Source organism: Ovis canadensis, chromosome 11, assembly GCF_042477335.2.
Source record: "Ovis canadensis isolate MfBH-ARS-UI-01 breed Bighorn chromosome 11, ARS-UI_OviCan_v2, whole genome shotgun sequence".
Taxonomy (NCBI): Eukaryota; Metazoa; Chordata; class Mammalia; order Artiodactyla; family Bovidae; genus Ovis; species Ovis canadensis.
In genome coordinates this window covers 11,267,379-11,411,557 of record NC_091255.1, presented here as the reverse complement: position 1 = coordinate 11,411,557, position 144,179 = coordinate 11,267,379, and the positions used below count along the sequence as shown (strand labels likewise).

General features: G+C 37.9%; 1 pseudogene; it reads left to right on the top strand.

The window, feature by feature from the left end:
- Nucleotides 1-31,450: 31,450 nt before the first annotated feature.
- LOC138414794 (endogenous retrovirus group PABLB member 1 Env polyprotein-like) lies at nt 31,451-90,945 on the top strand (annotated as a pseudogene).
- Nucleotides 90,946-144,179: the final 53,234 nt, after the last annotated feature.

Below are 144,179 nucleotides of genomic sequence, written 5' to 3'. Positions count from 1 at the left end.
GAAATTGGTTACGGTTATAGTGTACTCACATTTCTACATGAAAAGAATCAAACTGATGTAAATTGATACTCTCTACTTAGGCATGAGCCCCATCATTCTTCCACCTAATCTATTTTGCATGCTTATATTAATTTAACTGCCAGGCACTTGGGACTTTGGTTTTTCAATTCCAAGCTTACTAATATTTGCTTCCCAATTCTTTTCTTTATTTTCTCTGGTAAACCAAAAATAGTTCCTGTGCATTTCCTTGATTCTTCAAATCATAAGGTTTGTCTATTAGAGAAAGAGGGGCTTTCCAGGTGGTGCCAGTGGTAAAGAATTCTCCTGCCATGGACAGAGGAGCCTGGTGAGCTATGGTTTTAGGGTCAAAAGGAGACATGACTGAAGTGACTTAACATCAGAGAAAGAATCTCCCTCTGGGAAAACTCACAGTTTACAAGTGCATCGACAAAAGTGGTATAGCATTATGTCAGTTGCTTAGATTTGAGTCCCAAGTCCAAAACATGCATTCCTATGACACTAGCAATTTCTGTAACTACACTAAGCCTCAGTTACTTTATCTGAGAAGTGAAGAAATTTAGTATATAGTTTAATATTATGTCACATATTTGTATATATTATATGTGTATATATAAACATTGGTTAGTGGTCAATTTAGTCACTAAGTTTTGTCCTACTCTTGAGACCCCAAGGACTGTACCTGTAAAACTCCTCTGTTTTTAATGGATTTCCCAGGCAAGAGTACTGGAGTGGGTTGACATTTCCTTCTCCAATGTGTATATATATATACATTGCATACATTGCATATATATATATATATATATATGCGTACATATAACATATATATATATATATATGTTACATACATATACATATATTAGCACTAAATTGCTTCAGTCATGTATGACTCTTTGTGACACTATGGAATGTACTACCCTGCCAAGCTCCTCTGTTCATGGGATTTTCCAGGCAGCATACTGGAGTGGATTGCTATGCCCTCCTCCAGGGGATCTTCCCAACCTAGGGACTGAATCTGCATGTCTTTTGCAGTGAAGGCAGATTCTTTACCACTGAGCCAGCAGGGAAGCCATGGGATAGTATAGTTAAATACAATATAATTTGTTGCAGAGCAATAATAGAATAATAAAACAATAGTATCTAACATATATTGAATGCTTTCCTACATGCCTGACACTTCTCTAAGTGCTCTGTATCTGCATCTTATCTGTTCATAACACATCGTGAGTTTGGTTTTATTGCTATCTATATTTATAGATGAAGATTTAAAGTAAGTACTCTGACTCCAGAGGCTGTATTAATGCTTTCAAAAACTTTAACAAGATACATCAGCTAGGATTTTCTAATGGATGCATGTTGTTTGATATTTTTTTTTTTCCAATCAGTTTATTACAGAGTATCTCGATATGACCAAGAAGAAGAAATCCCTTTGTGGCAGTTGCCTTGGTTTACATTACTAAAAGAAGCAAAGCACATCATGTTAAACCCTCATGTTAAGAAGTCCAGTTAATTAATTACTAAATTGCTTAGTCAAATAAACGTTATTGAGTGTTAACTGCTGTGATATTTATTTCCAAGGTAATCTAAGATTGCAGCAAATCTGAAGGCAATTAACTTTTTTGAAAAAGAAACAATAAGGATGGGCCTGAGGTCAGTAAAGCAACGATTTGGAAAATATTCTCCTTTCAGTTCAGTTCAGTTCAGTTCAGTTCAGTCAGTCAGTCGTGTCCAACTCTTTGCGATCCCATGAACCACAGCACACCAGGCCTCCCTGTCCATCACCAACTCCCAGAGTTTATTCAAACTCATGTCCATCGAGTCAGTGATGCCATCCAGCCATCTCATCCTCTGTCGTCCCCTTCTCCTCCTGCCCCCAATCCCTCCCAGCATTAGGGTCTTTTCCAATGAATCAACTCTTCGCACGAGGTGGCCAAAGTATTGGAGTTTCAACTTTAGCATTAGCTCTTCCAATTAGAATTGACAAAATTCAGGACTTCAAACTTGATCACTGCAAAGGGCAGGCAGTCAGCTCCCTTGCCGTTTTGCTGTACTCTCTTTAATAGATACAATTGGTATTTGTCTTAAGAACGGTGGTAGTGATGGGAGAAGTGCATTGCAAATTCAGTGGAGATGATTTCTTAGAAATAAACTCACAAAAATTCTTGCTAACTCAAATGGAGCCAAACTGACACTAATTAATTTGTTTTCTATGTGAAAAATTCTACTCCAAAAGCCCTTCAACTAAAAACTCTGATTTGAAGCTGTTTAGATGGAAGTCTTGAGTATATCATTATGAATGCAATGTGGAAAACCCTGTATTATGACATTTTATTAAGCTAACTACCATGAGGATAATGCTAGAGACAGAGCAGTTATCCAGGAAAAGAGAATCAAAGACACTCTTTTCCACTCAGCTAAATCCTGTGTTCTTGTTATTTTTAAATACATTTGACATTATTTTTGAACTTTACCTATAAGAAGTAGACAAGCAAGTGAACAAGGCAAGATCATACATACACACACAAACATGCAAAATCATAAGAATAGTTATGAAAACTTGACCACATATTAAGTGCTAGGTATGGTGATTATATGGAATTCCCAGTAGCTCAGCTGATAAAGAATCTGCCTGCAATGCAGGAGAGCCCAGTTCGATTGCTGGGTTGGCAAGATTCCCTAGAGAAAGAATAGGCTACACACTCCATTATTCTTGGGCTTTCCTGGTGGCTCATAAAGTAAAGAACCCACCTGCAATGTGGGAAACCTGGGTTTGATCCCTGGGTTGGGGAGATCCCCTGGAGAAGGAAATGGCTACCCACTCCAGTATTCTTGCCTGGAGAATCGCAATGGACAGAGAAGCCTGGAGGGCTGCAGTCCGTGGGATCACAAAGATTGGGGCACAACTGAGCAACTTTCACTTTCTTTCACTTATGGTGATTATATGTTCTTTACACGTTTTGTATACATTATTTCTATAAACCAGCCTATGGTCATTATATTATGATCACCTTCACTTTATAGATGCAGAAACTGAGCCCCGAAATGGTTACATAAGCCTCTTTACACTGTGCAATCAAGATTTAAATGCTTACATTCTGATTCTGGACCAGGACCTCTCGACCACTATCCACATTATTATGAGTACTTTTGATATATTATTTATTTAAGCATCGTAAAGATCATATATAGAAGGTTTTTTGAAAAGTCCAGAGTAGCTAGGTAACTTGCCTACTAGAAGCAGAGTTCTAAAGTCATGATTGCCTATTTAAAACGCATTATGTTTTCTCAATACCTCAATACCACATTCACAGTAATACTTTTCAGTCACCAAGTTGTGTCCATCTCTTCATGACCCCAGGGACTACAGTATACCAGGCCTCCCTGTCCCCCACCATCTCTCAGAGTTTGCCCAAGTTCATGTCCATTGCAACTATAGACACCTTCAAAACTTATCCATGACACTATTAAACATATACTGGAGGCAATATGTTCATTAAGCCTCAAATTAATGAACTATCGAGAACTGGAAGCATGGATTCCATGTGAGACGTTTCAAGGCAAAGGCTGACCTGAAAGTCTTCCTTCAAGACAATGGCAGGGCTTATGTATTCTGAAAGGAGAAATTTTGGTATCCCTTGTAGTAAACCCAGAATGCATAAAAGATGTACTTTAGAAGAGAATATGGAATGTTCCAGAGTCAATGATAATTGAAGTCTGAATCTTTACACTCTTCCTTGAGAAACAATTTGCTCAATTTGGCAAGATGTTGGGCATTTTAAACGGCCATTAAATGCTTAACATATAAATCTGCTAGCTTTAAGGCACCGTTCTGGAGTCAAACTCAAGTAGAGCCAAATTCCTGGTTAGAGCTGTTACTAAATATAATGCTTATAGCCCAACATGCTGAAAAATTTTAAACAAGGTGATTGTTTCTTGAGCATTTTACATTTTTTGTTATGTTCTCAGTTTGTGACTCAATAACACCTTAGAATACTTTTACTTAAAAAAGATACTTAGGTAATTATTTCCTGTGATGTAGCTATGGACTATATTATTTCTAAAAAGCAGTTGTCTATACCTGTTCTAATTGAATTCCATCGCCATTAAATAAAATCATTTCTTTAGATTGTCAAGAACCATTTTAAAATGCAATTTACTTATTGTCTTTATATTACAATCCAAACAATTTTGTTGAAACTGCGAAACTATAGATGGTATAATGAATTGAATCACACTGCTTTTTTGTTTGTTGTCAAAATTTAAATCATGGTTTGTAATTTAATTTTGTGATTCTAAAATGCATGATGATTTAATGACATTCATTTACCTTTAAATAAAATCACACTGATGAGTATATATTAGAAATTAGTTACTTTCCAACTTTATGCAGCTTTTATAGAACCCAATTTGTAGCAATTGAGCCAGAAATACTTACTAACAAGAAGAGTTTAAGAGAGAGAGCAAATTCTAGAGAAAATAATATGGAGGGACACAGAGTTCAGCTGAGCTAAGTTTAATTAAGCAGCTTAAACTTCACTTTCACTTTTCACTTTCACTTTCATGCATTAGAGAAGGAAATGGCAACACACTCCAGTGTTCTTGCCTGGAGAATCCCAGGGACGGGGGAGCCTGGTCAGCTGCCATCTATGGGGTTGCACAGAGTCAGACACAACTGAAGCAATTTAGCAGCAGCAGCAGCAGCATGGGCAATTTTGAGTGAATTTTGGTTTCTGCCATAAAGATTGTATCTACATTCATTTCATTCTATTTGGTTTTAATTAATTGTTTCTTAATAATTTTTTGTGGGGAGGGAGGTGGGAGGGGGGTTCATGTTTGGGAATGCATGTAAGAATTAAAGATTTTAAAATTTAAAAAATAAAAAACTAAAAATTAAAAAAAAAAAAAAAAAAGAAAAGATATGGTGAGATACTTGGCTCCATTTCAGTCTGGCTTCAAACTCAGTATATGCCACAGAACTGCACTTGGGATGAGGCCTCTGGTTAAGATGCAGGCCTCCCTGCACTTCTCTGACATTTGGGATGAGGCCTCTGGTTAAGTGCAGCCCTCCCTGCACTGCTCTGACATCTCACTGGGTGCACAGAACCCACATCTCTGCCCCTTGGGGCACAGGTGCATCCTGACCATAGACCTTGCTCTGTGATGAGCAGACAGCAGCTTTGTCTCCTGGGGACTCATCAGGGCTTAGGTTTCTGGACAAAAGGGTAGTGTCTGCACTGACAGGAGCTGGGATTTCTCAGGACCCACCAGTGAAGAGATGCCACAAGAGGAAAACACGAACAAGTGGGGAGAAGCTTCCTGTGTGCAGCTGACTGCTGAGGGTGTGGGGTCCATCTTCAGGGGACTCAGGAGAATAAGAGTTTATGGAATATTGTGCATTTTTAGTTAATTTTATGTGCAGTGTAGATGGTGACCAGTTTCGTTCTTTGGAACATGGTATCTAGTTTTCCTGGAACCTTTTGTTAATGGGTTTGGGTAGACTAAACATTTTAATAATAATTTGTTCTGATGCATGAGCATGGGATATTTTTCTATTGCATCTTCAGTTTCTTTCTTTAGCAGTGCAAATTTATCCTAGATAGTTTGTTTTTTTGATGGAATTATAAATGGTATTGTTGTCTTAATTTTTCTTTCTGATGATTCATTAGTATATAGAAACAAAATTGATTTGTGTATATTGAATCCATTTTTGCAACTTTACTGAATTAAAATTTTAATATATTTTTTGAAAAAAAATTAAGCAGCTTAAAAAAGGTGATTAATATGTGGAGGCAAAAGAAATAAAATGTCCTACTGAGGTACATAGTTATGTATGGATGTGAGGGTGGACTATAAAGAAAGCTGAGCACCAAAGAATTGATGCTTTTGAGCTCTGGTGTTGGAGAAGACTCTTGAGAGTCCCTTGAACAGCAAGGAGAGCCAACCAGTCCATTCTAAAGGAAATCAGTCTTGAATATTCATTGGAAGGACTGATGTTTAAGCTGAAATTCCAATAATTTGGCTACCTGATGCAAAGAACTGACTCATTGGAAAAGACCCTGATTCTGGGAAAGATTGAAGGCAGGAGGAGAAGGGGACAGCAGAGGATGAGATGGTTGGATGCATCACCGACTCGATGGACATGAGTTTGAGCAAGCTCCAGAAGGTGGCGATGGACAGGGAAGCCTGGCATGCTGCAGCCCATGGGGTTGCAAAGAGTCAAACACAACTGAGCAACTGAACTGAACTGAGGTACATGCCATCTGAATTGAGAAATATACTCTAACTAGATACTTCCTCTAAGCCATGAACCAAGTTAGGAACAAGAATTTTGAAAATGCTGTGCCTGATGTTTGGGAGAAGCTTTTGGTTTGCTGTCTTTGAATTGCATTTGTCTCCATTAGAAGACATCTGCAAAATTATTTTCCTTTATTAGCTTTGTCACTTGATGGAATAGGAAAACTTGTCACTTTATTCTGCCATCCCTGACTTCCAACTGGAGTTCTTTCTAGCTTTCTAATTTATTTGGCACTAAGCAAACTTCCTCTGGCAAAAAGTGAGTGACTCAATGTTTGGAATCCGACACATCAGCAAAATCCAGATTGAACCTTGAAATGACTTTGATTCACATAATGTGAGACACCTGTACCTGAGATAAAATGCTTATTACAAAAGGTGATACTCTCTAAAATAGAGAAAACCAGATAAGGAGCTCTCAATTAGCTTGAGAAAGAGAACATTCATTGTAGATATTGTTGACATGCTCCAAAAGATGACCTATATATAAATATATATTTAAAAGAAATATTAATAGAAGCCTTGGAAAAGTACAAATTACATTTTTAAAACTCCTACTAACGTTACTTATTATTTAAATAAGAAGAATTATTAAATTCTTATAGACTATATAGACTGGAATATATCTATCTATCTAGAGAGGTAGATCTATAGACATATACAGATTTCAATGTTTATGTCCTACAATATAACTAAATTGATTTTCGCCTGATGATATTTAAAACAGAAGGTGAGAAATAGGGGAAATTACTACTCTTTTAACTAATTGATTATTTAATCAATGCATCTACTTATCTGTTTATCTTCCACTCATTCTTTTAGTTAAATATACTTTATTGAAAGCACACAATATCTGTGTTGAGGATAATGAAACAGAATAAAATCAATGCTCTTTCATGAGACATATAACTTAGTAGAAGGGAATAATATGTAAACAGTAATTTGCAATACAGACATGTCTGTAGAACTTCATTCTTTATATAAGCAGAACAATGAAATTGGCTTGTTGCAAGAGAGCCTATCTAAGGCCTCTCCGGCATCAGCATTCAACTTCTGCATATAATCTCTCTCACATACACCCTCACAGAGACACTAGCTTCAGCATCATGTTTAAATTCTTAATCAGTATGGAAAAATAGTCGATAATTGTTATTTCTTAATGCTGTGGATTACGATATGCTGCTGCTAAGTCATTTCAGTCATGACCGACTCTGTGTGACCCTGTAGACGGCATCCCACGAGGCTCCCCCATCCCTGGGATTCTCAGCATCAGGGTCTTTTCCAATGAGTCAGCTCTTTGTATCAGGTGGCCAAAGTACTGGAGTTTCAGCTTCAACATCTGTCCTTCCAATGAACACCCAGGACTGGTTTCCTTTAGGATGGATTAGTTGGGTCTCCTTGTAGTCCAAGGGCCACTCAAGAGTCTTCTCCAACACCACAGTTCGAAAGCATCAATTATCCTGTGCTGAGCTTTCTTTATAGTCCAAGTCTCATATCCATACATGATCACTGGAAAAACCATAGCCTTGACTAGATGGACCTTTGTTGGCAAAGTAATGTCTCTGCTTTTCAATATGCTATCTAGGTTGGTCATAACTTTCCTTGCAAGGAGTAAGCTTCTTTTAATTTCATGGCTGCAGTCACCATTCGCAGTGATTTTGGAGCCCCCCAAAATAAAGTCTGACACTGTTTCCACTGTTTCCCCATCTGTTTGCCATGAAGTGATGGGACCAGATGCCATGATCTTAGTTTTTGAAATGTTGAGCTTTAAGCTAGCTTTTTCGCTCTCCTCTTTCACTTTCATCAAGAGGCTCATTAATACTTCTTCACTTTCTGCCATAAGGGTGGTCTCATCTGCATGTCTGAGGTTATTGTTATTTCTCCTGTCAATCTTGATTCCAGCTTGGGGTTCCTCCAGCCCAGCGTTTCGCATTATGTACTCTGCATATACGTTAAATAAGCAGTGAGTGACAATATACAGCCTTGACGTACTCCTTTTCCTATTTGGAACCAGTCTGTTGTTCCATGTCCAGTTCTGAATGTTGCTTCCTGACTTGCACACAGGTTTCTCAAGAGGCAGGTCACGTGGTGTGGAATGCCCATCTCTTTCAGAATTTTCCACAGTTTATTGTGATCCACACAGTCAAAGTCTTTGGCATAGTCAATAAAACACAGATACATCTTTTTCTGGAACTTTCCTGCTTTTTCTATGATCTAGCGAATGTTGGCAATTTGATCTCTGGTTCCTCTGCCTTTTCTAAAACCAGCTTGAACATCTGGAAGTTTACAGGTCACGTTTTGCTGAAGCCTGTTTTGGAGAATTTTAAGCATTACTTTACTAGCGTGTGAGATGAGTGCAATTGAGCTGTAGTTTGAGCATTCTTTGGCATTGTCTTTCTTGGGATTGGAATCAAAACTGACCTTTCCCAGTCCTGTGGCTACTGCTGAGTTTTTCAAATTTGCTGACATATTGAGTGTAGCACTCTTACAGCATCGTTTTTCAAGATTTGAAATGGCTCAACTAGAATTCCATCACCTCCTTCTAGTTTTGTTCGTAGTGATGCTTTCTAAGGCCCACTTACTCCACATTCCAGGATGTCTGGCTCTAGGTGAGTGATCACACCATCGTAATTATCTGAGTCATGAAGATCTTTTTTTGTATAGTACTTCTGTGTATTCTTGCCACCTCTTCCTAATATCTTCTGCTTCTGTTAGGTCCATATCATTTCTGTCTTTTATCGAGCCCATCTTTCCATGAAATGTTCCCTTGGTATCTCTAATTTTCTTAAAAAGAACTCTAGTATTTTCCATTGTATTGTTTTCCTCTATTTCTTTACATTGATCTCTGAGAAAGGCTTTCTTATTGCTCCTTGCCATTCTTTGGAACACTGCATTAAAATCAGTATATCTTTCCCTTTCTCCTTTGCTTTTCACTTCCGTTCTTTTCCCAGCTATTTGTAAGGCCTCCTCAGAGAGCCATTTTCATTTTTGCATTTAATTTTCTTGGGGATGGTCTTGATTCCTAGCTCCTATACAATGTTACAAACCTCCACCCATAGTTCATCAGGTACTAAATCCATTTCTCAATTCCACTGTATAATCATAAGGGATTTTATTTAGTTCTTATCTGAATAGTCTAGTGGTTTTCTTCACTTTCTTCAATTTCAGTCTGAATCTGGCAATAAGGAGCTCATGATCTGAGCCACAGTCAGGTCCTGCACTGGTTTATGCTGACTGTATAGAGCTTCTCCATCTTTGGCTGCAAAGAATATAATCCATATGATTTTGGTGTCGACCTTCTGGTCATGTCCATGTGTAGAGTCTTCTCTTGTGTTGTTGGAAGAGGGTGTTTGCTATGACCAATGTGTTTTCTTAGCAGAACTCTATTAGCCTTTGCCCTGCTTCATTCTGTACTCCAAGGCGAAATTTGCCTGTTACTCCAGGTGTTTCTTGACTTCCTACACTTGCATTCCAGTCCCTTATAATGAAAAACTCATCTTTTGGGGTTGTTAGTTCTAGAAGGTCTTGTAGGTCTTCATAGAACTGTTCAACTTCAGCTTCTTCAGCGTTACTGGTTGGGGCATAGACTTGGATTACTGTGATATTGAATGGTTTGCCTTGGAAATGAAAAGAGATCATTCTGTTGCTTTTGAGAAGCTCTATACAGCCAGCAAAAACAAGACTGGGAGCAGACTGGCTCAGATCATGAACTCCTTATTGCCAAGTTCAGACTTAAACTAAAGAAAGAGGGAAAATCACTAGACCATTCAGGTATGACGTAAGCCAAATCCCTTACAACTATACAGTGGATGTGACAAATAGATTCAAGGGATTAGATGTGATAGCCTGAAGAACTATGAACAGGGGTTTATGACATTATAGAAGAGGCAGTGATTAAGACCATCCCCAAGATAAATAAATGCAAAATGCAAAATACGTATCTGAGGAGGCCTTAGCTAAAGGGAAAGGAGAAACGAAAGATATAGCAAGGTGATATAGAGTTCCAAAAAATATCAAGGAGAGATAACAAAGTCTTCTTCAGGGATCAAAGCAAAGAAATAGAGAAAAATAATCAAAAGGGCAATACTAGATATCTCTTCAAGAAAGTTAGAGATACCAAAGGAATACTACTTCATGCAAAGATGGGCACAGTAAAGAACAGAAATTATATGGACCTAACAGAAGCAGAAGATATTAAGAAGAGGTGTCAAGAATACACAGAAGAACTGTACAAAAAAGATCTTCATGACCTAGATTAACCACAGTTGTGTGATCATTTACCTAGAGCCAGATATCCTGGAATGCAAAGTCAAGTGGGCTTTAGGAAGGACCACTTGTAGCAAAGCTAGTAGAAGTTATGGGATTTCAGTTGAGCTAATTCAAATCCTAAAAGATCATGCTGTGTGAATGCTATATTCAATATGCCAGAAAATTTGGAACTCAGCAATGGCCACAGGACTGGTAAAGGTCAGTTTTCATTTGAATCCCAAAGAAAGGCAAGGCAAAAGAATTTGAAAACTATCTCACAGTTGCACTCATCTCACATGCTAACAAAGTACTGCACCAAATTCTCCAAGCCAGGCTTTAATAGTATATGAATTGTGAACTTCCAGACGTTCAAGCTGGATTTAGAAAAGACAGAGGAACCAGAGATCAAATTGCCAACATCCATTAGATCATCAATAAAGCCAGTGAATTCCAGAAAAAAAAAAATCTACTTCTGCTTTATTGACTATGCCAAAGCCTTTGACTATGTGGGTCACAACAAACTATGGAAAATTCTGAAAGAGATAGGCATACCAGACCACCTGAATTGCCTCTTGAGAAATCTGTGTTCAGCTCAGGAAGTAACCGTTAGAACTAGAAATGGAACAACAGACTGGTTTGAAATAGGGAAAGGAGTACGTCAAGGCTGTATATTGTCAACCTGCTTTTTCTAACTTATGTGCAGAGTATATCATGGGATACACTGGACTGGATGAAGCACAAGCTGGAATCAAGATTGCTGGGAGAAATATCAATAACCTCAGTTATGGAGATGACACCAACATTATGGCAGAAAGTGAGTGACTAAAGAGTTTCTTGATGACAGTGAAAAAGGAGATTGGAAAAGATGGCTTAAAACTCAGCATTCAGAAAACGAAGATCATGGCATCTGATCCCATCACTTCATGACAAATAGATGGGGAAAAAATGGACACAATGACAGACTTTTTGTTTTGTTTTGTTTTGTTTTGTTTATTGGACTAAGAAAACACTGCAGATGGTGACTGCAGCTATGAAATTAAAAGATGGTTACTCCTTGTAAGGAGAGTTATGAGCAATCTCAGTTCAGTTCAGTCACTCTATCATGTCCAACTCTTTGCAACCCCATGAATCACAGCACGCCAGGCCTCCCTGTCCATCACCATCTCCCAGAGTTCACTCATACTCACGTTCATTGAGTCCATGATGTCATCCAGCCATCTCATCCTCTGTCGTCCTCTTCTCCTCCTGCCCTCAATCCTTCCCAGCATCAGAGTCTTTTCCAATGAGTCACCTCTTCACATGAGGTGGCCAAAGTACTGAAGTTTCAGCTTTAGCATCATTCCTTCCAAAGAAATCCCAGGTCTGATCTCCTTCAGAATGGACTGGTTGGATCTCCTTTCAGTCCAAGGGACTCCAAAAAGTCTTCTCCAACACCACAGTTCAAAAGCACCAATTCTTCGGCGCTCAGCCTTTTTCATAGTCCAAATCTCACATCCATATATGACAACTGGAAAAACCATATCCTTGACTAGATGGACCTTAGTCGGCAAAGTAATGTCTCTGCTTTTGAATATACTATCTAGGTTGGTCATAACTTTTCCTCCAAGGAGTAAGCGTCTTTTAATTTCATGGCCACAGTCACCATCTGCAGTGATTTTGGAGCCCGAAAAAATAAAGTCTGACACTGTTTCCACTGTTTCCTCATCTATTTCCCATGAAGTGATGTGACCGGATGCTATGATCTTTGTTCTCTGAATGTTGAGCTTTAACCAAGTTTTTCACTCTCCTCTTTCACTTTCATCAAGAGGCTTTTTAGCTCCTCTTCACTTTCTGCCATAAGGGTGGTGTCATCTGCATATCTGAGGTTATTGATATTTCTCCCGGCAATTTTGATTCCAGCTTGTGTTTCTTCCAGTCCAGCGTTTCTCATGATGTACTCTGCATAGAAGTTAAATAAGCAGGCTGACAATATACAGCCTTGACGCCCTCCTTTTCCTATTTGGAACCAGTCTATTTTTCCATGTCCAGTTCTAACTGTTTCTTCTTGACCTGCATACAGATTTCTCAAGAGTCAGGTCAGGTGGTCTGGTATTCTGATCTCTTTCAGAATTTTCCATAGTTTATTGTGATCTACACAGTCAAAGGCGTTGGCGTAGTCAATAAAGCAGAAATAGATATTTTTCTGGAACTCTCTTGCTTTTGCCATGATCCAGCAAATTTTTGGCAATTGATCTCTGGTTCCTCTGCTTTTTCTAAAACCAGTTTGAAAATCAGGGAATTCACGGTTCACGTATTGCTGAAGCCTGGCTTGGATAATTTTGAACATTACTTTACTAGCATGTGAGATGAGTACAATTGTACAGTAGTTTGAGCATTCTTCGGCATTGCCTTTCTTTGGGATTGGAATGAAAACGGACCTTTTCCAGTCCTGTGGCCACTGCTGAGTTTTCCAAATTTGCTGGCATATTGAGTACATCACTTTCACAGCATCATCTTTCAGGATTTGAAATAGCTCAGCTGGAATTCCATCACCTCCACTAGCTTTGTTCATAATGATGCTTTCTAAGGCCCACTTGACTTCACATTCCAAGATGTCTGTCTCTAGATTAGTGATCACATCATCATGATTATCTGGGTCGTGAAGATCTTTTTTTGTACAATTCTTCCATGTATTCTTGCCACCTCTTCTTAATTTCTTCTACTTCTCTTAGTTCCAGACAATTTCTGCCCTTTATCGAGGCCATTTTCACATGAAATGTTCCCTTGGTATCTGCAATTTTCTTGAAGAGATCTCTAGTCTTTCCCATTCTGTTGTTTTCCTCTATTTCTTTGCATTGATTGCTGAAGAAGGCTTCTTATCTCTTCTTGCTATTCTTTGGAACTCTGCATTCACAAGCTTATATCTTTCATTTTCTCCTTTGCTTTTCACCTCTCTTCTCCTCACAGCTATTTGTAAGGCCTCCCCAGACAGCCATTTTGCTTTTTTGCATGTTTTTTCCTTGGGGGTGGTCTTTTTTTTTTATTTTTTTTTTTATTTTTTTATTTTTTAAATTTTAAAATCTTTAATTCTTACATGCATTCCCAAACATGAACCCCCCTCCCACCTCCCTCCCCATAACATCTTTCTGGGTCATCCCCATGCACCAGCCCCAAGCATGCTGCATCCTGCGTCAGACATAGACTGGCGATTCAATTCACATGATAGTATACATGTTAGAATGTCATTCTCCCAAATCATCCCACCCTCTCCCTCTCCCTCTGAGTCCAAAAGTCCGTTATACACATCTGTGTCTCTTTCCCTGTCTTGCATACAGGGTCGTCATTACCATCTTCCTAAATTCCATATATATGTGTTAGTATACTGTATTGGTGTTTTTCTTTCTGGCTTACTTCACTCTGTATAATCGGCTCCAGTTTCATCCATCTCATCAGAACTGATTCAAATGAATTCTTTTTAACCGCTGAGTAATACTCCATTGTGTATATGTACCACAGCTTTCTTATCCATTCATCTGCTGATGGACATCTAGGTTGTTTCCATGTCCTGGCTATTATAAACAGTGCTGCGATGAACATTGGGGTACATGTGTCTCTTTCAATTCTGGTTTCCTCGGTGTGTATGCCCAGAAGTGGGATTGCTGGGTCATAAGGTAGTTCTATTTGCAATTTTTTAAGGAATCTCCACACTGTTCTCCATAGTGGCTGTACTAGTTTGCATTCCCACCAACAGTGTAGGAGGGTTCCCTTTTCTCCACACCCTCTCCAGCATTTATTGCTTGCAGATTTTTGGATCGCAGCCATTCTGACTGGTGTGAAGTGGTACCTCATTGTGGTTTTGATTTGCATTTCTCTAATAATGAGTGATGTTGAGCATCTTTTCATGTGTTTGTTAGCCATCCGTGTGTCTTCTTTGGAGAAATGTCTATTTAGTTCTTTGGCCCATTTTTTGATAGGGTCGTTTATTTTTCTGGAGTTGAGCTGCAGAAGTTGCTTGTATATTTTTGAGATTAGTTGTTTGTCAGTTGCTTCATTAGCTATTATTTTCTCCCATTCAGAAGGCTGTCTTTTCACCTTGCTTATATTTTCCTTTGTTGTGCAGAAGCTTTTAATTTTAATTAGATCCCATTTGTTTATTTTTGCTTTTATTTCCAGCATTCTGGGAGGTGGATCATAGAGGATCCTGCTGTGATTTATGTCGGAGAGTGTTTTGCCTATGTTCTCCTCTAGGAGTTTTATAGTTTCTGATCTTACATTTAGATCTTTAATCCATTTTGAGTTTATTTTTGTGTGCGGTGTTAGAAAGTGATCTAGTTTCATTCTTTTACAAGTGGTTGACCAGTTTTCCCAGCACCACTTGTTAAAGAGATTGTCTTTACTCCATTGTATATTCTTGCCTCCTTTGTCAAAGATAAGGTGTCCATATGTGTGTGGATTTATCTCTGGGCTTTCTATTTTGTTCCATTGATCTATATGTCTGTCTTTGTGCCAGTACCATACTGTCTTGATGACTGTGGCTTTGTAGTAGAGCCTGAAGTCAGGCAAGTTGATTCCTCCAGTTCCATTCTTCTTTCTCAAGATTGCTTTGGCTATTCGAGGTTTTTTGTATTTCCATACAAATCTTGAAATTATTTGTTCTAGTTCTGTGAAAAATGTGGCTGGTAGCTTGATAGGGATTGCATTGAATTTGTAAATTGCTTTGGGTAGTATACTCATTTTCACTATATTGATTCTTCCAATCCATGAACATGGTATATTTCTCCATCTATTAGTGTCCTCTTTGATTTCTTTCATCTGTGTTTTATAGTTTTCTATATATAGGTCTTTAGTTTCTTTAGGTAGATATATTCCTAAGTATTTTATTCTTTTTGTTGCAATGGTGAATGGAATTGTTTCCTTAATTTCTTTTTCTACTTTCTCATTATTCGTGTATAGGAATGCAAGGGATTTCTGTGTGTTGATTTTATATCCTGCAACTTTACTATATTCATTGATGAGCTCTAGTAATTTTCTGGTGGAGTCTTTAGGGTTTTCCATGTAGAGGATCATGTCATCTGCAAACAGTGAGAGTTTTACTTCTTCTTTTCCAATTGGATTCCTTTTATTTCTTTTTCTGCTCTGATTGCTGTGGCCAAAACTTCCAGAACTATGTTGAATAGTAGCGGTGAAAGTGGACACCCTTGTCTTGTTCCTGACTTTAGGGGAAATGCTTTCAATTTTTCACCATTGAGGATAATGTTTGCTGTGGGTTTGTCATAGATAGCTTTTATTATGTTGAGGTATGTTCCTTCTATTCCTGCTTTCTGGAGAGTTTTTATCATAAATGGATGTTGAATTTTGTCAAAGGCCTTCTCTGCATCTATTGAGATAATCATATGGTTTTTATTTTTCAATTTGTTAATGTGGTGAATTATATTGATTGATTTGCGGATATTGAAGAATCCTTGCATCCCTGGGATAAAGCCCACTTGGTCATGGTGTATGATCTTTTTAATGTGTTGTTGGATTCTGATTGCTAGAATTTTGTTGAGGATTTTTGCATCTATGTTCATCAGAGATATTGGCCTGTAGTTTTCTTTTTTTGTGAGATCTTTGTCAGGTTTTGGTATTAGGGTGATGGTGGCCTCATAGAATGAGTTTGGAAGTTTACCTTCCTCTGCAATTTTATGGAAGAGTTTGAGGAGGATAGGTGTTAGCTCTTCTCGAAATTTTTGGTAGAATTCAGCTGTGAAGCCATCTGGACCTGGGCTTTTGTTTGCTGGAAGATTTCTGATTACAGTATCAATTTCCGTGCTTGTGATGGGTCTGTTAAGATTTTCTATTTCTTCCTGGTTCAGTTTTGGAAAATTGTACTTTTCTAAGAATTTGTCCATTTCTTCCATGTTGTCCATTTTATTGGCATACAACTGCTGATAGTAGTCTCTTATGATCCTTTGTATTTCTGTGTTGTCTGTTGTGATCTCTCCATTTTCATTTCTAATTTTATTGATTTGATTTTTCTCTCTTTGCTTCTTGATGAGTCTGGCTAATGGTTTGTCAATTTTATTTATCCTTTCAAAGAGCCAGCTTTTGGCTTTGTTGATTTTTGCTATGGTCTCTTTTGTTTCTTTTGCATTTATTTCTGCCCTAATTTTTAAGATTTCTTTCCTTCTACTAACTCTGGGGTTCTCCAACTCTTCCTTTTCTAGTTGCTTTAGTTGTAGAGTTAGGTTGTTTATTTGACTTTTTTCTTGCTTCTTGAGGTATGCCTGTATTGCTATGAACTTTCCTCTTAGCACTGCTTTTATAGTGTCCCACAGGTTTTGGGTTGTTGTGTTTTCATTTTCATTAGTTTCTATGCATATTTTGATTTCTTTTTTGATTTCTTCTGTGATTTGTTGGTTATTCAGAAGTGTGTTGTTCAACCTCCATATGTTGGAATTTTTAATAGTTTTTCTCCTGTAATTGAGATCTAATCTTAATGCATTATGGTCAGAAAAGATGCTTGGAATGATTTCGATTTTTTTGAATTTATCAAGTTTAGATTTATGGCCCAGGATGTGGTCTATCCTGGAGAAGGTTCCATGAGCACTTGAAAAAAAGGTGAAATTCGTTGTTTTGGGGTGAAATGTCCTATAGATATCAATTAGGTCTAACTGATCTAATGTATCATTTAAAGTTTGCGTTTCTTTGTTAATTTTCTGTTTAGTTGATCTGTCCATAGGTGTGAGTGGGGTATTAAAGTCTCCCACTATTATTGTGTTATTGTTGATTTCCCCTTTCATACTTGTTAGCATTTGTCTTACATATTGTGGTGCTCCTATATTGGGTGCATATATATTTATAATTGTTATATCTTCTTCTTGGATTGTTCCTTTGATCATTATGTAGTGGCCTTCTTTGTCTCTTTTCACAGCCTTTGTTTTAAAGTCTATTTTATCGGATATGAGTATTGCCACTCCTGCTTTCTTTTGGTCTCTATTCGCGTGGTATATCTTTTTCCAGCCCTTCACTTTCAGTCTGTATGTGTCCCTTGTTTTGAGGTGGGTCTCTTGTAAGCAGCATATAGAGGGGTCTTGTTTTTGTATCCATTCGGCCAGTCTTTGTCTTTTGGTTGGGGCGTTCAACCCATTTACGTTTAAGGTAATTATTGATAAGTATGATCCCGTTGCCATTTACTTTATTGTTTTGGGTTCGGGTTTATACACCCTTTTCGTGTTTCCTGTCTAGAGGATATCCTTTAGAATTTGTTGGAGAGCTTGTTTGGTGGTGCTGAATTCTCTCAGCTTTTGCTTGTCTGTAAAGCTTTTGATTTCTCCTTCGTATTTGAATGAGATCCTTGCTGGGTACAGTAATCTGGGCTGTAGGTTATTGTCTTTCATCACTTTAAGTATGTCTTGCCATTCCCTCCTGGCCTGAAGAGTTTCTATTGACAGATCAGCTGTTATCCTTATGGGAATCCCCTTGTGTGTTATTTGTTGTTTTTCCCTTGCTGCTTTTAATATTTGTTCTTTGTGTTTGATCTTTGTTAATTTGATTAATATGTGTCTTGGGGTGTTTCGCCTTGGGTTTATCCTATTTGGGACTCTCTGTGTTTCTTGGACTTGGGTGATTATTTCCTTCCCCATTTTAGGGAAGTTTTCAACTATTATCTCCTCAAGGATTTTCTCATGATCTTTCTTTCTGTCTTCTTCTTCTGGGACTCCTATAATTCGAATGTTGGAGCGTTTCATATTGTCCTGGAGGTCTCTGAGATTGTCCTCGTTTCTTTTAATTCGTTTTTCTTGTTTCCTCTCTGATTCATTTATTTCTACCATTCTATCTTCTATTTCACTAATCCTATCTTCTGCCTCCGTTATTCTACTATTTGTTGCCTCCAGAGTGTTTCTGATCTCATTTATTGTGTTATTCATTATATTTTGACTCTTTTTTATTTCTTCTAGGTCCTTGTTAAACCTTTCTTGCATCTTCTCAATCCTTGTCTCTAGGCTATTTATCTGTGTTTCCATTTTGATTTCAAGATTTTGGATCATTTTCACTATCAATATTCGGAATTCCTTCTCCGGTAGATTCCCTACTTCTTCCTCTTTTGTTTGGTTTGCTGGGCAACTCTCCTGTTCCTTTACCTGCTGAGTATTCCTCTGTCTCTTCATCTTGGTTATATTGCTGCGTTTGGGGTGGCCTTTTTATATTCTGATAATTTGTGGAGTTCTCTTTATTATGGAGCTTCCTCACTTTGGGTGGGGTTCTATCAGTGGCTTGTCAAGGTTTCCTGGTTAGGGAGGCTTGTGTTGGAGTTTTGGTGGGTGGAGCTGGGTTTCTTCTCTCTGGAGTGCAGTGGAGTGACCAGTAATGGGTTATGAGACATCAAAGGTTTTGGGATAATTTTGAGCTGCCTGTATATTGAGGCTCAGGGGAGTGTTCCTGTGTTGCTGGAGAATTTGCGTGGTATGTCTTGTTTTGGAACTTGTTGGCCCTTGGGTGGAGCTTGGTTTCAGTGTAGGTATGAAGGCATTTGATGAGCTCCTATTGCTTAATGTTCCCTGAATTCAAGAGTTCTCTAATGTTTTCAGGCTTTGGGTTTAAGCTTCCTGCTTCTGGTTTTCAGTTTTATTTTTACAGTAGCCTCTAGACTTCTCCATCTATACAGCACCGATGATAAAACATCTAGGTTAAAGATGAAAAGTTTCTCCACCTTGAGGGACACTCAGAGAGGTTCACTGAGTTACAAGGAGAAGAGAAGATGGAGGGGGTAGTTAGAGGTAACTGGAATGAGATGTGGTGAGATCAAGAGAGGAGAGAGCAAGCTAGCCAGTAGTCTCTTCCTTATGTGCGCTCTATAGTCTGGACTGCTCAGAGGTATTTACAGAGTTATACGGGGAAGAGGAGAGGGAGGAAGTAGACAGAGGTGACCAGGAGGATAAGAGAGAGGAATGAGTAGGAGAGAGACAAATCCTGCCAGTAACCAGTTCCTTAGGTGTTCTCTACCGTCTGGAACACACAGAGATTCACAGAGTTGGATAGAGAAGAGATGGGGGAGAAAAGAGACAGAGGCCACCTGGTGGAGAAAAAGGAGAGGCCAGAGGAGGAGAGAGTGGACAAGCCAGTAATCTCGCTCTCAGGTAAACTTGGGTAGTGAAGTTTGGGTTTTTAAATGTACAAAATTGACAACAAAGATTAAAAATCTGGAGTAGAGGTTGGATTTTCAAAGATACAATATTAAAGAAAAGCAGAAGGAAAAAGGAAGAAAGAAAAAAAACGAATTATTAAAAAACAAACAAACAAAAAAAAAAACCAAAACACCAACAACCATCCAAAGAGTATATATGGTGTTTGCCTTAAAAAAAAAAAAAAAAAAAAGTCTTTTTTTAAAAAAAAAATAGTAATACTAGGTTATAGAAATAAAAATTAGAGGAGAAATAGAAGACTTAACAATTAAAAAAAAGCTTGCAAAAAAAGAAAAAAAAAAGCAAAAGGCAAAAAAAAAAAAAGAATGATTTTAAAAATATTAAAAAATTAAAAATATATCTGGCTCTTCTCTGATGTTATGGGCCGTGTGGGCTCACTTCCAAGGTGGTTTCCTCTGTTTAACTTCTTCTGTTTGCTGGTTTTTAGGCTCACTAGTTCAGTCGCGCTGTGGGGAGGGGGGATGCTGCAAACAAATAGCACTGTCGTGTGTACACAGTATCTCTGCCCCGCTTGACCTGTCCTTTCTCGCGGCGCACAAACCGCTCCGGCTCTACGATGCTCAGCCGGGAACCGTCTGGGGCCGGCCCTAGGCTGCGTGCACTACCCCGGTCCAAGCCGCTCAGGTTCGGCCCTCAGGCAGCCCTCAGAGGCACAAATGCGGCTGGGACTGCGCTTTGTGCCCTTCCCAGGTCCGAGTAGCTCAGGAGTTTGGCGAGCGCAATCGCCGGGGCTTGTCACCTTTTCCGCCGCTGCTGCTCAGCTTTCTGGGTGGACCGCTGGCGCACCCCGTGAAGCAGACTGTGACTGTCCAGCACCCCCAGAAGTCTTAGCAAAGGAGCCTGCTTGCAGTTAGGTAAGTAAAGTCTCTCCGGGTCTGCAATTGCCCCTTTCCAGTCCTTACGGCTCTGGCTGCCTGTCCCCGGCGGGGAATGGTCTGCAGCCGGCTTTTTCCGCTCCGTCCTTTGTTCTGTGCTCAGTCCTGGCGGCGTCTTATGTTTGAGCTTTTCGCGTGGTAGCTATCCCACAGTCTGGTTTGCTAGCCCAGGTTAGATCGTTCTGGTTGCGCGTGGGGCATTCCTGCCCGATTCTTACAAAGCTCTGCAGCCCGCGCCTCCCGCGCGTCCCTGCCCTGCCCCCACTTCCCAATGGCGGATGCAGGCGTCTGTGCTGCTTTTCCGCTGGGGGAGTTACTGGTGGGCTTGTAATCTCTTGGTTTTAATTATTTATCTATTTTTCCTTCCTGTTATGTTGCCCTCTGTGTTTCCAAGGCTCGCCACAGACTCGGCAGGGAGAGTGTTTCCTGGTGTTTGGAAAACTCTCTTCTTAAAATTCCCTTCCCGGGACGGGCTTCCCTTCCCGGGACGGAGCTCCCTCCCCACCTCCTTTGTCTCCTTTTTCGTCTTTTATATTTTTTCCTACCTGTTTTGAAGAGAATGGTCTGCTTTTCTGGTTGCCTGATGTCCTCTGCCAGCCTACAGAAGTTGTTTTGTGGAGTTTGCTCGGCGTTGAAATGTTCTTTTGAGGAATTTGTGAGGGAGAACGTGATCTTCCCGTCCTATTCCTCCGCCATCTTTCCCTCCCTCTCCCTTGGGGGTGGTCTTGATCCCTGTCTCTTGTACAATGTCATGAACCTCATTCCATGGTTCATCTGGCACTCTATCAGATCTAGGCCCTTAAATCTATTTCTCACTTCCACTGTATAATCATAAGGGATTTGATTTAGGTCATACCTGAATGGTCTAGTGGTTTTCCCTACTTTCTTCAATTTAATCTGAATTTGGTAATAATGAGTTCATGATCTGAGCCACAGTCACCTCCTGTTCTTGTTTTTGTTGACTCTATAGAGCTTCTCCATTTTTGGCTGCAAAGAATATAATCAATCTGATTTCGTTGTTGACCATCTGGTGACGTCCATATGTAGAGTCTTCCCTTGTGTTGTTGGAAGAGGGTGTTTGCTATGATCAGTGCATTTTCTTGGCAAAACTCTATTAGTCTTTGCTCTGCTTCTTTCTGCATTCCTAGGCCAAATTTGCCTGTAACTCTACGTGTTTCTTAACTTCCTACTTTTGAGATAATCTAGATGAATTCAATAATGTCTTCTACATAACAACAAAAGTATGACTTTTGTATGGCTTTCATACAAAAGTATGAAAGAAAAAAATTGATCATTTTGTAAAATTCATCAAAGTCTATACTCACGATTTCTAAAATGTTATGCTGTGCTTGAATAAAATGTTTACAAAATATTCAAATGTAAAAAGTATAAGACTTTAGGTTATTATTTTTACCAGGGAAGTAGAATACTGGAATGGGTTGCCATCTTCTTCCCCAATAATATGATAACAACTAATACATAGGAAAGAAAGCATTGCAGAATATCTATCTTAGCCTCAGAAATTCCACATTCCTGTGGAATTGTCAGATTTTCTGAATCAGGAATCTACATATTTAATGAGCTAAAGATATATAAAGACTCTTTTATAGTGCTTCTGCTCTTTATTTCTTTGGGGACCAGCAGATCTTTCAGTAGTCTTTCATACTCAAAATTTCCATAATTTTTTTGTCAGTATTAGACTACATTTGTGATAAGGGGGAAGGAGAAGAAGAATTTGTAGCGAGCTGAATGCATGGATGGATAGGTTATTCTATTAAGGAGAGAGGAATTCAGAAGACACCAGTGATATCAAAGACAAAATGACCTTTTTCAAGAGAAGGATCTGTGTTAGGCAAGTACTTGGTTACTTAGGGGAAACAAAGGGCATTATATGAATGCAAATTATCTCGTTCCTAAATTGACTCCTTCTACCATTGTTTTCTCTCATCTTTCTCTTCTGAGGCCACCATTAATGCAGGTCACATATTGAACTGAGAAATGAAGGAGTAGAACTAAAATACTGCTTCTACCCTGGGTAAATAGCATAGCACTCAGAAGGCAAAAAAACTTCAAGGTATTTTTCCCTACACATCTCCACTTCCATGCCTATAGCTCATATATTTTCCTGTTTTTTCAAAAAGTTACCTTTGTAGAATCAATTATTTGATTGTTAGCAGTTAGACTGCTGTGGTGTGAAAAGTAACAATATTTCAAACAAGTGGAGAGTTGTGCTGATAGCAAGGTGCTTAGGGATTTTCTTTGTATTATTTTGACCATTTTCAATGCTGAAACTCCATGGTCAAATTTCTTTTATTTTGAATCCTGAAAGCATCTCAAAAATTTGTGCATGCTGTACAATAAGTTTAGGTAAAATTGCCCTGTCACGTACAGCCTTCTTACCTGGTACATTGCAATGGGAATTTTATCTACAAGTCTGAAAAGTGTTTACTGATAAATTTTGGTTGCACAGTTATCTTTCAATACAGATCCCATTCAGTTCAGTTCAGTCATATCTGACTCTTTGCAACCTCATGAATTGCAGCACGCCAAGCCACCCTGTCATCACCAATTCCCAGAGTTCACTCAGACTCATGTCCATTGAGTCTGTGATGCCATCCAACCATCTCCTACTCTGACATCCCCTTTTCCTCCTGCCTCCAATCCCTCCCAGCATTAGAGAGTCTTTTCCAATGAGTCATCTTTTCACATGAGGTGGCCAAAGTACTGGAGTTTCAGCTTTAGCATCATTCCCTCCAAAGGACACCCAGGACTGATCTCCTTCAGAATGGACTGGTTGGATCTCCTTGCAGTCCAAGGGACTCTCAAGAGTCTTCTCCAACACCACAGTTCAGAAGCATCAATTCTTCAGCGCTCAGCCTTCTTCACAGTCCAACTCTCACATCCATACATGACCACTGGAAAAACCATAGCCTTGACTAGATGGACCTTTGTTGGTAAGCTATGTTAATGTACTATGCATTTACCCCAGACTCTGTCTTCAAGTCGGTTCCACCTAATGGCTCAGAACCCACTTGACAAACCAGTATGTTATACTCAGATATTGTTCTGCTAATCTATGTAGCTGAAATTATTTGTATGGTAATCTGCCCTCCTATAAGTTTCATGGCCCCGGATGAATTGTCTGGTGCCAAGATTATCCCAAAATGCATCTTATGGATGAGGGGGCCTGGTGCCATTCTGAGTTTCAGGACATTCCTTTCTTTCATTAGCAGACTACTAGAGAAGGCAATGGCTACCCACTCCAGTACTCTCGTCTGGAAAATCCCATGGACAGAGGAGACTGGTAGGCTGCAGTCCATGGGGTCGTGAAGAGTCAGATATGACTGAGCGACTTCACATTAACTTTTCACTTTTAAGCATTGGAGAAGGAAATGGGAGCCCACTCCAGTGTTCTTGCGTGGAGAATCTCAGGGAAAGTGGAGCCTGGTGGGCTGCTGTCTATGGGGTCGCACATGTTGGGCATGACTGAAGTGACTTAGCAGCAGCAGCAGTGACTATATAACATCCAGCTGAAGACAGGGGGGTACTCTTTCTGCCCCCTTCTGACGCCTATGTCAGAAGCTTTCCTTATCTCCTGTATACTTTAATAAAACTTTATTACACAAAAGCTCTGAGTGATCAAGCCTCCTCTCTGGCCCTGGATTGAATTCTTCTCCTCCAGAGGCCAAGAATCCTGGTGTCTTTTTGTTCAACAACAACCTTTCCTCTTGGGGGCTCCTTGGATCCTTCAAGACAAGGTAAGGATGCTTGGAGCTCTAGTTCTTTGTTCTCCTAGTGAACATGTTTTCTGCTGTACTTTACTAACTCTATGGTGTGCCTATGTGAATGAGTGGAATGCCCTGAGCGAAGCAAGTGAGGAGCCCTGTTCTGAAGTTCCACAGTGATCTCATATGACAGAAACCTGTTGGGGGTTTACACAGACCTGCCAATGCCAAGAGGCATCCAATGTCTCCTTCAGGGATTGACCAGAAATGGGCAAAGTGTGTGGACCAAACTCTCGTTTCTTGGTCAAGCTTTTTGGTCTCTTTGACCTTTTCATAACTCCTTGGGAATTAGAAGTACTAACCTAATCTATCGGATCATAGATTTTCAAATCAAAGGACTTGTGATCTATGCTGTTACTGTGTACTGTGACTTAGGTCCCAAACTTGGATTGGTAGTCAGGAAGCACTTAGCCTCACTAGGAATGGAAAGTTCGAAAGCTAGATGGATCTCTAGCTCCAAGAGCATCTCTGAGGTTAAATGTTACTCAGGTTGGAACAGCAATGTTTTTTTTTTTTTTTTTTCCTTTGGTAACTCTGGGTCTTAGTGTACCAGAGGAGGCTCTTATACTGGTGTGGTGACTCTTGGAAGGAACATGTCAGTTTTATGTTTGCATCAGTTTTATTGTGGTCAGGAATATACTCAGGGTCATGCACAGGCACTCAGGTGACAAATGTTTCCCCCAGTGGTCTCAGCTTGGGAGGCATTCTGGAAGTTTACTCTGATTGCACCCCTGGTGGCATCAGAGGAAAGCAAGGTTTTAATGGTGAAGAGCTGGACATTAGTCAGGGATGCCATCAGGTCTACCCCTGGTGCATCCCCATTCTGCCTTGGCAGTAGAACCGAAAGGGACGAGTAGGATGCCTACGTTGGTAAGGTACAGACTAAGTCCGACCAGGAAGGTAAAGCTTTTGGTGTAAAGTCTGTCTACACTCCCATCTATAGCGTGGAGGGATGCCTCCGGTAGAGAGATGGGGCTGGTCATGTTTTTTCTCTTACAGATGGGAGCCAACAATTCCAGCCTCACTCTTTTTAACTGTATCCTGAAAAACCGGGGTAGATTTGACCCCCAGGGCTTAAAGAAGATACATCTGTCTTCATATGTGATGCTGCATGGCTGCGGTACCCACTGGAGGATGGCAAATGGTGGCCATTTGGAGGGTCTCTTAAGTATAATACTGTGTTACAATTAGACTGATTCTGAAGAAAAACAAGGGAAAAGTGATCTTAAAGGATAGATTTCTCACTCAGTTGGCTCCAGATATCCACCGTAAGCTATTAAAACGAGCGTATGGAACAAATCAGTCTTTAGATACTCTGTTACAACTGGCTCAGACAGTCTATTATGGTAGGGCATATGAGGAAAAGGAAGAAAGGCAGAGAAAGACAAAGGAAGAGGTGGAAGACTTCACAATGGCTATGAAAACGGTTCTTAAACAGCCTGAGAAAATTTCCCAGAGGGACCCAGGTGAAAAAGGATGGGCTTGCTATTACTGTGGAAAGGAGGGGCACCTCAAGCGGGATTGCCCTCAGGTATCCAAGCCACCCCCGCCTCCATGTCCAGTCTGCAAAGGACCACACTGGAAGAGAGAATGCCCTTAGAAGGTGTAGGTTTCAGAGGTCAGACTCTCAAGACAATCAGGACTGAAGGTGCCTGGGGGTTCCCACACAAGCTCCCATCCTAATTACACATGAGGAACCCCGGGTATTAGTAACTGTGGAGGCCAACCCGTAAATTTCCTTTTAGATACTGGGGCAACTTACTCTGTGCTTACTGAAGCCCCTGGCCCACTTTTTTCTGGATCCACTTCCATAATGGGACTGTTTGGATGATCCAAAAGGTATTTTTTCTGTAAGTTGTGACTGGAACTCTGTGCTATTTTCACACGAGTTTCTGATCGTGCCAGAATCTCCCTCACCCCTTTTGGGGAGGGATGTATTGAGCAAGGTCCATGCCTCTGTTTTCATGAATATGGAGCCCTTTCTTTCTCTACCTTTAATAGAACAAAATGCAAATCCTAGAGTATGGGCTGATGGAAAATCTGTGGGTCGAGCACAAAATGCTATTCCTGTATTTGTCAAGCTCAAAGACCCACACTTATTTCCACATAAGAAGCAGTATCCACTAAAACCTGAGGTTAAGGAAGGGTTAAAATCCACATCAAAAATTTAAAGGAGCAGGGACTGTTAATTCCCTGTAACAGTCCATGCAACATTCCTATTTTGGGTATAAAGAAATCAAATGGTAAATGGAGACTAGTTCAAGATTTACAAACAATAAATGAGGCTGTAGTTCCTTTACACCCCAGGGTGGCTAATCCTTATACTCTATTATCTGAAATTCCTGAATGAGCCAAATATTTCTCAGTAATTGATTTGAAAGATGCCTTCTATTCAGTGCCTTTGGCAGAGGAAAGTCAATTTCTGTTTGCCTTTGAAGACCCTACGCAGCCAGCTTCTCAGTTAACCTGGACAATTTTGCCCCAAGGATTTTGTGACAGTCTCACTTATTTGGACTAAGTTTGTCACGGGATCTACAAAACTTTAATAGCTCTGAAGCGGTGGTGTTACAATATGTAGATGATATTTTCCTCTGTGCTGAAACAGAGGAAGCTTGTTCACGAGCCTCAGAAGATTTCTTAAACTTTCTAGCAGGCTGTAGTTACAAGGCATCAAGAGAAAAGACTCAGCTTTGTCAACAATTTGTTAGATATCTGGGCCTAATCATGTCAGAAGGGACTAGTGCCATAGGCCCTGAGAGAATTAAACCTATACTAAATCATCCCCTACCTATGACTTGAAGACAATTGAAAACATTTTGGGGAATCACAGGCTACTGTCTCATTTGGATTCCAGTTTGTGGGGCACATGCCCGGCTTTTATATAAACTAATAGCTGAAACTCAGCAGGCCCAAACCGACAAACTGATTTGGTTTCCAGATACTCAAAAGGTTTTTATTTTTATTTTTTATTTTTTTAGTTTATTTTTTAAATTTTAAAATCTTTAATTCTTACTTGCATTCCCAAACATGAACCCCCCTCCCACCTCCCTCCCCATAACATCTTTCTGGGTCATCCCCATGCACCAGCCCCAGATACTCAAAAGGTTTTTAAAGTTCTTCAGACTGCTCTCCTGCAAGCTCCTGCTTTGAGCTTGCCCACAGGGTCAGAATTTAATTTGTCTGTCACTGAAAGAAAATGTATGGCCTTGAGAGTTTTAAAACAACCCTCAGGGCCTCACCAGCAACCTATTGCTTATCTAAGCAGAGAATTAGATGTAATTTCACGTGGGTGGTCCCACTGCCTAAGAGTAATTAGGGGAGCAGCTTTATTAGCACCTGAAAGTTTAAAAATAATTAATGGATGAAACCTTAGAGTACTGACTTCTCATGATGTGAGTGGAATCTTGAATTCTAAGGTTAATATTTGGATGACAGACTGTAGGCTTCTTAAATATCAGTCATTGATGTTAGAAGGACCAGTAACTAAGCTTAAAGTTTGTGGAAATGTAAATCCTCCTACTTTCCTTCCTGAGCAGGAAAATGAAATACCTGATCACAATTGTTTCCAATGTCTAACTTTAAACTATGCAGCTCAGGAAGATCTAATGGATACCTCATTAGACAATCCTGACATGGAAATATTTACAGATGGCAGTTCTTGTGTTCGGGGTGAAAAGGGCAAGCAGGTTATGCCATGGTGACAATAGAACAGATTTTATTTTTTTTTTAATTAAAAAAAATTATTTATTTATTTACTTTACAATGTTGTATTGCTTTTGCCATACTTCAACATTAATCCACCATGGGTGTACACATGTTCCCAATCTAAACCCCCCTCCCACCTCCCTCCTCATACCATCCCTCTGGGTCATCTCAGTGCACCAGCCCCAAGCATCCTATATCCTACATTGAACCTAGACTGGCGATTTGCTTCTTATATGATATTATACATGTTTCAATGCCATTCTCCCAAATCATCCCACCCTCGCCCTCTCCCACAGAGTCCAAAAGACTATTCTATACATCTGTGTCTCCTTTGCTGTCTCGCATACAGGGTTATCATTACCATCTTTCTAAATACCATATATATGCGTTAGTATACTGTATTGGTATTTTTCTTTCTGGCTTACTTCACTCTGTATAATTGGCTCCAGTTTCATCCACCTCATTAGAACTGATTCAAATGTATTCTTTTTAATGGCTGAGTAATATTTCATTGTGTATATGTACCACAGCTTTCTTATCCATTCATCTGCTGATGGGCATCTAGGTTGCTTCCATGTCCTGGCTATTATAACAGTGCTGCAATGAACATTGGGGTACACGTGTGTCTTTCAATTTTGGTTTCCTCGGTGTGTATGCCCAGAAGTGGGATTGCTGAGTTATAAGGCAGTTCTATCTCCAGTTTTTTAAGGAAGATAAACTTCCAAACTCATTCTATGAGGCCACCATCACCCTAATACCAAAACCTGACAAAGATGCCACACACACAAAAAAGAAAACTACAGGCCAATATCACTGATAAACATGGATGCAAAAATCCTTAACAAAATTCTAGAAATCAGAATCCAAAAACACATTAAAAAGATCATACACCATGACCAAGTGGGCTTTATCCCAGGGATGCAAAGCTTCTTCAATATCTGCAAATCAATCAATGTAATACATCACATTAACAAATTGAAAAATAAAAGCCATATGATTGTTTCAAGAGATGCAGAGAAAGCCTTTGACAAAACTCAACACCCATTTATGATAAAAAACAAAAAACAAAACCCTCCAGAAAGCAGGAATAGAAGGAACATACCTCAACATAATAAAAGCTATATATGACAAACCTACAGCAAACATCATCCTCAATGGTGAAAAATTGAAAGCATTTCCCCTAAAGTCAGGAACAAGACAAGGGTGCCCACTTTCACCACTACTATTCAATATAGTTCTGGAAGTTTTGGCCACAGCAATAAGAGCAGAAAAATAAATAAAACGAATCCAAATGGGAAAAGAAGTAAAACTCTCACTGTGTGCAGGTGACATGATCCTCTATGTAGAAAACCCTAAAGCCTCTACCAGAAAATTATTAGAGCTAATCAATGAATATAGTAAAGTCGCTGGATATAAAATCAACACACGGAAATCCCTTGCATTCCTATACGCTAATAATGAAAAAATAGAAAAAGAGATTAAGGAAACAATTCCATTCACCATTGCAACGAAAAGAATAAAATACTTAGGAATATATCTACCTAAAGAAACTAAAGACCTATATGTAGAAAACTATAAAACAGTGGTGAAAAAAATCAAAGAGGACACTAATAGATGGAGAAATATACCATGTTCATGGATTGGAAGAATCAATATAGTGCAAATGAGTTATACTACCCAAAGAAATCTACAGATTCAATGCAATCCATATCAAGCTACCAGTGGTATTTTTCACAGAGCTAGAACAAATAATTTCACAATTAGTATGGAAATACAAAAAACCTCGAATAGCCAGAACAGATTTTAGAAGCAAAATCTCTCCCCCAGGGAACCAGTGCTCAGTTAGCAGAGCCTGTGGCTCTGACCTGAGCTCTAGAGTTAAGCAAAGGGCAGCAAATAAATATCTACACAGATTCTAAGTATGCTTATTTCATTTTACATGCTCATGCTGCAACATGGAAAGAAAGACAGTTTGAAACAGCAGCAGGAGAACCTATTAAGCATTTCAGAGAGATCAAGAGACTTTTAACTGCTATATATTGCCCTAAAGAAGTAGCTGTTATGCATTGCAAAGGGCATGGCAGGGATGGGGATAAAGCAGCTGAAGCTAATCAGTTTTCTGACTGTCAAGTCAGAAAAGTGACACTTTACAAAACCCCTTCACTACAGACGCCTTTGATCTGGACAGGTCCTGTGGAACAGGAAAAACCACAATATCTGAGGAAGAATTAGAAAGATATGAGAAAAGAGGAGAAAATATTACTGATAAAGGATGATTACAGTCTGAGGATGGACGATTAATAATTCCTGAAAATGCTTAGTGGAAAATTCTTAAGGGTTTACACCAGAATTTTCATTTGGGTGCAGAGAGTTTTCATTTGTGTACTTTACAGATGGCTTCTCGTTTGTTTGAAGGTTATAATGTAATGAAAACTTTAAGGAACATTATCAAAAGGTGTGAGGTTTGTCAGAAAAATAACCCAAAGACTGAAAAGCTAGCAAAATCTGGATTACAACGAAGTGGAAAATATTCTGGAGAGGACTGGGAAATTTATTTTACTCATATGCCAAAAGTTAATTGATATCCTTGCTTACAAGTTTGGGTAGCTACGTTTACTGGATAGATTGAAGCTTTTCCCTGTCATAGTGAGCAGGCTAAGGAGGTTACAAAGATTTTAATCCCTGAAATTATCCCCAGGTTTGGGATGTCACGGAGCCTTCAGAGTGACAATGGCTCCACCTTTAAAGCTGTTGTAACTAGGGGGTATCTCAAGAGCTAGGAATAGAATATCACTTACACTGTTCCTGGAGACCCCAAGCCTCAAGAAAGGTTGAAAAAGCTTATAACATTATCAAAAGATATCTGTGCAAATTAACTCAAGAGACACAGGACAATTGGATTCAAGTCCTACCCATAGCTTTAATGAGGGCTCAAACTGCCCCCCCAAAAGAGGGACTGACCCCCTTTGAATGTATTTATGGAAGGTCTTTCTTATGAATAGACATTTTTATAGACCATGAAGCCCTGTAATTAACTAGTTATGTAACTCAGCTCTCAGCTTTTCAACAGACATTAGCAGAACTCCAGGAAATGGCTCCTGACACAGCCTCTGAGTCAAGCAAGCCTCTATTTGAGTCAGGAACTGAGGTCCTCATAAAAACATTGGGACCTGGGGCCTGTCCCTCGAGCCACTCTGGGAAGGCCCTTACCAGGTTATTCTTTCTTCTTTCACAGCTATCAAAGTGCCAGGAATTGATTCGTGGGTACATCACACTCAAGTTAAGAGGTGGCACCCTGACCAGAACCAAATGACTTCAGCTTATGTTTTTCCTTCCTATGCTCTGACTTTGTACTTTTCAAATGGGCCTGATAATCTATGTGAGCCTATTTATGCTGACTGCCAATTGATCCTGAATCTGCCATTTGATCCTCAAGACAATGCCTTCCTGTCCAGGGCTCACTCCTACGCTGCATTCCACAGTGGGTCTAAATACTGGGTCTGTGGAGCACCCCCCCCCTCTTCATCTGTGGAAAGCTTGCCATGTTGGACATCTCCACTTCAAGGAAAAGGCTTTCTCCAAGTCTGTGAATACCTTTGACAACAATCATATGTGATGCCTCTTCTTTATCTGATGACATCTAACAATCCTAAAATGGACTGGTGCAACACTTTGTACTTTCAATATGGACATAACATGACTTTTAATTTTGATTATACATTGTCTCAGTTTAATGACTTTTTCGCTAAACATAAGGCAAATAAGTCTAGATCTAATGGTTTTTGTCTGATTTTACCAAATATGGGATGAGGATATATGGCTAACTCCTCAAAAGGGACATCTAATAACTACTGTCCCTATATGCTGGGAACAAACACAGTCATCCCCAAAAGTTAGCCAACGAGTTCATTACAATGATTTGAAAAAATTGGGATATTTGCCTTAGGAAATATGTAACACAATCATTCCCGTGTTTTTCAGTCTCAGTTCAAGTTCTCCCTTTGTCTCAGTTCAGTCCAGTCGCTCAGTCATGTCTGACACTTTTCAACCCCATGAATCACAGGATGCCAGGCCTCCTTGTCCATCACCAACTCCCGGAGTTCACGCAAACTCAGGTTCATCGAGTCAGTGATGCCATCAAGCCATCTCATCCTCTGTCTCCCCTTCTCCTCCTACCCTCAATCCCTCCCAGGATCAAGGTCTTTTCCAATGAGTCAAATCTTCACATGAGGTGGCCAAAATATTGGAGTTTCAGCTTTAGCATCAGTCCTTCCAATGAACAGCCAGGACTGATCTTTAGGGTGGACTGGTTTGATCTCCTTGCAGGCCAAAGGGCTCTCAAGAGTATTCTCCAAAACCACAGTTCAAAAGCATCAATTATTTGGTGCTCAGCTTTCTTCACAGTCCAACTCACATTCGTACATGATCACTGGAAGAACCATAGCCTTGACTAGAGGGAATTTGTTGACAAAGTAATATCTTGGCTTTTCAATATGCTATCTAGGTTGGTCATAAATTTCAAGGAGTAAGCATCTTTTAATTTATGGCTGCAGTCACCATCTGCAATGATTTTGGAGCCCCACAAAATAAAGTCTGACACTGTTTCCACTGTTTCCCCATCTATTTCCCATGAAGTGATGGGACCAGATGCCATGATCTTCGTTTTCTGAATGTTGAGTTTTATGACAATCTTTTCACTCTCCTTTTTCACTTTCATCAAGAGGCTTTTTACTTCCTCTTCACTTTCCGCCATAAGGGTGGTGTCATCTTCATATCTGCGGTTATTGATATTTCTCTTGGCAGTCTTGATTCCAGCTTGTGTTTCTTCCAGCCCAGCTTTTCTCATTATGTACTCGGCATTTAAGTTAAATAATCAGGGTGACAATTTACAGCCTTGACGTACTCCTTTTCCTATTTGGAACCAGTCTGTTGTTCCATGTTCTAACTGTTGCTTCCTGACATGTATATAGGTTTCTCAAGAGGCAGGTCAGGTGTTCTGGTATTCCCATCTCTTTCAGAATTTTCCACAGTTTATTGTGATCCACACAGTCAAAGGCTTTGGCATAGTCAATAAAGCAGAAATAGATATTTTTCTGGGACTCTCTTGCTTTTTTTGATGATCCAGCAGATGTTGGCAATTTGATCTCTGATTCCTCTGCCTTTTCTAAAACCAGCTTGAACATCTGGAAGTTCATGGTTCATATATTGCTGAAGCCTGGCTTGGAGAATTTTGAGTATTACTTTATTAGCATGTGAGATGAGTGTAACTGTGCAGTAGTTTGAACATTCTTTAGCATTGCCTTTCTTTGGGATTGGAATGAAACTGATCTTTTCCAGTCCTATGTCCACTACTGAGTTTTCCAAATATGCTGGGATATTGAATGCAGCACTTTCACAGCATCATCTTTCAGGATCTGAAATAGCTTAACTGGAAATCCATCACCTCCACTAGCTTTGTTCATAGTGATGCTTTCTAAGGCCCACTTGACTTCATATTCCAGGATGTCTGGCTCTAGATAACTGATCATACCATCATGATTACCAGGGTCGTGAAGATCTTTTTTGTACAGTTCTTCTGTGTATTCTTGCCACCTCTTCTTAATATCTTCTGCTTCTGTTAGGTCCATACCATTACTGCCTTTTACCGACTTTATCTTTGCATAAAATATTCCCTTGGTATCTCTAATTTTCTTGAAGAGATCTCTAATCTTTCCTATTATTTTCTTTTTCTGTATTTCTTTACATTGATTGCTGAGGAAGGCTTAATTATCTCTCCTTGCTATTCTTTAGAACTCTACATTCAGATGCTTATATATTTCCTTTTCTCCTTTGCTTTCGCTTTCTCTCCTCTTCACAGCTATTTGTAAGGCTTCCTCAGACAGCCATTTTGCTTTTTTGCATTTCTTTTCCATGGGGATGGTCTTGATCCCTGTCTCCCGTACAATGTCATGAACCTCCATCCATAGTTCATCAGGCATTCTGTCTATCAGATCTAGGCCCTTAAATCTATTTCTCACTTCCAATGTATAATCATAAGGGATTTGATTTAGGTCATACTTGAATGGTCTAGGGTTTTTCCCCACTTTCTTCAATTTAAGTGTGAATTTGGCAATAAGGATTTCACGATCTGAGCCACAGTCTGGCCAGGCACTAATTGGGACTGGATATCTCAGGCACACTGGCTTTCTCCAAACGCAAGTTACTGGATATGTGGCTCTTATCTATGGGTATGGCTTCCCCTTGGTTGGATAGGGAGATGCACCCTGGGTCTAGCCTTTACTCATTGTTTTATATTTTCAGAGCTTCCAGAAAAGCCGGCTAATTTACCCCACCTTAAAACTCAGTAGACAAGGTCTGTATTTCACTGGTGATTATTTGGCTGCAGTGTTTGTTCCCTCTTTGGGAACTACAGATGCTATGCTACAAGTGTATGCTTTGACTAATTTTACTCAACAGGCATTGCAAGATTCTCAAAAAGCTGTTTCAGCTCCTAATGCTGAACAAGCTCAAATTAGAAAGATGGTATTACAAAGCAGATTGGCTTTAGATATTCTGACAATTGCACAAGGAGGAACTTGTGCCATTTCATATCCAATGCTGTACATATATACCTGATATGAGCACTAATGTTACTCATTTTACTAAACACATGAACAAAATGATTAGGGCCATGGATACTCCTGAAACCTCAATTACCTCACTTTGGGAGATGTTAACTAGATCCTCATGGTGGAAAACTATCTTAATTACAATAGTTATGATCGTTTCATTTTTTGCTGTTTTCTCCCTGAATGTGTAACTGTGTAACTGGATTTTGTTTCTAGTCGCATGAAAGCTTTTAAGTTACAAATGGTTGCTCAAACTCCTGGTACTGCTGCAGCTTCTTCCAAACACTATTTGGGGCCCCTGGATCAGACATCTTCAGTATGGGGTTCGGAGAATATGGCGCCTCACCAATTTAGGGACAATGCCCCTTGTCAGCTCAGAAGCAGTTATGGAATGAGAACGACGTGCCTTTTCCCTAGGCAACATAATTCTCCTAAAAGAAAAGGGGGGAATGAGAGGGCAACAGGCAAGAAAGCCAGGGGTCTCTAAATGGAGGAAATAGGCTGCAAATGTCAGACATTTTTATCTCTCTTAAGTAGCAGGAGGAAACAAACTAGATATATATATATATATATATATATATATATATATATATATGTATGTATGTATGTATGTATGTATATATATATATATATTTTTTTTTTTCCTTCTCTATACAAATTTTAAAGGAGGTTTCTCTTAAAATACTGTGTTGCCATAATGAACCCTGGTTTCACTTGAAGTTAGCTATTCACAAATCTTGAGTTAACCAATGCATTTTTCTTATGGGAATGTTTGTCTTAAGCTATGTTAATGTACTATGCATTTACCTAGACCCTGTGTTCAAGTTGGTTCCACCTAATGGCTCAGAACCCACTTAACAAACCAGTATGTTATACTCAGATATTGTTCCCCTAATCTATGTAAATGAAACTGTTTGTAAGGTAATCTGCCCTTCTACAAGATCCAAGTCAATCCTTTTATGGCCCCGGATGAATGTCTGGTGCCAATATTATCCCAAAATACACCTTATGGATGGGGCCCTGGTGCAATTCTGAGTTTTAAGACATTCCTTTCTTTCATTAGCAGACTTCTAATAACTATATAACATCCAGCTGAAGACTAGCAGTAGGGTACTCTTTCTGCCCCCTTCTGATGCCTATGTCAGAAGGTTTCTCTATCTCCATTATACTTCAATAAAATTTTATTACACAAAAGCTCTGAGCAATCAAGCCTCATCTCTGGCCCTGGATTGAATTCTTCTCCTCCAGAGGCCAAGAATCCCGGTGTCTTTTCATTCAGCAACACCCTTTCGATAGCTTTCCTTCCGAGGAGCAAGTGTCATTTAATTCATGCCTGCAATCACCATCCACAGTGATTTTGGAGCCCAAGAAAATAAAATGAGTCACTGTTGTCACTTTTCTCCTTCTATTTGCCATGAAATCTACTTGAATAGATTTATTTTTAAAATGTCTTTAATGGATCCTATGTGCTGGTAGCTGCTTTAGCAACTGGGGTTGCAGTAGTGAAAATGCCCTTGACTTACAGTGTTACATTGTACTGAAGGACATTCATCTTTAACAACTGAGCAAATAAGTAATGAAAATCTCATGAACTATAGCCTGCCAGGCTCTTCTGTCCATGGAATTCTCTAGGCAAGAATACTGGGGTGATTAGCCATCTTCTTCTCCAGGAGATTTTCCCAACCCAGGAATTAAATCTGGGTCTTCTGCATTGCAAGTAAATTCTTTACCCACCAGGGAAGCTCTCAAATAACAATTAATGCTATAAAGAATATCAAAGCAGGCAAGGATTTAGAGACTGATATATAGAAAGTAGACTATTTAATATAAAAGGCTCAGAGATGGTCTCATTTGCACATAAATTTGAATGAAATGAGCAAGTCAAAGTCAATAGATTTCAGGGGAAGTGAATTATGAACAGACAAAAGAGTGAATGTTGAAGATCTTGAGGCTTGAGTGACCTCATGGCTTTAAAGAAACTTCATGAAAGCTGCTGAGGCTGCAATTAAGTGAGCCAGCAGGGTTAAAAGGAGATGGCTTTAAAAGGGCAGGCAGAAGGGAGAATTGTTTGGCTTTAATGGCCAAGGTAAGATGTTTCACTTTTATTCCAAATGTAATAGAAAGCTTTTTTAATGTGTAGAACTTCAGTCCCTACAGAATGAAATAATCTCAATGTAAACTTGGTTTTTACTCTGTAGTACAGCAGTGGAAGGAAGAAAAATAGTTAGAAGCTCTCTTAATAAACCAGGTAATATCTTCATGAGAATGAGAAAGGTGAAAGTGGAAAAGTGAGGTCAGATTTGTGATATATTTTTATGATAAAAGCCACAGAATTTGCTGATGGATTTACATGTGGATGGAACAAAGGAAAAAAGCTGATTCTCAAGTTTTCAACTTAAACAAATTTTCAAATGAGGTGTAACTGAAATGAGGGACAAAAGAGTGTTATTAAAGTCTTATACAGTGAATTTTGAATTTTATCTACTCCTATTCCTAACATTGTGCTTAGTATTTAATAATACTTGTTGAATGAATAAGCACGTGAATGAATTCTGGACAATGTGTTATGACTGATAATAGTAAATAAAAATCAGATTTACACAACTACCTGAAACAACTAAAATACACAAAATACATGTAACAATGGTTTTCAAGCATGGAAATCAGGCAGCACTGGACAGTGATTTCTGATTCAGGGAAAACAATCAGATTAAGGCTAGCTCATCATCCCAAATTACTGCCTAGATAGGGTTTGAGAATTGTAGTTTCAAACTGGGGAAACCAGAAGGAGCCTATTGATCTTAATGTGTTGAGAAAAAATTGTTGAGTCTGGGGAAATTGAGACAGCCACAGTTTTCAGGAAAGAATACATGAGAATTGAAAGCAATACAGGAGAGCTTTGAATGTTTGCCTTTTCAAATATTTAACTGAGTACTAATGAGAACATGGATACCAAGTAGCCAAGAACAAGTAACCAAGACTGGAGGAATAATCACCTGAATCAAAAAGAGGGAACAAGTTTCAGAGCTCATATATAGCCAGTAACTACTGTTTTCTCACAAGTCCTTAAGTGAAAACTCAAAGTCCAACCAACTCCTATTAAATTTATTTCAGAAATAAACAACTTTGTAGGTCTACTAAGTAAGATGCATTGTTCTGTCTCTTTTAGTTTTAAGAGACTGTCATTCCTTACAGCTTGCAATGTTCCAAAATCCAGATGAAAAATTTCAGGCTCAGAGATGTTGAGTGGTTTACCAAGATCATACAATTAGAAAATTTTGCACAATGGGTTTTAACTCAGGGTTTCTAGAAGCAAGAAACTCCATGTTTGTTTGTTTTCTTCTGTTGCTGTTGGTGATAGTGATTTGTTTTCAAACAAGAAAAGTCAAACTGCTAATGAACAATAATTTTCTTTTTTCTTTCTTTCCTCATTTTAAACTTTAAACCAAATTTCCACTGAAATTGTACATATTAAAAAAAAAGACAACTGAACCAAAATCATTGTAAATAAAAATGACAGTCTCTTACAATTCATAGAAATTGTGTGCCTTGATTATATAATTGTAGTCAAAAATAATCAATGAGAAGGGTTAAATTATAGTTTAAGTGCTTTATATTAGAAACCAGGAATTCTGTCAATATTCCCAAAAGTAATATATGCAAAGGGCTTTTTTATATACAAGCAATGGGGGTGGAAAACTCTTCATCAAAGATAATAGCTTTGGACAAACACCCCAAAAAAGTTCCTGTTTTCAACATTATATGAATCTAACTTAAAAACAAAGTATCTTGCACAATTAATCAGTCAATTGTTTCACTAAACCACTGTTTGAATTACTGTCATTTTACTCATAAAATCTCTCATAAATTTAGGGAATATGATTGATTCTTATCACCTGGAAGGTAATGTACCTGAGCATCTTAAAAGGAAGAAAGGATAACAATACTATAAAAACGTTCTTGCAGTTTTAAGATTTTTGAATCATAATCTCATATTAATTTTAAAAATAAAAGCAAATTTATCTTAATTTATTTATAAGTAAATTTTCCATCTAAGCTATTACAAATCCTAAAACAATGATGCTATGAAAGTGCTGCACTCAATATGACAACAAATTTGGAACCTCAGCAGGGGCCACAAGACTGGCAAAAGTCAGTTTTCATCCCAGTCCCAAATAAATGCAATTCCAAAGGATCTTCAAACTACCATACAATGGAGCTCATTTCACATACTAGCAAGTTAATGCTTAAAATCCTTCAAGCTAGGCTTCAACAAAATGTGAACTGAGAGCTTGCAGATGTACAACCTGAATTTAGAGAAGGCAGAGGAACCAGAGATCAAATGTCCAACATTCATTAGATCATATAAAAAGTAAGAGAATTCCAGAAAAAGCATCAACTTCTACTTCATTGACTACACTAAAGCCTTTGACTGTGCAGATCACAATAAACTGGAAAATTTTTCAAGAGATGAGAATATCAGACCACCTTACTGCCCTCCTGAGAAACCTGTATGTAGGTGAACAAGACACAGAACAATGGACTGGTTCAAAATTGGAAAGGAGTACTTTAAGGCTGTGTATTTTCACCCTGCTTATTTAACTTATATGCAAAGTACATCATGAGAAATGCTGGGCTGGATTACTCACAGGCTGGAATCAAGATTGAATGAATAAACGTGAACAATCTCAGATATGCTGATGATGCCACTTTAATGGCAGAAGGTAAAGAGCAAGAACGAGCCTCTTGATGAGGGTGAAAGAGGAGAGTTAAAAATCTGGCTTAAAACTCAACATTGAAAAACAAAGATCATAGCATCTAATCACATCACTTCGTGGCCAATAGAAGGGGGAAAAAATGGAAACAGTGACAGCTTTTACATTCTTTGGCTTGAAAATCACTGCAGTGATTGCAGTCATGAAAATAATTGGCACTTGCTCCTTGGAAGGAAAGCTATGACAATTCTAGACAGCATATTAAAAAGCAGAGACATCACTTTGCCAATAAACGTTCATACAGTCTAAGCTATTTTTTTAAAAGTAGTCATGTACAGATTGGTGAGTTGTACCATAAAGAAGACTGAGCACCAAAGAATTCATACTTTCCAACTGTAGTACTAGAAAAGACTCTTGAGCGTCCTTTGGATACTAAGAACAAATCAATCAACCCTAAAAAAACTTAACCCTGAATATTCATTGGAAAGTTTGATGCTGAAGTTGAAGCTCCGAAACATTGGCCACCTGATGCAAAGAGCTGACTCCCTGGAAAAGACCCTGATACTGAGAAAACATGAAGGCAGAAGGAGAAGGGGATGATAGAGAATAAGATGGCTGGATGACATCACTGACTCAATGGATATGAGTTTGAGGGGACTCTGTTAGATAGTGAGGGACAGGGAAGCCTGGTGTGCTACAGTTCATGGGGTCACAAAGAATTGGATACAATTTAGCAACTGAAAGACAACTAATGTATTTATTGCCTATTATATACTGGACACAGTGAAAAACCTTGGTGAGAAGTAAACAAAATGAGTTTCAGTCCTTATCTTTGAAGATTTGGGGAAACAGACAGAAAAATCACAAGAAACATGAAATAAAATATATTTATCAATGATAATATTCGGTTGAGTTTATAATAGTATATACATATCATCATATATTTGTCAAAATTCATAGGATGTACAGCACTCTGCCAACTTTGGGTAAATTAGGACTTTGTGTGGTTATGATCTCTCAGTATAGTCACATCAATATAACAAACGTACTACCCTAGTGGGAGATATTGATGATAAGAGGGCTATATAAATGTGAGAGAAAGGAGTATATGATAAATCTCTGTGCCACCCTTTCAATTTTTCTGTGAACCCAGTTTCTCTTAAATAAATAGTCTTAAAAATACCATATACAGAGTATCAATACTGACATGACTCTTGAGAAACCTGTATGGAGGTCAGGAAGCAACAGTCAGAACTAGACATGGAACAACAGACTGGTTTCAGATAGGAAAAGGAGTACGTCAAGGTTGAAAGTTGTCACCCTGATTATTTAACTTATAAGAAGAGTACATAATGAGAAACAATAGGCTAGAAGAAGCACAAGCTGGAATCAAGATTGCCAGGAGAAATATCAATAACTTCAGATATGCAGATTACACACCCTTATGGCAGAAAGTGAAGAAGAATTGAAGAGCCTCTTGATGAAAGTGAAAAAGGAGAGTGTAAAAGTTGGCTTAAAGCTCATCATTCAGAAAACTAAGATCATGACATCTGGTCCCATCATTTCATGGAAAATAGATGGGGAAACAGTGGAAACAGTGGCTGATTTTATTTTTCTGGGCTCTGAAATCACTGTGAATGGTGATTGCAGCCATGAAATTAAAAGATGCTTGCTTCTTGGAAGAAAAGTTACGACCAACCTAGATAGCATATTAAAAAAGCAGATATCACTTTGTCAACAAAGGTCCATCTAGTCAAGGCTATGGTTTTTCCAGTGGTCATGTATGGATGTGAGAGTTGGACTATAAAGAAAGCTGTATGTCGAAGAATTGATGCTTTTGAACTGTGGTGTTGGAGAAGACTCTTGAGAGTCCCTTGGACTGCAAGGAGATCCAACCAGTCCATCCTGAAGAAGGTCAGTCCTGGGTGTTCATTGGTAGGACTGATGCTGAAGCTACAACTCCAATACTTTGGCTACCTCATGCGAAGAGTTGACTCATTTGAAAAGATCCTGATGCTGGGAAAGATTGAGGGCAGGAGGAGAAGGGGATGACAGAGGATGAGATGGTTGGATGGCATCACTGATTCAATTGACATTGGTTTGGGTGGACTCTGGGAGTTGGTGATGGTCAGGGAGTCCTAGTGTGCTGTGGTCCATGGTGTCGCCAAGAGTTAAACACGACTAAGCCACTAGTCTGACTATGCTGAAACATGCAGTTGTGCATATAGTCTCTTGTCCCTAAAGATTCAGGTCCCACTCTCTTTCCTTCTATTTTCCTGGGCAGTTGAACTTCGTGTACTGCATCAATGAGAGCCATTAGGTAGAGACTGGAGAGCAGAAAACAACTGAAGTCAACATATTTATTCTTCCAGTCTTCATTTTGCTGAGTTGCTGCAGAGTTACTGCCATGGCTTAGGCCTTGTTGCTGTTGTCTTATAGATTTAATGTTAAACCATGGTTCCCTTAAGTCTTAGGATGGAAAGGATAAACCACTAATGCTAACGCTAGGATGTTGTACTATATACCATTTTACTTCCCCTAAATCTTATCCACACCACTAAAATAGTTTCTTTATTGAATTATCTTCAGTTATCAAGTATCAGTATGCTATCAGTTTCCTGCTGTGGCCCTAAGACTAGAGGCATGTACAAAGTGATAGGGGTAAGTAAGTGAGACACATGAATGAGGACCTACCAAATTCTGATGAGGCAGAGACCTCTAAAATCCCTCGAGTATCTGTTGGAAAAAAAAAAAAATCTTAAAATTTGAGAGTTGCTTAGTCTTTCACAAGGCCTCAATGCATCGAATGTCATATTTTGGTGGAAGAGAGAGAATTGTAAAAATTAAAACTGGTATGTAGTTTGAAATATAATTAACAATCAATATTCTTATATAAAAGTAAAGAACAAGCTATCTTCTAGTAAGCTATATGCCTGTAAATATATTAAAAAATAAATTAAAAGGTTATCCTTGCGGTAGCATCACCTAAAACAGGCTAAGGCCAGACAAGGTTCATAGAATTAACTACCATAGTTGTCTCCTGAAGGACATTAATTTTGGCCCAGTGAGGGAAAGAGTGAAAATACGTAGATCCCAAGTCTGAAATGGAAAGAATACACAGAAGAACTGTACAAAAAAAGTCTTCATGACCCAGATAATCATGATGGTGTGATCACTCATCTAGAACCAGACATCCTGGAATGTGAAGTCAAGTGGGCCTTAGAAAGCATCACTACGAACAAAGCTAGTGGAAGTGATGGAATTCCAGTAGAGCTATTTCAAATCCTGAAAGATGATGCTGTGAAAGTGCTGCACTCAATATGCCAGCAAATTTGGAAAACTCAGCAGGGCCACAGGCCTGGAAAAGTTCATTTTTCATTTCAATCCCGAAGAAAGCAATGCCAAAGAATGCTCAAACTACCACACACTGGCACTCATCTCACACGCTAGTAAAGTAATGCTCAAAATTCTCTAAGCCAGGCTTCAGCAATATGTGAACTGTGAACTTACAGATGTTCAAGTTGGTTTTAGAAAAGGCAGAGGAAGCAGAGTTCAAATTGCCAACAATCGCTGGATCATGGAAAAAGCAAGAGAGTTCCAGAAAAACATCAATTTCTGCTTTAGTGACTACGCCAAAGCCTTTGACTGTGTGGATCACAATAAACTGTGGAAAATTCTGAAAGAGATGGGAATACCAGGCCACCTAACCTACCTCTTGAGAAATCGGTATGCAGGCCAGTAAGCAGCAGTTAGAACTGGACATGGTACAAAAGACTGGTTCCAAATAGGAAAAGGAGTATGTCAAGTCTATATATTGTCAGTCTGCTTATTTAACTTCTATGCAGAGTCCATCATGAGAAACCCTGGACTGGAAGAAACACAAGCTGTAATCAAGATTGCCGGGAGAAATATCAATAACCTCAGATATGCAGATGACACCACCCTTATGGCAGAAAGTGAAGAGGAACTAAAAAGCCTCTTGATGAAAGTAAAAGAGAGTGAAAAAGTTGGCATAAAACTCAACATTCAGAAAATGAAGATCATGGCATCCGATCCCATCACTCCATGGGAAATAGGTGGAGAAACAGTGGAAACAGTGTCAGACTTTATTTTTGGGAGGCTCCAAAATCACTGCAGATGGTGACTGAAGCCATGAAATTAAAAGACACTTACTCTTTGGAAGGAAAGTTATGACCAACCTAGACAGCGTATTCAAAAGCAGAGATATTACTTTGCCGACTAAGGTCTGTCTAGTCAAGGCTATGGTTTTTCCATCAGTCGTGTATGGATGTGAGAGTTGGACTGTGAAGAAGGCTGAGCACCGAAGAATTGATGCTTTTGAACTGTGGTGCTGGAGAAGACTCTTGAGAGTCCCTTGAACTGCAAGAAGATCCAACCAGTCCATTCTGAGGGAGATGGCCCTGGGGTTTCTTTGGAAGGAATGATGCTAAAGCTGAAACTCCAGTACTTTGGCCACCTCATGCGAAGAGTTGACTCATTGGAAAAGACTTTGATGCTAGGAGGGATTGGGGACAGGAGGAGAAGGGGATGACTGAGAAAGAGATGGCTGGATGGCATCCCTGACTCGATGTACCTGAAATCTGAGTGAACTCCGGGAGTTGGTGATGGACAGGGAGGGCTGGTGTCCTGCAATTCATGGGGTCACAAAGAGTCGGACATGATTGAATGACTGAACTGAACTGAACTGAAGTCTGAAATGGTCTTAATTGACATATTCCATCACACAGGGCAAAACTGGATTCATTTAATATAACAGAATAAGAACAGATTGCAAAATATTGTTTGGGGATAACAAGGGCTAGATACCATTCAGGGGAAATACTCTTTCTTTTAGGAGGTAAGCAGGCTTCCCCAATCATGGCCAATAAATTGTAGTACAGAAATAGACATGGCTCCTGTTGATGAATGTGCATGTGTATGGGGGCGTTGGTGGGTGGGGGGAGGGGGGGTAGGTAGGGATTGTGGTGTGTATTCTATCTAGACTAGGAAGTAGAAAAGAGAATTACTCATATCCAGGGAAGAAAGTTGGTAGAAGTCCAACAGAGGACTGATCTAATATTGAAGTGAAAAAGTAGATAAGGAATGATAAACACTAATTCAATTTAAAAGATGGCACTATTCTCCAGGATCAAGACCTCAATAATAGGATCTTAGATTTGTAGTCACCAAAGGATGGGATGAAAATTGGTGTCTGGGTATATTAGAGATAAAATTCTTATTACTCGAAAATGAGGCAGAAATTACAGCCACTTTGCTTCTGTTGGAGTGGATCAAACAGCTTTAAAAATAAGCTAAGTTCCTGTTTAAGGGACATGGTACAAGACAGTACACATCACCAGTAAAGAGATAAGCTCATACATTTGCAGGCACTAATCTAATCACTCTGATGGATATACTTCTCTAATGCTTGGCTCATTTGGAGGACAGTAAGTTTTATTTACATAAGGCACTGACTTTGAGTCAATTAAAAAGGAAGAAAGATTAACAAAATTACCCAATGAATAGATCTATGATGGTGACAATGAATTTTCTTCCTAAAGAGTACTTCTGTTTATTTCGTGTGTAGGTATTCTAGTCCTAGATTTTGGTCTCCTTATTCTGGACACAGTACGGTGACTGAAAAGTGCTTCCAGAACAGACAAATGTTTATATTTCAGTTCATGTAGAGATTTATTTTAATGAAATATGTCAAAAGAAGGGATAGGAAGAATAAGATGAAAGGACTGACTGAAATAAATTATACAATACTCAGATATACAAACCACTTTTCTAAACATAAGCAGACATGTTCGAGTTAAATGACAACAGTTAGCTAAAAATTGTAAACTATACATATTGTGAATTTAAACCCTGTGACACAGGGACATGTCTCTGTTCTGATAATGTTGATGTTTTAATCTTTCTTTCAGTAGCCTTCTTTTCTAGCCCTCACATTTTCAACAATGTCATCTGTTTCTCCGTCATGACTTCTTTGTGAAGGTCCTTATACCAATTGCTTCCCTGGTGGCTAAGCTGGTAAAGAATCTGCCTGCAATGTGGGAGACCTGGGTTTGATCCCTGGGTTGGGAAGATCTTCTGAAGAAGGCAAAGGCTACCCACTCCAGTATTCTGGAACTACCCCATGCCCAAGGTCAGGGGTGGTGGCCGAGAGGAGCAACCCGATGTCTAAGGAGTGGTGGCTGTGCAGACGCAGGAAGGTCTAGAGGAGCTACTCAAAGTTCAAGGTCAGGAGGGGCAACCGTGAGGAGATACCCCTCGTCCAAAGTAAGAGAAACCCAAGTAAGATGGTAGGTATTGCGAGAGGGCATCAGAGGGCAGACACACTGAAACCAAAATCACAGAAAACTAGTCAATCTGATCACATGGACCACAGCCTTGTCTAACTCAAAGAAACTAAGCCATGCCATGTGGGGCCACCCAAGACAGATCGGTCATGGTGGAGAGGTCTGACAGAATGTGGTCCACTGGAGAAGGGAATGGCAAACCGCTTCACTATTCCTGCCTTGAGAACCTCATGAACAGTATGAAAAGGCAAAATGATAAGATGCTGAAAGGGGAATCCCCAGGTCAGTAGGTGCCCAATATGCTACTGGAGATCAGTGGAGAAATAAATCCAGAGTAAATGAAGGAATGGAGCCAAAGCAAAGGCAATACTCAGTTGTGGATATGACTGCTGATAGAAGCAAGGTCTGATGCTGTAAAGAGCAATATTGCATAGGAACCTGGAATGTCAGGTCCATGAATCACGGCAAATTGGAAGTGGTCAAACAGGAGATGGCAAGAGTGAACATCAACATTCTAGGAATCAGTGAACTAAAATGGACTGGAATGGGTGAATTTAACTCAGATGACCATTATATCTACTACTGTGGGCAGGAATCCCTAAAAGAAATGGAGTAGCCATCATGGTCAACAAAAGAATCCGAAATGCAGTACTTGGATGCAGTCTCAGAAACGACAGAATGATCTCTGTTTGTTTCGAAGGCAAACCATTCAATATCGCGGTAATCCAAGAATATGCCCCAACCAGTAATGCTGAAGAAGCTGAAGTTGAACTGTTCTATGAAGACCTACAAGACCTTTAAGAACTAACACCCAAAAGAGATGGCCTTTTCATTATAGGGGACTGGAATGCGAAAGCAGGAAGTCAAGAGACACCTGGAGTAACAGGCAAATTTGGCCTTGGAATACAAAATGAAGCTGGCAAAGGCTAATAGAGTTTTACCAAGAGAATGCACTGGTCAGAGCAAACACCCTCTTCCAACAACACAAGAGAAGACTCTGCACATGGACATCACCAGATGGTCAACACTGAAATCAGATTGCCTGTATTATTTGCAGCCAAAGATGGAGAACCTCTGTAGAGTCAGCAAAAACAAGACTGGGAGCTGACTGTCGCTCAGATCATGAACTCCTTACTGCCAAACTCAGACTTATATTGAAAAAAGTAGGGGAAACCACTAGACTATTCAGGTATGACCTAAATCAAATTCCTTATGATTATACATTGGAAGTGAGAAATAGATTTAAGGAAATAGATCTGATAGATAGAGAGCCTGAAGAACGATGGACGGAGGTTCGTGACACTGTAGAGGAGACAGGGATCAAGACCATTCCCACAGAAAAAAAATGCAAAAAAGCAAAATGGCTGTCTGGGGAGGCCTTATAAATAGCTGAGAAAAGAAGAGAAGCAAAAAGCAAAGGAGAAAAGGAAAGATATTGCCATCAGAATACAGAGTACTAAAGTGTAGCAGAACAAAATAAGAAAGCCTTCCTCGGTGATCAGTGTAAAGAAAGAGAGGACAACAATAGAATGAGAACGACTAGAGATCTCTTCAAAAATTAGAGATAACAAGGGGACATTTCATAAAAAGATGGGCACAATAAAGGACAGAAATGTTATGGACCTGACAGAAGCTGAAGATATTAAGTGGCAAGAAAACACAGAGTAACTATACAAAAATGATCTTCATGACCCAGATAACCACAGTGGTGTGATCACTCACCTAGAGCCAGGCATCCTGGAGTGCAAAGTCAAGTGCACCTTTGGAAGCATTGCTATGAATGAAGCTAGTGGAGGTGATGGAATTCCAGTTGAACTATTTCAAGTTCTAAAAGTTGATGCTGTTAAGTCCTTCACTCAATATGTCAGTAAATTTGGAAAACTCAGCAGTGGCCACAGGACTGGAAAAGGTCAGTTTTCATTTCAATCCCAAAGAAAGGCAGTGCCAAAAAATTGTTCAAACTACTGCATAATTGTACTAACCTCACACACTAGCAAAGTAATGCTCGAAATTCCCCAAGCCAGGCTTCAGCAGTACATGAACTGAGAACTTCTAGATGTTCAAGCAGGATTTAGAGAAGTCAGAGGAACCAGAGATCAAATTGCCAACATCCATAGGAGCATAAAAAAAGGAAGAGACTTGCAAAAAACCTCTATTTCTGCTTTATCGACTATACCAAAACCTTTAACTGGTTGATCAGAAGAAACTGTGGACAATTCTAAGAGACGAGAGTACCAGACCACTTTACCTGCCTTCTGAAAAATTTGTATGCCAGTCAAGAAGCAATGGTTAGAAATGGACATAGAACAGACCAGTTCCAAATTAGGGAAAGAGTATGTCATGGCTGTTTATAGTCACTCGGTTTATTAAACTTATGCATAGTTCTGAGTTCAGAGTTCAGTCCCTCAGTTGTGTCTGACTTTTTGCGACCTCATGAAGCTCAGCACACCAAGCCTCCCTGTCCATCAACAACTCCTGGGGTCCACCCAAACCCATGTCCATTGGGTCAGTGATACTATCCTACCTTCTCATCCTCTGTCATCCCCTTCTCCTCTCACCATTAATCTTTCCCAGAATCAGGGTCTTTTCAAATGAGTCATCTCTCTGTATCAGATAGTCAAAGTATTGAAGTTTCAGCTTCAACATCAGTCCCTCAAATGAACACCCAGGCCTGATCACCTTTAGAATGGACTGGTTGGATCTCCTTGAAGTGCAAGGGACTCTCAAGAGCCTTCTCCAACACTACAGTTCAAAAGCATCAATTCTTCAGTGCTCAGCTTTCTTTACAGTCCAACTCTCAAATCCATACATGACTACTGGAAAAAATACAGCCTTGACTAGGCAGACCTTTGTTTGCAAAGTAATGTCTTTGCTTTTTAATATGCTATCTAGGTTGATCATAACTTTTCTTTCAAGGAGTAAGCGTCTTTTAATTCTATGGCTACAATCACCATCTGCAGTGATTTTGGAACCCAGAAAAATAAAGTCAGCCACTGAATCCCCATCTATTTGCCATGAAAGCGATGGGGCCGGATGCCATGATTTTAGTTTTCTGAATGATGAGCTTTAAGCCAACTTTTTCACTCTCCTCTTTCACTTTCATCAAGAGGCTCTTTGGTTCTTCTTAACTTTCTGTCATATGTGTAGTACATCATGGGGAATGCAGGCCTGGATGAAGCATAAGCTGGAATCAAGATTGACAGGAGAAATATCAATAACCCCATACATGCAGTTGACACCACCCTTATGACAGAAAGTGAAGAACTAAAGAGGTTCTTGATGAAAGTGAAAGAGGAGAGTTAACATGCTGGCCTAATACACCATATTACAAAAACGCAGATAATGACATCAAGTCCCATCACTTCATTGTAAATAGATGAAGAAATAATGGAAAGAGTGATATACTTTGTTTTCTTGGGCTTCAAAATTACTGCAGATGATGACAGCAGCCATGGAATGAAAATATGCTTGCCCCTCGGAAGGAAAGTTGTGACAATCCTAGACAGCATATTAAAAGGCAGAAACATTGCTTTACCAATGAAGCCCTTTTTAGTCAAAACTATGTTTTTTCCAGTGTGGCTGTGAAAGTTGGACTATAAAGAAAGTTGAGCACCAAAGAATTGATGCTTTTGAACTTTGGTGTTGGAGAAGACTCTTGAGAATCCCTTGGACTGCACATAGATCCACCCATTCAATCCTAAAGGAAATCAGTCCTGAATATTCCTTGGAAGGACTGATGCTGAAGCTTAGGCTCCAATACTTTGGGCATCTAATGAGATGAACTGACTCATTGGAAAAGACCCTGATCCTGGGAAAAATTGAAGGCAGGAGGAGAAGAAAAAGGCAGAGGATTTAATGATACGATTGTATCACTAACTCGATGGACATGAGTGTGAATAAGCTCTGAGAGTTGGTGGTGAACAGCGAGCCTGGCATGCTCCAGTCCATGGGATCACAAAGAGTTGGCCACGGCTAAGTGACTGAACTGAACTGAACTGAACTGAATATTCCATTGAATCTGTGCACCACAACTCTCTTATCCATTCATCTGCTAATGGACATCTAGGTTGCTTACATGTTCTAGCTATTGTAAACATTGCTGCAGTGAACATTGGGGTGCATTTGTCTCTTTCATTTTTGTTTTTTCTAGCAGTCAGATTGCTAAGTCATATTCCCAGCATTTAAAGCAATCTCCACACTGTTTTCCATGGTGGCTGTACCAATGTACATTACCACCAAGAGTGTAAGTGTGCCCCCCTTTCTCCATATCCTCTCCAGCAAGTAATAATGGTTCTTTAAGTAGTTCTTATGTATGAATAAGGAGTGGTATGCAGCCTTCAAGATGACTCCTGATGATTTCTGTCTCCTGTAATATGTGCCATGGAGTAATAGAATATTAAATATGAAGTCCAACTACCATTGGCATTGCTAGCTCATATCCATAATTCCGAAGATAATCCATTAGACACAAGATGGGATGGAGCAAAGCAAACTGGAATACTAATTAACGTTTTTTAAAGTATATAGTAATTCACCATGACAAATTTTGTCAACAGAATAGACAGCTAAAAGCACAGAAATATCAGGGTACTATTGTTATATAACTCTGCAGTATTCATTCAGTTTACTCACTTTTATGAAATGATACCCTAAATGCTTATGCAATATGAGGCATACCTGGATAGATATGTCTCCTGAGATAGACTTTTATAAAGTATTACTTATCAGGTTTTATTTAAGCAGGACACAATAATTAGAAATAACATATTGTATGATCTATAGTAACCCATGGAAGAATTGATTAATTTACAACTTTTGTCAACAGGACAATATGCTGATAATAATGGAGCTGATATAGGATTACATAGCCTAATATAATGGCAACCCACTCCTGTACTCTCGCCTGGAAAATCCCATGGACAGAGAAGCCTGGTGGGCTACAGTCCATGGGGTCACAAAGAGTCGGACACAACTTCACTTTCACTTTTTACTTAATGTACACATAAAAATACTGTTTGTTGTTTAGTTTCTAAGTTGTTTCTGACTTTTTGTGACCCCATGGCCTGGAGTGCACCAGGATGCCCTATCCTTCACTATCTCACAGTTTTCTCAAACTTACATCCATTGAGTCAGTGATGCTATCCTACCATCTCATCCTCACTGCCCCCTTCTCCTTTTGCTTTCAGTTTTTCCTAGCAATGGGGTCTTTTCTATTGAATCAGTTCTTCACATCAGGTGACTAAAATATTGGAGCTTCAGCTTCAGTATCAGTCTTTCTAATAAATATAAGGTTTGATTTCCTTTAGAGTTGATTGTTTTGGTTTCTTTGTTGTCCAAGGGACTCTCAAGAGTTTTCTCTAGCACCACAACTTGAAAACATCAGTTCTTTGGTGCTTAGTCTTCTTTACGGTCCAGCTCTCATCTGTGCATGACTGCTGGGAAAACCATAGCTTTGACTAGATGGACCTTCATCAGCAAAGCGATGTCTCTGCTTTTTAATATGCTGTCTAGGGCTTCACTGGTGGCTCAAACAGTAAAGGATATGGGATATCTGGGTTCAATCCCTGGATTGGGAAGATTCCCTGGAGAAAGGTATGGCAATCCACACCAGTATTCTTGCCTGGAGAATCCCCATTAACAGAGGAACCTGGTTGGCCACAGCTATAAGTTGGCAAAGAGTCCGACATGGTGGAGCGACTAAGCACAGTGATTTTGGAGCCCAAGAAAATAAAATCTGTCACTCTTTCCACTATTTCTGCTTCTATTTGCATTGAAGTGATGAGACCAGGTTCCATGATCCTAGTTTGTTTTTTTTTTTTTTTTTTGAATGTTGAGTTTTAAGCTAGCTTTTTCTCTCTTATTTCACCCTTGTCAAGAGAGTTTTCAGTTCCTTTTATCTTTCTACCATTAGAGTGGTATCATCTGCATGTTTGAAGTTGTTGATATTTCTCCCAGAAATTTTTATTCCAGCTTGTGATTCTCCATCCAGGCAGCTTTTTTCTTCTCTCTCTCTCTCTCTCTCTTTTTTTTTTTTTTTTAATTGGAGGATAATTGTTTTATAATATTGTGTTAGCCTCCTGCCATACATCAACATGAATTAGCTACAGGTATACATATGTCCTCTCCCTCCTGAACCTCCTCCCATTTCCTTCCTAGGTTGTCACAGAGCGATGGATTGAGCTTTCTGTGTCACACAGTAAATTTTCACTTGCTAGTCAGTTTACATATAGTAATCTATATGTTTCTGTGCTACTTTGTCAATTTGTCTCACCCTCTCCATCCCCTACTCTGCCCACAAATCTCTTCTCTAGGTCTGCATCTCCACTGCTGCCCTGCAAATAGGTTCATACAATCACTATGAAGAACAGTACAGAGATTCCTTACAAAACTAGGACTAGACCTACCATATGACCCAGCCGGGCATTTTGCTTGATATACTCTTCATATAAGGTAAATAAGCAGTGTGATAATCTGCAGCCTTGTCATACTTCTTTCCCAATTATTAACCAGTCCATTGTTCCACATCTTGTTCTAACCGTTACTTTTTGACTTGCACACAGGTTTCTCAGGAGAAAGCAAAATGTTTTTTTTTTTTTTTTTCTTCCCATCCCTTTAAGAATTTTCCACAGTTTGTTTTGATCCACAGAGTCAAAAGTTTAGGATAGGTAATGAAACAGAAATAGATGTTTGTTTCTGGAATACCCTTGTTTTCTCCAGGATCCAACAAATGTTAGCAATTTGATTTCTGGTTCCTCTGCCTTTTCTAAACTTATCTTGTATATTTGGATATTCTCAGTTCCTATGCTACTGAAACATGCCAAATTTCATCCCATCATCATTTCACTTCAGTTGCTCAGTTGTGTCCATCTCTTTGCTATCCCATTGGCTATAGGATGCCAGAATTCCCTGTCCATCACCAATTCCGAGACCTTGCACAAACTCATGTCCATCCAGTCAGTGATGCATCCAACCATCTCATCCTCTGTCATCTCCTTCTCCTCCTGCCTTCAATCTTTCCCAGCATCAGGGTCTTTTCCGATGAGTCAGTTCTTCATAACCGGTGGCCAAAGTATTGAAGTTTCAGCTTTGGGATCAGTCCTTCCAAGGGATATTCAGGACTGATTTCCTTTAGGATTGAGTTGTTGGATCTCCTTTCAGTCGAAGCGACTCTCTAGGGTCTTCTCCAACACCACAGTTCAAAAGCATCAATTCTTCAGTGCTCAGATTTCTTTATAGTCCAACTCTCAATGAAAAAATTCAAACAGACACGCAATTGATCACAAACACTGAAATGAATATGCAAATGAGTGCAGTTGGTAGTTATCTACAGGGGGTAATCAATTAAACACAACCAGACAAAATTTATTTGCATTTCTATATATATGAACATAGTTTTTAGGTCTATCAGCTTTCTGTAGAAAATCTGATAGAATGAACAGTTCCATCAGTTTGTGATGGCTTGAAGATTGATAGGTGAAGAAAACCCATTTTCTAGATGTGCTATAAAAGATATCTAATCATCTTCCTTGATCATTTCAAACTCTTTTGCTATTTTTCTTAGAGAACAATGAAAAAAATGCCATTGCACTTATTTGGCACCATCAAAATATCCCTCTGACAGCAGCAATGCAGAGAAGTTAATTGTTTCTATTTTATATATACTACAATCTATGCTGCCTGTAAGGCATATTTAGGACACAAGTGTATTTTATTACTGTATTTGCATGTGCTCTGTTTATTTCCTTTGTAGTGATTATTGCAAAGCATTGAAAGCACTATTCTCTACTGATAATTTTATGCTTTGGAGATCTTGACATCCTCAACTTTTCCCCAAATTCCCGTAAAAGATCACCAGTATTGAAGATTACATCTTAGTCATATGGTGCCTTCTTGATTGTACTTCATTGTTTATCCCACTTTTATCTTTGCTTGTGTCATTGTATATTTTCTCCTAATCTAAACTTGACAGATTAAGTTTAGTACTGGTTCTTGGTGAAAGGCTTCCAGTTTATTATCTGTTTATTAAAGCTCTATTTTTCAGAAGCAATAATTCCACAGATTTGCCTATCAGTAATGAAGTTTGGTTATATTCTTTCACCTTTGTGTTCCTTTGTACAATGGATATCACCATTCACCATAACCAGCTTCAAGGTCTAGATATGGAAACAAGTATTCCTAGTTTGTTTGACTCCATGTAAGTATTTCTTTTCTGTACAGAAATATCAGCATTCACTTTCTTTTAAATAAAAGAATTACAAATAAGTGAAGACTAATTATTTCCACAAGCCCCACTAGGGTAAAAGAACCAGAGAACCATAACTAATAAATAACTTATCATATTAGTTTCTGGCTTGGTCTCCATATGCATGACAATTTCCCCAGCCTGCCATATGGAAATAATTCAACATTGTGCTAATGAAATAAACACTAGAGGAAGTTAACCTTTTTAAAAAATAAAGAATAAAATATGAAAGAAAATAAAAATTAGAACAATTATTCACTTCTTTGAAATAGGGTGATAAATGCTTCTTTTTCTTCCCATGGGGTCTGACATACTAGCCTGAAGTAAAGAATATTTAAGATACCAATACGTACTAGAAAGTCATGCGCAAACCTGAAATCCTGTTGAGCAGAATTCCTGCTAAATGGTTTTCTTCCTTTGGGTAGCCTTCTTTCCCCAAATCATGGATTGCATAGTTTACTTGGTATTAGATTGAATGCATCCAATTTGATTGCTATAAATCATGTCTAAGTTTAAATATCTTTTTTCTTAGCAGCTGGGACATTAAAATTTTTAATAAGAGTAGAGAGGGGAAAACTGCTTAATTAAAATGCATGTTCAGATTAACATTCCTTGTTAAAAAGGATTTTTCCAATTCCTCTCAGATAATGGGAAAGAAGGGAAGCAAAAGTTTACTAGGAAAATGATACTGAGGAACCTATTTGCAGAGCAGGAATAGAGACACAGAAATAAAATTGACTAGTGGCACAGCAGGGGAGAAGGTGGATAAACTGAGAGAGTAACACTGACATATATATACTTCTTTGTGTAAAATAGATAGCTAGTGGGAAGCTGTTGTATAGCAGAGGGAGCTCAGCTTGGTGCTCAGTGATGACTGAGAGGAGTGGGATGGGAGATGGGAGGAAGGCTCAAGAGTGAGGGGATATATGTATACTTATGGCTGATTTATCATGTCACAGCAGAAGCTAAAACAACATTGTATATCAATTATACTCCAATTAAGACAAAAAGTTTTATGGCAACTATATTAGAGGTGTGATAACAGAGAGACAAATTATCTTTTCTGCCTCAGTTATTGGAGCATATTTTAAAATATTACCTACCCCTTTCCTATAAAAAATTGATGGATGGGGAGTCTAAGAAGTATAATGTCAGAAGTATACCATGAATACCCACATTATGGAGAAAAAAGAAAAGAATGACTATTTCCCCCAAAGCCTAAGACAGAACCCATCTAGGGTATTGATTTTTTTTTTTTAATTTAAAATCTTTAATTGCTGCATCGTGAGTACACATTTGTACCCAGAACATCAAGGAAATGAAGATAAATATTTTCTTATGAGACAATTGAGATACAGAGAAAAATAGTAGGGAGGGATGCCTCATAATATAGATGAAGATTTTGTGTTTAATAGGAAGAATCTGATGATGAACTTCAGCTACATTTGCTCTCTCTATTTTTTTTTTCTTTTTTACCTAAATGGGAAGAGTAAACTGATTTTATTGTGTTTATGCTTTTCTGTTTGGAACATGAGAGGTTTACAGGAGTCATCTTTTCCCAAGACCAATCTGTCCCTCTGTTTTTGGAAAGCATAAGGTGATAGAATAGAATAATGTAGAAGTTATTTAAATATGCTTTCATCTGAAACCTGGTCAAGAATAGATAAATATTTACACATATTTATAATATGGGAGAGAAGAGGGTAGAAGCAACAAAAATATTTTTAAGGTGGAAAGGATGCAACTTTTCCATGTTCTGTGAACCATGAATATGAAAAAGGAGGCAGAATTAAGACAATATATGGTGATTTTACTCAGAGAAGTAAGCAAAAAGAGTCATGTGCATTTGGATTAAATTAACCAATATAAATCAATTAAAGTCTTCTTCTGTATTAAGACTACCCCTCTGTTAGATATTTGCATGGTTGGACACTGGGAAAATTGATATCAAATTTATCTTGAAATGTGATGCAGTATTATTAAATAAAATATGGCTCCATAGAATCACATAGAAAAGAGTAAATTATTTGATATCATAATTTGTTATTTTCTTTTGAAAGTTAGCTATTTGTTTCCTATTTTCTTTAGCTTTCTACTATACAGTTATTTATGCTATCTGAAAATCAATTTGCATTAGAACCTTGAGAAACTGAAGCTGAATTTCCCATAATCTTAAAACACAAAGACAAGAGTGATTCTTTAGATAGGGTTGCCCACTGTGAATTTTTATTAACTTAGAGGAAATGCTGGTTTTGACTGTCTCCTTTTTGACAAACAATTCCTACAACCTCATTACAGATACATTTCCCTCACAAACTCAGCCTCCCTGGCAGTACTGACACCAACAAACGAACCAGTTCAGGAAGGGCAGGCATTTTCTAAATCTTTTCCTGGATGCTTCAGAGCTTGTGGCATATTATAGTTAATCAAATGAGTCTTGGGGATGTCCTGGCTGTTAGAAAGCTTGCCAGTTGATGCAGAGCTCTGGCCCTTCTCTGGGAAATTAGGGTCCTGTGATCTGCCAGACAGAGTCTTTTAAGAGCTTCAGAATTCAATAGGAAATGGGAGAGGAAGGCAGCTTTTGCTTTGTCTTTAATATGTGTTAAATTAGTAACTTTTTAATAATAGTACTTTTTAAGTAAAGATAGAAGGCAACAACACCCCAGTTCAGTACTCTTGCCTGGAAAATCCCTTGGACGGAGGAGCCTGGGGGGCTGCGGTCCATGAGGTCGCTGAGGGTCGGACACGACTGAGCGACTTCATTTTCACTTTTCACTTTCATGCATTGGAGAAGGAAATGGCAACCCACTCCAGTGGTCTTGCCTGGAGAATTCCAGGGACGGGGGAGCCTGGTGTGCTGCCATCTATGGGGTTACACAGAGTCGGACACGACTGAAGTGACTTAGCAGCAGTAGCAGCAGCTTGCATCATTCTACAAACCTAACATCTTCACTGTTTATTTTTCTCTTTTCCAAGTCTTTGCAATTTTCTAGTTTATTCAGGTTAAAAGTATCCTTACAATAGAATGCTTCTCTTTGCTCATTTTACTTAAAATTACATATTAATTATATATCATAATTTACTAAAACCATCTTACATAAAATGGAATTTAGACTTTCTAATATTTTACTACAAATAAACAATGTTTTATATGAACATCTTTCTGACTGTAAATCTCTACTTACTTCCTTTATTGGAACCTAAGGGACCACATAGCCACAAAGTGGTTTTTGAAAAAAATGTTCTCTAGTTGCTAGTTATAATACATGATTTTATCAATTTTGAGATTTTAAAAAAAAATTTCATATACCCAGATCTTCTCAAAGACTCCTATTATATATTCTGATGATTGACTATTCTGCTATCAAATTACTATATCATGTTATAGTCTATTAGAAAATTGCACAATGCATCTTGCACATCATAAATTCAGAATTTTTAATGAAATTAATTTGTGTCCTACTGGTAATATGTAACATTCTATTTAACTGCAAAATCACTACTCATACTTTTTATTTTAACTCAAAACTTTAAAATACATCAATTGCTTCCCATCAGTGATGATAGTATTTATATTAATATATGACAGATCTCCAAAACAAATCTTCCATTCTCTGACTATCCTCTGGTTCTAAGAAAGTAGCAAATATATTAAAATATTTGCTATTATTCAGGAGGAATTCTCATGCAGAAATCTGGATATATCTGATCTTAAAACTAGCAGAAAAAGACAAGGGAACAATAATTCTATAGTCTCATTATTAACAGCACATGCAACAACAGATCAGTGTTGTAGAGGGACTCTGGTTTGTTTATATAGACAGTAGGGTTTACATAGCTCTGTTTGTACAGTAACATTTTTAGATTTATCTACAGCACAAAGTGCTATATGAAGAAGAGCTTATGGTTTCTAGACAATATCTACAAAATTAAAACAGCAAAACAACCTGTGGTTCTATTGGGGAATGGGAACAAGCCCATCAAATCAGATTGTAACTGTGTAAACAAGCCCTTTGGTTTTAATGGCCCACTTTTTGCTTTGTTTCTCACCTGTTTATTTTGGCAACATATTAAGATATTCTGGAACGTTTCACTTGCTTCTGACTATTTGCAAACATGGCCCCCTTCATAAGCCATAAATGCTGGGATGCTCTTAACAAAGTCATAATTAAAGATCTAATTTATTGAGAAAGAACAAAGTAGATTTTGTTTCTATTTATTTTTCATTATAGCAGAACTAAATTACCTTTCTACCACTGTTAATTTATTGTGTACATTTAAGTATGAAAAATACATATTTACATATTTTTGTTTGTGGTCCTGCATGTTTTATTACTGCTACTGTTTCATTAGCTCTTGTTTCTTCTCACAGGAAGCTGCACATGTTCTTCTCCATTGATCTAAAGGCTGAAGGAATGATTTTCCATCACCTGAAGATTTTCAAAACTAGTAGGCAACATTTCCAGTCAGGCAGGTAATTATAACCAGCTCTATCTGGCTCTCCAGACTGAAGTTTGCTGATCTTGCAGTACAAAAAAATTATTTGCAGCTGTGGATAATTAGCAAACTCAGTAGACCAGGCAAAAGTGCAGCCTTCTTCTGCACAATTCCACTGCCAGCTCTACTTTGACAGCTATATAATTACATGGACCATAAATTATGCTCAGTAATCACCTTGTTTATAATTTCATTCCCTGTAAATTAGTAATGCAATGAAATGAGATTTCATAATCACCAGATGCATACTGAGCTGTTTACCAGAGTCTGGCAATGGCTAACAGGCAAGCCCTTCCCAAGGAGAGGTGGGCTGCTTTTGGCTGATCACAAAGTTGACAAGCGATCCAGGGCTCTGAGCTCCAGGCTGCCAATGACATTCAAGCAGCTCCAGATTGGAAACTGTATGATATATCAACAGCTATGAGACATGACACTCTGTTTGGGAGGAAACTTTTACTTTTTAATTTCACATACAGCAGCTCCATTTATTGGATCTATAATTTGCATGTTATTTAATGAGTGCATGTAGAGATTCCTCAAGAGTTCATCTTAAAAGTAATGACAATGGGCTTAGTGATCCATAAAAAATTTGCCTCACTATACGTAAGTGAGTGATCTGTTTTTATAACATGGGGATAAAGTAAGTGAGCAAGATATGTAATTATATTTCTCAAGGTTATTTTTTTTCACATGAAACATTTTTCTTTTTTAAGGGAGAGTCCTCTGTATCATACTCAGGTATCATATAAGAGAAACAAATAAGAATTTAAGCAATGAAAATACTTATCATGTTTGTTCAGGGGTTTCTACAACTAACCCACCTTCTGATACAACTTCCATCTATTTCATAATAAAATAATGACCAATCATGTTTTATTAGAATCATTAGCATGAAACTATGAATTATATACTTTTATGGAAAATAAGAAAAAAATGATAAGCCCAGACAAGTATATGCAAGAGATTTATTAGAACTTGAACGATTACTGCAACAAGAGTTGTGCTGCAAGTAAAAATAGTATTTGTCATTGCTTCTAACAAGAGTTGGGAATGGAAAATGCATGGATCTAGAAGCTTTAGTTACTTGCATAAAAGTGAGTTGGTTATGCAGTACCTATTTTAATTACCATTTGATTAAAATTAGTCCTAGTTAGGAAAGGAGAAAGTAGAAAAAATAAAACTGTAGTCTGAAGGTGACTATTCCAAATGCCACCAAATGCAAACAAGTAAAGGAGAGAATATCTGGTTGAAGGACATGTATTGAGGGTGATTATTTGAAATGTGAAATATGTTTTCAAATATTTGTTGTTTTGACTCATGCTTTCATATTTTCTGACCTTATGGGCAAACCACATTTTTTATCCTTTCACTAGAGACATCTCTATATGGCAACATTTTCCTCAAATAAAAGCATTCTTAATGAAATAAAATTATTCCAAGTTATGAGAGACATTCCTGGGAATTTTGCTCCAATTCTAAATGGCTGTTTCTTCAATGACAAACCTAGAATGTAGAGAAGATCAGCTAATGTATCATCTTTCTTTACTGTGATATTTTTAGTGACATTTAAAAAGATGTAGAACACTATAACTTCTTTAAAAGTCGTGGAAATGTTCCGAAAGCTGATATGTATATGTAGAGGTGTGTGTGTGTGTATGTGTTTGTGTGTGTGTGTGTGTGTGTGTGTTTACTTATACCACCAACCTTGGTGGCAGCATCAGGCAAACTAAGGAATATCACTAAGAGATCAACTAGTTTAACTAGTTTTTGGTCAATACTGAGAGCTTAAAACTATCTATCCCTTCTGTAGATAAGTAATTTTCAATTGACTTGCCATTGATAAGATTTGAACTTTGTGTTGATTTTACATTTGAAACAATAGATTTGCACTCAAACGTGTGTCCTTAGTCATCAATCACTCTTCTGACAAAAATGAGCATTTCTAAGAATACTTTCATAAATAAGGATATTCATTAAGCAATATAATAAATTATCCAATTAAAACAAGGCTGGAGATTGCAACTTTCATTGCTATTATTGCCATAAATGGCTTTAGAGCTAAGTGAAAAATATTGTAATCAATACAAGTTCTATCATTGCCATAATGCGGCTAGAATCATAAATATATTGCTAACTAAATTTTGGTAGTTGAAAAAATTTGAAGACTAAATCAAATTTCACAGAATCCATCTTACACATCTAAAGGAAATAAAAATAGCAAAGAGAAACTAGTAACACTCAGCCCTGTGAGACAAATTCTGTACCAAAAATCTTATAAGGTATTGTCTAGTAGTAAAAGAATAAACTAATGAAAATTGAAAGTAAGCAATAATAATCTGCATAAATGACTGTCTCATCAGTCCAGGCCTGCCATCCCCAACAATCACCATCAGACATTAGTACTGTGTAGAGAAAGGCAGTTAAGTAATTAAAATTAATTTCACTAGTTTATAACATGTTTTTGATGATTATGGTCTGAAAGAAAAGGATATTAAGGTGGTAATGGGTCAGATGGAAATATTGAGGAAAAATAAATACAATATATTTCTTTGTTTAGGCTATTTACTTGCTAGAAACTGGCATTATTAGAATGTGTCATTTAGTTTCCTTCTGATGAGAGGAAAGCAACAATACTAATTATCACCAACATTTAAATAATTAATGAAAAGCAAATTTAAAACTCTATACATGTATGTGCTAAAACACAAAAACAGTAGCCCAAGCCAGGGCCATCTGCTACTGAATAAGAGTGAGCAAAAGTTCTCTTTTATCTCTTGTGCTGGCCTTGGAATAAGAAAGAATGAATATTATTCAAATATTAAAATCATGTTAAGCCAGGGTAACCATACAAGTCAAAACCCACCCACCACCAAAACCCACATTATTTTATATAATAACTCCAACAAGGCAGTATGAACTTTAAAAATATAAACATAAGTGGAAACATTTACTGGCTATAAAACCCTTTCCTAGCCTCCAGCCCAGACTCAAGCTGATTAAAAAAAAAAAAAAATCATAAAATGGTTAAATACCAGAAGCTACAACTGTCATTTTTTATCTAAAACTCTGAAAAAAAAACCCAAATACAGAACTGATCTAATGTTTCAAGTGAGACAAAAACTAACACACTCACAGTACACTTGATCAAGTGCAAATTCCAAAGGAAGCAGTGTATTTAACAAAGAGTCTAGAAAGATATGACAGGACAAAAATACTAGGACCAATAATAATAGAAATGAAAGGAAATGGAAATGGTGAAATAAAAAGGGAATAAAGGTGAAAAAGGAATTAGTTCTGGAGAAATTTGTTCTTCCTAGGAAATAAAACAAAATTTTTCAAAAATACCTTTGTACAGGAATTAGAGAAATCACAAAATATATGTAACTATATTTAACAAAGAAGTATTAAGGTAACAAACTAATATTAAAACACTAAGAAAGCAATTTGTTCATAATAAACTATACCAAAGCAAAATAATACAGTTAAAAGGGAGTAGAAATATAATGACAGAAAGTCACATCATGACATAGAGGACAGTAATCAAAATATTGCCACTAGTTAAAAGTAGAAATCTAGACTCCTTACTGGACTTCCATTGCTACCTTAAGGTGGTATATTCCTTGTTACTATTGGACAAAAGTGAGAATTATGGTTCCTTTCATGGTCCTGTGAACATGATAAGGGTTGCCTTGGTACTAATGGTAATAGTGAAAGTCATGATTCACCGCTGGGATCCTCAGATAGCATCCCAACTGGGAAGTTGAGAAACACTTCATTAATGTTTAATAGAAATCTTGGTTTCCTCAGTTATTTCCACTTACACCAAAGAGTGATGCCTTGTTGCTGGTCAGTGAGGATGAAAATGTGGTTTCTGCAACATAGTCCCAGTGGGGATATGGCACAGTCTCACTACATCCAATAATAGTGGAAGTCTAAGATCCCTCACTTGGCCTTCTCTGGAATGGATTAGGAGGCAGGTCCATGGTTTTATTTTTGTTTTGTGGTGATTGCCTAGAGTAGAGAACTTACTGTCTAAAAGCTTCCTTTTTATTAAGGCTGTTGCTTTCTGAGTTTTTTTATTAGAGAGAACAAATTTTTGTTAGATCTCTTTTTGCCTGTACCTGTGGTGTTTCAGTTATAAGAGTTCTTTATCTCTAAGTCTGGGAGACGAAAATAAAATAAAATCCAGGGAAATCACACTGTGTAGTCCCTTAGTTCAAAGGTCCGTAGCAAGGCTGCCTGGTTGAATCTAAATTTGTTGTTCAGTTGCTCAGTCATGTCCAACTCTTTGCCACTCCATAGACTCCAGAATCCCAGGTTTCCCTGTCCTTCACCATCTCCCAGAATTTGCTCAGACTCACATCCATTGAATCAGTGATAACATCCAAACATATCATCCTCTGTCATCCCCTTCTCCTTCTGCCTTCAATATTTCTCAGTAACAAGGTCTTTTCCAATAAGTCGACTCTTTGAAACAGGTGGCCAAAGTATTGGAGCTGAACATGCCCAAAGTAAAGCACTCTTCTTCCTTCTTCATAGTTGATTAACAATGTTTTGTTAGCTTCAGATGTACGGAAAGTGATTCAGTTATATATACACATGCAACTATTATTATTATTTTTTCATATAAATTTATTTATTTTAATTGGAGGCTAATTACTTTACAATATCGTATTGGTTTTGCCATACATTAGCATGAATCCGCCACAACTATACATTATTTTACCTTATGTTGTTGTATAATATTTAGCAGAAATACCTGTGCTGTACATTAGGCCCTCGTCAGTTACTCATTTTAAATATAGGAAGGTGTATAAATCATTCCCATACTCCCAGTCTACCCCTTTTCTCCCCTTTCTTCTTCCCTGGTAACCATGAGTTCATCTTCTAATTTGTCAGTCTTATTTTGTTCTGTAAATAAGTTTATTGTATCAGTTTTTTATTTTTAATTAATTCATCTATTTTAATTGGATGCTAATACTGTACAATATCGTGGTCATTTTCATCATACATAGACATGAATCAGTAATGGGTGTACATGTGTTCCCCATCCTTGGATGGAACCTCAATATGGTTTTGATTTACATTTCTCTGTTAATGAGTGATGTTGAGCATCTTTTCATGTGTTTGTTAGCCATCTGTAGTCTTCTTTGGGGAAATGTCTGTTTAGTTCTCTGGCCCGTTTTTTGATTGGGTCATTTATTTTTCTGATATTGAGGTGCATATGCTACTTGCATATTTTTGACATTAATTGTTTGTCAGTTTATTAATTTGCTATTGTTTTCTCCTGTTCTGAAGGCTGTCTTTTCACCTTGCTTATAGTTTCCTTCGTTGTGCAAAAGCTTTTAAGTTTAATTAGGTCCCATTTGTTTATTTTTGCTTTTATTTCCATTACTCTCAGAGATGGGTCATAGAGGATCTTGCTGTGATTTATGTCAGAGAGCATTTTGCCTATGTTTTCCTCTAGGACTTTTATAGTTTTTGATTTTACATTTAGATCTTTAATTCATCTTGAATTTATTTTTGTGTATGGTGTTAGAAAGTGTTCTAATTTCAGTCTTTTACACGTGGTTGACCAGTTTTCCCAGTGCCACTTTTTAAAGAGATTGTCTTTTCTTCATTGTATATTTTTGCCTCCTTTGTTGAAGATAAGGTGTCCATATGTGTGTAGATCTATCTCTGGGCTTTCTACTTTTTTTCCATTAGTCTATATTACTGTCTTTGTGCCAGTACCATATTGTCTTGATGACTGTAGCATTATAGTATAGTCTGAAGCCAAGCAGGTTGATTCCTCCAGTACCATTCTTCTTTCCCAAGATTGCTTTGGATATTCAAGGCTTTTTGTACTTCCATACAAATTGTGAAATGATTTGTTCTAGTTCTGTGAAAAATACTATTGGTAGCTTGATAGGGATTGTATTGAATCTATAGAAATTTGGGTATTATACTCATTTTCACTATATTGACTCATCCAATCCATTAACATGGTATATTTCTCCATCTTTTGTGTGATCTTTAATTTCTTTCATCAATGTTTGCTAGTTGTCTATTTATGCATCTTTTATTTCTTTAGGCAGATTTATTCTCAAGTATTTTATTCTTTCCATCACAGTTATGAATGGGATTGCTTCCTTAAATTCTCTTTCTGTTTTCCCATTGTTAGTGTATAAGAATGCAAGGGATTTCTGTGTATTAATTTTATATCCTGCAACTTTATTATATTCACCAAAAATTTAGAGATCTAACACCTATCTTACTTAAAATATTCCAGAAAATTTCAGAGGAAGGTAAACTCCCATACTCATTCTGGAGGCCACCATCATCCTACTATCAAAACCAGACAAAGCGGTCAAAAAATAAATAAACAGAAAGAAAGAAAATTATAGGCCAATACCACTGAAGAACATTAATGCAAAAGTCCTCAATAAAATTCTAGCAAGCGGAATCCAACAACACATTAAAAAGATCATACACCATGACCAAGTGGGCTTTATCCTAGGGATGCAAGTATTCTTCAATATTCTCACATCAAACATTGTGATACACCGTATTAACAAATTGAAAGATAAAAACCATATGATTACCTCAAGAGATGCAGAGATAGCCTTTTGAAAAAAAATTCAACACCAGTTTATGATGAAAACGCTCCAGAAAGCAGACACAGGAGGAACATACCTCAAGTTAAAGCCATATATGACAAACCCACAGCAAACATTATCCTCAATGGCAAAAAATTAAAAGCATTTCCACTAAAAACAGGAACAAGACAGAGGTGCCCACTCTCAGCATTGCTATTCAACACAGTTTTGGAAGTCCTAACCACAGTATTCAGATGTTAAAAAAATAAAAGGAATCTCGATTGGAAAAGAAGAAATAAAACTCTTCCTGTTTGTAGATGACATAGTCCTCTATATAGAAAACCCTAAAGATACCACCAGAAAATTACTAGAGATCTTCACTTCTTTTAATGCGTTTTTCTTTATTTTGTTCTGCAGTTTTGTTGTTGTTGTTGTTGTTTTTCCTGCATGAGTGTTCTGCAGTTGTGTCCTGGAAGATAGAACACCATTCTGTCTTCCAGGTGACTTACCTGTTCTACCTAAGTTCTTCTGCTATTTATTCTTTCTTATGTATTCTTCATTTCAGTTATTGTATTATTTATCTCTTTTCTTTGTTCTTTAATTCTTCTAGATTTTTGATAAACATTTCATGCATTTTTTTTTGTATTTGCCTCCATTTCCCCCCAATATCTTGGACCATCTTCATTATCATTTTTCTGAATTATTTTTTTCAGAAGTTTGCCTATCTCCACTCTACTTAGTTGTTCTTCTGGGTTTTTCTCTTGTTCTTATATCTGGGACACATTCTGACATTTTTTATTGTCTCTCTGTGATTGTGTTTTCCAGGCTATAGAATAATAGTTATTGTCTCTACTGTCTGTTCCCTGGTGGATGAGGCCACATAGGAGGCTTTTTCAGACTTCCACATGGAAGAGAATGGTGATTCACAGAGCTGGGTCATTCCCTCTGTGAGCAGGGCCCTGCTCAGTAAATCTTTACTCTGCTTTCTGTTGATGGATGGGGCTGTGTTTGCACTTTGTTAATTATTTGGCCTGAGGTGACCTGTCGCTGGAGCCTACAGGCTGTTTTGTGGAGTTAATGGTAGCCTCCAGGAGTGCTCACACCAGGAAGTATTTCCCAGGACTGTTGCTACCAGCATCTTTGTTACTGTACTGAACCGCAGCTACTGCTAGCCTCTGTGGGTCTCTTAAACACTATCAGATAAATATGGCCTTGGCTTCCCAGGTGGCACTAGTGGTAAAGAACCTGCCTGCCAATCCAGGAAACATATGAGATGTGGGTTCAATTCCTGGGTTGGGAAGATACCCTGCAAGAGCACAAGGCAACTCACTCCAGTTTTCTTGCTTATAGAATCCCATGGAGAGGAGAGCCTGCTCGGCTACAGTCTATCTTAGCATGCATGCATGCGTGTCTGGCTTAGTTTCTTGTAGGGTCACTCCTTTTTCTTCCTCTGGGCCCCTCTAAGAAATTCGTGTCCACCCTCTAAGAGAGAAGTTTCTGATTCACCCTGCCCTGCAATCAAATCACTCTGGCCTTCAAGGTTAGATTCTCTGGGGACTCCTCCTCCTGGACAGGTACCCTGGACAGGGACACAAGTTCCATGGAATGTGACTGGGAGCTAAAGCATGGGAGTTGGAGAGCAATCCCAGGGTAGGGACTGCTGTTGACTGCAGGTAGACTGACTGAGGCGATAGGAGGAAGGAAATCTGCAGCAGGGAAGGCCTTTGGAGGAAACTAGGTTGCCATGGATGCATGATGTAATTGCTGAGTCGCGTGCAGGGAGTGGAGACATCACTATACTCTCTCTCCCCACATGCTGGCACCTGCAGCTGTGCAATAGAGAAGAACTCCAATGAGGGTGACATTTGATCACATACTGTGATGAGCAACAAAGAAAGACCTTTGCTAAGGCTGTCTTTTGCGCAATCAATAGAAAATGACCAGCCAGGGAGGCTCTTTGAGCACTAGCTGCCAGAGGCTAAAAAAGCATCATAATAGAGCCATATCTTCTGCACCCATGGCTGCTGGCTTCACTGTGCACCTGGTGCTGCCAGGGTCCCCTCAATCCAAGCATCATGCCATCTCCATACCAAGTCATCTCTGGGAAGACTCAAGTACTTCAAGGCAGCCTCAGGGAATGAACTCTTGGAGATGACCAACACGCAGAAGCGGGGATAGAACCACAATTAACCTCTGGACTGTCTGACTTCCTTGCTGACCAAGGGACTCTCAGGTCTTCTCCAACACCACAGTTTAAACCATCAATTCTTCAGTGCTCAGTTTTCTTTATGGTCCAACTTTCACATCCATACATGACTACTTTAAAAACCATAGATTTGACTATAAGGACCTCTGTCAGTAAAGTAACATCTTTGCTTTTTAATATGCTGTCTAGGTTTGTCATAACTTTCTCCCAAGGAGCAAGAGTCTGAGCATGGCCCTGCCCAACAGAGCAAGACCAGTCTTCCCCACAGCTAGTCCTTCCCAACAGGAATCTTGCACAAGCCTCTATACTCATCCATTAGAGGGCAGAAAAAGTGAAAACTACAATGAAAAAAAAAAAAAAAAAGAACCTAACCAAAACGTTCACATGGATCACAGTCTTGTGTAACTCAATAAAACTATGAGTGATGGCACGTAGGGCCGCACTAGATGGACGGGTCATGGTGGAGAGTTCTGAAAATATGTGGTCCATTGGAGAAGGGAATGGCAAATCACTTGAGCATTCTTGCCTTGAGAACCTCATGAACAGCAGAAAAAGGTAGAAAGATGTGCCCCCTCCTGGTCAGTAGGTGTTCAATATGCTACTAGAGAAGAGCAGAGAAATAGCTCCAGAAGGAATGAAAAGGCTGGGCCAAAGTGGACACTGCAGTCAGTTGTGGATGCTATAAAGAACTATATTGATAGGAACCTGGAATGGTAGGTCCATAAATCAATGTAAATTGGAAGTGGTCAAACAATAGATGACAAGAGTGAACACTGACATTTTAAGAATCGGTGAAGTAAAATGGATGAGAATGGAATAATTAAATTTAGATAACCATTGTATCTACTACTGTGGGCAAGAATCTCTTAGGAGAAATGGGGTAGGCCTCATAGTCAACAAAAGAGTCCAAAATGCAGTACTTGGTTGAAATCTCAAAAATGACAGAATTATATCTGTTCATTTCCAAGGCAAACAATTCAACATCACAGAAATTCAAGTCTATGCCCCATCTACTAATGCCAAAGAAGTTGAATGTTTCTATGAAGCTCTACAAGACCTTGTAGAATTAATACTTTAAAAAAAAAAAAAGCCTTTTTCATCATAGGGGACTGGAATGGAAAAATAAGAAGTCATGCGTCACTTAGAATAACAGGTTAGTTTGGCCTTTGAGTACAAAATCAATGAGGGCAAAGTCTAATAGAGTTTTGCTAAGAGGGTGTTTGGTCATAGCAAACAACCTCTTATAACAAAACAAGAGACAACTCTTAACATGGACGTCACCAGATAGTTAATACTGAAATCAGATTGATTGCATTCTTTGGATTCAGAGATGGAGAAGCTCTGTGCAAGTCAGCATAAACAAGACTGGGAGTTGACCGTGGCTCAGATCATGAGATCTTTATTGTAAAATTCAGACTTAAACTGAAGAAATTAGGGAAAACCGCTAGGTCATTCAGTTACAACTTCAATAAAACTCCTTATAATTATACCATGTGAGTGACAAATAGATTCAAGGTTTTAGATATGTTAGAGAGAGTGCCTGAAGAAATATGGGTAGAGGCTAGTTATTGTAATGAAGGAGGTAACCAAAAACATCCCCATGAGAAAGAAATGCAACCAAGCAAGATGGTTTTCTGAAGTAGTCTTACAAATAGCTGAGAAAAGACGGGAAGCAAAAGGCAAAAGAGCAAAGGAAAAGCGTACCCATCTGAATGGAGAATTTTAAAGAAGAGCAAGGAGAGATGAGAAGGCCATGTTAAGTGAACAATGAAAATAACTACAGGAAAACAATAGAATGGGAAAGACTAGAGATCTCTTCAAGAAAAGTAGAGATACTAAAGGAACATTGCATGCAAAGATGGGCACAATAAAGAAAAGAAATAGTATGAACCTTACAGAAACAGAAAATATTAAGAAGAGGTGTCAAGATTACACAGAACTCCACCAACAGTGTAGGAGGGTTCCCTTTTCTCCACACCCTCTCTAGCATTTATTGCTTGCAGATTTTTGGATCGCAGACATTCTGACTGGTGTGAAGTGATACCTCATTGTGGTTTTGATTTGCATTTCTCTAATAATGAGTGAGGTTGAGCATCTTCTCATGTGTTTGTTAGCCATCCCTATGTCTTCTTTGGAGAAATATCTATTTAGTTCTTTGGCCCATTTTTTGATTGGGTCATTTATTTTTCTGGAATTGGGTTGCATAAGTTGCTTGTACAACCACTATGGAAAACAGTGTGGAGATTCCTTTAAAAATTGCAAATAGAATTGCCATATGACCCAGCAATCCCACTGCTGGGCATACACACAGAGGAAACCAAAATTGAAAGAGACACATGTACCCCAATGTTCATCACAGCACTGTTTATAATAGCCAGGAAATGGAAACAACCTAGATGTCCATCAGCAGATGAATGGATAAGAAAGCTGTGGTACATATACACAATGGAGTATTACTCAGCCACTAAAAAGAATACATTTGAATCAGTTCTGATGAGATGGATGAAACTGGAGCCGATTATACAGAGTGAAGTAAGCCAGAAAAAAAACACCAATACAGTATACTAACACATATATACGGAATTTAGAAAGATGACAATGATGACCCTGTATGCAAGACAGCAAAAACGACACAGGAGTGTATAGTGGACTTTTTGACTCAGAGGGAGAGGGAGAGGGTGGGATGATTTGGGAGAATGGCATTGAAACATGTATACTATCATGTAAGAATCGAATCACCAGTCTATGTCCGATGCAGGATACAGCATGCTTGGGGCTGGTGCATGGGGATGACTCAGAGGGATGCTGTGGGGAGGGAGGTGGGAGGGGGGTTCATGTTTGGGATCTCATGTACACCCATGGTGGATTCATGTCAATGTATGGCAAAACCAATACAGTATTGTAAAGTAAAATAAAGTAAAAATAAAAAATAAAAAAATAAATAAAAGAGAATACACAGAACAGTAGGGGGGGGGGGCGGGGGGGGGGGGTTCTTAATGTCCAGAATAACCACAGTGGTGTGATCACTCACCTAAAAGAAATAGAAATACCAGACCGCCTTACCTGTCTTCTGACAAACCTGTATGCAGGTCAAGAAGCAACAGTTAGAACCAGACATGGAAAAACAGAATGCTTCAAAATTGGGGAAAAAGTATCTTAAGTCTGTATACTGTCACCCAGCTTATTTAATTTATATGCAGAGTATACTATGCAAAATGTTGTGTTGATCAAGCACAAGCTGGAAAAAAGATTTCCAAGAGAAAGATTAATAAACTCAGATGCACAGATGACACTATCTTAATGGCAGACTAAAGAGTGTCTTGATGATTATGTTTACAACTTTGTTCTTTTTCATCAAAATTGCTTTGGCATTTTGGAGTCTGTTATGTTTCCATATAAATTTTACGATTATTTGTTTTAGTTCTGTGAAAAATTAATGGGTAATTTCATTGATTGCATTAAATGTGTAGATCATTTTGAGTAGTATGGTCTCTCTAGCGATAAAAATTCTTTCAATGCAATATCATAGGATACCTTTCAATTTCTTTTTTTCATCTTCAATTTTATTTATTAATATTTTAAAATTCTCATCATATAAGTTTTTCACCTTCATGATCAGGTTGTATATATATTTTTAATTAAAGGATAATTTTATTTATTAGAGAATATATGTCCCCTCCATCTTGAGCCTTTCTCTTGCCCTCATTTCACCTCTCCCGGTTCAGTTCAGTTCAATCACTCAGTCGTGTCCACCTCTTTGCAACCCCATGAATCGCAGCATGCCAGGCCTCCCTGTCCATAACCATCTCCCGGAGTTCACTCAAACTCACGTCCGAGTCAGTGAGCCATCCAGCCATCTCATGTTCTGTCGTCCCCTTCTTCTCCTGCCCCCAATCCCTCCCAGCATCAGAGTCTTTTCCAGTGAATCAACTCTTCACATGAGGTGGCCAAAGTACTGGAGTTTCAGCTTTAGCATCATTCCTTCCAAAGAAATCCCAGGGCTGATCTCCTTCAGAATGGACTGGTTGGATCTCCTTGCAGTTCAAGGGACTCTCAAGAGTTTTCTCAAACACCACAGCTCAAAAGAATCAATAATTTGGCACTCAGCTTTCTTCGCAGTCCAACTCTCACATCCATACATGATCACTGGAAAATCCATAGCCTTGAGGAGATGAACCTTTGTTGGCCAAGTAATATCTCTGCTTTTCAATATCCTATCTAAGTTGGTCATAGCTTTGCTTCCAAAGAGTAAGCTATTTTTAATTTCATGGCTGCAGTCACCATCTGCAGTGATTCTGGAGCCCCCCAAAATAAAGTCTGACACGGTTTCCACTCTTTCCCCATCTATTTCCCATGAAGTGATGGGACCGGATGCCATGATCTTCGTTTTCTGGATGCTGAGCTTTAAGCCAACTTTGTCACTCTCCTCTTTCACTTTCATCAAGAGGCTTTTTAGCTCCTCTTCACTTCCTGCCATAAGGGTGGTGTCATCTGTATATCTAAGGTTGATATTTCTCCCGGCAGTCTTGATTTCAGCTTGTATGTCTTCCAGCCCAGCATTTCTCATGATGTACTCGGCATAGAACTTAAATAAGCAGGGTGACGATATACAGGCTTGACATACTCCTTTTCCTATTTGGAAACAGTCTGTTGTTTCATGTCCAGTTCTAACTGTTGCTTCCTGACCTGCATACAGGTTTCTCAAAATCAGGTTAGGTGGTCTGGTATTCCCATCTCTTTCAGAATTTTCCACAGTTTATTGTGATCCACACAGTCAAAGGCTTTGGCAGAGTCAATAAAGCAGAAATAGATGTTTTTTTCTGGAACTCTCTTGCTTTTTTGGTGATCCAGCAGATGTTGGCAATTTGATCTTTGGTTCCTCTACTCCTCTAGGTCATCACAAATGTTACGCTGGTCTCCCTGTGTTATACAGCAGTTTCTTGCTTGTTATATGTTTCACACATGATAGTATATATATGTCAATATTGCTTTCTCAGTTTGTACTACCCTCTCCTTCTCCCACTGTACCTACAAGTCCATTATATACATCTGTGTCTCCATTTCTTCTCTGTAAATAAGTTCATCAGTACAATTTTTCTAGATTTCATGTATAGGCTTTAATACATTTGTTATTCTCTTTGTGACATACTTTACTCTGTATAAAAGGCTTTTAAGTTCATCCACCTCACTACAACTAACTCTAATTTATTTCCTTTTATGGCTGAGTAATATTCCACCATATATATGTACTATGGCTTCCTTATCAATTAATCTATTGAAGGGCATCTAGGTTGACTCCATATTCTGACATTGTAAATAGTGTTGCAATGAACACTGGGGGTACATTTGTCTTTTTGAATTGTGATTTTCCCAGGATTTATGCCCAGTAGTGTGATTTTTGCATAAAATAGTAGTTTTATTCCTAATTTGTTAAGGAGTCTCCATTCTGTTCTCCATAGTAGCTCTGCCAATTTACATTCCCGCCATCAGTACAGTAACGTTCCCTTTTCTCTGCATCCTCCTCAACATTTATTGCTTGTAGCTTTTATGATGATGACCATTTTGATGATTGGTGTGAGGTGATACCTCATTGTAGTTTTAATTTGCATTTTTCTAACAGTGGCCAATGTTGAACATCATTTCATTTGTCTATTGGTCATCTGTATATTCTGAGAAATGTCTCTTTAGGGCTTCTGCCAATTTTTTTATTGGGCTGCTGTTTTTCTGATATTAAGTTATATGTTTATGTATTTTGAAGATTAATCATTTGTCAGTTATTTCATTTGTCGTTATTTTCTCCCATTCGGAGGGTGGGCTTTTAAACATCTTTATAGTTTTCTTTGTTATGCAAATGCTTTTTAACTTTAATTAAGTCCCATTTGCTCAATTTTGTTTTCATTTACATTACACTAAGAGGTCAGTCAAAGAGGAACTTTCTGTGATTTATGTCAAGGACTGTACTAAGTTTTCCTCTAAGAGCTTTATAATTTCTGCCCTTCAATTTAGGTCTTTAATCCATTATGAGTTCCTTTTTGTATTGTGTTACTGCTAAGTCACTTCAGTCATGTCCGACTCTGTGCAACCCAATAGACGCAGCCCATCAGGTTCCCCTATCCCCGGGATTCTCCAGGCAAGAACACTGGAGTGGGTTGCCATTTCCTTGTGTTAAGAAGGGTTCTAATTTCATACTTTTACATATAAGTGTCCAGTTTCCACAAAACCATTTAATAAAGAGCCTCTTTTTTCCCTGTTGTATATTCTTGCCTCCTTTGTTAGAGATAAGGTGATCATAGGTGCCTGTGTGTATTTTTGGGCTCTATTCTGTTCAGTTGGCCTATATGTCTGTTTCTGTGTCAGAACCATACTGTTTTGATGGCTGTTGTTTTAGAGTAGCCTGAAGTCAGGAAAGTTGATTTCTGTAGCTCCATTTTTCTTTCTCAAAATTGCATTCTGTATATGGGGTCTTTTGTGTTTTCATACAAATCATGAATATTTTTGTTCTAGTTCTGTGAAAAATACCATTGGTAGTTTAATAGGAATTACATTTGAATTGGTAAATGGCTTTGGATAATAAGGTCATTTTCAAAACATTGACTCTTCTAATCTAAGAACATAGTATATCTCTTTATCTGTTATTGTCATCTTTGATTTCTTTAAGAAGTGTCATACTTTTCTGCATACTGGTCTTTTTTCTCCTTAAGTAGGCTTATTCTTAGGTACTATATTATTTTTGTTGCAACGATGATTGGAATTGTTTTCTTAATTTTCTCTGTGAATTTTCACTGTTAGCATGTGGGGACATAATGGATTTTTGTATATTAATTTTAAATTCTGCCACTTTACTATATTCATTGATTAGATCTAGCAATTTTCTCATGGCATTTTAAAGGTTTTCTATGTATAAAATCATTATGAGCCATCCTATGTGGAGTCATCCAAGATGAATGGGTCATACTGAAGTGTTCTGACAAAAGGTGGTCCACTAGAGGAGGAAACGGGAAACCATTCCAGTATTCTTGCCACGAGAACTCCATGAATAGTATGAAAAAGCCAAACAATGTAACACCAGAAATTGAGCCCCACAGGTAGCAAGGTGTGCAATAAGCTACTGGGGAAGAGCAGAGAGCAGGTACTAGTAGCTCCAGAAAACATGAAGCAGTTGGGCCAAAGAAGAAACAGTGCTCAGTTGTGGATATATCTGGTGATTAAAGGAAAGTTCAATGTTGTATAGAAAAATACTACCTAGGAACATTGGAATAGGTCTTTTTCTTTTTTTCAAAACAGAAAGAAAGGTAATGCTGAATATTTTTTAAACTACCATACAATTTCACTCATTGCATATTCAGTAAGTTCGTGCTTAAAACTTTTCACCCTAGGTTTCAGCAGTATGTAAATCAAGAACGTTGAGATGTTCAACATTCAACCAACTAAGATCATGGCTTTCAGTCTCATCACTTCATGGCAAAGTGAAGGAGGAAAATATAAACAATGACATATTTTATTTCTTGGGTTCTGCAATCACTGTGTATTGTGACTTAAGCCCAGAAATTAAAAGTTGCTTTCTCCATGAAAGGAAAATTATAACATACCTAGATATTAAAAAGCAGAGACATCATTTTGCTGACAAAGGTCTATATAGTCTGTGGTTTTTCCATTAGTCGTGTATGGATGTGAAAGTTAGACCATAAAGAAGACTGAGTGCTGAAGAATTGATGGTTTTAAATTGTGATGCTGGAGAAGATACCTGAGAGTCCCTTGGACAGCAAGAAGATCAAACAAGTCAATTTTAACGGAAATCAATCCTGAAACTTGTTTGAAAGGATTCATGCTGAAACTGAAGTTCCAATAATTTGGTCACTTGATGTGAAGAGCTGACTCATTGGAAAAGTCCCTGATGCTGGAAAAAACTGAAGGCAAAAGAAGGGAGAAGCAGAGCATGTGATAACTATATGCTATAAATGTTCAATGTGAATTAATTTGAACAAATTCCAGGAGCCAGTGAAAAACAGAGCAGCCTGGAATGCTCTAGTCCATGGGGTCACAAAGTGTTGGACATGACTTAGCAACCGAACACACACACACACACACACACACACACACACACACACACATATAATATCATGTCATCTGCCAACTACTGAGTTTTTATTTTTATTTTTTCCAATCTGGATTCCATTTATTTATTTTTCTTCTTTGATTGCCATGACTAGGACTTTCAAAAGTATATCAAATAATAGTAGCAAGTGTGGACATCATTGTCTCATTTCTTATCTTAGAAGAAATGCTTTGTATTTTTCAACTTTGAAAATATTGTTTGTGGTGGGTTTGTCATGTTGGCCTTTATTATGTTGAAGTTTCTTTTATGTCTCCTTTTTGGATATTTTAAAATCATAGATGAAATGAAAATTTTGTCAAAAGCTTTCTCTGCATCAATTGAGAAGATGATATTTTTTTCCAACACTCAGTTTTTTAATATGATTGATTTATGTATATTGAACTGTTCTTGCACCTCTGGGATAAAACCCAGTTGATCACAGTGAATGATCCTTCTACTCTATTGTTGTATTGTTTGTTAGATTTCTGTTGAATATTTTTACATTTATTTTCACAAGTAATATTGGCCAAATTTATTTTCTTTGTTATCTTTGTCTGGTTTTGGTATCAGGGCGATCACAATCTCATAAAATAAGTTTGGTAGTCTTTATTCCTCTACAATTTTCTAGGAGAGTTTGAGAAATATAGGTGTTAGCTCTTCCCTAGACATTCAACAGACTTTGACTGTGAAGCCATCTGGCTCTGGAAATTTGCTTGTTGAAATTATATATATATATATATATATATATATATATATATATATATATATATTTAATCACAGCTTCAATCTCAGTTTCGTAATTCTTTTGCTCATACTTTCTTTCTTTGTTCTTCTTCTTCTTTTTTTTTTTTGAATGCTTATTTTTCCCATTTCAGTTTTTTTTTTTTGTTTGTTTGTTTTTTTGCATTCAGTTTCTTTACAAGTAAGAGAAAAGAAACATTTAACTCTGTAAGAAAAGTACATGGTACATTCAGAGTTTTCAATTTTGGGGTGCCAAATTGAAGTGTTTTTTAGCCATGCCATTAAATAAGCATTAAGCACATTTTATGAAATGAAAAAGAGAGAGTCCAAAACTTTGTGTGTTTGAATGATGTCTAGAATATTATTTTCTGGGTGATGAATCCTGATGGGCTTCATATATGGATAGAAAGTTTCCCAGAGCATTTACGAGTTTGGAGTTGTTATCTTTCTTGCTCTGAGCTAGAGCATTTCCTTCTTTTAAAGGTTAGACTTTTGATGATGCTGGAGAGGACAGTGAAGGATCTCAGGGAAATTGAGGAGCCTCCTCTTTACTAGAACTACATCTTGCATCTCTGTTGAATCCTTTGCTTTCCCCCTATAGTACCAGAACCAACAATGGAGGGATGAAAGCAACTGATATGAATTAATGGATTATTGGGACTTTCCAGGTAGCATGGTGGTAAAGAATCTACCTGCCAGTACAGGAGACACAAGAGACACAGTTTCGATTCCAGATTTGGAAAGGTCCTCGTGAGTAGGAAATGGCAATCCATTCCAGTATTCTTGCCTGGAAAGTCCCATGGAGAGAGGAGCTTGGTGAACTAATGAAAAATCAGGTATTGATCTCTGTTGCTTTATAAACATCACCTCCTGAATCAGCTAAGTGCAGTTCATGTTGAAGAAACTGGAGTCTCTAGGAATGATGCAATTTTTTGCTCATATTTTCTATTTCTTTTTGATTCAATCTCGGAAGGCTATAATTATCTAAGAATTTGTCCGTTTCTTTCAGGTTGCCTGTTTTATTGCCATAGATTTGCTCATAGAAGTCTCTCATGATTTTATGTACTTCTACAGTGTCTTTTGTCACTTCTCCTTTTTCATTTCTAATCTTATTGATTTATGACCCCCCCATTTTATGTGCCTATCAATGATTTGACAATTCTGTTTATCTTCTTACAGAACCTGCCAACATTTTTATTAATATTTATGTTGTCTCCTTCATTTATTTTTCATTTATCTCTGCTCTGACCTTTATTATTTCTTCCCTTTGACTAACTTCGTTATGTTGTTGCTGTTGCTGTTCTTCTTCTACTTTTTCAAGGAGAAAAGGTTAGGCTGTTTATTTGATGCTGTACAGGAGGGCCTAGAGGAGCTATCCCACGTTGAAGGTCAGGAACCATGAAACCCAAGTAAGATGGTAGGTGTTGCAACAGGGCATCAGAAGGCAGACACACTGAAACCATACTTACAGAAAACTAGTCAATCTCATCACACTAGGACCACAGCCTTGTCTAACTCAATGAAACCAAGCCATGCCTGCAGGGCAACCCAAGATGGGTGGGTCATGGTGGAGAGGTCTGACAGAATGTGGTCCACTGGAGAAGGGAATGGCAAGCCACTTCAGTATTTTTGCCTTGAGAACCCCATGAACAGCATGAAAAGGCAAAATTATAGGATATTGAAAGAGGAACTTCCCAGGTCATTAGGTGCCCGATATGCTACTGGAGATCAGTGGAGAAATAACTCCAGAAAGAATGAAGTGATGGAGCCAAAGCAAAAACAATACCCAGCTGTGGAGGTGACTGGTGATAGAAGCAAGATCCAATGCTGTAAAGAGGAATATTGCATAGGAACCTGGAATGTCAGGTCCATGAATCAAGGCAAATTGGAAGTGGTCAAACAGGAGATGGCAAGGGTGAACGTCGACATTCTAGGAATCAGATAACTAAAATGGACTGGAATGGGTGAATTTAACGCAGATGACCATTGTTTCTACTACTGTGGGCAGGAAAAACTAAAAGAAACGGAGTAGACATCATGGTCAACAAAAGAGTCCGAAATGCAGTACTTGGATGCAATCTCAAAAATGACAGAATGATCTCTGTCCGTCTCCAAGCAAGCCATTCAATATCACAGTTATCCAAGTTTATGCCCCAACCAGTAATGCTGAAGAAACTGAAGTCAAACGGTTTTATGAAGACCTAAAAGACCTTGTAGAACTAACACCCAAAAAAGATGGCCTTTTCATTATAGGGGACTGGAATGCAAAAGTTGGAAGTCAAGAAACACCTGGAGTAACAGGCAAATTTGGCCTTGGAATGCGGACTGAAGCAGGGAAAAGAATAATAAAATTTGCAAAGAAAATGCACTGGTCATAGCAAACACCCTCTTCCAACAATCACAAGAGAAGGCTCTACACATGGACATCACCAGATGGTCAACACCGAAATCAGGTTGATTATATTTCTTTCAGCCAAAGATGGAGAACCTCTATACAGTCAACAAAAACGAGACCAGGAGCTGACTGTGGCTCAGATCATGAACTCCTTATTATCAAATTCAGACTCATATACAAGAAAGTAGGGAAAACCGCTAAACCATTCAGATGTGACCTAAATCAAATCCCTTATGATTATACTGTGGAAGTGAGAAATAGATTTAAGGGCCTAGATCTGATAGATAGAGTGCCTGATGAACTCTGGAATGAGGTTTGTGACATTGTACAGGAGAAAGGGATCAAGATCATCCCCATGGAAAAGAAATGCAAAAAAAGCAAAATGGCTGTCTAGGGAGGCCTTACAAATAGCTGTGAAAAGAAGAGAGGTGAAAAGCAAAGGAGGAAAGGAAAGATATAAGCATGTGAATGCAGAGTTCCAAAGAAGAGCAAGAAGAAATAAGAAAGCCTTCTTCAGCGATCAATGCAAAGAAATGGAGGAAAAGAACAGAATGGGAAAGACTAGAGATCTCTTCAAGATAATTAGAGATACCAAGGGAACATTTCATGCAAAGAAGGGCTCGATAAAGGACAGAAATGATATGGACCTAACAGAAGCAGAAGATATTAAAAAGAGGTGGCAAGAATACATGGAAGAACTGTACAAAAAAGATCATCACGACCCAGATAATCATGATGATGTGATCACTCATCTAGAGCCAGACATCTTGGAATGTGAAGTCAAGTGGGCCTTAGAAAGCATCACTACAAACAAAGCTAGTGGAGGTGATGGAATTCCAGTTGATCTGTTTTAAATCCTTAAAGATGATGCTGTGAAAGTGATGCACTCAATATGCCAGCAAATTTGGAAAACTCAGCAGTGGCCACAGGACTAGAAAAGGTCAGTTTTCATTCCAATCCCAAAGAAAGGCAATGCCAAAGAATGCTCAAACTACCACACAATTGCACTCATCTCACATGCTAGTAAATTAATGCTCAAAATTCTTCAAACCAGGCTTCAGCAATATGTGAACCGTGAAATTCCAGATGCTCAAGCTGGTTTTAGAAAAGGCAGAGGAACCAGAGATCAAATTGCCAACATCGGCTGGATCATGGAAAAAGCAAGAGGGTTCCAGAAAAACATCTATTTCTGCTTTATTGACTATGCCAAAGCCTTTGACTGTGTGTATCACAATAAACTGTGGAAAATTCTGAAAGAGATGAAAATACCAGACTACCTAATCTGCCTGTTGAGAAATCTGTATGCAGGTCAGGAAGCAACAGTTATAACTGGGCATGGAACAATAGACTGGTTCCAAACAGGAAAAGGAGTATGTCAATGCTGTATATTGTCACGCTGCTTATTTAACTTCTATGCAGAGTACATCATGAGAAACGCTGGACTGGAAGAAACACAAGCTGGAATCAAGATTGCCAGGAGAAATATCAATAACCTCAGATATGCAGATGACACCACCCTTATGGCAGAAAGTGAAGAGAAGCTAAAAAGCCTCTTGGTGAAAGTGAAAGAGGAAAGTGAAAAAGTTGGCTTAAAGCTCAACATTCTGAAAACTAAGATCATGGCATCCGGTCCCATCACTTCATGGGAAATAGAAGGGGAAACAGTGGAAACAGTGTCAGACTTTATTTTGTTGGGCTCCAAAATCACTGCAGATGGTGACTGCAGCCATGAAATTAAAAGAAGCTTACTCCTTGGAAGGAAAGTTATGGCCAATCTAGACAGCAGATTCAAGAGCAGAGACATTACTTTGCCGACTAAGGTCCATCTAGTCAAGGCTATGGTTTTTCCTGTGGTCATGTATGGATGTGAGAGTTGGACTATGAAGAAGGCTGAGTGATGAAGTATTGATGCTTTTGAACTGTGGTGTTGGAGAAGAGTCTTGAGATTCCTTTGGACTGCAAGGAGATCCAACCAGTCCATTCTGAAGGAGATCAACCCTGGGATTTCTTTGGAAGGAATGATGCTAAAGCTGAAGTTCCAGAACTTTGGCCACCTCATGTGAAGAGTTGACTCATTGGATAAGATTCTGATGCTGGGAGTGATTGGGGACAGGAGGAGAAAGGGACGACTGAGGGTGAGATGGCTGGATGGCATTTTTACTCGATGGACATAAGTCTGGGTGAACTCCATGAGATGGTGATGGACAGGGAGGGCTGGCATGCTGCGATTCATGGGGTCGCAGCGAGTTGGACACGACTGAGTGACTAAACTGAACTGAACTGAGCTGAATTATGTCTTAGGGTAAATTTGTTTTGCTATAAATGTCCTTCTTAGCACTGCATTCTGCATCCCCAAAGTTTTAAGTACTCATATTTTCATTGTCATTTGTTTCAAGGTACTTTTTACTTCTCCTTTGATTTATTCACGAACCTCTTGGTTATTCAGAAAAATATTGTTTAACTTCCATGTGCTTTTATTTATTTATTTAATTGTCTGCCTATGTTAATATCTAATTTTATAGTGTTTTGGGAAAAAAAAATGTTGGATACAATGTCACTTTTTTGTTTGTTTGTTTGTGTGTTTACCAAAGCTTGATTGGTGACCTAATGACATGATCTATCCATGGGAATGCTATGTGTGCAGTTGAGAAAAATGTGCATTCTACTATTTTGGGTGAAAAGTTCTGTAAATATCAACTATGTTCATATGATCCAAAGTGTCATTTAGTGCTTGTGTTTCTGTATTAATTTTTTGTCTGGTTGATCTTTATATTGTTTTGAGAGGGGTATTACATTCCCCCACTATTATTTTATTTCTGTCAATTTTCACTTTTATGGTTGTTACCATTTGCCTTTATGTATTGAGGTTGTTCCTATGTTGGGTGCATAAATATTAATTTTTGTTATATCTTGTTTATGGATTAATCCCTCAATCATTTGAAGTGTCCTTCCTTGTCTTTTGTAATAGTTTTCAGTTTAAAATTTATTTTATCTGATACAAGTACAGTTACTCTCACTGTTGTTTTCCTTTTGTGTGAAATAACTTTTTACATTGCCTCTCTCTCAGGCTGTGTTTGTCCTTAGATCTGGATTGGGTCTCTTGTAGACGTCAACTATTGGGGTCTATTTTTGGTAACCATTCTGCCAGTCTGCATCTTTTGGTCACATCATTAGATCCATTTACAGTAATTATTGGTGTACATTTTCCTATTACCAATTACTTTATTCCTTTGTGTTTTTGTAGGTCTGCTTTTTCTCTTGTATTTCTTGTCTAGAAAAGTTTCTTTAGTATTTGTTGTGAAGCTCGTTTTGTGGTGCTGAATTATCTTAATTTTGCTTATCTGAAAGGACTTCCTATGGAATGCTAATGGTAAGGAAGCCGCCCCTCAAGGCAGGAGATGGAAGAGACATGGGTTCAATCCCTGGGTTGGGAAGATCCCATAGAGGAGGGCATAGCAACCCACTCCAGTATTCTTGACTGGAAAATCCCATGGACAGAGGATCCTGGCAGGCTACAGTGCATATGGTCATAAAGAGTCAGACATAACTAAGCGACTTAGCACACTTACATGAATATTTCTTATGTCTGTGTCAAATCTGAGTGAAATTCTTCCTGGGTGGAGAAATATTGGTTGCAGCTCCCCCGCCCCCTTAATTAATTTAAGTATATCCTGCCAGTTTCTCATGACCTGTGGAGTTTATGCTGAATATAGCCTTATGGGGCTCCTCTTATATGTTATTTGTTCTTTTTCCCTTTATGATTTTAACTTTCTTTTTTCTTTGTGTTTAACTTTCTTTAGTTTTATTCTTAACATGCTTCTCTTTAACTTTTTTGGGACTCTGGGATGACTGGACTTGGGTATCTATTTCTTTTCCCATGTTCAAGAAGCTTTTGACTGTAATCTTCTCAAATATTTTCTCATACCCTTTCATTTTCTCTTTGTCTTCTTTGACCTTTATAATTTGAATGTTGATGTGCTTAATGCTGCCTCAGACATATCTGAGACTTTCCTCATTCCTTTTCAATATTTGTTTTCTTTTATTCTGTTCTGCATCATTTCCAACATTCTATCTTCCAGGTCACTTATCAGTTCTGCTTCAGTTGATATACCGTTTTTTTCTCTCAGTTTTTTTTTTTTTTAATTCAGATAATGTGATGTTCATCATTTTAGTTCAGTTCAGTCACTCAGTTATGACCTATTTTCTATGACCCCATAGACTGCAGTATGACAGGCTTCCCTATCCATTACCAATTCCCACAGCCAGCCCAAACTCATGTCCATCATGTTGGTGATGGTATCCACCTGCCTCATCCTCTGTCATCTACTTCTCCTCCAGTCTTCAGTCTTTCCCATCATCAAGGTCTTTTCAAATGAGTCAGTTCTTTTCATCAGCTGGCCAAAGTATTGGAGCATCAGCTTTATCAATCGTTCCAACTAATATTCAGGATGGATTTCCTTTAAGATGGACTGGTTAGGTCCCCTTGTAGTCCAAGGGGCTCTCAAGAGTCTTCTCCAACACCATAGTTCAAAAGCAGCAATTCTTCAGTGCTCAACTTTTTTATAGTCCAAATCTCACAACTATATATGACTATCGGAAAAATCATAGCCTTGACTAGACGGACCTTTGTTGGCAAAGTAACATCTCTGCTTTTTAATATGCTGTCTAGGTTGGTCATAGCTTTTCTTCCAAAAAGCAAGTATCTTTTAATTTCATGGTTGCAGTCACCATCTACAGTGATTTTGGAGCCCCGCCCCCAAATAAAGTGTGTCACTGTTTCCATTGCCTCCCCTGGGGCCAGATGCTGTGATCTTAGTTTTCTGAATGTTAAGTTTTAAGTCAGCTTTTTCACTCTCCTCTTTACCTTCATCAAGAGGCTCTTTAGTTCTTTACTTTCTGCCATAAGGGTGGTGTCATCTGTATATCTGATATTGATATTTCTCCCAGCAATCTTGATTTTGACTAGTGCTTCATCCAGCCCAGCATTTCTCATGATGTACTCTGCATATAGGTTAAATAAACAGGGTGACGATATAGAATCTTCACATACTTCTTTTCCGATTAGTCTATTCTTTATTTCTTCTAGGTCCTAGTTCAACATTTCTGGTATCTTCCCAGTTCATGCCTCTCTTCTACTTAACTGTGCTCTCAATTATACTTTTGGGATTTTGAAACATCTTTACTACCATTACTCTGAATTCTTTTTCAAATGTTGGTGTTTTTCAGTCCCTCAGTGATGTCTGACTATTTGTGATCCCATGGACTGCAGTACTCCAGTCTTCCATGTCCTTCACCATTTTAAGGAGCTTGCTCAAATTCATGTCCATTGAACTGGTGATGCCATCGAACCATCCCATCCTCTGTTGTTCCTTTTCCCCCCTGCCTTTAGTCTTTCCCAGCATCAGGGTCTTTTCCAATGAGTTAGCTCTTCACATCAGGTGGTCAAAATATTGGAGCCCCAGCTTTAGCATCTGTCTTTCCAATGAATATTCAGGATTGATTTCCTTTAGGACTGACTGGTCTGATCTCCTTGCTGTCCAAGCAACTCTCTAGAGTCTTCACCAGCGCTACAGTTTGAATCAATTCTTTGGAGCTCAAACTTTTTTTATTGTTCAGCTTTTATATTTGTACATGACTATGGGTAAAACCATAGCTTTGACTATATAGATGTTTTTAGGCAAATGTCTCTATTTTTTAATATGCTGTCTAGGTTGGTCATAGTTTTCCTTCGAAAGAGAAAGGTTATTTTCATTTCATAGCTGCAGTCACCATCTGCATTTATTTTGGAACCCAAGAAAATAAAGTCTGTCACTGTCTCCATTCTTTCCCCATATATTTGCCATGAAGTGATGGGACTGGATGCCATGATTTTGTTTTTTGAATGCTGAGTTTTAAGCCAGATTTTTCTCTCTCCTCTTTCATCTTCATAAAGAGGCTCTTTAGTTCCTCTTCACTTTCTGCTATAAGGGTGATATCATCTTCATATCTGATGTTATTGATATTTTTTCTGGCAATCTTGATTCCAGCCTGTGATTCATCCAGCCTGGTATTTCGAATGAAGTATTCTGAATAGAAGTTAAATAAGCAGGGTAAAAATATACAGCCTTGACGTACTGCTTTCCCAATTTTAAACCAGTCTATTGTTCCATGCCCAGTTCAAACTGTTGCTTCCTTACCTGCATATAGGTTTTATACAAAGCAAGTAAGGTAGTCTGGTTTCCCCATTTCTCTAAGAATTATCCACATTTTTTTGGTGATCTACACAGTGAAAGTCTTTTGTGCAGTCTGAAGTAAATGCTGATGCTTTTTTTCTGGAATTCTCTTGCCTTTCTCTATGATTCAACAGATGTTGGAAATTTTATCTCTGGTTCTTCTGCCTTTTATAAACCTAGGTTGTACATCTGGAAGTTCTTGGTTCACATACTGTTGAAGTCTAGCTTGAAAGATTTTGAGCATTACTTTGCTAGCCTATGAAATGAGTGAAATTTTGTGGAGTTTGAACTATGCACAATCTGAAGCTATCTTTGTCAAATAGATTGTTATTTTCTCTTCATTGGTTTGGTCCTGTGCTTTTGTTTACCATGTGCTTTCATCTGCTGCATGTTTCTTGGTCTTTTTGTTTTGTTTAATTTACTATATTTGGAGTCTTTTTTCTCCAGCCTGGAAGGTCATCATTCCACTTATTTGTGGATCCTGCTCCCAGTGGATGGGGTTAGACCAGTATCTTTTGAAGGTTTCCTGGTGGGGGGAATGGTTTCTTTGTTCTCTTGTGTGGAGCTGCTTCTAATATCCCTGAAAGGCAGTACTGGTATCCTTTGTTGTTTTGGGGTGTGTCTTTGGATTTGGTGTGGCTTTGGGCAGCCTGTCTGCTAGAAGGCCCGATTGTGTACATGTCTTGTAATGGTTGGCATTAGACATCCATCACTGGAGCCAGCTGATTTTTGAATGGGACCTGTTTTTTGTGTTGAGATAGTGGTTCTGGGGAGAGCTTGTGCTGATTAATGTTCTGTATGGTCAGGAGTTCTCTGGTGGCCCCATATCCTAAATTCTGTTGTCCCAACTTGGAGATTCAGGCCTGAACCCTTACTGTAGCAACATGTCCCAAAGCACAGAAGAGAAAAATAGAGCTAGAAAAAATAAACAAAAACAAAACAAAACAAACAAACAAAAAAAACAACAAAGCAGAATAAAGAAGAAAGGAAAGCAAAAAGAAAAAAAAAAGAAATAGGGGAAAAGCAAGTCAAACAAGGATACAAACAGAAAAGAATGGGTGGACAAAACTTCAAGACAAGTTGTGAAAATAACACTCAGTAGACAAGAATACCCAAGGAAACTCACACGCTAGCAAAAAGAAAATAATAGAGAAAAGTGAGAGATTTTTTAAAAGAATAAAAATAGGAACCAAAAATGAAGAGAACAATCAAAAGTCAATTAACAAATCTTTAAGTGAAAATGAGTATTAAAAACTAGGCTACAAAAAATGCAGAGCAAAAAAACCAAGAAAAAAGGCAATATACTGAAATAGGACTGTAAACATAGAAAGAAAATAAAATTAATTTAAAAATAAAAAAAAATTAAAAATCAAGGAATTACAATAAAGAATAATAGCACAATATAAAAAAGAAGAAAAAAAAACAAAATAACAGATATATATACACAGAGAGAAAGAGTGTTAGTAATAAGAATGTCCTCTTATGTCCACCATTTTCCTTGCCACATGAGTACCAGCCCACCTGCCTGCTCAGGAAATCCTCCAATATTTCTAGGAACATCTCTGGGCCTGCTGTGGTTGCTATGGATTCAGTTCAGACTCAGATCTGACCTTACTCTAGATTGTTTTTGCTTTCAAAATTCACAGTTGCCTCCCCACCCCCATCAAGTCCACAGTCTCAAGCTAATTATGGGGGCTTAATCTGTTGCACCTATAGATGCAGGAGCAAATTCCTTTCCTTTTCTTTAGCCCCTGGTGCTCAGCTTTGGTTTTTGCCCCACTTCTGTTTGTAGGTTGCTCTCTGGTGTCTGTTCCCACCCAAACAAGAGAGGGCAAGCGTGGCAGCTTATCAGGGCTCACTAGCTCTGTTGGGCTCGGAAGAAGAAGAGACATGGCAGACACAACTGGGGTGTGTGAGGAATGTCTACTGGGGCCAAGGCCTGTGGGAACTTGCTACAGTCTGAGGTGGGTCATGCACTCTTCCATGGGAACTGACCCCAGGTTGTGAGTCCCTTAACAGAGCCAAGCTGCATAGGCTCCCAAGAAGGTGTGGGCATGACCTGTTCTTGCCCACAGCTTGGTAGAACCTGTAACCCCTGGTGTTGAGACTGCAGTGGCATCTTTTCCTCCACCTCTGGCATTTGTTCAAGCTTTGGTAGCAGCCAACCAGACTGCTTTCCCCGCTCTGGGATTGCAAATTGCAATCATGGTTAGTCCTGCCTCTAGCACACACACAACAGCCTTAGCAGTGGCTGGTCAGCATGTCTACCACTAGGGTCACAGTCCACAGTCACAGTTCATTCCACCTATGGCACATGTGATGGTGAGGTCCCCCAGTTTGTGTGTGAGCAGTTAGAGGGTCCCTGCAAGAGTGATCTCTTACCTCCTTGGCAAGTTCAGGATTTTCCTCGGACTCCCTCAGAAGCATCACACTAGGCCTCTCAGAGTGTCTTCATGGCAAACAATCTTAGTGTTTTCCTTGTGGTCCAACTTCAGAAGCCTGAGGCTCAGCTCCCAGCCCCTACTCACTGTAGCAAGCATGCAGACAAACGTTTCAGACTGGGAAGTGCTGGTTGGCACTGATTTCTGTGGTGAATTCTCTCCATTTTACCTTTTGAGTACCTATAGCTGCATTCTTTTCTAAGTTTCAATGCTCCCCCTATCCTCAACCATGATGGATTCTCCAGTAAGCAGAAACATTTCCTCCTTCATTACTCCCTCCCTAAGGAACAGGTCCCCATTCCAATTCCTTTGTCTCTCTTTCTTTCTCTCTCTCTCTCTCTCTCTCTCTCTCTCTTTTTTTTCTTATATCTTTTGCCTTATCTCATTCTGTGGAGATTAGCTTGCCTTTTGAAAGTCTGAGATCTTCTTTCAGAGTTCAGAAGGTGTTCCACATGCAGATTATTTTTGATATATTTGTAGGGAGGAAAGGGATCTCCACGTTTTACTCCTCTGCCATGTTGAAAGTCCCCATAAGAGCTTCTTAGGTATAAATTAAATAGAAAGTAGTCATCATCATCTATTTTAGTTTAGCAAAGTTGTATTTGCTTTCCCATTCTGTATAACTGCATAATACACCTTGAAATATATTTAAAAATGTGAGGAGTTGTTTTTTTTTTTTTTTAACAGGGAATTCACCCCAATCATTCCGATAACAATGTTAACTTACACATAATGAGATTATTTTTTGAACTTTTCTAATACTGCAGTGGGTTTTACTGTATTTTCAGTTCAGTTCAGTTCAGTTCAGTTGCTCAGTCACATCCAACTCTTTGCGACCCCATGGATGCAGTAAACCAGCCTTCCCTGTTCATCACCAACACCTGGAGCTTGTTCAAACTCAAGTCCATTTAGTCAGTGATATAGTACAATCATACCATCCTCTGTCGTCCCCTTCTCCTCCCGCCTTCAATCTTTCCCAGCATCAGGGTGTTTTCCAGTGAGTCAGCTCTTCGCATCAGGTGGCCAAAGTATTGAAGCTTTAGCTTCAGCTTAAGTCCTTCTAATGAATATTCAGCACTGATTTTCTTCAGGATGGACTGGTTGGATCTCCTTGCTGTCCAAGGAACTCTCAAGAGTCTTCTCCAACACCACAGTTCAAAAGCATCAATTCTTCGGGGCTCAGATTTCTTTATAGTCCAACTACCACATCTACACATGACTACTGGAAAAATCATAGCTTTAATTAGATAGACCTTTGTTGACAAAGTAATGTCTCTGCTTTTTAATATGCTGTCTATGTTGGCCATAGCCTTTCTTCCAAGGAGCAAGTGTCTTTTCATTTCATGGTTCCAGTCATCATCTGTATGATTTTGGAGCCCAAGAAAACAAAGTATGTCACTGTTTCCATTGTATCCCCATCTATTTGCCATGAAGTGATGGGACTGAACACCATGATCTTAGATTTTTGAATGTTGAGTTTTAAGCCAGCTTTTCCACTCTCCTCTTTTACATTCATGAAGAGGTCCCTCAGTTCCTCTTCACTTTCTGCCATAAGGGTGGTGTCATCTGCATATCTGAGGTTCTTGTAATTTCTCCCATCAATATTGATTCTGGCTTGTGCTTCATCCAGCCCCACGTTTCACATGATGTACTCTGCATACAAGTTAAATAAGCAGAGTGACAATATACAATATACACCCTTGATGAACTCCTTTCCAAATTTGGAAATAGTCCATTGTTCCATGTCTGATTTTTAAGTGTTGCTTCTTCAGATGCATACAGATTTTTCAGGAGGCAGGTCACATTGTCTGGTATTCCCATCTCTTTAAGTGTTTTCATTTGTTGTGATCCATACAGTCAAAGGCTTTAGCATAGTCAATGATGAAGAAATAGATTTTTTTTTTCTGGAATTCTCTTGCTTTTTCCATGATCCAATGGATTTTGGCAGTTTGAACTCTTGTTCCTGTGTCTTTTATAAATCCAACTTGAACATCTGGAAATTCTCAATTCATGTACTGTTGAAGCCTTAATCGGAGAATTTCGAGCATTACTTTGCTAGCATATGAGGTAAATGCAATTGTGCTGTAGTATGAATATTCTTTGGCATTGCCTTTCCTTAGGATTCAAATGAAAACTGATCTTTTCGAGTGCTGTGGCCACTGCTGAGTATTCCAAACTTACTAGCATATTGAGTGCAGCACTTTAACAGCATCATCTTTTAGAACTTGAAATAATATAGCTGGAATTCCATCACCTCCCCTAGCTTTGTACATAGTGATACTTCCTAAGGCTCACTTCACTTTGGACTTCAGGATGTCTGACTCTAGGTGAGTTATCACACCACTGTGGTTATCTTGATCAAGAAGATAGTTCTTTTTGTATAGTTCTCCTATATATTCTTGCTACCTTTTTCTTAATATCTTCTGCTTATATTAAGCCTATACCATTTCTGTCTTTTATTGTGCCCATTTTTGCATGAAATGTTCCCTTGGTATCTCTAATTTTCTTGAATAGATCTCTGGTCATTCCCATTCTATTGTTTCTCTCTGTTTCTTTGCTTTGATCACTAAGGAACTCTTTCTCAATCTCCTTAATAATTGCTCCAAATTAAGAAAATATTTAGAAACAGAAGAAAAATGTAATCAATTTCTTTTAATAACAATTATACTTAGTAAAAGTTTTTTTTATTAGTTTATTTTAATTGGATGCTAATTACTTTACAATGTTGTGAGGTAAAGTTTTAAATACACCTCATACTGCATTTTCTCATTCCCAATTGACTTCTGATGAAGTATTTACAGGCCATAAATCTTGTGCTGAAGTTGTTTATCTGCTTTTTTCTTTGTAAGGTAAACTGTTTATAAACTATAACAAGAATAGCTGGCTGAGCCAAGACAAGATGAGACATTGGAGGGGACTGTAACCAGGCCAGGATAAGAAGACCCTGAATTAACTTCTTCCCATTAGCACAAGATTGCAACTAATTACAGAAATACTCTCTATAAGAACAATCTGAGGATTATCAGGAAAAGATTTTCCACAACTGTATATATAAAGGAAAAGCTAAAGCAAGCTGTATATGCAGGGAAGAGAATCTGTAAAGACTCACACCTGCTAGAAGGCAACTGACAAATGAGAGGGTTATCAAGATTGCAGAGGTTTTCCCTAAGGATGAGGAGTCCAAGCCCCACATCAGGCTCCCACATTTGAGGTCCTATATGGGGAAGACAAGCATTCAGAAGGTCTCGTTTAAAAGGCCAGTAGGATTTGCATATAAGAGAGCTATACGAAATGGAGACTTTGTTTGTAAAGAGATTTATCCTCAGAATTCCATCACAATGTCAATAATTTTAAAAAAGTCTGAGTCAGACTCACTTTCTGATCTTAGCTTCCTAGAAAGAGAGGAGGCAACTTGGACTCCAGGTGGGAACACAGACACTGACAGAAGCCCTTTTAGTGATGTTATTCTACCTTGAGAATACTGGAGAATACAGGAAACAGTTTGGAGTCTTCTCTTTAGGCTATTAGTGCCTATCAGCAGGCCAACACGTTAGCTCTGAATCTCAAAGGCCCTGTAGCAAGCTGCACTTGAGCCTGGTCCCCAAAACCAACAAGCTCATATCAGCACTTGGACCCTCAAGGCTCCACAGCCAGCATCCCTGGAATACAGCCCCATTTACCAGTGTGCCAGCACCAGCCCCAAGATGCCCCTGGCCCCTTGGCCAGTCACCTCAGATCTAGTAGAAAACTGTGCCAGGGGTATGAGCATGCCTGCAGTAGACAATCACACCGCAAAAGAAGGGCCCATACAATTCACATAGGGGGCATCACTTGAAGATGTAACTTTGCTCACAGGAGGGGAGTTGTTGCTAGTCCCCAAAGGATATCTTCTATAGAAGTCCAGCTCTCAAGATGGGAAACATATCCAGTATACTCAATATGTAAATTGAGGATTAGTTAAAATGAGGAGACAGATAAATAAATTTAAAATGATTTAACAAGATAAAACCCCAGAAGAAGTAAGTGAGATAGAGATAAGCAATCCAACTTACCAAGGTTTTAAGGTAATGATCATAAAGATGATCACTGAACTTGGAAGAAGAATCAGTGTATACACTGAGAAGATTAGCAAAGACTTAGAAAGTACAAAGTAGGACCAAACAGTGGAAGTTATAACAAATGAAATTTAAAAATATATATATATACTAAAATGAATCAACGATAAGTAAGGAGATAGACATAAATGGATCAGTGAACTAGAAGACAGAAGAGTGGAGATAATTAAAGCAGAACAGAAAAGAGAAAAAAACTATTTGAAATATTGAGAATGACTTAAGAGACCTGTGTCAACATTAAGAGTGCTAATATTCAAATTACAGGGGTCTCAGGGGGCAGAAAGAGAGTGATATAGACATTATTTGAAGAAATAATCTCTGAATATTTCCCTAAGCTGAGGAAGTAAACAGCGTTTACCAGTTCTAGGGATCACAGAGTCCCAAACTAGATGAAGTGAAAGAGATCTCTACCAGGAGACATTATACTTAGAATGGCACAAATTAAAGATAAAGAAACAATCTTAAAGAGCAGTAATGGAAAAGCGGCTAGGTACAAACAAGGGAAACACTAAACAACAGTCAGCTGACTTTTTAGTAGAAACATTGCATGCCAGAAGGGAGCAGCATAATATAATGAAAATAATAAAAGGGAAACAAAAATCGACATTTAGGGATCCTCTACTCCACAAGGATATCATCTGGATAGAAAAAGAGATAGTTTTACAGACAAGCAAAAGGAAAAAGAATTTAGCACTACTGAACCAACCTTACAAAAAATGTTAAGGAAACTTATCTGAGAAGAAAGTAAAATATATCAATTAGAAATATGTATATTATGAAAGAAAAAAATCTAACTGATAAGGGAAACCATACAATAGAGAAAGTAGACCTAACACGTATGAAGGCTAGTTGGAAACTTAAAGGACAAAACTGTCAAAACTATCTAGGTCCACAATGAGTATTTAAGGGAATAACAGAAAGTTTAGTCACTGTCATGTCTGACTCTTTGTGATCCAATGGGCTGCAGCATGCCAGGCTGCTCTGTCCTCCACTATCTCCCAGACTTTGCTGAGATTCATGTCCATTGAGTTGGTAATGATGCCTAATGACCTCATTCTGTGCCACTCCTTTCTCCTTTTGCCTTTAAACTTTCCCAGCATTCGGGTCTTTTTAAATGAGTCTGCTTTTCACATTAGATGGACAAAATATTGGAGTTTCAGCTACAGCAACAGTCCTTCCAATGAATGTTCAGGTTTGATTTCTTTAGGATTGATAGGCTTGATCTTTTGCAGTCCATGGGACTCTCAAGAATCTTCTCCAGCACCACAGTTCAAAAGCATCAATTCTTTGGCACTGAGCCTTCTTTCTGGTCTAACTCTCAAATCCAGATTATGTGCAGAATATTCAGAGACGATATGGGAGAAGCGAAGAGTACCTTTAGAGAAGTTTAAAGAGAGCTGTCCTTGTCTCTCCCCTAAGGCAAGAGCTCAACACAAAATTATTGATTTGGTCACCAGGTCATTCTCTTGCTTCCAAGTCCCACCTATTGACAAGAATCTTTGTTTTGCTCACTGATGACTCTCAAGTGTCTAGAATAGTTTCTGCCTCATGACAGGCTCTCAGTATATGTTTGGAATCTGGAGTTGCCAAATGCAGAAGAGGAACAGTGGGGGAAACAAGTCTTCAAGGCAGACAGCCTAGATTGTGTTGTCTGGCTTTATGACTTTAGATCTTAGCTCTGTGACTTGGGACATGATGTTTAACTTCCAAGGCTTATGTGCTTTTATAGGCCTGAATAGGGAAGGTGCTCCATCATGGTTCACTGGGGGGACAAAACAATCTTCCTGGGGCACCACTGATCCTGTCTCTGCTGTCTGCCAAGGCTGTGCTAAGTTTCCACTCCCTGATCACCTTCTCACCCCACTTCAGAACACCACGACCTCAGCACTGACAATCTCCTTTGTGATTAGCTGTCCTCATTTAGGAAGAACAAAGAGAAGCAGAGCTTGAAATCTGAATTCCTACTCAATCTCTGTGGCTATGCAGCACAAGAGGAGTTATGGAGAAAACCCAACCTGCTATGCAGAGTGACACACACTGCACATACTTAAAAGGCTCTTACTCAAATTTGACATTTCCCTGATTCACACAGTCTTGAATGGAGTCAAGTAAATGTACCCATTGTACAGGATTTGAGCCCCGCATTTTACAAAAACATTCAATAACCAAACTGATAACTTCATAAGGATTTCTGAACATTAAACTAATATTTACCAAACACTATATTCAAGGCACTGTTGTAGGTATTGGATCTGCATCAATGGAAAAAAAGAAAAGAAACAAAAACAAAGATCCCTGCCATTGTGGAGCTTATGGTCTACCAGGGAAAGCAGGCAATTAGTGTTATCAATAAGTACATTGTACTGTTTTATGGAATAAGAAATGGTACTTTTTTTCTGGAATAAGAATTATGATTGTAAAAATTTTAAATATTCAGTAAATAAATATTTGTTCCTTAAATCCTGAAAGGACTAAAATGAGGACAACTCTGTTTTGTTTTGGAAAATTAAGGCCAATGTCCTGCCCACTGACTGGGGAAACATCTGTTTATCTTACATGCACGTGTCCCAGATTTTAAAACATGATCATGTTGAACAACATTTTCATACCCTGTTTTGCATTATCTTTCTTCCTCATATGGCACACACTTGAGGTCCCCTCCACCCTGCCCACCTCTCTTCCAGGCTCATGGTGAGGACACTGAGGGTGAAGACTTTGAGTGACTGACTCACTTAGGTCCTGCAGGAGGGTTATCAATGCAAGGGTCTGCAACCTGGATCCTGACACCTTGATGGGTTCTCAGACTTACCTGGTTGGAAGTCTATAATCTCATGGGCTGGACTGAGATGAGGCCAAGAGAGAAATTATATACACATAAATACAGCTATTAGGGCTTCTTGGGCAGCATGATGATAAAAAATCTGCCTGTCAATGCAGGATATGCAAGAAACTCAGGTTTGATCTCTGTGTCAGGAAGATCCCCTGGGGTAGGAAATGACAACCCACTCCAGTATTCTTGCCTGGAAAGTCTTATGGAGAGAAGAGCCTGGTGGGCTACAGTCCATGGGGCCACAGAGAGTCAGACATGACTGAGCAGCTAAGCAACAAATAACAGAATGATGTAAAATATGATGTCAAGAACAACAACAACAACAAAATGCAGGGAGAGAGTAAAATGCACAATTATTACAATGCATTCAAACTTAACAGATCTTCAACTTAAACTCAGTTCCCTTCAGTCACTCAGTCGTTTCCAACTCTTTGTGACCCCATGAATCGTAGCACGCCAGGCCTCCCTATTAATCACCAATTTAAAATAATCACATGTAAATGTCAGTGATTATTTATGAACTTCAAGGTAACACAAAAATGCAATAGATACCAACTATTAAACACTAAAGATAGTCAGTAAATAGCAAAGGAAGAAAACAACAGAAGTAAAAAGGAACCAAAAAGAAGTGCAAAACAAGAAGAACACAATTTTTAGAATGATAATAAGTATATAACTATCAAAAATTACTTTAAATATAAGTGGGAAAATTATCCAAAGACACAAAGTGGCTGAGTGGAAAAACAAGACAACAAAACAAGCAAATACAACAAGAAAAAACAAGACTCATCTATATGCAACATGTTTGAGACTCATTTTGGTTTTAGAAACACACAGACTAAAAGTTATTCCATGCAAATGGAAATGCTAGATCACAAAATAAAGCTCAATAAATTTAAGACTGAAATAATATCAAGCATCTTTTTTTAGTTACAAAGGTATGAACCATAAATTAACTACTATGAAAAAAAATCAGCAGAAGTCACAAACATGTGGAGGATAAAGAGTATGCTACTAAATAAACAATGCTACCAGAAAAATCAAAGAGGAAATCAGTAAGTTCCTGGAGAAAAATTAAAATTGAAACTCAAATATCCAAAACATATGGAATTTAGAAAAAAAGTCCAAAAAGGGAAATTTATAATGATTGGATCCTACCTCAGGAAACAAACAAACAAAAAATAAAATAAAATAAAAAATGTAACCATAAACCCACAAAGGTATTAGGAAAAGATGAACAAACACAAATCCAACATTGTTATAAGAAAAAAATAATAATAAAATTAGATCATTAATAACTGAAGGAGGGAATGACAGTCCACTCCAGAATTCTTCCCTGGAGAATCCCTTGGACAGAGGAGCCTGACAGACTACAGTCCATATAGTTGGAAAGAGTTGCACATGACTGAAGCAACATAGCATGCATGCATACAAATGATAAATAAATGAAATAAAGTCTGTTTCAACAGAATAACAGGTAAGGAGATCAAGACGGTGAAATGGAAGGACATGTAACACACCTCCACCAACAAATACATCAAAAATATAATACATCGACATGTTGAATAATTCTCAATGAATACCTACTGGACACTGACAGAAGAGCTCATGGAACCAAAATTGTAGTAAAATCTATCACATAACAATGTTGAACCAAAGGAGAAGAAACAAAAAGGAATCAAGACAGTACTTGTGCCTCTGGGAGAGAGCTATGAAAGAGGAAAGTCCCTCTCAGGCTATGAACCGAACCCCCTTCACTGGCTGGGAGATCAACTGGGAAAGAAAGGGAACTTCAGTGGCTCAAAGGAGAGTGGAACATCTGGATTGCAGCAGACAGAACAGAAAAAGACCAGTTCATAGTGTCTTGACCACCTTTCTGCACTCAGCCTGAGACACATGTTTACTGGTGTGCATGGGAGTTGAGTGCTGAAACATAGACTTCAGTGAAGAGAATCAGAGAGAGGACTTGGGTTGACTGCACAGAGAGAAGCTAAAGGGACCGGAGTGTAGTCTGAGCTGTAACTGAGGGTATACATGAGACAGAGTCTAGATCTGCTTTAAGCACCCCGTTGTTAACAAATAGAAAGAGATGGTGTGACTGCCATAAACATGCTCACATTGGGTACAGCTTCTCTTCTGTGAGCTTGGGGAGGAAGCAAGCACCAGCAGGTTGCTCATATGTGGAGCTGGGTCAGAAGTCTGAGGTGATCCCCAGGGCAGTGCAATTTCATCAGCAGGTCTGAAATCTGAATCACCTCCCAGTGACTGTGCCACCATGGATTTACATTTATATTATAGCAGCTTTCTAAGCTCAGTGCCTGTGGGATGTGTGAATGAAGTACTGGTGTTCCCATGGCTGGGGCAGGTTAGCTGTTAGTGGCTGCAGGCTTTGCCAGCATGTGCATGTGGAGAGAGTAAGCACCTGGGCAGATATCATACTTAGCATAGGGAATCCAGGTACAAAACAATGGTGGTCCTGGTGCCTGACTTCAGCATATCTGTGCCAATGAATCTGTCCTGGTGGCTTTGTGAGCAACTGAGGGATACCCAAACTGGTTGCTTGCATCCCCACAGCTGAGGCAGGGTCGAAGTCACTTTCAACAGCAATTACTTTGTAAGCCCACACAGTGAGTGCTAGGCGAAACTACAGGGTGCAACTCCAAGATAGAGTTAGATAGATAGCTCCTGCAGAGGAAATACCAGTAGATCCTCTCCCAGTGGAAACACTCTAGTCTCACCTACCTCACACTGAAGTTCAGAAATGGATCTTTAGACTTCTATTCCAACCACTGAGGAACACAACCAGTCCCAAACAGAACTGTGACAACTAGAGAGCAAAGAGGATGACCCATTCAACATTCTATGCAGGCTTCGCTCACCAAAACAAAAATCACACCCCCATAATAAGGGGATAATAACCAGCACAAACTGAGGAAAGATGTAGCAAGCATCAGTACTAATAATAATAAAAAAAACCCTCAAACCAAAATATTAATCTCATATAGCCTATAGATGGACACTCTCACATTAAAAATGGCCCTTCAAGACCATAGCAGGGAACTGTTTCTCAATTCATAGAATCAAAGAAATGTAAGTAAAATAAATAAGCAGAGGAACCACTTTCAATTAAAAGATAAAGATAATTCCCCTGAAAGAACAAACAATGAAACAGACCAATCTAACAGACCCAGAGTTCAAACATGAGGTAATAAAAATACTGAAGGAATTAAGAAAAGTTGCTGGGTGGCTCAGTGGTAAAGAATCCACCTGCCAATTCTATTACTGTGTCAGGAAGATACCCTGGAGGATAAAGTAGCAACCACTCCAGTATTCTTGCTTGGAAAATTCCATGAACACAGGAGCTTGGTGGGCTGAGTCAGATATGACTCAGGGACTGAGCACATGCACACATTGGTAGAAAAATGAAAATCCACTATAAAAAATAAAAAAAAAGAAACTATAAAGAAGAGCAATTAAAACTAGAAAACTCAATTGCCGAGATGAAAGCTGAGCTAAAGGCAATAAATATAAAATTGTATATTGAAGAATAACTGATCTGGAAAATAGAGTAATGGAAATCAACCGATGGAAACTGCAGACAGAAACACAAATTTCTAAATGTAAGATCAGAAACTATAAAACTCCTAGAGGAGAACATAGGCAAAACACTCTCAGACATAAATCACAGCAGGATCCTCTATGATCCACCTCCCAGAATACTGGAAATAAAAGCAAAAATAAACAAATGGGATCTAATTAAAATTAAAAGCTTCTGCTCAACAAAGGAAAATATAAGCAAGGTGAAAAGACAGTCTTCTGAATGGGAGCAAATAATAGCAAATGAAGCAACTGAAAAACAACTAATCTCAAAAATATACAAGCAACTTCTGCAGCTCAATTCCAGATAAATAAACGACCCAATCAAAAAATGGGCCAAAGAATTAAATAGACATTTCTCCAAAGAAGACATACGGATGGCTAACAAACACATGAAAAGATGCTCAACATCACTCATTATTAGAGAAATGCAAATCAAAACCACAATGAGGTACCACTTCACACCAGTCAGAATGGCTGCGATCCAAAAATCTGCAAGCAATAAGTGCTGGAGAGGGTGTGGAGAAAAGGGAACCCTCCTACACTGTTGGTGGGAATGCAAACTAGTACAGCCACTATGGAGAACAGTGTGGAGATTCCTTAAAAAATTGCAAATAGAACTGCCTTATGATGCAGCAATCCCACTTCTGGGCATACACACTGAGGAAACCAGAATTGAAAGAGACACATGTACCCCAATGTTCATCGTAGCACTGTTTATAATAGCCAGGACATGGAAACAACCTAGATGTCCATCAGCAGATGAATGGATAAGAAAGCTGTGGTATATATACACAATGGAGTATTACTCAGCCGTTAAAAAGAATTCATTTGAATCAGTTCTGATGAGATGGATGAAACTGGAGCCGATTATACAGAGTGAAGTAAGCCAGAAAGAAAAACACCAATACAGTATACTAACACATACATATGGAATTTAGGAAGATGGCAATGATGACCCTGTATGCAAGACAGGGAAAGAGACACAGATGTGTATAACGGACCTTTGGACTCATAGGGAGAGGGAGAGGGAGAGGGTGGGATGATTTGGGAGAATGACATTCTAACATGTATACTATCATGTAAGAATTGAATCACCAGTCTATGTCTGACGCAGGATGCAGCATGCTTGGGGCTGGTGCATGGGGATGACCCAGAGAGATGTTATGGGGAGGGAGGTGGGAGGGGGGTTCATGTTTGGGAAAGCATGTAAGAATTAAAGATATTAAAATTTAAAAAATAAAAAAATAAAAAAATAATAAATTTAAAAAAATAAATAAATGACAGCCATATACTAGACCTATGGAATAATATAAAGCATACCAATCTCTGCGTAATATCATGCTCGTGATGGTCCTTGGGCCTGAATGAGATCCTAGGAGAAAAAAACAGAAAATAAGATTGAGAATGTATTTCAAGAAATAATGGCTGAAAAATTTTCAAGTCTAAAAAAGAAACTTATCTAAGTACAGGAAGCACAGAGGTTTCCAAACGAGATGAAACCAAACAGATTTACATCAAGGTTTTATAATGAAAATGGCAACAGTTAAAGATAAAGAGAGTATTCAAAAGGCAGCATGATAAAAACAAAGTTAGTGAAAAGGGGGACCCCAGAAGTCTCCCAGTACATCTTTCTTCAAGAACATTGAAGCCAGAAAGAAGTGAAAAGAGTTTCAGAGTCCTAAAAGGGGAAAACCCTGCAACCTAAAAGACTTTGCATAACAAGATTATAATTTAAAATAGAAAGAGAGATAATTTTTGAGACAAACAAAAACTAAAAGAATATACAGCAATACTAAACATATCCTAAAAGAAATACTGAAAGGTATAATTTACATAGTAAAGAATCTATAAGATATAGAAAATCACAACTGAAAATTAAATCAATTAAGTCAGTACACACACACACACACACAAATCTTTGGAATCAAAGATAACTACAATGAACATGATGTAAAAGAGGATATCAAAATCATAAAATGTGGAAGAAAGGTGCAGGAAAATATAAGCTTTTTAGCACGTGTTTGAGCTCATATGACCACCAGTCTAAAGCAAATAGTTATAGCAATTATAATAGAAAAAAAAATGTTCAATAGATTCACACACACACACACACACACACACACACACAGAAAAGAACCCAAGCACAATATGAAAGAAAAGCATCAAACCAGAAAAACGATAAAAAGAAAAAGAAAGAAAGAAAATAACTCCAAAATAAACTATAAAACAAGGTTTAGAATGGCAATAAATGCATATTTATCAATGATTATCTTAAATGTAAGTGGACTAAATACACCAATCAAAAGTAGTAGATTACATAAGAAAATAAGAGCCTGCAATATGCTATCTACAAGAAACCCACGTTAAGTTGAAGGACAGCTATAGACTGAAAATGAGGTAATGGAAAAAGACATTCATGCAAATAGAAATGACCAAAAAATGAGAGTAATAATACGTATATCAGGCAAAACAGACTTTAAAACAGAGACCATAAAGAAAGATAAAAAAATGGACATTATAAAATGAAAAAGAATAAAAATAAGAAGATATCCCACTCATTAACATATATGTACCCAATATAAGAGAATCTCTATACATAAAACAAATACCAACAGACCATAAAGGGAGAAATTGAAAATTTGATAATGGGGTGATTAGTTATCTCAGTAACATCAGTGGACAGATCTTCCATGCAGAAAATTAGTAAGGCAACAGAGATCCCAAATGACCACATAGAATAGTAAGAATTAACTGATAATTTTAGAACATTATATGCAAAAACAGACAAAAATAAAAACAAGATGCACTTCCTTTACAAGTGTGCAAGGAATGATCACAGGTAGACCACAAACTAGAACACACAAAACAATTCTCAAAATATTGAAGAGAATATAAATTATTTCAAGCATATTTTCTAATCACAATATCATGAAACTGGAAATCAACACAGAGATAAATGAGAAGGAAAAACAAACAAAAAATGATTATATGGAGAATCAGTCAGTTCAGTTCAGTTCAGTTGCTCAGTTGTGTCTGACTCTTTGCGACCCCATAAATCGCAGCACGCCAGGCCTCCCTGTCCATCACCAACTCCCGGAGTTCAGACTCACGTCCATTGAGTCAGTGATGCCATCCAGCCATCTCATCCTCTGTCATCCCCTTCTCCTGCCCTCAATCCCTCCCAGAATCAGTGTCATTTCCAATGAGTCAACTCTTCACATGAGGTGGCCAAAGTATTGGAGTTTCAGCTTTAGCATCATTCCTTCCAAAGAAATCCCAGGGCTGATCTCCTTCAGAATGGACTGGTTGGATCTCCTTGCAGTCCAAGGGACTCTCAAGAGTCTTCTCCAACACCACAGTTCAAAAACATCCATATATGACCACTGAAAAAACCATAGCCTTGACTAGACAGACCTTTGTTAGCAAAGTAATGTCTCTGCTTTTCAATATGCTATCTAGGTTGGTCATAACTTTTCTTCCAAGGAAGTCTTTTAATTTCATGGCTGCAATCACCATCTGCAGTGATTTTGGAGCACCCCCCCCCAAAAAAAAACAACTAAGTCTGACACTGTTTCCGCTGTTTCCCCATCTATTTCCCATGAAGTGATGGGACCAGATGCCACGATCTTCCTTTTCTGAATGTTGAGCATTAAGCCAACTTTTTCGCTCTCCTCTTTCACTTTCATCAAGAGGCTTTTTAGTTCCTCTTCACTTTCTGCCATGAGGGTTGTGTCATCTGTATATCTGAGTTTATTGATATTTCTCATGGCATCTTGATTCCAGCTTGTGCTTCTTCCAGCCCAGCGTTTCTCATGATATACTCTGCATAGAAGTTAAATAAGCAGGGTGACAATACACAGCCTTGACGTACTCCTTTTCCTACTTGAAAACAGTCTGTTGTTCCATGTCCAGTTCTAACTGTCGCTTCCTGACCTGCATATAAGTTTCTCAAGAGGCAGGTCTGGTGGTCTGGTATTCCCATCTCTTTCAGAATTTTCCACAGTTTATTGTGATCCACACAATCAAAGGCTTTGACATAGTCAATAAAGCAGAAATAGGTGTTTTTCTGGAACTCTCTTGCTTTTTCGATGACCCAGTGGATGTTGGCAATCTGATCTCTATACATGCTACTAAAAAACAAACGTATCAAGAGAAATTTTATTTATTTTATTTTGTTAATTTTTTTGAAATTTTTTTATTGGAGTTACAATGTTAATGTGTTAGTTTCAGGTGTAGAGCAAAGTGAATCATATACATATACATTTACATATGTTATACATATACATATAATATATACATATACATATTTTTAGGCCTTTTTACTTTTTTTTTCTAAAAGAATGAATAGAATTCCCTTTGCTATATAGCAGGTTTTATTAGTTATCTATTCTACATATAGTAGTGTATATATATATATATATATATATATCTCAATCCTGAGCTCCCGATTTGCCCTTCTCCCTCCACTTACTCTCTGGTAATCATAAGTTTGTTTTCTACATCTGTGACTCTTTCTGCTTTTTAATAAAGTTCGTGGTGTGAAGTGAAATTCGCTTGGTTGTATCTAACTTTTGCAACCCCATGGAGAGTCCATGGAATTCTTCATGCCAGAATATTGGAGTCGGCAGCCATTTTCTTCTTCAGGGAATCTTCCCAGCCCAGGGATTGAACCCAGGTCTCCCACAACCCAGGTCTCAGCTGGATTCTTTACCTGCTGAACTACCGGGGAAGCCCAAGAATACTGAAGTGGGTAGTTTATCCCTTCTCCAGGGGATCTTCCTGACCCAGTAGTCGAACCAGGGTCTCCTGAATTGCAGCTGGATTCTTTACCAGCTGAGCTACCAGAGAAGCCCATATATATATATATATATATATATATATATATATATATATATATATATATATATTTAAGATTTCACATACAAGTAATATATAGTTGTTTTTCTTAGTCTGATCTAATTCATTCCGTATGACAGCCTCTGCATGCTCTGTTGCTCAATCATGTCTGGCTCTTTGCAACCCCAAAGACTATAGCATGCCAGGATTCTCTGTAAGTTAAATTTTACAGGCAAGACTACTGGAGTGGATTGCCATTTCCTACCCCATCTTCCAGATCCAGGGATCAAACATGTGTTTCTTGCAACTCCTGAACTGACATGCAAATTCTTTACCACTGCATCACCTGGGTAAACCATGACAATCTTAAGGTTCATACATCTTGCTGCAAATGGAATTATTTTGTTTTTATATGACTGAGTAATATTCCATTATATATATATATGTATATATATATATACCAAATTTTACTGATTCATTCTAAAAGAAAGGAACCACTTTCTAGAAATACGTAGTCTACCCAAACTGAATCAACAAGAAGCAGTTTCAGCAGATAAATTACTAGAAGTGAAACCGAAATGTAAGAACAAACAAGAAAGCAAAATCTCCCTACAATGAAAATTGTAGGAATGGAAGGCTTCATTGGGTAATTTACCAAACATACAAGAGGATATTATACTGATCCTTCTTAACCTCTTCAAAATGATTCAAGAGGAAGGAACACTCCCAAAGTCATTGTATGAATTCACCATCACCTTGATATGACAATTAGACAAAAACACTAATCAAAAAGGAAAATAACAGTTCAATATCTTTGATGAATATTAATGTAAAATTCCCAACAGAATGTTAGCAAATCAATTGCAGTAATACATAAAAAAATCATACACCACGACCTAGTTGAATTCATTACAGAATCACAGGGATGGTTTAACATACACAATCAATATGATTGATTTAGTGTTAATCAATATTAACAAAGGAAAAAGAGAAAATCCACATAATCATATCAATATAGTATAATAAGTACTAGAAAAAGAAATCAAAAGCCATTCATGATGAAAACTCTTACCAAAATGAGAATATAGGGAACCTACTGCAACATAATAAAAGTTGTTTGTGACAAGTTCACAGTCAATGTAATACTCAATGCTGAAAAGCTGACAGTTTTCCTGTTAAAATCTGGAACAACACAAGAATATCAACTGTCACAATTTCTATTCAACATATTATTGGAAGTCCTAGCCACAGCAATCAGACAAGAAGAAGAAAAAAAGTATCCAAATTGGAAGGGAAGAGGTAAAATTGCCATTATACGATATATATTGTTGTTGTTGTTAGTTAAGTCATATCTGACTCTTTTTGTGACACAGACTTCATTGTTAATGGAATTTCCTATGTAAGAATACTGGGGTTGGTTGTCATTTCCTTCTCCAGGGAATCTTTGCGGCCCAAGGATTGAACTCATGTCTCCTGCAGTGTAGGCAGAATCTTCACCACTGATCTAATAAAGTAGCCCGTATGTAGAAGATATTATATTATATGTAGAATATTCTGAAGACTCTACACTAAAGCTGCTAGAACTGATAAATGTATTCAGCAAGGTAATAGGATAAGCAATTAACATACAGGTATCACTTTCACTTTTTATATTACCAATGAAATATCAGAAGGGAAATGTAAAAATAAATAAATAAATCTTTTAAAATTGGATCAACAAAATATTTAAAACAAACCTAATCATGAAGGTGAAAAAGTTATATGCTGAGAATTTTAAAATATTAATAAAGAAAATTGAAGATGAGACAAGGAAATGGAAAGATATCTTATGATATTTGATTGGAAGAATTAATATCATTAGAAAGACCATACTACTCAAAATGATCTACACATTTAATGCAATTGATGAAATTACCCATTACATTTTCATATAATTAAAACAAATAACCTTAAAGTGTATATGGAAACATAAAATACTCAGAAATGCCAAAGCAATTTTGATGAAAAAGAACAAAGTTGGAAACATAATCCTTCCAGACTTCAGACAATGCTACAAATATACAGTAATCAAAACAGTGTGGTGTTTGCACACATACACATACACACAGACACACACACACACACAAAGACAAATGGGTTGTTGAAATGAAGTGGAGAGCCAAGAAATAAAACTACACATCCATATATGCTGTCCTAAGTTCCTTCAGTCATGTCTGACTCTTTGCAACTCTATGGACTACATTCCTCCAGGTTCCTCTGTCCATGGAATTTTTCAGGCAAAAATACTAAAGTGGATTGCCATGCTGTCCTTTTACCCAGGGATTGAACCTATTTTTCTTATGTTGCCTGCATTGGCAAGTGGGTTTTTTTTTTTTTTTACCACTGCTGCCATCTGGGAAACCCTACAGTCAATTAATCTTTGATAAAGAAGTCAAGAATATGCAATGAAGCAAGACAGTCTCTTCAGAAAGCGGTGTTGGAAAAGTTGGACAGCTGAATGTATCAATGAAATTAGAATATTTCCTAATACCCTATACAGTAATTAACACAAAATGGTTTACAGAATTAAATATGACACAACACCATAAAACACTTAGAAGAGAACCAAAACAAAACATTCTGTGACATAAATCATAGTAAGGTTTTCTTATATTAGTCTCCCAAGACAATAGCAAAAAAAAAAATAATAATAATAATAAACAAATGGGATCTAATAAAACTTTAAAATTTTTGCATAACAAAGGAAACCATAAACAAAACAAAAAGACAATCCACAAAATGGGAGAAAAAAATCTGACCTTGTGAAAAGGGATTAATTTCCAAAATATACAAACTACTCATACAATTCAATAATAAAACAAAACAAACAATGCAGTTGAAAAAGTGGACGGGAGCCCTGAATACACATTTCCTGTAAGAAGATATTCAGATGGCCAAGAGGCACATGAAAAGATTATCAACATCACTAAGTTTTAGAGAAATGCAAGCAGAAACTACCGTGAGGTATTACCACACAACAGTTAGAATGGTAATTATTAAAAGTCTATAAGTAGCAAGTGCTGGAGAGGGTGTGGAGAAAAGGGGTACTCCTAAAAACTGGTGCAGTCACTATGGAAAATAGTATAAAGTTTCCTTAAAAGATAAAAATAGAGTTGCATATGATTCAGGAATCCCATTTCTGGGCGTATATCAAGACAAAACCCTAATTCAAAAAGATACATGAGCCCTAATGTGCGTAGCAGCATTATTTACAATAGTCAAGACATGAAAGTAAACTACATGTCCATCAACAGATGAATGAATAAAGAACATGTAGTCTATATATATGTTATATTTATATGATAGTCTCAAAAAAAAAAAAGTGAAATAGTGTCATTTTCAGCAGCATTGTTGTTCAGTCACTATGGTATGTCCAAATTTTTGTGAACCCATGGATTATAGCATGCCAGGCTTCTCTGTCCTTCACAATCTCCCAGAGTTTGCTCAAATTTGTGTTCACTGAGTCAGTGATGCTATCTAATTTTCTCATCCTTTGCCACTCTCTTCTCCTTTTGCCTTCAATTTTTTCCAGCATCAAGTTTTTTTGGTTTTTGGCTTTTGTTTGTTTGTTGCCAGTAAGTTGGCTCTTCACATCAGGTGGCCAGAGTTTTGAAGCTTCAGCTTCAACAGCAGTATTTGTAATGGATATTTGGTGTTGACTTTTTTAGAATTTTTTAGGTTTGATCTCCTTGTTGTCTAAGGGACTCTCAAGAGTCTTCTCCAGCACCACAATTTAAAAAGTGTCAGTTATTTGACACTCAGCCTTCTTTATGTCTCAATTCGCACATCTGTACGTGACTCCTGAACAAAAACATAATTCAACTGTATGGACCTTAGTTTGCAAAATGATGTCTCTGTTTTTTAATACACTGTTCAGTTTTGCCACAGCCTTCTTTCCAAGGAGCAACCATAGCAACATAGATGTATCAGAGAATACTGAAATAAGTCAGAAAAAGACAAATACTATATAATGTCACTTATATGGAGGAACTAAAACATAGTTCAAATGAACTTATTCACAAAACATAAATCTTCTCAGAGACATGGATAACAAGTTTATGTTCAGTTCAGATCAGTTGCTCAATCATGTCTGACTGTTTGTGACACAATGAATCGCAGCACACCAGGCCTCCCTGTCCATCACCAACTACCAGAATTCACCCAAACTCATGTCCATTGAGTCAGTGATGCCATCTAGCCATCTCATCCTCTGTCGTTCTCTCCTCCTCCTGCCCCCAATCCCTGCAAGCATAGGTCTTTTCAAATGAATCAACACTTCGCATGAGGTAGCCAAAGTATTGGAGTTTCAGCTTCAACATCAGTCCTTTCAATGAACACCCAGGACTGATCTCATTTAGGATGGACTAGTTGGATCTCCTTGCAGTCAAGAGTCTTCTCCAACACCACAGTCCAAAAGCATCAATTCTTCAGCGCTCAGCTTTCTTCACAGTCCAACTCTCACATCCATACATGACCACAGGAAAAACCATAGCCTTGACTAGACGGACCTTTTTTGGCAAAGTAATGTCTCTGCTTTTGAATATGCTATCTAGGTTGGTCATAACTTTCTTTCTCCTTCCAAAGAGTAAGCGTCTTTTAATTTCATGGCTGCCATCACCATCTGCAGTGATTTTGGAGCCCCCCAAAATAAAGCCTGACACTCTTTCCACTGTTTCCCTATCTATTTCCCATGAAGTGATGGGACCAGATGACGTGCTCTTCATTTTCTGAATGTTGAACTTTAAGCCAACTTTTTACTCTCTTCTTTCACTTTCTTCAAGAGAATTTTTGGTTCTTCTTCACTTTCTGCCATAAAGGTGGTGTCATCTGCATATCTGAGGTTATTGGTATTTCTCCCGGAAATCTTGATTCCAGCTTGTGCTTCCTCCATTCCAGTGTTTCTTATGATGTACTCTGCATATAAGTTAAATGAGCAGGGTAACACTATATAGCCTTGACGTACTCCTTTTCCTATTTGGAAAAGTTCTATGTCTGTGTTCTAAGTTCCATGTCCAGTTCTAACTGTTGCTTCCTGACCTGCATACAGGTTTCTCAAGAGGAAGGTCAAGTGGACTGCTATTCCCATCTCTTTTAGAATTTTCCACAGTTTATTGTGATACACAAAGTCAACACCTCTGGCATAGACAATAAAACAGAAATATATGTTTTTCTGGAACTCTCTTGCTTTTTCCATGATCCAGTGGATGTTGACAATTTGATCTTTGGTTCCTCTGCCTTTTCTAAAACCAGCTTGAACATCTGGAAGTTCATGGTTCAAGTATTGCTGAAGCCTGGCTTGGAAAATTTTGAGCATTAATTTACTAGTGTGTGAGATGAGTGCATTTGTGTGATAGTTTGTGCATTCTTTGGCATTGCCTTTCTTTAGGACTGGAATGAAAACTGACCTTTTCCAGTTCTGTGGCCACTGCTGAGTTTTGCAAACTTGCTGCTGTATTGAGTGCAGCACTTTCACAGCATCATCTTTCAGGATTTGAAAAAAAAAAAAAAAAAAAAAACTCAACTGGAATTCCATCACCTCCGCTAGCTTTATTAGAGTGATGCTTTCTAAGACCCACTTGACTTCACTCACGTTCCAGGATGTCTGGCTCTATGTGAGTGATTACACCATTGTGATTGTCAGAAGGTCTATTTTGTACAGTTCTTCTGTGTGTTCTTGCCACCTCTTCTTAGTATCTTCTGCTTCTGGTAGGTCCATACAATTTCTGTCCTTTTCCAAGCCTATCTTTGCATGAAGTGTTCCTTTCATATCCCTAATTTTTGTCAAGAGATCTCTAGTCTCTCCCACTCTGTTCTTTTCCTCTATTTCTTTGCATTGATTACTGAGGAAGGCTTTCTTATCTCTCTTATCTATTCTTTGGAACTCTACATTCAGATGCTTATAACTTTCCCTTTCCTCTTTGCTTCTCGTGTCTCTTCTTTTCACAGCTATTTGTAAGGTCTCCTCAGCCATTTTGCTTTTTTGCATGTCTTTTCCATGGGGATAGTCTCGATCCCTGTCTCCTGCACAATGTCATGAACCTCTGTCCATAGTTCATCAGGCACTCTGTCTATCAGATCTAGTCCCTTAAATCCATTTCTCACTTCCACTGTATAATCATAAAGGATTTGATTTAGTTCGTATGTGAATGGTCTAGTGGTTTTCCCTACTTTCTTCAATTTCAATCTGAATTTTACCATAAGAAGTTCATGTTCTGAGCCACAGTCAGCTCCCAGTTTTGTTTTTACTGACTGTATAGAGCTTCTCCATCTTTGGCTGCAAAGAATATAATCAATTTGATTTCGGTGTTGATCATCTGGTGATGTCCATGTGTAGAGTCTTCTCTTGTGTTGTTGGAAGAGGGTGTTTGCTATGACCAGTGTGTTCTGTTGGCAAAACTCTATTAGCCTTTGCCCCACTTCATTCCGTACTCTAAGGCCAAATTTTCCTGTTACTCTAGGTGTTTCTTGACTTTATTACTTTTGCATTCCAATCCCCTATAATGAAAAGGACATCTTTTGTGGGTGTTAGTTCTAAAAGGTCTTGTAGGTCTTCATAGAACCATTCAACTTCAGCTTCTTCAGCGTTACTGCTTGGGGCATATGTTTGGATCACTGTGATATTGAATGGTTTGCCTTGGAAATGAACAAACATCATTCTGTCGTTTTTGAGATTGCATCCAAGTACTGCGTTTCTGTCTCCTTTGTTGACCTTAATGGCTACTCCATTTCTTTTAAGGGATCCTGCCCTTAAAAGAAATAATGGTAATCTGATTTAAATTCACCCATTCCAGTCCATTTAATCACTGATTCCTTGAATGTCAACATTCACACTAGCCATCTCCTGTTTGACAACTTCCAATTTGCCTTGATTCATGGATCTAACATTCCAGGTTCCTATGCCATATTGTTCTTTACAGCATCAGACCTTGCTTCTATCACCAGTCACATCCACAGCTGGGTATTGTTTTTGCTTTGGCTCCATCCCTTCATTCGTTCTGGAGTTATTTCTCCACTGATTTCCAGTAGCATATTGGGCACTTACTGACCTGGGGAGTTTCTCTTTCAGTATCCTATCATCTTGCCTTTTCATAATGTTCATGGTGTTCTCAAGGCAAGAATACTGAGTGGTTTGCTATTCCCTTCTCCAATGGACCACATTCTGTCAGAACTCTCCACCATGACTCCTCCATCTTGGGTGGCGCCACATGGCATGGCTTAGTTTCATTGAGTTATACAAAATTGTGGTCTGTGTGATCAGATTTGCTAGTTTTCTGTGATTATGGTTTCAGTGTGTCTGCCCCTAATGCCCTTTCACAACACCTACTGTCTTATTTGGGTTTCTCTTACCTTGTGCGTAGGATATCTCTTCATAGCTGCTCCAGCAAAGTGTAGCCACTGCTACCTTGGACGGGATGGCCCCTCCTGACCTTGAACGTGAAGTAGCTATTCTCGGCCCTCCTGTGCCTGCTCAGCCACCACTCCTTGGACATGGGGTTGCTCCTCTTGGCCATCGCCGCTGACCTCAGATGAGTTTATATTTACCAAAGTGGAAATGAAGTGGGAAACTGATAAATTAGGTATTTGAGATTAGCCAATATAAGTTATCATATGTAAAACAGATAAAGAGCAATTTCCTGCTTTTTAGCAAAAGGAGTTGTATCCAGTATCATATAAAGCTAAATCATTTTGCTCTATATCACAAACTAGCACATTTTAAGCCAATTATATTTCAATTAAAATGTTTAAAAAGCAGAAATTCTTGGTGAAATTAGAGCTAGTTCATTGAAAAAAATAAGCAAAATTAATAAACATTTAGGCAGACTTATTAATAAAAAGGGGAAAAGGCCCAGATAAGTAAAATCAGACATGAATGGAGAAGTTACTGCTGACAAAATAAAAGAATCTTAAGAGGTTACTGCAAACTATTGCATATCAAAAATATAGAGAAGGTAAAAGTAAATGATAAATTCCTAGAAACATTTAATACCATAAAGTGGATTAGGAAAAAAAAAAAAAAAAAGAAAGAAAGAAAACCTGAAGAGATAGATTACCATTGACAGTATTGAATCACAAACTTAAAGGACCCCCAACCAACAAAAGTCCAGAAATATATATTTTTGCAGGTAAATTTTAGCAAACATTGAAAGATGAGTTAATATTTATACTTCTTAAACTATTCAAATAATTTGAAAAGGAAGAAATGCTTTTGAACTCATTCTATGAGGCCAACATCCCTCTGATACAATAACCAGATGCATAAAATAACAGGGTGTTATCACCGATGAACATAGATGCAAAATCCTCACCTAAGTGTTAGTAAATAAAATTCATCAACACATTAAAATATCGTATACCAGGATTGGGTTTGCCAGATGGTGCTAAAGGAGACAAACCTACTTGTCAATGCAGGAGACAAGAGACATGGGTTCATGCCTAGGTTGGGAAGATCTCCTGCAGAAGGACATGGCAACCCACTCCAGTATTCTTTCCTGAAGAATCCAATGGACCAACAAGCCTGGCGGGGTACAGTGCATGGGGTCTCAAAGAATCAGACATTACTGAAGCCACTCAGCAAGCACACTACACACACACACCAGGATGAAGTGGGATCTAACCAAGGAATGCAAAGACGGTTCAATATCCACAAATCAATGGGATACACCACATAAACACATTGGAAACTTAAAACTATATGATCATCTTAAAGGGTGATAAAAGTCTTTTCATGGATTTCAGCTTTTATTTGTGTTAAAAACTCTCAACAAAATAAGCATAGAATGGTTATACATCAACATAATAAAGGCCACATATGACAAACCTACAGTGAATATCATATTAGTAGTGAAAAGCTTCAGGTATTTATTATAATATCTGGAACAAAACAAAGATGTCAAAACCTCTGAAAATTATGACACTGATGAAAGAAATTGAAGACAACACAAATAATTGTAAAGACATTCTGTGCTCATGGATTGGAAAAATCAATATAGCTAAATGTTTACTGTATCCTAAACAACCTACAGATCCAATGTAATTTCTATCAAAATGTCAATGTCACTTTTAACAGAACTAAAGTAATTGTAAAAGTTGTATCTTAGAATTACAATATTTTAGAATTAAAATATCCTGAATAGCCAAGATAAATGGGAAAACAAAGCTAGAGGTATCATTCTGCATGATTTCAAACTATAATACAAAGCTGTTGAAATGAAGCAGGGCTCTATGATCCTTCCCCTACCCCCACCCCAACATGTCTTCTGCCTGATTTTTGCCTGTGGGGGAAAAAAGTAATCAAAGAATAAGTATAATCAGAGAACTGAGAAATGCTGAAGCAAAGGAAAATAGTCAACTGAGACTAAATAATAAAATTGTAGTCATTAAGCATAGTCAAGGACCTATAGTTCTTTCTCCAGAGCTTTAGATAATATTCTGAGCCATATCCTGTGAGCTGTCTTATAGATACCAAAACACTAGGTGGAGAAGTTAACTACATGATGGCCAGATTGTACCCAGGACTTGAGCTGCCACAATTCTAAGAACTGACTGCAAAGAAATGGGAACAAGTGTACCCCAGAACAGAAGATTAACTGTACCTAAAACAATCAACACGATGCTAATGAAACCACTGGTGACCAATTGAAAATCACTGTTATAGATGACTGAGCTGTTTCTGTATGTAACTTCCTCCCTCTCTACTCTGTCTATAGAAGCTCTCACCCCCTATTTGTTGAGGGCTTCCCTGAAAGCTCAGCTGGTAAAGAATCTGCCTGCAATGCAGACGACCCTAGTCCTTCATCAGGAAGATCCACTGGAGAAGGGATAGGTTACCCATTCCAGTACTCTTGGGCTTCCCAGGTGGCTCAGATGGTAAAGAATCCACCTGCATTGTGGGAGACCTGGGTTCAGTTCAATCTCTCTGTTGGAAAGATCCCCTGGAGAAGGGTATGTCTACCCACTCCAGTATTCTGGCCTGGATAATTCCATGGACTCTATAGTCCACAGAGTCAGAAACAGTCAGACCTGACTGAGTGACTTTCACCTCACTTCACCTGTTTGTTGGTGGGGGGCAGTTGGCCTTTGGACAGATGTCTGCCACCCTCCTCCACTATAGTTGTTGTCACCTCAAATAAAGCAAACTTTTCTTTCCACCAACGTGGCCTATTTACTGGCTTTTGAGTGATGACCAGCTGGACTCCCCATGCATACGTTCTGGTAACAGACAGCACAAATAAATGGAAAGATATCCTGTGTTTATTGATAGGAAATATTTATATAGCTAAATGTTTACTGTACCCACAGCAATCTACAGATTCAATGTGATTTCTATCAAAATATCAATGGCACGTTTCACTAAATTACTTTTACTAAAGCAATTTTAAAATTTGTATTTTAGCCAAGATAAATGGGAAAATAAAGCTAGAGGTATGGTGCTCCATGATTTCAAACTATACTACAAAGCTACAGCATCAAAAATGTGACACTGGAAAAAAGCAGACAGATCAATAGAATAGAACAGAGAGCCCAGTAATAAACTTATACTTGTGTGGTCAATTAGTCCACAATAAAGAAGGCAAGAATATACAATGAGGAAAAGACAACCTTTCAATAAATAGTGCTGAAAAAGTTTGAAAGCTCTATGTATAAGAATCAAACTGGAATACATTCTTATACCATACACAGAAAAATAAACTCAAAATGGATTAAAAACTTGAATGTAAAACTTGAAACCATAACTCCTAGAAGTAAACAAAAACAACCTGCTTATTAAACTTATATGCAGAGTACATTACATAAAATGTCGGGCTGGATGAAGTGCAAGCTAGAATTAAGATCGCTGGAAGAAATATCAATAACCTGATATATGCAGATGAATCAGCCTGTGGGCAGAAAATGAACAGGAACTAAAGAGCCTTTTGATGAAGGTGAAAGAGGAGAATAATAAAGCTGGCTTAAAATTCAGCATTCAAGAAACAAAGATCACAGGATCTGGTCCTATCACTTCATGGTAAATAAATGGGGAGACAATGGTAACAGTGACATATTTTATTTTCTTCGTCTCCAAAATCACTGCAGATGGTGATTGCAGCCATGAAATTAAAGACGCATGCCCCTTGGATGAAAAGCTATGACAAATATAGACAGCATATTAAAAAGGAGAAACGTTGCTTTGATGACAAAGATCTGTATAGTCAAAGCTACAGTTTTTTCTAGACATGTATGGATGTGAGAGCTGGAGAACAAAAAATGCTGAGTGATGAAGAATTGATGCCTTCAAACTGTGATGCTGGAGAAAACTCCTGAGAGTCCCTTAGACAGCAAGCAAATCAAACCAGTCAATCATAAAGGAAATCAGTCCTGAATATTCATTGAAAGACTGATGCTAAAGCTGAAGGTCTAATACTTTGGCCACCTGATGCAGAGAACCAACTCATTAGAAAAGACCCTTATGTTGGGAAAGATTGAAGGCAGGAGGAGAAAGGGACAACAGAGGACAAGGTGGTTGGATGACATCACAGACTCAATGGACATGAGTTTGAGGCAACTCTGGGAAGTAGTGAAGAACAGGGAAGCTTGGCATGCTGCAGTCCATGGGTTTGCAAACAGACAAACACGACTGAGCAACATAAAAGGAAAAATAGATGGGATAGGTGGGAGGGGGACATAAAATATTTTTTTAAGTGATTGGATTTTATTCTCAATCCTATAATAACCTGTTAAAATAGAGCAGATCACTGTCATAAATTTATGTGCGTATGTGATCATTATGATTTTTCCTTTGTTATTAAGATCGAAGCAGACACTCTTCTGGAAGCATTCAGTCCTCCAGGTAAGAGATGATTATCTGTTCTGGGCTGTTAAGAATTGTATGGGGTAATGAAATGGATCTATTTTGTAGGAAAAACTAAGATGGCTTCCTAATGCATCACAGATCAGATAAGATGGGTTAAACCATTCCTCAAAATGACTACCAAGTCCCCTTTGGCTCTTTTGTACTTGGGATGAACTACTGCTACTGTATACACATTTTATTTCAAGTAGATCAATAATATTATTTCAGTTCAAGCTCTTTCTTTTTAATATGCCTGACTTAAAGGAATAATAAGTAGAGCCAAACACAGTCTTTTAGAAGGCCTGGGTACCTCTCTTTCTGGTATACTTTGAAGCCAAGAATGATCAGAAAGCACAAGACTGACTCAATTAAAAATATTTTTCCTTTCAAATTTTTCAATATCTTGCCCTCTTTGGGGCAAGGGTGATCATTCAATAACACTGGGAATGATAAAACATGGTATCTATGTTTGCACTAGCAAACACTTAAAGGGCTACAAACATAACTGACTATCTAAGCTAGGACATTAGATACTCTGAAATTCTCCTTGGTTGAGAACCTTTAAGCTCTGCAAGCAAAGATTCCAAGTTGCCATCTTCCTAACAGATTTTAATGAAACTCTCAGGTAAATTCTTTTTTAAAATATTTATTTTAAAAAATTGATTAATGATTGCTTTGCAATATTGGTTTTATTTCTGTCATATATCAACATGAATTAACCAAAGGTGTACATATGTCTCCTTCCTCTTGAATCTCCCTCCCACCTTCCACCCATTCCCACACTCTAGGTTAATACAAAGCCCCAGATTGAGTTCCCTGAGTCATATAGCAAATTCCCATTGGCTGTGTATTTACATATGCTAGTGTATCTGCATCCATGCTACTCTCCATTTATCTCACCCTCTCCCATTTCTTCTCCACCCTTGTCCATAAGTCTCCTCTCTATGTCTGCATCTCCATTCCTACTCTGCAAACAAATTCATCAGTACCATTGTTCTAGATTCCATATATGTATTAATATATGATATTTGTTTATCTCTTTCTGACTTACTTCACTCTGTATAATAGGCTCTAGGTTTATCCACCTCTTTATAACTGACTCAAATGTGTTCCATTTAATGGCTGAGTAGTATTCCATTATACATATGTACCACAGCTTATTTATTTATTCATCTGTCAAGGGACATCTAGGTTGCTTTGATGTCTTACCTATTGTAAATAGAGCTGCAATGAACAATGGGTATATGTGTCTTTTTCAGTTTTAGTTTCCTCAGCATATATGTCTAGAAATGGTATTGCTGGGTCATAACCAGTGGTTTGCTTCCCTGGTGGCTCAGATGATAAAGAATCCACCTACATTGTGGGCCAGCTGGGTTTGATCCCTGGGTTGGGATGATTCCTTGTGGGCATGGCAGCCCACACCAGTATTCTTTGCCTGGAGAATCCCCATGGACAAAAGAGCCTGGTGGGCTACAGTGCATGGGGTCTCAAAGAGTTGGACATGACTGAGTGACTCAGAACAGCACAGCACATGATGGTTTTATTCCTAGTTTTTAAGGAATCTCTATGCTGTCTTTCATAGTGCTGCATCAATTTACATTCCCACCAGCAGTGCAGGTTCTCCTTTTCCCACACCTTCTCTAGCACTTGTTATTTTGGGATTTTTTTTTTTTTTAATTATTATGGCCATTCTGTATGGTGTGAAGTGAAATCTCATTGTGGTTTTGATTTGCATTTCTCTAATAATGAATGATGTTGAGCACCTCTTCAGTGTTTATTAGCCATCTGTAGTCTTCTTGGAGAAATGTCTGTTTAGGTCTTGAATATTTTGAAAATTAATCCTTTTTCAATTATTTCATTTGATATTATTTTCTCCCATTCTGAAGGCTGTCTTTTCAGCTTGTTTAGAGTTTTGTTTTGTTTTTTTTTCTGTGAGGAAGTTTTAAGTTTAATTATGTTGGACTTATTTATATCTGTTTTTATTTCCATTATTCTAAAAGATGGGTCATAAAGGATCTTGCTTTGATTTATGTCATACAATGTTCTGCCTATGTTTTCTTCTAAGAGATTTATAGTTTATGGTCTTACATTTAGGTCTTCAACCCATTTTGAATGAAAGTTTTTGGCAAATTCTTGATGTAGCCCCTTATATCATTATTTTGTTATTGGTTACTATATGCCCATATAACTTGACTTTCAAAATACTGTTAACAAGTGGCAATGAGAGGATAAGACATTAGTTAGTTTGGTGGTTCTTTCAGGAAAACAAAAACAACAACAAAAACAAAAAAAAAACCTCTAGATACATTGTTAAATATAGATTTTGGGTGAAGTTAGACAGTATGATTGAAAAATTTTTTTTTTCTATTAGTATTTGTTTATTTTTTTTTCTTTATGAGTATTAACATTTTATTTTATTTTTTTTTTAAATTTTAAAATCTTTAATTCTTACATGCATTCCCAAACATGAACCCCCTCCCACCTCCCTCCCCATAACATCTTTCTGGGTCATCCCCATGCACCAGCCCCAAGCATGCTGCATCCTGCGTCAGACATAGACTGGTGATTCAATTCACATGATAGTATACATGTTAGAATGGCATTCTCCCAAATCATCCCACCCTCTCCCTCTCCCTCTGAGTCCAAAAGTCCGTTATACACATCTGTGTCTCTTTCCCTGTCTTGCATACAGGGTCATCATTGCCATCTTCCTAAATTCCATATATATGTGTTAGTATACTGTATTGGTGTTTTTCTTTCTGGCTTACTTCACTCTGTATAATCGGCTCCAGTTTCATCCATCTCAACAGAACTGTTTCAAATGAATTCTTTTTAACTGCTGAGTAATACTCCAGTGTGTATATGTACCACAGCTTTCTGATCCATTCATCTGCTGATGGACATCTAGGTTGTTTCCATGTCCTGGCTATTATAAACAGTGCTGCGATGAACATTGGGGTACATGTGTCTCTTTCAATTCTGGTTTCCTCGGTGTGTATGCCCAGAAGTGGGATTGCTGGGTCATAAGGTAGTTCTATTTGCAATTCTTTAAGGAATCTCCACACTGTTCTCCATAGTGGCTGTACTAGTTTGCATTCCCACCAACAGTGTAGGAGGGTTCCCTTTTCTCCACACCCTCTCCAGCATTTATTGCTTGCAGATTTTTGGATCGCAGCCATTCTGACTGGTGTGAAGTGGTACCTCATTGTGGTTTTGATTTGCATTTCTCTAATAATGAGTGATGTTGAGCATCTTTTCATGTGTTTGTTAGCCATCCGTATGTCTTCTTTGGAGAAATGTCTATTTAGTTCTTTGGCCCATTTTTTGATTGGGTCGTTTATTTTTCTGGAGTTGAGCTGCATAAGTTGCTTGTATATTTTTGAGATTAGTTGTTTGTCAGTTGCTTCATTTGCTATTATTTTCTCCCATTCAGAAGGCTGTCTTTTCACCTTGCTTATATTTTCCTTTGTTGTGCAGAAGCTTTTAATTTTAATTAGATCCCATTTGTTTATTTTTGCTTTTATTTCCAGCATTCTGGGAGGTGGGTCATAGAGGATCCTGCTGTGATTTATGTCTGAGAGTGTTTTGCCTATGTTCTCCTCTAGGAGTTTTATAGTTTCTGATCTTACATTTAGATCTTTAATCCATTTTGAGTTTATTTTTGTGTGTGGTGTTAGAAAGTGATCTAGTTTCATTCTTTTACAAGTGGTTGACCAGTTTTCCCAGCACCACTTGTTAAAGAGATTGTCTTTACTCCATTGTATATTCTTGCCTCCTTTGTCAAAGATAAGGTGTCCATATGTGTGTGGATTTATCTCTGGGCTTTCTATTTTGTTCCATTGATCTATATGTCTGTCTTTGTGCCAGTACCATACTGTCTTGATGACTGTGGCTTTGTAGTAGAGCCTGAAGTCAGGCAAGTTGATTCCTCCCGTTCCATTCTTCTTTCTCCAGATTGCTTTGGCTATTCGAGGTTTTTTGTATTTCCATACAAATCTTGAAATTATTTGTTCTAGTTCTGTGAAAACTGTGGCTGGTAGCTTGATAGGGATTGAAATTCTAAACTCTAATCTTCAAAATTCCATTCTAAGTTGCCTAATAAACAGTTTATTCATTCAGTCACCCAGGCACTGCTGACTTTCCATTGTAGCAAATCAGGCCTCCCTGTCCTTCATCATCTCCTAAAGTTTGCCCAAGTTCATGTCTTTTGCATATTCATAGAATGAACACAGTATGTGGGTTCATGCAACGATGAGCAAAATAAAGAAGAGAAATGGTATTGACCTAACAGAAGCTGAAGATATTAAGGAGAGGTAGCTAAAATACACAAAAGGACTATACAAAAAAGATCTTAATAACCCAGATAAACACAATGGTGTGACCACTCACCTAGAGTGATCATGGAATTCAAAGTCAAGTGGGCATTAGGAAGAATCACTATGAACAAAGTAGTGGAGGTGATGGAATTCCAGTTGAACTATTTCAAATCCTGAAAGATGATGCTGTGAAAGTGCTCCACTCAATGTGTTTTCTCTCACAGATAAACTCTAGTGACAGGATAACAGGCAGGAAGGCCAGGGGTCACCAAATAGAGGAAATAGGTGGCAAGTGTCAGACATTTTTATCTCTCCTAAGTGACAGGAGTAAACAAACTAGCGATATATTTTTTCCTTCTCTATACACATTTAAAAGGAGGTTTATCTTAAAATACAGTATTGCCATAAAGACACCTGGTTTCACCTGAAGTTAACTATTCTCAAACCTTCAGTTAACCAATGCATTCTTCTTATGGAAATGCTTGTCTTAAGCTATGTTAATCTACTATGCATTAACCCCAGACTCTGTCTTCAAGTCACTTCTGCCTAATGGCTCAGAACTTACTTGACAAACCAGTATGTTATACCCAGATATTGTTCCCCTTATCTATGTAAATGAAACTATTTGTATGGTAATCTGCCCTTCTACAAGACCAAAGTCAATCATTTTATAGCCCAGGATGAATCATTTGGTGTCAAGATTATCCCAAAATGCCTCTTATAAATGAGGGGCCTGGTGCCATTCTGAGTTTTAAGACGTTCCTTTCTTTCATTAACAGACTGCTAGTGACTATATAACGTCCAGCTGAAGACTAGCAGTGGGGTACTCTTTCTGCCCCTTTCTGATGTCTATGTCAAAAGCTTTCTCTATTTCCTTTATACTTTAATAAAACTTTATTACACAAAAGCTCTGAGCGATCAAGCATCGTCTCTGGCCCCATATTGAATTCTTCTGTTCCGGAGGCCAAAAATCCTGGCATATTTTCGTTCAGCAACAACCTTTCACTAGGAACTTCATTTATATTATCAAATTTAATCTTTATTATGAAATTATTTCAAAATAGAAAAAAACTCAACTAATAGATTTTCAATAATCTGTCCAGGATAAATGGCAGAGCCAACACTTAAACTCCACTCTATTGACTCCAAAGATTGCTACAGACAAGTTTTAAAAACCATCCTTTGTACACAGAAATATTTTCAAAGATCACTCAGGTTGGCTTAATTACTATATTCATTAAGAAACAGAAAATTACTGCCAGAAGTCTTTGAAAAGAAAAATAGAGAATTTCCAAATCATCCATAGGGAAGAGGGAATTGTCATATCAAAAAATGTGCTTAATACATAATCAAATAAGTTTAAAAATCTTGTTCCACTTTAGTCAAAAAAATTAATCAATTTAAAAGAAGTGTTTATTTCTGACAATTATGAATGACTTAGTATTGATTGAAATAAAAATAAAGACTGTTTATGAACATCTAATGGACAAGACTCCCTGTGTTAAAATTGTACTTTAATATAAATTTTACTGTTTCAAAAAATGTCTGAATCTTCAGATCGTTTGATGACATTTTTATCCTTAACAGTTTCATAATTATGTCATATTTTGAAAGGAAATGAAAAGATAGATGGATAAGCTGATGAAGATAAATGTAATGAGAAAGAAAATAAACAGCAATAGAGAGAAGAAATTATTTTTCTTCATATTCTAATATTAGCCCTTTTGGTTTTTTTAGAACTCATCTAGATCACTATTAAGAGCTTGAATTTGGTCACTTCTTGCAGTTCAGTCCTGACTGTTCCCATGAGAGTAAACTGAATTTCAGTTAACTTGAATTTCTCCTCAAACTGTGATTCCAGTTCGTTTTTAAAGTATCTCTGAACTGGAATCCCATTTCTATGGTGATTAGATTGGAACATGTAACCAGGAGTAATAAGCAAAAATGCTAAAGTCCTTTTTTTTTTTTTTTTTCAAGAATTATTATAAGGCATTTTCTTCTACTTGCTATGAAGTGGTATTTCAGGAAGTTTCAAGTTTATTGTGTTAAGCCTAATACTTTGAGAAAAAATACTTTGAAAACAGTTTATTTGATTCCCTCTTCATTAATTCCTCAGTAATTAAAAACTGATATCATTTTTTCTCCTTAAGTTTTTTTTTTTTTTTTTGGCCCTTTAAAAATGTATCACTTTTTCTATATTAATGAAATATTTTGGGCATTACTAGTTAATGATTTGTGCAAATCCAGGCAAAAAGCCAAATGAGAATATGAGAAATAGTCCAGAACAATTGTTAACAATATTTTTTCCCCCCAGGCAATGTTTTATTGGCACCACTGCTGCAGTAGGGTGGAGTGAGAACAAAGAACAGGATTCCTTGCTTACTGGCTTCCTGAGTGGGGACAAGTTTGCTCCTTATATGATGTGTCTTGGGGGATGCCTGGGGGTTGGGACAAAGGGGTGGCTTAACTGTTTTGCTCACCTGTTAGGTGGTCCTTTGTGTAGGGGAACACATTGCAGCTTGCCTTTGCTCTTGAACCCCTGGTTTTACTACAGTCTCTTCAAAATTGGCACTTGAGAATTTTTTCAGTTTGTATGTTTTTGTCTAGAATTTTTCTCAAATGTGCACACATGCAGCTATTTTTAGTCCCATCTAGCTTCTTTGCATTTTGTTATCTAAAAGAAGCAGCCCTGGTGCAAGTGTTGCAGCACTGCAGGAAAAAGTCCCAGGTCCCAGCCTGTCTCATTCCTCACTGGGAGAATACACCCTTGTTCTTAAGAGGTAAGTGGCTGAAGGTCTCTTGCTCTGAAACTTCTTACTGCTCAACAGGGGAAACAGATGCTAACCTATCTTAGAGGTGTAGAAGTCCCTCACTGACAGGTCCAAGGAACTGTAGGGACCTGGGATCACTATCTGCAGAAATGGGCTGAATTCCTTGAGCTATCATGAGCCTTGAATCACACTGTTGGAGTCTAAAAGACACAAACCTTACCAAAAGGTTAAACAAATACAGTTTAAAATGGAGAACAACAATAGACATTAAAGGGTCTAGTAAGGGAAGGAAATAGAGTTAACTTTGGCTTTCCTTAGTAGTCATGTATGGATGTGAGAGCTGGACTGTGAAGAAGGCTGAGCGATGAATAATTGATGCGTTTCAACTGTGGTGTTTGAGAAGACTCTTGAGAGTCCCTTGGACTGCAAGGAGATCCAACCGGTCCATTCTGAAGGAGATCAGCCCTGGGATTTCTTTGGAAGGAATGATGCTAAAGCTGAAACTCCAGTACTTTGGCCACCTCATGTGAATAGTTGACTCATTGGAAAAGACTCTGATGCAGGGAGGGATTGGGAGCAGGAGGAGAAGGGGGCAACCGAGGATGAGATGGCTGGATGGCATTACTGACTCGATGGACGTGAGTCTGAGTGAACTCCGGGAGCTGGTGATGAACAGGGAGGCCTGGCGTGCTGCGATTCATAGGATCACAAAGAGTCGGACAAGACTGAGTGACTGAAATGAGCTGAACTGAACTGAACTGAATGGTTGACCAGACAGGGAGGCAATATCACTTCTGTCAAATGTATGAAACCACTGTAGCTTGTTCTGGCAGGAGGCAATCAAGAGCCAGACAATTTTCAAGAACCATATCAGCCATGAAAACAAGAGAGGTCCCAAGTCCTGTTAAGGTTTCATATTTGAGCCAACCTACTACATCATTTTATTTACCTGTTTATGGTGTTTTGAATAAATATGTCAGATCTTCTACTGGCTTACAGATGTATTGTTCTTCTGTTGTGACCTGCACCTTACCTGCCTCCTGAGAAATCTGAATGCACGTCAAGAAACAACAGTTAGAACTGGACATCCAACAACAGACTGGTTCCAAATTTGGAAAGGAGTATGTCAAGGTTGTATATTGTCACCCTGCTTATTTAACTTATGTGCAGAGTACATCATGAGAAATGTAAGGCTGGATGAAGCACAAGGTGGAATCAAGATTGCTGGGAGAAATAACAAGAACCTCAGATATGTAGATGACACCACCCTTATGGCAGAAAGTAAAGAAGAACTAAAGAGCCTCTTGATGAAAGTGAAAGAGGAGAGAGAAAAAGCTTGCTTTAAACTCAACATTCAAAAACCTAAGATCATGGCATCCAGTCCCATCACTTCATGGTAAATAAATTGGGAAACAATGGAAACAGTGAGAGACTATTTTTCTGGGCCTTAGAATCACTTCAGATGGTGATTGCAGCCATGAAATTAAAGATGCTTGCTCCTTGGAAGAAAACTTATGAGCATATTAAACAGCATATTAAAAAGCAAAGACATTACTTTGCCAACAAATGTTCATCTTGTCAAAGCTATGGTTTTTCCAGTAGTCATGTTATGAATGTGAGAGTTGGACTACAAATAAAGCTAAGCACTGAAGAATTGGAGTTTTTGAACTGTGGTGTTGAAGACTCTTGTTAGTCCCTTGGACTGCAAGGAGATCAAACCAGTCAATCCTAAGGGAAATCAGTCCTGAACATTCATTGGAAAGACTGATGCTGAAGCTGAAACTCCAATACTTTGGCCACCTGATACGAATAACTGATTTATTGGAAAATACCCTGATACTGGGCAAGATTGAATGCAGGAGGAGAAGGAGATGACAGAGGATGGATGGATGGATGGCATCACAGACTTGGGCATGAGTTTAAGCAATCTCTGGGAGTTCATGATGGACAGGGAAGCATGGTGTGCTGCAGTCCATGTGGTCACCAAGAGTCGGACATGACTCAGTGACAGAGCAGATTTGCCATGAAATGATGGGACTGGATGCCATGATCTTCATTTTTTGAATGTTGCATTTTAAGGCAGCTATTTCACTCTCCCCTTCACCCTAATCAAGAGACTCTTTAGTTCTTCTTCACTTTCGGTCATTAAAGTGGTATAATTTGATATTTGAGGTTGTTGATATTTCTCCAGCAATCTTGATTCCAGCTTGTGATTCATCCAGCTTATATTTTGAACAATGTACTCTGCATATAACTTAATTAAGCAGAGTGAAAATACACAGCCTTGAAGTAGTCCTTTCCAATTTTGAACCAATTCATTTTCTGTTACTTCTTGACCTGCATACAGGCTTCTTAGGAGACAAGTAAAGTGGTCTGGTACTCCCATTTCTTTAAGAAATATTCACAATTTTTAATTCACACAGTCAAATGCTTTAGCACAGACAATGAAGCAGAAGTAGTTTTGTTTGTTTGTTTCTGTTTTCTGGAATGACCTTATTTAAACTCTGATCCAACAGATATTGGCAATATGACCTCTCAATCCCCTACCTTTTCTAAATCCAGCTGGTGAATCTAGAATTTCCCAGTTCCTATATGGCTGAAACCTAGTTTATGATCTCTCTTTGGAACAAATGGCCCTTAAAGCACCTCAAAATTAAGTGGAAATCAACAGAATTTTAATTAGAATTTGATATTTCTAAACTCTGTCACTTAAAAAAAAAAAATACCCAGTCAGATAAAATCATAGTTTTCTCTAAACAATACTCATTCCTTGAGCTAAGATTGGGGTAAAAATCAAAAGTAAGCATAAATCACTTAAAGCTACAGGAACTCACACAATCTTTTATCAAAAGCAGCATTCTAAGACAACTTTGTTTTCTTATGAGAAAGAGAAACCAAATCCTGCCTTACTACAGCCTATCCTTAATAAAAATCCATTTACCTAATTAAATTTATCCGCATTTAGAAAACTGTGGCCACATATGAAATGCTTTTCTCAATGTTCTCCTTCTGCAAACTTTCTACAAATTTTCTGGCTATACGTTCTCTCTTATTCTTTCTATTCAGAAATAACTAGCATTAGGACAAAATTACCCTTTTTCCTTTAGCAAAATATATTTATATCCTTTGTAACTTCTTTCTTGAAAACACATGTCTTATTTTCCTTAAGCAAAAATGAATTGTCTTCTGTATAAGCACTCTGCAGACTATTCCAAATGTTCTAAGAACATATCAAGGTGGTACCAAAGAACTCTAGTTTCTCTCTCAAAAAGAAAAAAAAAAAAAAGGTAAATTTAGACCTGTTTAGAAATGAAAGTTCCCAATATTTTATCTTATTTGAAATGACATGGTATTCAGTGGATTTCTATCACTTAATTTGAAATGTGTCAGAATTTAGAGAGACTCTTTCAGATGGATTTTTCCAAAACAGAACTAACTTTGCAGAGTTTAATCAAGAAGTTCTTATGCCTGCTATATTTACTTAAAAATTTAATCATACCAGATTGTCTTCCCTGTTGACCTATTTTATAACAAACAATATGCACTTATTGACTTCCAGTAACCCTAGGTACAGTAAAAGTATTCTACTTAATGTTGATAACTCTGAAAACAGATCTCTATTAATTAAACCCACAAACTTAAGCTGTCCATATTACCAGATATTGATTAAATATTGATTATTTCCCAGATCACATGACCCTTTTGGGGGTATTCTGGTGAGCCTCTCCTATATTTCTGAAAATGTGTATATTATTCAGTTCCCTTTAAACCAATTAATTACAGCTCATTTATAATTTGAATTTTACATAAGAGCAGAACAAGAGATCTCATTGTTTTTCTGCTTGAATTTAAAATACCTATCCCCTTCAGTTTTGGGGACTACAGATAAATCTGGTAGTTCCTGAGAGCTCAGAAAGAACAGTTACATTGCAAAGGCAAGAGCAAGGTCCAAACTCCTTGAACTCAGGCAAGAATAGTTGCATTGCAAGAGCAAAGGAGAGAAAAAATAATGCAAGCTCTTGCTTTTCCTTTTATTCTTTAAAATCCCACCAAGTACCCTAAGGCTGTTGGCTGTTGTATTTCAAAGCTTAAGTGCTTCACTGCACCTTCAGTGTTGGCAGAGACTTATAGGAGGAGTTGACAGACAAAACTGCAATACAAAGATACCAATCACGAAACTTAAAGATAAAAACAAGAAATTTTCAGGATAAAGGGAACAGGAGAGTATGGATTAGGACCAAAGGAGAGGGGAAGTGGGGAGGGACAGAAAAGAGAGAGAGATGGAGAGATATTTCCATTTCAACCAACCCCTTGTGGGTGTCTATTCAGGCACCAACCTGTGAACTTCAAGAAAGGCCAGTGAACGAGGGATCACACTGTCCACTGTCCCCCAGAGTGATCAATCCCGAAAACCAGCCAGTTGTACATTATTTGTGGAACTGCAGCCCATAGGTAGGACTTTCATCAATGCATATAACAGTATAGAAATCTGCCACTTCATCCAGCCACTACATGATATGACGTTTGAACCTCTATCACTCTTATAAATCTCCAATCAGGGCTGGACCACTGGCACAAGGTCTGCACAGTGTGAGGCAAGACTCTGTAACCTCTGCTTCTCACCCGTCTAAGTGAGCCATTGCCAGCTACAGGGAGCATAGTGTCACAGGCTAAGAAGAGTGATTCTGTAGCTGCATGATGTCCTCACTCTTGGAAGGATAGGACAAGCGTAAGAGAGGAAAGGGAGAGAAGTAGATTTCAAGAGAGGGAAAGGGACAAAGGGAAAAGGGAAAATGGTGACAGAAAAAAGAACAAATGGGAGGGGGAGGGCTTTTCCTGAATGAGGATACTGAACCCCCGCTCCCTGCCAGTGAAGGCACTGTCTTAGCACTACACACCAGCCTGAGGTCAGTGCATAAATTCACAAACGTGAATGAATTACAACAGAAAACATTGTTGCCACAATAGAATTAGCAACTTTGTGAAGAAAACTTTGGGAAATGTGTTTACAGTACTCTGACTAAAGTTGAGAAAAATCTGAACAAACAAGAGGAATTTGGTGCTTTGGAAACTGTGGAAGCTGCCAGTGAACTCTATTATTTTTGATCAGGAAAAGTAACTGAAATTAATGAAATTCTAGTTTTAAAAAAATCTATAAATTTTCAACAAATCTTCAGAAGATGGTTGACTGATCTATATAACACAGCTATCTTTCAGAACTAGATGAACTGATGAGTGAAGAAGCATATTCAGTTCAGTTCAGTTCAGTCACCCAGTCGTGCCCGACTATTTGCAACAGCATGAATCGCAGCACACCAAGCCTCCCTGTCCATCACCAACTCACGGAGTTCACTCAGACTCGCGTTTATCCAGTCAGTGATGCCATCCAGCCATCTCATCCTCGGTAGTCCCCTTCTTCTCCTGCCCCCAATCCTTCCCAGCATCAGAGTCTTTTCCAATGAGTCATCTCTTTGCATGAGGTGGCCAAAGTTCTGGAGTTTCAGCTTTAGCATTATTCCTTCCAAAGAAATCCCAGGGTTAATCTCCTTCAGAATTGACTGGTTGGATCTCCTTGCAGTCCAAGGGACTTTCAAGAGTCTTCTCCAACACCACAGTTGAAACGCAGAAATTCTTCATCACTCAGCCTTCTTCACAGTCCAATTCTCACATCCATATATGACTACTGGAAAAACCATAGCCTTGACTAGATGGACCTTAGTGGGCAAAGTAATGTCTCTGCTTTTGAATATGCTATCTAGGTTAGTCATAACTTTCCTTCCAAGGAGTAAGCGTCTTTTAATTTCATGGCTGCAATCACGATCTGCAGTGATTTTGGAGGCCAAAAAAGTAAAGTCTGACACTGTTTCCATTGTTTCTCCATCTATTTCCCATGGAGTGATGGGACCAGATGCCATGATCTTCATTTTCTGAATGTTGAGCTTTAAGCCAACTTTTTCACTCTTCTCTTTTACTTTCATCAAGAGGCATTTCAGTTCCTCTTCACTTTCTGCCATAAGGGTTGTGTCATCTGCGTATCTGAGGTTGTTGATATTTCGCCTGGCAATCTTGATTCCAACTTGTGTTTCTTCCAGTCCAGCGTTTCTCATGATGTACTCTGCATATAAGTTAAATAAGCAGGGTGACAATATTACAAATGCATAAAATCTATTGAGGAATGAAAATGGATAAACTAGTTTGAAATAAATAAATTAACTAGTTTGAAATAAATTAATCTAGTGTAGTTGTCTTAAATGAGTGGAGAATAGCTTTTAAACATGCAACATTTATCAAAAGATACTATATGCAGTAATGTTTCCTAAAAAAGTACACCTTAACATACTTCTCAATGACTTCAGATAAATAACTCCAGACTTAAACAGCATACATCTTTTTTACAGCAATATATGATTTTTAGGTTAGGCTCCAATGACAATATTCAGAAATACTGAAATTATCTGTGGTAAAGTTAGTTATAAACATTATATAATTTAACGATAAAATTGTTACCTTAGTTCATTTCAGTTCAGTTGCTCGGTCGTGTCCGACTCTTTGAGACCCCATGAATCGCAGCACGCCAGGCCTCCCTGTTCATGATCAACTCCCGGAGTTCACTCAGACTCACGTCCATCAAGACAGTGATGCCATCCAGCCATCTCATTCTCGGTCGTCCCCTTCTCCTCCTGTCGCCAATCGCTCCCAGAATCAGAGTCTTTTCCAATGAGTCAACTCTCCACATGAGGTGGCCAAAGTACTGGAGCTTCAGCTTTAGCATCATTCCTTCCAAAGAAATCCCAGGGCTGATTTCCTTCAGAATGGACTGGTTGGATCTCCTTGCAGTCCAAGGGACTCTCAAGAGTCTTCTCCAACACCACAGTTCAAAAGCATCAATTCTTCGTCACTCAGCCTTCTTCACAGTCCAACTCTCACATCCATATATGACCACAGGGAAAACCATAGCCTTGACTAGACGGACCTTAGTCAGCAAAGTAATGTCTCTGCTTTTCAATATGCTATCTAGGTTGGTCATAACTTTTCTTCTAAGGAGTAAGCGTCTTTTAATTTCATGGCTGCAGTCACCATCTAGTTGATTATTATACTGAAAGAATAGACACAAGTACACTCATGGCAGATTCAAGTCAATGTATGGCAAAGCCAATACGATATTGTAAAGTAAAATAAATAAATAAATTAATTAAAACAATAAAAAATAAAGTTAAAAAAAAAGACAGAATCTTGCACATTTTCACAAAGTTCTGTTGTATTGCACTGCTCTTAGAATAAGACCTGCTACTTAGAACCTTAGAATGCTTAGGAAGTTAATTGTAACAGAAGAATGCAAATAGTCCAAATTATGGTTCCCTCACTTACTGAGAAGCCTAAATAAATTATTTAATTTCAGACAGACTTTCTTAAACCACTGAACGGAGATAGCAATTATTTTACATGGCAATTGGGGAAAACACTTTCTAAATTGCTTTATAAACATTAGTTATGGGGTGATTCTAAAGGAAAATATTCCTGAAAAAGTACTTATGTGAGCATTTTATTATTAACACGTCACAACTGTATCATATTAAGGAAAATAAAATTTAGTTGCTGGCTAAGAACAAAGTTTCTAAATTTATGAAACAGAAGAGAATTTGAAGTTCTTCCTGTCATCCTAAAACTAACTATGACCATAAAGGTTGGGGACTCTAGGTTCTGGATGCAGGATGTATGGATTCAGAAATCCCACTTATTGGCTGTGTAACCTTATTAAGCAACTTAAAACCTATGATTTCATTGTCTTACCTATAAAATGAGAATAGAACTTTCCCACAAGCTGTACCTATGAGGATCAAGTTAGTTAATGCAGTTAAAAAGCTTTGAATACTGCTTGAAACATGGTAAGCATTAATATGGGTTAACCTGTTCATTATGGTAGATGTTGATATCAAGAATAAAGAACTCCTATAACCCAACAACAACAAAAAAAGTCTGGTTGGAAAATGGGTTAAAGACTTGAATAGGGGTTTCTCCAAAATATACAGATGACCAATAAGCACACCAGACATCACTTATCACATTACTAATCATTCAGTTCAGTTCAGTCGCTCAGTTGTGTCTGACTCTTTGCGACCCCGTGAATTGCAGCATGCCAGGCCTCCCTGTCCATCACCAACTCCCGGAGTTCACACAGATTCACGTTCATCAAGTCAGTGATGCCATTCAACCATCTCATCCTCTGTCGTCTCCTTCTCCTCCTGCCCCCAATTCCTCCCAGCATCAGAGTTTTTTCCAATGAGTCAACTCTTCGCATGAGATGGCCAAAGTACTGGAGTTTCAGCTTTAACATCATTCCCTCCAAAGAAATTCCAGGGCTGATTTCCTTCAGAATGGACTGGTTGCATCTCCTTGCAGTCCAAGGGACTCTCAAGAGTCTTCTCCAATACCACAGTTCAAAAGCATCAATTCTTTGGCGCTCAGCCTTATTGACAGTCCAACTCTCACATCCATACATGACCACAGGAGAAACCATAGCCTTGACTAGATGGACCTTAGTTGGCAAAGTAATGTCTCTGCTTTTGAATATGCTACCTAGGTTGGTCATAACTTTCTTCCAAGGAAAAGCGTCTTTTAATTTTATGGCTGCAGTCACCATCTGCACTGATTTTGGAGCCCCCCAAAATAAAGTCTGACACTGTTTCCACTGTTTCCCCTGTTTCCCCATCTTTTTCTCTTAGGGAAATCCAAACCAAAACCATAACAATACCACTTCACACCATTAGAACACAATACACAGAAAACAACAAATGCTGAGAAACATTTGAAGAAATTTGAACCCCTGTGCATTGCTGTTAGAAATAAAAAATGGTGCAGCCTCTTCGGAAAACAATTTAGCGGTTCCTCAATTAAAAGTAGAATTATCATATGATCAACAATTCCACTTCTGGGTATCTATCCAAAGGAATTAAAAGCAAAGATGCAAACAAATATTTTTACTCCACTGTTCCAGCAGCATTATTTACAATAGTCAAAAGGTGGAAAAAACCCAAGTGTCCATTAACAGATGAATGGATAAACAAAATGTGGTACATGCGCATATAATGGATTATTGTGTCTTAAAAAAAAAAGGTATTCTGATTGACCCATAGTACAACAAGTATGAACTGCAAAGATGTTCTGCTGAAAGAAATAAGCGAGTCACTAAAGGACAAATTAGCATGATTCCACTTATATGAGGTACCTAAAGTAGTTAAGTTCATAGAGACATGAAGACAGTGGTGATTTCCACAGGTTAGAAGAGCAAGGTATAGTTATGGTTTAATGGGTACAGAAGTTCAGTTTTACAAAATGAAAAGAGCTCTGGAGGTGAGTGCTGGTAATGGTTGTATAGCAACATTCAGTTCAGTTCAGTTGAGTCACTCAGTCTTGCCAGACTCTTTGTGACCCCATGAATCGCAGCATGCCAGGCTTCGCTGTCCATCACCACCTCCCGGAGTTCACTCAGACTCACATCCATCGAGTCAGTGATGCCATCCAGCCATCTCATTCTCGGTCGTCCCCTTCTCCTCCTGCCCCCAATCCCTCCAATAATCAGAGTCTTTTCCAATGAGTCATCTCTTTGCATCAGGTGGCCAAAGTACTGGAGTTTCAGCTTCAGCATCATTCCTTCCAAAGGAATCCCAGGGCTGATCTCCTTCAGAATGGATGGTTGAATCTCCTTGTAGTCCAAGGGACTCTCAAGAGTCTTCTCCAACACCACAGTTCAAAAGCATCAATTCTTCAGTGCTCAGCTTTCTTCACAGTCTAGCTCTCACATCCATATATGACCACTGGAAAAACCATAGCCTTGACTAGATGGACCTTTGTTGGAAAAGTAATGTCTCTTCTTTTCAATATACTGTCTTGGTTGGTCATACCTCTCCTTCCAAGGAGTAAGTGTCTTTTAGTTTCATGGCTGCAATCACCATCTGCAGTGATTTTGGAGCCCCCCAAAATATAATCTGACAATGTTTCCACTGTTTCCTCATTATTTTCCATGAAGTGATGGGACGAGATGCCACTATCTTCGTTTTCTGAATGTTGAGCTTTAAGCCAACTTTTTCACTCTCCACTTTCTCTTTCATGAAGAGGCTTTTTAGTTCCTCTTCACTTTCTGCCATAAGGGTGGTGTCATCTGCATATCTGAAGTTATTGATATTTCTCCCTGCAATCTTGATTCCAGCTTGTGCCTCTTCTAGCCCAGCATTTTTCATGATGTACTCTGCATATAAGTTAAATAAGCAGGATGACAATATACAGCCTTGACATACTCCTTTTCCTATTTGGAACCAGTCTGTTTTTCCATGTCCAGTTCTAACTGTTGCTTCCTGAACTGCATACAGATTTTTCAATTGGCAGCTCAGGTGGTCTTGTATTTTCATCTGTCTCAGAATTTTCTACAGTTTGCTGTGATCTGCACAGTCAAAGGCTTTGGCATAGTCAATAAAGTAGAAATAGATATTTTTCTGGAACTCTCTTGCTTTTTCCATGATCCAGCGGATGTTGGCAATTTGATCTTTGGTTCCTCTGCCTTTTCTAAAACTAGCTTGAATATCAGGAATTTCATGTTTACATATTACTGAAGCCTGGCTTGAAGAATTTTGAGCATTACTTTACTAGTATGTGAGATGAGTACAATTGTGCAGTACTTTGAGCATTCTTTGGCATTGCCTTTCTTTGGGATTGGAATGAAAACTGACGTTTTCCAGTCCTGTGGCCCCTGCTGAGTTTTCCAAATTTGCTGGCATATTGAGTGCAGCACTTTCACAGCATCATCTTTCAGGATTTGAAACAGCTCCAGTGGAATTCGATCACCTCCACTAGTTTTGTCTGTAGTGATGCTTTCTAAGGCCCACTTGACTTCCCATTCCAGGATGTCTGGCTTAGATGAGTGATCACATCATCACCATTATCTGGGTCATGAAGATCTTTTTTTGTACAGTTCTTCTGTGTATTCTTGCCACCTCTTCTTAATATCTTCTGCTTCTGTTAGGTCCACACAATATTTGTCCTTTATCGAGCCCATCTTTTCGTGAAATGTTCCCTTGGTATCTCTAATTTTCTTGAAGAGATCTCTAGTCTTTCCCATTCTGTTCTTTTCCTCTATTTCTTTGCACTGATCACTGAAGAAGGCTTTCTTATCTCTTCTTGCTATTCTTTGGAGCTCTGCTTTCAGATGCTTATATCTTTCCTTTTCTCCTTTGTTTTTCACTTCTCTTCTTTTCACAGCTATTTGTAAGGCCTCCCCAGACAGCCATTTTGCTGTTTGTTGGCTTAAAGCTCAACATTCAGAAAACGAAGATCACGGCATCCGGTCCCATCACTTCATGGAAATAGATGGGGAAACAGTGGAAACGGTGTCAGACTTTATAACAACATAAATATACCTAAATTCCACATAACTATACACTTAAAAATAACTGAAATGCTGAATTTTATGTTATGTATATTTTGCCACAAATTATTAATTACAACCAAAAAGTCTATTTTATTATAAGCAGATCTTATATCCTTGAATCTATCCTTCAAAATATTTAAGAAGTTTTTCAAAGAGTACAATATCAATAGATAAGAGGTACCCAGAGTTGTCAAATTCATTGAAAATATAGCAGTGATTGCCAGGTGCTTGGGAGAAGGGAAAATCAGGAGTTAATGGGTAGTGTTTCAATTTAAGAAGGTAAAACAACATTCTGGAGATGGATGGTGGTGATAATTGCACAATGTGAAGATGCTCAAGGTCACTGAATTATCCACTCAAAAATGGCTAAAATAGTAAATTTTATGTTTATTTTACCATAATGTAAAAGTTCCTCATTTCATAGATTGGGAGATTAGTACAAAGGGGTCCATAGATTTTACTCCTCTATCTCATACAGTGGCTCAAAAGGCAGAAAAGACTTATATCTGCTAAACTGATACAAATTTAGAATCTATTTTCTTCTCCAAACTTAAAACAACCTAATTGTGGGGGTGAAGACTTTAGCTAATATATTGACAACGTGTGAGTGTCCTCAGTCACTCAGTAGTGTCTAACTCTTTGCAACCCCATAGACTGCAGATTTCTCAGTTCATGGGATTTTCCAGGCAAGAATGCTGAAGTGGACTGTCATTTCCTACTCTAGGGGAATCTTCCCAACGCAGGGATCAACCAACACACAGATAGCTGTGTGTCTCTGTTTATGCTGATGTTAAGGAATGCTCTTCAAATGTGAAATTTTCTTTTTGTTTTTGCTTTTTGACTCATAAATTGGATTATTTCATCTGGAGTGGATAAGTACAACAGTGACAAGTACATGGAATAATAAAGAAGACTTTAAAATCTTAAAATCCAAGGAACTTGGCCAATTCTGGTGATGCTCATAAGAAAACTTTAAAATAGAAGTATGAGTAGCTGACTGAAGAATCTCTATGTCAAGTAGCCATAGGTTAAGTATCTTCAGAGAACTTGGATATTATTGCATAGGATACAAAAACAACACAAAACTGGAAAACATAAAGATTACAGAGACAAACCCAACACCTTCCTGTGCTATCTTGTTGAAATTTGTGAGTATTATATGGTGAGCAAATCAAATGTTAATTTGTAAACTGTAATGAGTTAACTTTATCCTATGTTATTCTTTGGAAGCCTTTCAGTGTCTTGCAGAAAGATTCCTTGGCTTCAGTTTCCTGGGCAGTCTGAAAAGAACAGTTAAGTAAATCGAAATGCAGAAAGAATTGTTAAGAACATTTCAGATGAGACTGTTCACATTTGAAGTTTTTGTGCTTCTGAAGTAAGAGACAAATCCATTTGGTCAGTATGGTTTTATGGATTAATAGAAAGGTAGGAAAAACAAACAAACAAACAAATAGCCAATGTACTTCTTAAATATGAGTTTAGATTACATTCTGAATGAGTTTAGTGTTCCAGTGTAGAATTAGATAGTTGTTTACACAAATTGCAGGGCTTGACTTTTAATCTGGTCTTTCATGAAGTAACTCGTTTTAAGGGATAACAATTCCTAACTTTTTAATCCATTACATAAATTTTTTAAAACAAAATTTGAAGTGGCTTTGTATTTCAGATTGTTCATTAAGTTCCAACAAGTTTCAAAAAGTCATTACTAGGAACAGAAACTGAAAGGAATTGAGAAGGTATACTAAGAAGTTTTACCTTAAAAAAAAAAAAAAAGAGTTTACATTTTTCTGCTTCTAGAAGGTAATGCTGCCTTAAGTTTTTAAACAAATCTTGGTTTAAAAAAACAAAGTTGTGAATATTAATAGCTGTTATAAAAATCGTTTGACAAAATAGTATCATCTTTTAATAGTTTGTTTGAGGATTGACTGGTATTATAATTTGTTACTGAATTTAGTTGTTTGGTTTTTTTTTTTTTTTTTTTTTTTTTTAGTGAGTCATAGGCATTCAGGAGAAGTGTTTGTTTTCAAAAAATTGACTAAAATTTATTTTTGAAGCAGTTTATATTAACAGACGAATGTAACTAAAGTTAAGATATTTTTTTTCGCTTAACTATCTCTTTGAGATTAAAAAATACCATAATAGTTGCATACTTTGCCAAGATAGCCTAATAACTGGTGATTTGGCTCATTTATAGTTTTGTTGTTGTTATGCTGTTGAATCCTGTTAGCTCCCTTAGAGCAGGAGAGGTAGAAGAGTCCAAAAGATTGTAGATATCTAGACATATGTGGTATTTATTTTATGATGTAAAATTGAGATTAGAGTTAAATAAGTCTGTCAGGAGAGAATAAGATATTTGTTGTTTTCTCTGTCAGAGCTTTGTGTAGAACTTCTAGTTGAGTTTCCACCTTGATTTATATAAACGTGTGATGAGAACAACCCCCTTTCTGCCCTTTTCTTTGCTTTGGAGAGCCTGTATTTTATGTATTCCTCAAACTTAGTGGATTTTCAAGTTACTTATTTAAGAACATACATTTTGAATGTGATTAAGAATTTGAACTGGAAGTGAATGACATCTATCTATCTATCTATCTATCTATATATATATATATATATATATATATATATATATATATATATATAGAGAGAGAGAGAGAGAGAGAGAGAGAGAGAGAAAAGAGCCACATAAGATTTACTGTTTGTGATTATGTTTCTTTAAATTTCTCCTGTTGCTCCAAGCCATAGTATCAGGATAAAGGTGACTCTAGTGACCAGGGTTTATAACAATTAACTTTAATCCTTGAATAGTCTAACATTTGCTTACAGTAGTTTAGTTGTTCAAAGGCAGCTTTATTCAACTTGAGTATTTTGATAAATATTTCATTATTTTTCTTGGCATTGAAATATACATAATGGCTGGGTTCTTTCCTACCCCCCCCCATAAATACCTTTATCTTCCCTTCTCCCATTTTTCCCCCCACTTCTGTGCCTGAAAAATATATAGGTCTAAAATAACAATTACAATGATTAACATTTATAGATGATGATTGTGTCATACATAGTAGTATGTCATAGAGAAAACTACTATTAGTTGTATAGGTGAGAAATTAAAAAATTTAGGGAGATTGAGACTGGTGTAGAAGTCTTGACTAAATCTCCAAGTTGGACTAGAGAGACCCAAACTTAATCACTAGCCATGTTTAATACTATCTTCATGTGGTTTTACTTTTATTAATTCATTTTGAATATTATCACTGATATTTTTGTTTTTCTTCTCATTTACTGCTTTTCTTTGGTTAATAATGATTACTAGTGGAGCTTGGAGACCAGCTAAAAGAAGAGAAAACACTGTTTCACTATTTGTTAGTAACTATTTGAGTACCTACTTTGGTTAGCTAAAGGACGGTTTCAGATTATGAAATGAACAGAAGAGAGAAGAAAGATTTTAAAATTTAAAAAATAAAAAAAAATAAATAAAAAATAAATAAAAAATAAATAAATAAATAAAAATAAATAAATAAAAAAAAAAAAGAAAATACAGTTCAACAAGGGAAGGGAATAAGGAGGGGACTGCTAATCTGAAAGTAAAATTACAAGTGAGGATAGAACCTAAACAGGCCAGATGATCTAATTGTCTTTGACTCCACCACATTTTTAAAAAAGGGTTTAGATAACAATTTAGATCCAGCTAAGGGTAGTGATGTAGGATAAAGGTAGTCTTGGGGAGTTAGAAAGGAGATTGTTGATCTAGGATTTGGAATATTAGAAAAGGTTCTTTGTGACCTTAGGTATTTACTCAACGGCTTCCCAGGTGGTGCTAGTGGTAGGGAAACTGCCTGTCAGTGCAGGAGACCTAAGAGATGGGGGTTTGATCCCTAGGAGGGAAAGATTCCCTGGAGGAGGGCATGACGATTCACTCCAGTGTTCTTGCCTGGAGAATCCCATGAACAGAGGAGCCTGGAGGGATATAGTCCTTTGGGTTGCAAAGAGTCAGAGATAACTGAAGCGACTTAGCATGCACACACATATTTACTTAACCTCTTTTGGCTTTACTTTTTTTTTTTTCATTAAAATGATGGAAATAATGTATATGAAGGCTTTCTTCTTCTTCTTCTTCTTCTTAATTGTGAGGTGTAATATATGTAGGTGAAGTTTTATTGTATTTGTAACATTTTAAAATTTTGTTTGATATACTTTACATGTTAAACTAATATGGTCTCTGAAATTATTTCTCTCTTGTTTCTGTTAATGGTAGTACCTGCATTCTAGTAACACTTTCCTCCTCATTTCTAGTTTAATCTATCGCCCCTGCTTAATCTTTGGCTAAGGAAATATCCTACTTTAGTTGATTTTGTGTGTGTGTGCTTAATTGCTTAGTTGTGTCCAACTGTTTCCAACTCCATGGACTGTAGCCCACAAGGCTCCTTTGTCCATGGGGATTATCCAAGTGAGAATACTGGAGTAGGTTGCCATGTCCTCTTCTGGAGAGTCTTCCCAACCCAGGGTTCAAATCTAGGTCTCCCCCAATGCAGGCAGATTCTTTACCATCTGAACCACCAAGGAGGTCCTTAGTTGAGTTCATGTCTCTACAGAGTATTCTCCTGTGGCCAGAAAAATCTGCCTAAATTACAGTTCTTGGTTTTGTTACTTTAGCACCCTTTCATGTCATGTCTTTGGAATATTTCGGAAAGAGCAAGTTGCAGAAATGTATCCTATGCTCTCCCCTCTTTTAATGTTTCATTTGTGAGGGGTTCCTAACATGAATTATTTTTGGCTACATAGATGGGAGACTGATTTTAGAAGTCTCTGAAATAGATGTATTTGAAGGTGCTTTCATGTATTTTTTTGGAGAGCAGGTTCAGCAGCAGGATCATGGAGACACAAAATGTTATAATTACTGATAAGACCTTTTAAGATTAGATCTCCTTTTCAATTTTACCTGCCTGCTTTTCCCCTTTTTGTTAGCTATCCTACGCAGCAGAATTCTTACAGGCTTTTGTGCTGTATCTCTTCAAGTAATTGCTGTTTTCTGCATCTTTTTATATAAGAGATCGTGCTCAATTTTTTTAAAAAAATTTATTCACTCATTTTGGCTGTGCTGGTCTTAGTTGCTGTGTGAAAATTTTTTCTAATTGTGTTGCTTGAACTCCAGAGCACTGGCTCAGTATCTGCACTCCTGCTGTGAGGCATGTGGGATCCTCGCAGGCCAGGGATCAATCCCATGTCCCGTGCATTGGCAGGTGAACTCCCAACCACTGAGCCACCAGGGAAGCCCCAGTTTATTTAGTCGTCTTTCTGTTCACAACTTGAGGAATGTATTGTTTTTATCTTCATTTCCTACCCACTAGTTTAGTTTCCAGTTTATGTATTTTTAAAACTGTATTCACAATTTGTTCCACACTTAAGATTACTTTTAACAAGAATCTTAAAAATTCTGATTAAGTGGATTGTTTCTGTTGCACCTCACAGATACCATTAAAAATTTATTTAACTGAAAAATTGTCATTTTTTTGTCTACATATGTATTATACTAATAAAAACAAGTTAGCTTTCAGTGAACATAAATGACACAGTTGACTCTTGAATGACATGAGGATTATGAGCACCTACATTTGAATTGGAAAATTTGCATATAGTAGGCCAGACGTCTATATCTGAGGTTTCTTGGTATTTGCAGTTTTGCATCCACAAATTCAACCAGTTTTGGATAGTGTAGTAGTCTAGTATTTAATATTGACAAAAATCCACATGTAAGTGGGCCTGCATAGTTCTAATGACTATGTTGTTTAAGGTTCAACTGTATGCTCTTTTTTTTTTTTTTCTTTCTAATGACAAAACATTTTTTTTTTCTTAAAACTGTATATTCTTGAAACAGGAGAGTTAAAATAATACTATTACACATGGATTTTTTGTGGGTCAGAAATTTGGTAGCAGTTTAGCTGAGTGATTCTGGCTTCTTCCATGTCTCTCATACAAATCTCAAGGGTTGCTGCCATTGGAAGTCTTGACTGGTGCTTAGAGGATCTCCTTCTAAGAAGGTATTCCTCTTTGAGCTGACAAATTGCTAGTGGTTGTTGTCTAGAGGACTCAATTTCCTTGGCATATGTAGATCTCCAGCTGTTTGCATGGCAGCTGCATTTCCAGAGGAAGTGATCTGAGAAGAAAGATAGGTAGAAGTGTGCAGTGCCTTTTATGACCTACTCTCAGAAGTCACTTCTGCCACATTTTTTTCATTAGAAGCAAGCCATTAAGTCTACCCCACAGTCAAGGAGTGAGAAGATAGGCTCCACCTTTGTCAAAAGATTTTGTGGACATAGTTAGAAAAACTAGGGGGTAATTCTTCACAACTTGTTGTTATCAATATGGGGGCTTCCCAGGAAGCTCAGTCGTAAAGAATCTACCTGGTAAGGATCTCATTCAAAATTAATCTCATTTAAAATACATAAATAAGTGAAAAAGCTTTTCCAATCAACAAAAGTTAAGATAATTCAGTATCATCAAACCAGCTTTACAAGAAATGTTAAAGGGACTTATACAGTCAAGAATTGCAAGAGAAGGAAAAAGATCTACAGAATTAACCCCAAACAAAATGGCAATAGGAACATATATATCAATAATTACTTTAAATTTAAATGGATTAAAAGTTCTAACTAGAAGACATAGACTGGCTGAATGAATACAGAAACAAGACCCATATATATGCAGTCTACAAAAAACCCACTTCTGGCCTAAAGAAACATATGGGCTGAAAGTGAGAGGTTGGAAAATATATATTCCATGCAAATGGGAAGCAAAAGAAAGCTGGAGTAGCAATCCATATCAGACAAAATAGACCTTAAGATAAAGAAGATTACAGGGGATAAGAAAGGATGCTACATAATGATCAAGGGATCAATCCAAGAGGAAGACATGACAATTGTAAATATCTGTGCACCCAACATAGGAGCACCTCAAAATATAAGAGAAACACTATCAGACATAGAAGGAGAAACTGACAGTAACATAATATTAATAGGAGACTTTAACACTCCACTCACACCAATGGACAGATCATCAAAAGAGAAAATTCATAAGGAAAAACAAGTCTTAAATGATACTAGAGAGATGATCTTATTGATATCTTCAGGACATTCCATCCAAATGCAGAAGAGAACACCTTCTTCTTAAGTGCACATGGAACATTCTCCAGGATAGACCATATCTTGGGTCACAAATCAAACTTCAGTAAACTTAAGAAAACTGAAATTGTATCGAGCATCTTTTCTGCCCACAACACTAGGAGATTAGATATCAATTACAAGAAGAAAACTGTAAGAAACACAAATACATGGAGATTAAACAACATGTTTCTAAATAACCAACAGGTTACTAGAGAAGTCAAAAGTGGAATTAAAAAAAAAAATTCTAGAAACAAATGACAATGAAAACAGGACAACTCAAAACCTATGGGATGCAGCAAAAATATTTCCAAGAGGGAGGTTAACAGTAGTACAATCCTACTTTTGGCAAAAAGAAAAATATCAAATAGACAACCTAACTTTGCACCTAAGTAACTGGAAAAAGAAGAAAAACAACAACTACAAAAAAGTATAAATTAGCAGAAGGAAAGAAATCATAAAAATTTGAGCAAAAATAAATGAAAAAGAAATGAAAGGAATAATAGTAAAGAGTAATAAAACTAAAAGCTGTTTTTTTGAGAAGGTAAACAAAATCGACAAAATTTCACCAGGCTCTTCAAGAAAAAAAGAGAGAAGAATCAAATCAACAAAATTAGAAATGAAAAAGGAGAGTTTACAGCAGAAAATTCAGAAATACAAAGTATTAAGAAAAAAAAGGCTATTATGAACAACTATATGGCAATAAAATAGACAATCTGAAGGACATAGACAGGTTCTTATAAAAGTTAAATCTTCCAAGACTGAACCAGGAAGAAATAGAAATGATGAACAACACAATTAAAAGCACTGTAATTGAAGCTGTGATAAAAAAAAAATCTCCCCAAAATCAAAAGCCCAGGACCAGATGGCCTCAGGATAATTTTATCAAACATTTAGAGAAGAGCTAATGTCTATCCTTCTAAAACTCTTTCAAAAATTTGCAGAGGAAGGAACACTTCCGAACTCATCCTATGAGGCCATGGTCACCGTGATAGCAAAAAACTCACAAAGACAACACACAAAAAAGAAAATTACAGGCCAGTATCACAGAGGAACATGGATGCAAAATTTGCAAACAATTTTAGCAAAAAGAATTCAGCAACACATCAAAAAGTTCATACATCATAATCAAGTTGGGTGTATATATCATCATTATACATAAATCAAACAATGTGATTCACCATATTAACAAATTGAAAAATAAAAACCATATCATAATATCAATAGATGCAGAAAAGACTTTGAGAAAATTCAGCATGCATTTATGATTAAAACTCTTCAAAAATTGGGCATAGAAGGAACCTACCACAACATGCTGCTGCTGCTGCTAAGTCGCTTCAGTCATGTCCGACTCTGTGCATCCCCAGAGACGGCAGCTCACCAGGCTCCCCTGTCCCTGGGATTCTCCAGGCAAGAACACTGGAGTGGGTTGCCATTGCTTTCTCCAATGCATGAAAGTGAAAAGTGAAAGTGAAGTCACTCAGTCTTGTCCGACTCTTAGCGACCCCATGGACTGCAGCTTACCAGGCTCCTCCGTCCATGGGATTTTCCAGGCTAGAGTACTGGAGTGAGGTGCCATTGCCTTCTCTGAAACATAGTGAAGACCATATATGATAAGCTTACAACAAACATTATTCTCAGTGGTAGAAAAGTGATAGCAATCCCCCTAAGATCAGGAACAAGGCAAGGGTGCCTACTTTCCCCACTATTATTCAACATAGTTCTGGAAGTCCTAGCTATAGCAATCAGAGAAGTAAAAGAAATAAAAAATCCAGATTGGAAAAGAAGAAGTAAAGCTTTCACTGTTTGCAGATGACATGATACTGTACATAGAAACCCTAAAGATAGTATCAGAAAATTACTAGAACTAATCAGTAAATATAATAAAGTTGAAGAATACAAAAATCAATATATAGAAATCACTAGAATTTCTATACACTAACAAAGAAAAATTAGAGAGAGAGATTAAGGAATCAACCCCATTCACCATTGCAACAACAAAAACGAAATCTAGGAATAAACTTACCTAAGGAGACAAAAGAATTGTACACAGAAAATTATAAGACACTGATGAAAGAAATCAGAGATGACACAAACAGATAGAGAGATATTCCATGTCACTGAGTAGGAAGAATCAATATTGTGAAAATTACTGTATTACCAATGAATTCTCAGATTCAATGTGATCCCTATCAAATTACTAATGAAATTTTTCACAGAACTAGGAAAATAAAATAAAATTCATATTGAAACACCAAAGACTCCAAAGAGCCAAAGCAGTCTTGAGAAAGAAGAATGGAGCTGGAGGAATCTACCTTCTTGACTTCACATTGTACTGCAAAGCTTCAGTCATCAAGAGAGTATGGTATTGACAGAAAAACAAAAATATAGGCCAGTGGAACAAGACAGAAAGCCCCCAAATAAATCCATACGCCTATGGGTACCTTATATATGACGAAGGAAGCAAGAATATATGATGGGGCAAAGACAGCCTCTTCAATAAATTGTGCTTGGAAAACTGAACAGATGCATGTAAAAAAAATGAAATTAGAACACTCATTAACACCATACACAAACATAAAGTTAAAATGGATTAAAGACCTAAATGTAACACCAGAAACTATAAAACTCTTAGAGGAAAACATAGGCAGAACATTTGATGACACAAATCAAGGCAAAATCCTATATAACCACCACCTAGAATACTGGAAATAAAAACAAAAGTAAACGAGTGTGACCTATTTAAATGTAAAGCTTTTGCACAGCGAGGGAAACTATAAGCAAGGTGAACAGAAAACCCTCAGAATTGGAGAAAATAATAGCAAATAAAACAACTGACAAAGGATTAACTTTTAAAACATACAAGGAGCTCATGCAACTCAATACCAGAAAAACAAACAACCCAATCAAAAAGTGGGAAAAATACCTAAACAGACATTTCTCCAAAGAAGACATACAGATGGCTAACAAACACTTGAAAAGATGCTCAACATTGCTCATGATTAAAGAAACACAAATAAAAACTACAATGAAATCACCTCACACCAGTCAGAATGGGCATCATCAAAATGTCTACAAATAATACATGCTAGAGAGGGTTTGGGAATGTGAATTGATACAGTCACAATGGAAGAAGGTATAAAGATTTCTTTAAAAAACTAAGAATAAAACCACCATATAAGCAAAGATATGAAGAAGAATACACAGAAGAACTGTATAAAAAAGATCAAGACCAAGATAATTAGGATGGTGTGATCACTCACCTAGAGCCAGCCATCCTGGAATGTGAAGTCAAGTGGGCCTTATAAAGCATCACTACAAACAAAGCTAGTGGAGGTGATGGAATTCCAGTTGAGGTATTTCAAATCCTGGAAGATGATGCTGTCAAAGTGCTGGGTCAATATGCCAGCAAATTTGGAAAAGTCAGCAGTGGCCACAGGACAGGAAAAGGTCAGTTTTCATTACAGTCCCCAAGAAAGGCAATGCCAAAGAATGCTCAAACTACCACACAATTGTGCTCATCTCACACGGTAGTAAAGTGATGCTCAAGATTCTCCAAGTCAGGCTTCAGTAATATGTAAACCATGAACTTCCAGATATTCCAGCTGGTTTTAGAAAAGGCAGAGAAACCAGAGATCAAATTGCCAGCATCTGCTGGATCATTGAAAAAGCAAGAGAGTTCCAGAAAAACATCTATTTCTTCTTTATTGCCTTACCAAAGCCTTTGACTGTGAGGATCACAGCAAACTGTGGAATATTCTGAGAGTGATGGGAATACCAGACCACCTGACATGCCTCTTGAGAAACCTATTTGCAGGTCAGGAAGCAACAGTTAGAACTGAACATGGAACAACAGACTGGTTCCAAATAGGAAAAGGAGTACATCAAGGCTGTATATTGTCACCCTGCTCATTTAATTTCTATGCAGATTACATCATGAAAAACAGTGGGGTGGAATAAACACAAGCTGGAATCAAGATTGCCGGGAGAAATATCAATAACCTCAGATATGCACATGACACCACCCATATGGCAGAAAGTGAAGATCTTGCTGAAAGTGAAAGAGGAGAGTGAAAAAGTTGGCTTAAAGCTCAACATTCAGAAAACGAAGATCATGGCATGTGGTCCCATCACTTCATGGG